The sequence below is a fragment of the Jaculus jaculus genome, chromosome 6, assembly GCF_020740685.1.
Source record: "Jaculus jaculus isolate mJacJac1 chromosome 6, mJacJac1.mat.Y.cur, whole genome shotgun sequence".
In the NCBI taxonomy this organism is placed as follows: Eukaryota; Metazoa; Chordata; class Mammalia; order Rodentia; family Dipodidae; genus Jaculus; species Jaculus jaculus.
Window position 1 is genome coordinate 112,347,310 of NC_059107.1, and position 144,179 is coordinate 112,491,488.

The window sequence follows — 144,179 nt, forward strand, 5'->3', positions numbered from 1 at the left end:
ATTCTTGCTAGCCAGGATTTCAGTTTTCAGGTCACTTCTGTTAATATGCAAGGCAAAGATTTAGCCTTTAAATAAGGTATAATGGCTTCAAAATACTTATCCACCTGAATTTAAACTGTCCTCCCCAGAGAAGCACCAAAGGAAAAAAAAAAAAAAAAAAAAAAAGGCAACAAACATAGTCTATCCTACCACAGTTCATAACAGTCACAGGATCACTGCCAAACAGAATCTTTACTATATAAATAAGGACTTGGGTGGTGCATTTGAATCGGGGCTTTTGCCTTCTCATTATCACTTCACTCTTCCATTTTCCTCTGTCTTGAAACTGTGCTGTGCTGGTTTCTATATTAAAGGATTCTACCCAAGTTGAGAGCCTTGAGAGTATGTCCATGGGTCTAGAGGGTAACAGTGAAAGTTGAGGACCCACTCTCATCATAGAATTTCATGCTTCTGTTTGCCTTTGTGTGTGTGAGGGAAGGGCCTGCTGGGGATTGAACACAGAGCTTCACACATGCTAAGCACAGCCCTCACCTTGTTTGTCATTAAATAGTTTTACATTTGATTTTGATAAGAATTTCTAATTTAAATAATGGGATTTCAAGTGGAGGCTGAGGCAGGCACAAATTCAAGGACAGTCTGGATCATAGTTCAGAGCCAGCCTGGGAAACTCCATGTAATCCTGCCTCAAAATAAAAAAAAGCAAAGGTTTGTGGCTACAGCTCAGTGGTGGAGCCCCTTTCTTGTATATGCCAGGCCCTAGGTCAGTCTCCAGTCCTCACATATGCATCCATGCACACGCACGTTATTTCAGTAGGAAGTTGATATGAAGGCTATCAGACACTAGTCCACGTCCGCTTGAAAAGCATCTTAGAGAAGAAGTTAGAACGCACAGTGCACAGCTGAGAAATTGTCCAGAGCTTGATCCCAATCAAGTTTAGTCTTATACACTGTATTATTATTGTTGCTGTTGTTTGAGATAGGATTTACTCTGTAGTCCAGCCTGGCCTTGAACTTGTCTTCCTGTGTCAGCTTAATGAGTGCTAGGATTTTAAATATGAGCCACTGTGCCTGGTTTAGTTTTATCAACTTGGCCAAAATCATTTTCTGCACTATTAATATGTGCTTTCAAGAAATTCAGGCTATTAGCAAGTTTTATAAGTGGTTTAAAACTGCAAATATGGAAAGCTGGGAGTGGTAGTACATGCCTCTAATCCCAGCACTCAGGAAGCAGAGGTAGGAGGATTGCTGTGAGTTTGAGGCCAGCCTGGGACTACAGAGTGAGTGCCAGGTCGGCCTGGGCTAAAGTGACACCTCGAAAAAAAATTTAAAAAAACTATAAACACTGTTGACATTAACACAGAAAATAAGATTGACACCTAGAATCCTGCTCATCTCCTTATACCTTTTTGGATTTCAAGGGTACATCATGTGCCAAGCCCAGCATAGTTTTGCTTTCACATGCAGAACTTTCAACATAAAAGCCAAGGCAACTCTGTGTTCCTGATCAAGCACAGCAGTGAGGAGTCTGCCTGCCTGAGCTGCTGCTGTATCTGCTTTAACTCTCACCATGCTTTAATGTACATTGACTTGCATGGTGAATGATTCCCTCAAATGAATACTAACTGAAAATTTCATTTTCTGAACAGGAAGTAGCTGGGGCTACTGCTCACTACCTTTACTATAGCTGTGTTCATATTTGGTTTTTTTTTTTTTTTTTTTGGTTTTTCGAGGTAGGGTCTCACTCTGGCTTAGGCTGACCTGGAATTCACTATGTAGTCTCAGGGTGGCCTCGAACTCTCGGCGATCCTCCTACCTCTGCCTCCCGAGTGCTGGGATTAAAGGCGTGCGCCACCACGCCCGGCCATATTTGTTTTTTTTTTTTTAAATTTTTATTAACATTTTCCATGATTATAAAATATATCCCATGGTAATTCCCTCCCTCCCCACCCCCACACTTTCCCGTTTGAAATTCCATTCTCCATCATATTACCTCCCCATTACAATCATTGTAATTACATATATACAATATCAACCTATTAAGTATCCTCCTCCCTTCCTTTCTCCACCCTTTATGTCTCCTTTTCAACTTACTTTAATTAAATTTTTTTTTTTATTTGAGAGAGAGAGAGAGAGAGAGAGAGAGAAAATTGGCACACCAGGGCCTCAGCCACTGAAATTGAACTCCAGACACTTGCGCCATCTAGTGGGCATGTGCGACCTTGTGCTTGCATCACCTTGTCTGGCTTATGTGGGATCTGGAGAGTTGAACATGGGTCCTTAGGCTTTGCAGGCAAGTGCCTTAACCACTAAACAATCTTTCCAGCCCCATGTTTGGTCTTTTTTTTTTTTTTTTCTTTTTAGTACATACACAAAGACACTTTTTGTGTTAGTTAATGGGCTAGAGATTGTCAAACAAAACCAAGTTTCATAAAAGGACTCAGAACTCTACAGCTTCTGGAAAGGTCTGAGAGTGGCAGGTTGCTAACTGCCACCCTTTTTTTCCCTTTAGCAGCTACTCTTGGGATGCTCTGAGGATATATAAATGAATTTTTTAAACAAGTAGACCCAGCGTCAAAGAGCTTATACTGTACTAGAGAAGGTCTGCATGAAGTAGATTATACTACAGTGTTGTAGATCCAATACTCGAGGCAATATTTGCTTTGGGAAGTAGAAAGAATTGGCCTCGAACCTCAGAATGCCTGGAATTGCAGGGGATGACAGCAAAATCTTCTTGGTTGAAGCTAATACTTGGAGTGGGGTTTTAATGAATGGGAAACAAGATGTAGTTCTGAATGGCACTCAAGACATGGAATTGCAAATAATGTTTTAGGAACAGAAGGAGCTGGTTGTTAACTTTTAAGTAGCTCCCTACCCCAGCACCATGTGGAAGATGGACTTGAAAAGAGTAGCCCTGAACAAGAGACCAGTAAAGAAGTCTCAGCGATGCAGGTCAAATACTAGTCAGATAGGAGATAGCAAAATAAATAAAACTAATGATCTTCACTGACTGACTGCACATGTGAGCTAAAGACTGAAGAGTACTTTTGGTGTGATGGCACCAGTGACTGAGAATACATCAGGAAGAACACTTCTAGGGGAAGGCATTCTCAGGTTTCAGCTTGATGAGGTGAGGACTATACAGGTCACATCCAGATGGAGGTGTCCAGTGGGCAGCTGAGCATGTATCTGAGGCTGAGGCAAGAGGCTGGAGTTACACATTAGAGGACCCATCCTAACAGGACTCGCACCCAGGTTAGAAAGTCAGGGAGGGGGAGGTGTACTAGATTGCTGCCCCAGGGCTCTGTAGACACAGCCTTATCTCGTCAGGGCCATCTTTCCTTAGGTCACTGAGACGTTTGTTTTTCTCTCCAAACACGTCTTTGTGAACATTAGAAAACCTGAATATTCTCACCCTATGATCATTTCTTCCTTCAAGGAGAACTAGTTAAATATAGTATTTTCTTTACATAAAACAGCACTTGTGGCAAGTATATAGAACGTGATTATAGTTATTGTTCATCTTTGTTACTTATATTCACGTAGCTCTGTAGACAAAATTAGCTCCCTTTTTCTTGCAGGAATGTCTTCTTGTTTCTTACAAACTTCTAAAATTCCTTCGAGTAAGTAAATGTGGGCAGAACTTGATAGGTAGTAACGTTCTAGTCATGATCACGACTGAGCACTCATTCCTTTCATTGTCACTGCATCTGTTAACATACACTTTGGAAACATGCATTTCTCATCTTATGGAGGACTTCATCCAGTTGTGCTCTAAAGAGGGTGTGAGAGTTGCAGTAACCTGGATGTGACGAATCCCTGATTCCAGGTGGTGATGGAGTTGATTTTCACATTTTACTTTATTTGAAAAATATGTGCAAAAGAGTCACGAGAAACAAGAATAAGCTGGGCTTTGTTATAGGTGAGTGGCCTGGTATTGTTTTGTATAGAGGGACCATTGGACACAAAGGATTTACTAGCTGGAGAGAATCCAGTTGCACTTGGAATGGAAGATGAAAATCCTTTTTCAGAGCACCGAAGGTCTGGGATCTCTCTGGAATGACCACCTTGGTCAGTTGTGAGTCATGTCCAGGGGCTGTAACCTGAGAAGAAATGAACCATCGCGTGAGTGACTGCAGATGTTTTGTGGTGCCAGCAGTGACAACACTGATGCCCACCATCAAGATGCAGTGTGAGTGTGATGTGTGTGACAACCTGCTGGGCCTCCTGCGGTAGTAACTGGGGAGTTACCCAATGCCTGTTGATAAAAACACCACAGTTGTGAACGCTATGCCAAGAATTTCAAAATGAAATACAGTCAGAGCCAGGTACAGTATATCAGGATGTAGGTCAGGAGACAGCAAACAGCAGTACTGATTGTGCCACTGTCCTTTTCAGAGCACAAAGGTAAAGATGATTGTTTCCTTTGTGCCAAGTCTAGGCTTAATACACCCCTTCCTCCCCCCCCTTCAATTATTTTTTCTTTTTTGAGGTAGGGTCTTGCTTTATCCCAGGCTGACTTGGAAATTGCCATGTAGTCTCAGGCTGGTCTCGAACTCACAGCAATCTTCCTACCTCTGCCTCCCGAGTGCTAGGATTAAAGGCATGTGCCACTACACCTGGCTTAGTGTCCTTTAAAAAATATTTTCTGTCATATAAACATATTTTTAGAGGGGGCTGGAAAGATGGCTTAGTGGTTAAGGCATTTGCCTGTGAAGCTAAAGGACTCAGGATTGATTCCCCAGGGCACACATAAGCCAGATGCACAAGGTGGTGCATGTGTCCCTGGTGCACCCATTCTCTCTCTCATAAATAAATAAATAAATAAAAATTTTTTTGTAAAAAAAATGATTAAAAAATATTTTTAGAGAGACAGAGTGAATATGGGTATACCAGGGCCTCCTGTCCTGCAAACGAACTACAGACACGTGCCACTTTGTGCATCTGGCTTTACATGGGTACTGGGGAACTGAACCCAGGCAGTCAGGCTTTGAAAGTGAGTGCTTTTAACTGGACCCATCTCTGTGCTTAATATCCAGCTCACAGTCAGCCCTGTGTTTAATATCCTTAATGGATGTCAAGATCATAAATAGAATCCTTTCCCCAATTCACTCCCATTTTCCATGCCATTCTAGTGCTTGCTTAGATTTGATTTTGTTTATGTGATTAGAAAGATTCAGCTCAAATACATTTTTTTTTTTTTTTGAGGTAGGGTCTCACTCTAGCCCAGGCTGACCTGGAATACACTATGTAGTCTCAGGTGGCCTTAAACTCATGGCGATCCTCCTTCTGCTTCCCAAGTGTTGGGATTAAAGGTGTGTGTTACACCAGGCTATTTGTAGTTTTTGGAAGTCTCCAAGTTGCTTTCCATAAGGTCTATAACATTTTACTTCCCAACTGATACTACATATGACTTAACCTTTTTCAAGAAATGTTGGGAGACAGGATCTTTGCCTCAGCCTCCCAAATGCTGAGATAACACTATTGTGCAAGGCTTTTTATTTATTTAGTCTTTTTTTTTTTTTTTTTTTTTTGAGGTAGCGTCTTACTCTAGCCTAGGCTGACCTGGAATTCACTACATAGTCTCAGGCTGGCCTTGAAATCACGATTCTCTTACCTCAGCCTCTCGAGTGCTGGGATTAAAGGCATGTGCCACCATGCTTGGCATGATTAACTTTTTTTGTACTTCAATGAACTGTCATCTCACAGTTTGCTTCAGTGGCAGGTTAACCTTTTTTATTTTATTTTTCTTTTTAAATTGTTTAAAATTTATTTATTTATTTATTTGAGAGCAGCAGACACAGAGAGAAAGACAGAGGGAGAGAGAGAGAATGGGCACGCCAGGGCTTCCAGCCTCTGCAAACGAACTCCAGACGCGTGCGCCCCCTTGTGCATCTGGCTAACGTGGGACCTGGGGAACCGAGCCTTGAACCGGGGTCCTTAGGCTTCACAGGCAAGCGCTTAACCGCTAAGCCGTCTCTCCAGCCCAGGTTAACCTTTTTTAAAGATATTTATTTGAAGCTGGGTGTGGTGGTGCACGCCTTCAGTCCCAGCACTGGGGAGGCAGAGGTAGGTGGATCGCTGTGAGTTCAAGGCCACCCTGAGACTACATAGTGAATTCCAGGTCAGCTTTGACTAGAGTGAGACTCTATCTCGAAAAACAAAACAACAACAACAACAAATATTTATTTGAGAGAGAGAGAGAGGGAAAGGGCAAGGGGCAGATAGAGAATGGGCACACCAAGGCTTCTAGCCACTGCAAAGACGTATGATGATTAACTTTTTAATAGAAGTTAAGTCTTATTTATGTAATACCATTTATAATAAAAAGGCATAATCTTGCAGGGCATGGTGGTGCACGCCTTTAATCCCAGCAACTTGGGCAGCTAAGGTAGGAGGACTGCCGTGAGTTAAAGGCAACCCTCAGACTACGTAGTAAATTCCAGGTCAGCTGGGGCTACAGCGAAATCCTACTTTGAAAAACAAAAATAAAACAAAACAAAATTAGCCAGACATGGTGGCACATGCTTTGATCCCAGCACTTGGGAGGCAGATGTAGGAGGATCACTAAGAGTTTGAGGTAACCTTGAGATTACATAGTGAAATCCAGGTCAGCCTGAGCTATAGCAAGATCCTACCTTAAAAACCAACCCCCAAAGTTAGTTGTCAGTTAGGAAAAAATATATATACATATTTTTTGGCTCTGGTTTTGTGCCTATTATCCCTACTGTCTTCTTGCAAGATGCAGGTCTGCTGTCCTTCTGCCCTGATGTCTCTGCAGTTGGATTTCATAGGTTTATTTCATATTTCTCCTGGCTGAGCATTATGAATTCTGTAATATTCTAATAATGCCTAGGATTGTGTACTTACATTTATTGTATAGGACCCAGGCAGGAGAAGTAGATAATATTCTCCAAATATATTGGTTCTGAATGGGCAGATATGTTTCCTGTCTTGGACTTCCACAATTACATTGGGTAATCTATTTCCACTCTGATCAAAAACTTGACCCTTTATACCTGCAAGACAAAAAGACAACCAAATGTCAATACCATATTTTACAACATATGAAAAATTCTTGTAATTTAAGAAATATATGTCCAAGAGCCGGGTGTGGTGGTGTATGCCTTTAATCCCAGCACTAGGGAGGCAGAGGTAGGAGGATCACTGTGAGTTTGAGGCCACCCTGAGAGCCTGAGAGACTACATATGAATTCCAGGTCAACCTGGGCTAGACCCTACCTTGAATCCCCCTCAAAAGAAAGAAAGAAAGAAAGGAAGGAAGGAGGGAGGGAGGGAGGGAAGAAGGAAGAAAGAAAGGAAGGAAATAAAGAAATATATGTCCAATATTTATTTATTGGTTTTCCAAGGTAGTGCCTTGCTGTAGCCCAGGCTGACCTGGAACTCACTCTGGATCCTCCTACCTTTGCTTCCTGAGTGCTGGGATTAAAGGTGTGAACTACTATGCCTGGCTCCAATATTTATTTTGTCTGTTTTGAGTTAATGTAAGTATTAGAGAAGGGTGGGAAGGTGTTTTGATGGTTGTAAATATAATCAAGTTACCAATCTTAGTTATAACTTAAACTTGTTAGCCGGCATGGTGGCATACACCTTTAATTCTAGCACTTCTAGCACTCAGGAAACAGAGGTAGGAAGATCGTTGTGAGTTTGAGGCCAGCCTGAGACTACAAAGTGAGTTCCAGGTTAGCCTGGGCTAGAGTGAGACCCTACCTCAAACCCCCCGCACCCTCCAAAAAGAGATAGAAATTATATAATTTTTATTATAAAAAACTCTGTTTATAGTTCATATTATCAAAGTCACAGATTATAAGTGATAATCTAAGACCCATCCTTGTCATTTCAAGCTGTTCAGTCAATCATTATGCTCCAATATGCCACTGCTAGATTTCATTAAATGCCAAAAAAAAACAATATCACCATATTAATTTATAAGATGTTCATCAATATAAAAGACTACACAGTTTTGCCTTCTCATCAGGTGAACTATGTGGTATGCAAAATTATCACTAGATTGCTTGCGCTATGGGATTGATTGAAGTTGTTTTATCAGTAGTAATGGCAGCCAACATTGAACACATAGAATATTCCAGGCCTTATACTAAGTGTTTATGGTGCATTTTCTCATTGAATTCTCACATCGGTTCTGTAAAGTCAACATGTTATTACCACAGCCTTACATAATAAGGGTGTGCAGCTCAGTGAGAAATCGCCTGAGAAGCATAAGCATGGTCCTGGGTTCAATCCTCAGGACTTCAGGATTCTGCAGATGAGAAGAGCTTTAGGTAATTAAAATAACTCCTCTCCCCAAATAGTAACTTTTCCTGTTCTCTGTGGATCAGGGGATTAAATCCATGCCCTAAATAACCACCAACTAGGCAGCACAGCCAAGCTATGAATCCAAGCTTCGTCTCTAGAGTCCACACCAAATCTATCACACCATACTTGCCCCACTTCAAAATTTGAGGAGCAGACTTCCCCAGCTCTCAGTGCTGGGGATTGAACCCAGAGCCTTGTACAAGCTCGACAGACACAATACCTCTGAGCAACACCAGCTATACAATCCAGTTTGTTAACTCCATTGACACACAAGGCTATCTTAAGGTAGAGCCATCTATGCCTAATGACATAAATGAGAAGCCACAATGATTAGATGACCTTGGACTATCCAAAAATAGTTATATTCAACAACTATTTACTATGGAAGAAGAGCATGAGGCATATTAGTTTCCTTCAGAACAGACTTAAATAAAATTATTTTTGACACTTAGCAACAAAATCATTACCTTGACCATTAAGGAAACTTCTGACCCAAGTTGCCTCTTATTTTCTTTCCAATCCAGTTCTTGTCTCTTCATTTTCTTCCAGGGGGTGAATTATTAAATACCACACTATTTCACTGTCTCAATGAAGACTGATTACATGGAAATTTCTGTTTTCATGTTTGTCTTCTTTTTGCCTTTCTTTTTGAAAGTTCCATTTATATTTAGTCTTAGAATTTTTTTTTTTTTGGTGGCTTATGCCTTCATTTTATTTATTTATTTATTTTGAGAGGAAGAGAGAAAGAAAGGGGAAGAGGCAGAGAGAAAGAGAGAATGGGTGTATCAGGGCCTCCAGCCACTGCAAGTGAACTCCAGATGTATGCGCCCCCTTGTGCATCTGGCTTACGTGGGTCCTGGGGAATGGAACAGGGGTCCTTAGGCTTCGCAGCCAAATGCCTAAACCACTAAGCCATTTCCCAGGTCTCTTTAAAATTTTTTTTTTAATATTTATTTGTTTATTTGAGAGACACACAGAGAGAAGTAGATATATAGAGAGAATGGGGTTCCAGGGCCTCCAGCCTCTGCAAACTCCAGATGCATGTGCCACCTTGTGCATCTGGCTTATGTGTGCACTGGGGAATTGAGCCTGAGTCTTTTGGCTTTGCAGGCAAACACCTTAACTACTAAGTCATCTCTCCAGCCCTATATTTACTCTTTATTATTTTTGTTACTATGTTTACTATTCAGTATGCCCAAGTTGGAACACTGGAAAAAGACCAGTGGATTCAGAGATACAGAAAGCTATTACATCAGAAGACAAATTAACTTCTTGAAAAAAGTTCATATAAAAATAAAGACCTAAAATCAGAGATTCAAATTCTGTGGCCATACCTGGAGATACAAAAAGAAAGGTAAGGCTTCCTTTCCTTTGGAGAAGCTTGTGAATGAAAAGTCCTTGCTGAGCTAGGGGGTTGGCTCAGCGGTTAAAGGTGCTTGCTCACAAAGCTTGCCAGCCCAGGTTTGATTCCCCAGTACCCATGTAAAGCCAGACTCACAAATTGGCACATGTGTCTGGAGTTCTTTTGCAGTGGCATGAGTCTCTGGCACACTCATTTCTCTCTCACTCATAAATAAGTAAATAACAAACAAGCAAGTAAATAAAGACAAAAGTCCTTGCTGGATAGAAATGAGCATTTTGCCAAAAAAGAAAAAAAGAATGTTTCAGGCATGGTACACGCCTTTAATCCCAGTGCTCAGGAGGCAGAGGTAGGGGGACTGCTGTGAGTTTGAGGCAGCCTGGGGCTAAAGAGTGAGTTTCAGGTCAGCCTGGGCTACAGTGAGACCCTACCTTGGGGAAAAATATGGGTATTTTGTATCTGTTGGCCCCAATACCAGAGTAAGAGCTGGGTCAGTACCTGGGAGATTGCTTGTTCATTCCTGTGCCCCCCACCTAATGATCAGGTGGCCACATGTTTTGGGTCTAATAGAAAATCCATGTCTTTCACAGCACACTCCCAGGACTCAGTCCTACCAAATTCCCCCAAGGCCGGGCTGCCTAGGACCTGCGTGCTGTGCACCATTCCCCACACCGCAGGGTTCCGTCTGCCTTGCAGTCCAGGGGAGAGTCAGGACATCGAGGGTGATGTTGTGTTCTGCACCCTGGAGATGAGGACTGGGGAGCATTCCACCTAGAATTCAGACTTGCCCCTGCTGCCACCTTAGCCTTAATCTCTGCAGACACCTTTTCTGAGCCCAGATCTAGTGGATCTCCCAACAGGAGCCCATGATCCCATGGGACTGCGTTCAGATTGAAGTCTGCCGCTGAAAGAAAAACCAGGTGGTGTGAAGCAGGCAGACGTCAGTGCTCCCAGCTCTCTGTAGACCATAAGATTCAGACAGGAGCTTGCCTGAAGTTTCATTTATTTGTCTGTGTGTGTGTGTGTGTGTGTGTGTGTGTGTGTCTCAGAGAGAGAGGAGAGAGAGAGACAGAGGGGGAGGGTAAGAAAGAGAAAGGGGTTATACTAGGGGTCTCCTGCCACTGCAGACAAACTCCAGATGCATGTGCCACTCTGTGTATCTAGCTTATGTGGGTACAGGGGAATTGAACCCAGGCCATCATGCCTTGCAAGCAAGAGCCTTGAACCGCTGAGCCATCTCTCTAGCCCTTGCTTGATTTTTCAAACAGGCAAAATGGCTAAACAGCATGGGATTGAGCCGAGCTCTTGCCCTCTAGGTGGTCAGAGACTTCCAGGTGGGTCAGCATCTCGGACTTAGAAGCCACCTAGCAAGTGGTGAGACGGACTCGGTGACTAACACAGCTTAGCACACAGGGGTGACTTTCTTAAACCAGGGCACTACCAATAAAGGGCTGTTTGCTTTCATTATCTACAAGCAAAATAATTATTTGGTTTCATCCTGGGCACCCATGGGGAGAGAAACTTTTTATTAAGTAATAGTGATAACCACACATCAGTGCTTGGAAATTGATTTCCTTGTTAAGAAGAAATGTTGAGCTTAAACCACAAGGGGGCAGGGTTGACGTGGTGATATGTGTATGTATATAAGTGAGTTATTCACATCGGATTGCAGGGATAGGCAGATAAATATTCTTCATATAGCATAGTGTAAATGGGTGTGTATACAGTGAATAACAACAACAGTTATGCTGCAATCTGTGTGTTAATTATCAGCAAATACAGTTCTTTCACTGGCAATAGTTATTCACATGACACTGCAAAGCCCACCCTAATTCAGTGCTTGGTGAACGATCCTGATAGCTTGGTGAAGAGTCTAAGCGGAGCAGTGCAGTTTCAGAAAGTACTCTTCTTTTCTTTTCTTTTCCTCCCTCCCTCCCTCCCTCCCTCCCTCCCTCCCTCCCTCCCTCCCTCCCTCTCTTTCTTTCTTTCTTTCTTTTTTGAAGTAGGATTTCACTCTAGCTCAGCCTGACCTGGAATTCACTTTGCATTCTCAGGATGGCCTCGAACTCACAGCGATCCTCCTACTTCTGCTTCCCAAGTGCTGGGATTAAAGGCACGCACCACCATGCCCAGCTCAGAAAGCACATTTCATGTGCAGCTGTCCTCCTGTGTTGATGTTGGGGAAGGGTGGGTCTCAGAAAAGAACAGAGGAGCACACTAAAGGAGCAGCACAGGTAGAGATCTAGGGAAAGGCTAGATTAATATTAATACACCACTCCTAGGGAAAGGCTAGTGGAATGGAGTGACATGAGGATGACAGAGGACCCCAAACAAAATTTAAAGACACTGGGCTGGAGAGATTGCTTAGTGGTTAAGGTGCTTGCCTGCAAAGTCTAAAAACCCAGGTTCTATTTTCCAGAACCCATGTAAGCCAGATGCACAGGTGTTGCATGTGTCTGGGGTTCATTTCCAATGGCTGGAGGCCCTGACAGGTCCATCCTCTATCTGCCTCTCATAAACAAATAAATATGGAACATAAAGACGTTGGTGAACAAGGAGGAAGACACAATAATATGTACAGGATACTAAGATGCTGGTGAAAATGAAAGATGACATTTTGTAACATCATCTACATAGGGAATGGACCTCCATGGAGACCTCACCCGGTTAGATACACCCTCCCTGTGAATTCATCATAGTCTTTGTCTGCTTCTGTTCAGGTTGGGAAATGGGGCTTGGGGATCTAGGTAAGAAAGGGGGGTAGAGGCATTCGTTTTAGGGACATGCAGCCAAGGCAGGGTCCTGGTTATCCTTGTTCTCAGCCCTCTGCCCTGTCCTCCCTCATTCTTCTGTCTCTTCAGCAGGTGGAAAGTGAAAGGAAGTGACTAGAAATTCCAGTGGGACCATGTAAACTTCTCCTCCCTCCTTTTCTCCCCCCCTTTTTTTCCCTTCCCTCTTTCCTTCCCTTCCTTCATCCAGTTTGGATCAGTGGGGCAGCATAACTATTATTATAATTCCTGACATGCTTTCTACTCTCTGCCCAGAGGACACTGATTACTAAGCACAAACTACATGCACTGAAATATGTGCACGGTTAAAAAACTGACTGACGAGCCCATCGGCAACCAGTCAGCCTGGCGAGCCTGTGGCCTGATAGCTACTGCTCTTTTGCCAGATTTATTTTGTCAGTTCTATAACAGAGGCCAGACAGCCTTCAGAAAACAGGCTGGGAAGGTTCCCAGTGACAGGTGAGTTGATAGAGCAGAAAGGTAGGAGGGGCTGAAGCTAATGGTACTAGATTCCCACCCCAGTTCTGGAAAAACCGTAAAACAGTATGTCTGGCTCTGTGACAGCTTCTAATTGGAGATGGATGTAAAACAGCCACATCATGTTTTCCTGCTCCTTTGCCAGGTGTGCAGGTCATTCAATAGGTAAGATTAGGGCTCCTCTGAATCTTTACACCCCCAAATCAAGTTAACATGTACCAGGCTTTCTCTTTGATGAACATATGGATGCTGCTTTTCTCATAAGCCGCGGACCATAGAGATTCTTACGTCTTTGTACCAATACTGAATAGGAGGCCTTACCTGCTTACGCACGGAGGCTTGGGTGGATATGCTCAACTCAGAGGTTATGCAGCTGCTGAATTCTGTGTTAACAAGGACATAGTAAGAGAAGTGTACAAACCTAGGTGCGCCTGTTTTATATATTCAATTAGGGAGGCTTTGTTGTCATTCCAAAAGTACGGAAGCTTCTCCTCACGAGGATATTTGCAGCATGATAGCTCCAATGTGATTTCAAAACACTGGCCCCAGATGTAGTTGTAATCTTGCATTCCACCTAAAAACAAGCAGAGTTAATTTTTGTTAAGGTCTTCGATCGGAATGGAGCCAAGTGCCACATGCCTTGGGGACGACTGAATGAGACAGTTACAAGGAAAGTACAGTGCCCTTGGCTGGGTGGATATGTCTCAGGTACAATAGGACTGGAAGTGCCAAGCAGGAGGAGAGTCTGCAGCTCTGGATTAGGTCAGCCAGGCTTGGCAGCAAAAGCTGCAGGGGCCCAGGAAGCGTGGCTCTACCCTCAGCAAGGCACACGTGGCTTTATGCACACACAATTGGGAAGAAAGTACAAATATGGGCTGTTAGTGAATTTCTCACACATTTGTGTTTGTCTTGAAATTTCCAGTGAACATGAAGGACAGCTGTGCGCTGGGCAGAAGGGGCTCTTTGTAGCTACAAAGAGGGAAGAACAGGACTATGTTGGGGGTCTCGGGTGCCGGGGGGGGGGGGCGGGGGGGCAAAGTGTACGATGCCGTGGTATCAAGCCGGGTCTGCTGTGTATCGAACACTATCCATTGTGGCCGTATTTATTTACTTCATCTGGAAAACTGGCAGCCAGCCGCCCAGACACAAAAGTACCAGTTTGTGCAAGATCACTTGACAGCCCATGCGTCCCAAGTGACAACTGGGGAAGGCGCCTTTGGAATGGGCCTACGTGCAGAAATGCAGGCTGCATTACGAGCTTGCTGCTTGTTGGGCAGGCTGACCGCTCTGGGAGGGAATGCTCTTTTCATCTCAGCCCACTGTCCTCCTCTCTTTCCCTTCCTCTGAACGTTTTCCTAATGTTTTTCAGCTTCCAGGCAACTATGAGCTTTTGGACACCCCTGAGCTTCTGTTAACATGACTCCTGATAAGCATGAGGCTGGGCCATGGGCTCTAGCCTGTAATCCCAGCTATTTGGGAGGTGAGGACTGCAAATTCAAGGGCTGCCTAAGAAAGACTCTGTCTCAAAAATATATAACTTAACAAATAAATAAATAAAGGAGGCCTGGGGATATAGTTTAGTGGTAAGGTACTTCCCTAGCACGCATGAGGAACTTGATTCCATGTCTAGTATTATTTAAAAAAAAAGAGACAGAAAGAGGAGAAAGGTAAGGAGGATCAGGCAGAGGAAGGAACGAGAAGGAAAGGAGGAGGAGAAACATCTTTCCTTCCATGTTCCCAGCATGGCATTCCCTGCCCCTTGTACCTTTTCACCCTACGGACTGTGCGGCCCCTCCCCTGGGTCCTGACTAAAGCACTCCCCCCGCCCCCCCCCCCCCGTGTTTCCTTTTCTTCGAGGCAGTTTCTCAATTTAGCTCAGGCTGACCTGGAACTCACTCTGCAGTTCCAGGCTGGCCTTGAACTCACAGCACTCCTTCTACCTCTGCCTCCTGAGTGCTGGGATTAAAGGTGTGAGCCACCACGCCCTGCTCTTTTTAAAGTTTTGCTGGTGTGTTTGTGTGGCATATGTCTCCTTGCAATGTCCCATATGCTCGCAAACTGTGGCCGGAGTGGAGCATATGGCATTCCAGTCCATTGCTCTTCCATCTGCTGCTGTTTTTGAGCCGGAGTCTCGCTCCTGTTTCTGACCTTGCTGGTCTCTGTTCCCCTGCCAGGCTGGGTTACAGGCATATATAGCCATGCCCAGCTGTTTTACATGGGGTTGGAGATTCGAACTTAGAAGGTCTCAGGCCCCCTCAAGCCATGAGCACTCTTGTTTCGCTTGTAAAGTAGCTTTCAAATCCTGGTGCCACATCAAGATCCTCGGCCTCCTTTGTAAATAGAAAAGTCTGATGTATTCATTTACAGTGGCAAGAGACCTGAAAGTTGTTCTCTGACCTCTATAACTATGGTGGATGCATGATCCCCCCACTGTAAATAAAAGTTTTTTTTTTTTTTTTCCAAGAAAGTAACTACGGGCTGGAGACATGGCTTAGCAGTTAAGTCTCTTGCCTATGAAGCCTAAGAACCCAGGTTCAATTCCCCAGAACCTATGTAAGCCAGAAGCACATGATGGTGAATGCATCTGGAATTCATGTGCAATGGCTGGAGGACCTGGTGTGCCCATTCTTTCTCTGTCAAATAAATAAATAAATAAACACATAAGTAAATAAAGCTAGGCATGGTGGTGCATGCCTTTAAACCCAGCACTTGGGAGGCAGAGGTAGGGGGATCTCTGTGAGTTCAGGGCCACCCTGAGAATACATAGTTAATTCCACGTCAGCCTGAGCTAGAGTAAGACCCTATCTCAAAAACAAAAACAAAAACAAACAAACAAACAACAAAAACAAATAAAAATATTAAAAAGAAATTAACTAATACAGTTGCCTCCAATGCCTCATAATATTAGCTGATGGAGACAGGATCTAGGGACTACACTGTGCCCAAAGGACTTCTGACATCTGTTAGATCAATACCAACCAACAGGCACTTCGGGTGAAGTCAATAAGAAAACTGGGTGTGGTGCCACACACCTTTAATCCCAACATTTGGGAGGCAGAGGTAGGAGGATCTCTGTGAGTTTGAGGCCACCCTGAGGGTACATAGTGAATTCCAGGTCAGCCTGAGCTAGAGCAAGACCCTACCTTGAAAAACAAAAAACAAAAAACACACACAAAAAAAAAGGGAAAGAAAAAGAAAAAGGAAGGATGAAGAGAAACTCACCTTGGAGTGGATACCAAGAGTATCCATTTGTAATTCCATTAGGAAAGTTCATTTTATTTTTACACTGATCTCCTTTGGTCATGTTGGGATTTCTTGAAGCATAGGTGTGTGCAAGGTGTTGGAAAACATCATCGTCAGGAGTTAAGCTTCGGGAGAACAATGCCCCAGTTGCTGCATTAGAAGGACAAACCAAGGCCTTTCAAGTGGCTTCACCAGCAAGAGGAAACACACAGCACTGCGCCAGCACACACCCAGTCACGGTGGCATGCACGTGCTCTCAGCTCCCCAAGGAAATGGCTCCCTCTCCTCATGGTCCACGTTTTAATGAACAAGGTGTTATGTCAGTAAGCTGATGCTTATCTGAACTCCTAAATCAGTCTCAAAGTAACATGACCTCTTCGTCGCTCCTGTCACTTTCCAGAATTGAACAGACTTCCTTGGGTGTCCACAGGAGTTAAAGGAGCCGTTGTCATATTGCTAGTTCTTAAACATACCTTATGTTATACAGTCGTAACGGTTCCCTGTTCATATGATTAGCAAGCAAAGGTAAATTGTTCTGCTTTTATTTTCTTTTAGCCATGTAACATAAACCCTGATCCTGGCCGTGCTATTTCACTGATGGCAGGTGGCTTCATGGTCGGTTCAGCCGCATGGGCCATCCACTGTTAAGAATTATAGGCGGGCCGGGCGTGGTGGCGCACGCCTTTAATCCCAGCACTTGGGAGGCAGAGGTAGGTGGATCACCGTGAGTTTGAGGCCACCCTGAGACTACACAGTGAGTTCCAGGTCAGCCTGGACTAGAGTGAGACCCTACCTCAAAAAACAACAAAACAAAACAAAACAAAACAAAACAAAACAAAAAAGTATTATAGGCAGGATGCTTAGAGTTAGGGAAATGAGGCTGTGTCTTGCCAGCCAGAGGAGAAAGGTGGGGGAAGAGGAGTTCATCCCACTTCAGCCCCTGTCCGCACTTATAAAAGCCGGGGTGGGACCCACACCGCTTACCTTGTGCACCGTTATCAAATGGGTAACTGGCTACAAGGGCACCACCGTGGAGGTTTGCAGAGAGGACAAATGTCTCTGTTTTCAGCCACTTCATGATTGCCAGAGTCTCAGGCTGCCTGGAGACATTATTATATTCAAAAGCATCGGGGAAATTTCTGTTCAGATCATACTGGTTAAAATTTTCCCTGTAAAAGAAAGAATTTTTAGGGCTTATTGGTGACATGTGAGGGAGCTGGTTCTTGCTGTACACAGACCTGTGGTTACCAGTGTGGTGGGCAGTTGCCTTGAAGATCTGTCATGAACCACACCTGGAATCCACACCCTATGTGGTCCCCTAGCATGCGACTTGTTCTCACCTATGGGACAATAGCTATTACAACACAAGCAAAGAGTGAACGAGTTTTACTAGTCTGGGACAACACTGCACTTTAGAACTCTGAGACTCGGTTAGTAGCCACATAGAGAGACATGAAGAATCCAGGTGGCAACCGAAATGAGGCTCCAAGCACATGGTTGAGACATGGGTCTTAGATAGATCTGAGCTGAGACCCCAGATGAAGCACAGAGACTGGCCACCCTGATCGGTCCCACCCCAACTCCCGACTTACAGAACCATTACCAGTGAACAGAAAGGCCGGGGTCATCAGTGTGACCACAGCTCCTGACACAATGCCTGATGCCAGGGTTAGTAGTGGGCATGCTGCTTTATGCAGACAGACTGCAGCACAGCGTGTTGCCAATGCCTAAGTATGCTAGAAAACTTAAAGCTGAAGGCAATCTAGGGGTGAGACTTTATTTATTTATTTACCAATTTTTTTTTGAAGTAGGGTCTCGCTGTAGCCTAGGCTGACCTAGAATTCACTATGTTTTCTCAGACTGACCTCAAACTCACAGTGATCCTCCTGAGACTTTATTTATTTTTAATTTTTTTGTTTATTTTTATTTTATTTATTTGAGAGTGACAGACAGAGAGAAGGAACAAGAGAGACAGAGAGAATGGGCACGCCAGGGCTTCCAGCTACTGCAAATGAACTCCAGATGCATGTGTTCCCTTGTGCATCTGGCTAACATGGGTCCTGGGGAATGGAGCCTCAAACCTGGGTCCTTAGGCTTCATAGTCAAGCGCTTAACCACTAAGCCATCTCTCCAGCCTGACTTTATTTATTTTTGATAAAGCCAACAAATTTGTAAATCACACAAATATTCATGTGCATTAGACATTTAAGAAATGCTAAGCTTCTGGGGCAGCTCTAGACAAAATGAACTGTTTAAACCAGAAGTACTGTAAAACCCACTCATGTGTGTGGCTATTTCTTAGACTGCTGGTGAAATAAACCAATGGGTAACTATGGAGTGTCAGGGTAACTATGGAGTGTCAGGGGAACTGAAAGTGAGAAACTCACAGGATTGCTGCTCTCAGGAGCTTATAGCTCAGTGGGGCAAGAGACATTAAACAAGATATCAGACATTAGAAATTGTGCTTGAAGGCTGGAGAGATGGCTTAGCAGCTAAGGCATTTGCCTGCAAAGCCAAAGGACCCTGGTTTGATTCTCTAGGACCTAAGTAAGCCAGATGCACAAGGGGGCGCACGCATCTGGAGTTCGTTTGCAGTGGCTGGAGGCCCTGGTGTGCCCATTCTCTCTCTCTGCCTCTTTCACTCTCTTAAATAAATAAGTAAATAAATAGTTTTCTTTTTTAAAAAAGAAATTGTGCTTGAAGGTAAAAGGGCAGGGGATCTGAAAGTACACCAGGGGATCTAATATGATACGCAGTCAGGAAAGCATTTAATAGTTTTATTTATTTTTTTAAGCTAGCCCAACAGACTGGCCTTTTATTTTTTTTAATTTTTATTTATTTATTTATTTATTTATTTATTTGAGAGCGACAGACACAGAGAGAAAGACAGATAGAAGGAGAGAGAGAGAATGGGAGCGCCAGGGCTTCTAGCCTCTGCAAACAAACTCCAGACGCGTGCGCCCCCTTGTGCATCTGACTAATGTGGGACCTGGGGAACCGAGCCTCGAACCGGGGTCCTTAGGCTTCACAGGCCAGCGCTTAACCGCTAAGCCATCTCTCCAGCCCTTTTTTTTTTGTTTTTTTTTAATGAGAGCAAGAGTGAGAAAGAGATCAGATTGGCATGCTAAGGCCTCCAGCCACTGTAATCAAACTCTAGATGCATGTGGCACCTTGTGAGCATGTGCAACCTTGTGCATATGTCATCTTGTGCATCTGACTTACATGGGATCTCGAGAGCCGAATATGGGTCCTTAGGCTTCACAGGCAACTACCAAGCCATCTCTACAGCCCAGGAAAAGTGTTTTTTTTTTTTTTTTTTTTTTTTTTTGAGGTAGGGGTTTCGCTCTGGCCCAGGCTGACCTGGAATTCAAGGTGGCCTGGAATTCAATCCTCCTACCTCTGTCTTCCATGTGCTGGAATTAAAGGTGTGTGCCACCACGCATGGTGAAAAAGTGTTTTTGAGGGATGCTACTAAGTCAGTGGAGGGAGTTAAAAGTGGTGATGCACTGAGCTGAAGAAGGGGTTGAAGCAGGAGAGTGAGGAAGAGTGACCAGAAGGGCAGAGGGGCACACAGGTACAGGGACACTCAGAAGCTCATGTCTCATCCTACAAGAGTCTGTCTGAATAGCCTCAGCGTGCCAGTGACAGGCACAGGCCAATAGCTGCTTGATGGGAGCCTCCACATCGCCCTACCTTGTATTTAAATGAAGTCAGATCAACCAGCGCTCACCTTCCATTACTGTAATAACACCACGCTTACCTTCCATTACTGTAATAACAGTCAGGCTTCTTGACAGCTTCAAATCCATCTGGGTTCATTGAAGGCATGATGTGGATCCGGGTGCTGTTGATTAGATTCGTGATTTCAGGGTCTCTCCCATGCTTGGTGACCAGATAGTCGATCAGGTGGAGCAGCAGCTCTCGCCCCACAGTCTGTGTGGCAAAAAGAAAAGGAGTATTATTTGGTCAGAAATAATAGGGAAAAAAGGCTCACCAAGCACAAATCCCCAGCAGGGGTCTCCATCCTTGTTATTTTTAGAGCACAAACTGTGTGAGACCACTGGTTCTCGAGCACGTTGAACATACCTACAGTCTGGCAGGAGGCTGCCCACCATGGGGCTTGATGAGGAGGAGTCATTAGTAACAGTTCAATACTCATTTGTACATTTATTTATTTATTTATTTTTGTTCTTGGATGCGTGCTAAGGCTTGAACCCAGACTAATTTACTCTTAAGAATGCATTGGAGGGGGCAGGCTGGAGATGGCTCAGCGGTTAAAGATGCTTATCTGCAAAGCCTGACAGGTTGGACTTCCCAGAACCCACATAAAGCCCGCTGTACAAAGTGGTGCATGTGTCTGGAGTTTGTCTGCAGCAGCCAGAAGCCCCGGTGCACCCATACTCCCTCTTTTTGTCTCTCTCAAATAAGCAAATAAAATATTGAAAAAAGAGAGAAAAACTGATTTGGAGGACCTAAGGAGATGATACCTCAGTGGTTAAGTGTGTTTGTTTGCAAAGCCTGCTAACCCAGGCTCCATTCCCTAGCCACCCACGTAAAGTCAGAGAAGTATTCGATTGCAGTGGTAAGAGAGCCTGGTATGCACGCATGCGCGCGCGCGCGTGCGCGCGCGCACACACACACACACTTAATAAAAAACTAAATTGGAGTGAGCTGGACCTGATCATCCCAGCACTCAAGAGACTGAGTTCGAGGCTAGTGTGGGCTTCAGAGTGAGTTTCAGGTCAGCAAGGCTCTGCCTCAAAAAAAAACCAAAAAACAAAAAACAAATTAAAAATTAAAGTAAAAGTTTTGAGCTGGGGGTGTTGGCACACATCTTTAACCCCAGCACTCGGGAGGCAGAGATAGGAGGATCACCCTGAGTTTGAGGCCACCCTGAGACTTCATAGTAAATTCCAGGTCAGCCTGGGCTAGAGTGAGACCCTACCTTGAAAAACAAACAAAAAAATCAGAGTGAAAGTCCTAATCATAGTGGGTTCCCTTTGCTTGCCTTCCAAAATACTTTCTGCAGTGATAGAGGAGGAGGGGGCAGTATAGGGAAAGCAGGAGGATTATGTCTCCATGACCATGATGGTGTATAGGAAAACACTGTAGATTTTGACCTGGCCAATATTATTAACAGTTAATAATGTAAGTAGGTTCGGGGTTCCATATCCTACTTATAAATCTCCTCTTGCACATGTTTGTAGCTTTTTTTCTATCTGTATGTTTCAGGTTTCTTGTATCTGAAACTTTAGGCATGTGCATGTCATCACAATTTTGCCAAGTGTCTATGTTATACATACTATTATTTATTTTATATCTTCTTTAAATGTGCTCCCTTTTCACTTGAATCAAAAATAAAACTTTGGAGTCGGGTGTGGTGGCACACGCCTTTAATCCCAGCACTTGGGAGGCAGAGGTATGAGGATCGCTGTGAGTTCAAAGCCACCCTGAGACTGCATAGTGAATTCCAGGTCAGCCTGGGCTAGAGTGAGACCCTACCTTATAAAACCAAAAATAAAAAATAAATAAATAAATAAATAAAACCTTGTGGGCTGGAGAGATGACTTAACAGTTGGGGTGCTTGCCTGCAAAGCCAAAAGACCCAGGTTCGATTCTCCAGTCGTAAAGCCAGATGCACAAGGTGATGTATGCATCTGTAGTTCGTTTGTGGTGGCTAGAGGTCCTGGAGTACCCATTCTCTCTCTATCTGCCTCTTTCTCTCTTAAATAAATAAAATATTTAAAAATAAATAAATAAAACTTTGTATCATTACCACTTTGCTAGGTACTGGAGATTAAAGGATTGTGAAAGATCTTGCCTTATAAAGCCAAGAGATAGATTTTATTTTTTTTAAATCTAAAAAAGTAATATTTGATTAAATTATATCAAGTTCTCCCTGTGAAGCAGGCTGAAACAACTACTTCCGAAAGAGTCATTGACAGGCTAGGAAATGGGAAATAGAGGTAGCATGTGAGTCAATAGGATTGTACTACATTATTAGAGACCCTGTGCAGGAAATGACTTAATGGAGATTCGAAAGAATTTTCAGTACTATAGGAATTTATCATTGTGACAAAAGATGAGCAGACCTTGAATAGTAATTCCTCACTTTATTCCACTCGCTGGAACAGAAAGAGGGCCCAATTGATACATTTGATATTCTAATGAACCTAGAATAATTGAAAGTAGGACTGAAATTTCGGAATATGGGAATTACACCTTCACAGGCAGCCATAAAATTCAGTGGAAATATACTTAGTTCTGACTTTAGTTTTTCCCTACTCATTTTTATTTCCCTTTTCTGCTACCTTGACTTTTATTTTTAGTCAAAATTGTCACTGGAAAAAGCTCTTGTAGTCTCAAAATAAGAAAGAAAAGGAAAAAAGGCAGAAAGGCAGGCAGGCTGTCTGGCTCACATGTGCCCTACATTGAGTTCCATGGCTGATGTATAAGAAGCTTTGGAAGCCCAAGTGGCCACTGGCTTTCCTGAAGTTAGTGTAGGAAGAACTGGGACACTCCATGTGAAAAAGAGGAACTGGCTTAAGGGGGATTTCTCAGAAGAGACTTGGGGAGAGAAATAGTAAAGGAAAGGGAGGAGGAAGTGAGTCCATCCTTTTTGTTTCTTTCTTTTCTTTTCTTTTCTTTTTTTAAAGGTAGGGTCTCACTCTAGCCCAGGCTGAACTGGAACTCTGTATTTCCTGGCTTGTCTCAAACTCACAGCCATCCTCCTACCTTTGCCTCCTGAGTGTAGGATAAAAGGCGGGTGTCGCTGCACCCAGCAGTTTTATAGCATCCTTTAATAGGAAAAAACCAAAGGCTGAGTCACAAACACCGACGGGGAGGATACCAGAATCCACTCATGTTTTCAAATGGGAATCTCTCTTTCAACTATCTGACTCATGACACTCCAGAGATGGAGCCAGGTGTTGACAAAGACCTGCTTGTGTGGCCCCATCACAAGTCACATCTGGGCCCTGACTGGCCACCTCTTGCCACTCCTCTAAAGCCTTCAGAGCGGGCGTCCTGACTGGTCCCCTGGACCTCTGGACCTCTGTTCCATCTTGCTCAGCTGCCGGCGTGTCGGGTGTTCGGTCCGCCTGTGCTTGGTGGCGGGCCGGCTGAAGGGTCGAACACCAGTGAAGCCCAGTCCTGCCCTGCTGCAGTGTGCCGCCACGGAAAAATCAGAGCTGCCTTACGAAACAAGAGATTGCTTGTATAAAATATTTTTTTTCCTTACAAAATTTTTTAAAGCTTGGGCTAGAAGACCGGCACATAACCGAGTGGGCAGAGCTGGAGGAAGGAACAAAGGGTACTGTCTTTCCACGGCTTCTCTCCTGAGGCTGAGGCTGAGGGCGACTGATGCCCCAGGACCAGGGTCTGACCGTGGTTTCCAGTCGAGCGCGATTTCACATGACTGGGCGCCTTGTCTCCGGAGTGCAGGCCTGCAGCGGCGTGAGGTAGTGAGAGGAGAAGAGTGAGAGGGTCTAAAACGTTCCTCCCAAACAGTGTATTTGTGGAGTAAGTCAAAGGCATAGCCGCCTCCAGTGTGTCTGCAGTAACCCTCCCAGTAAGAAATGATTAAACTTCAGCAGGGCGTGGTGGCACATGCCTTTAATCCCAGCACTCGGGAGGCAGAGGTAGGAGGATCGCCCTGAGTTCGAGCCCACCCTGAGACTCCGTAGTGAATTTCAGGTCAGCCTGGGCTAGAGTGAGACCCTACCTTGAAAAAAGCCAAGAAAAAAAAAAAAAGAAATGATTAAACTTCAACTGTGCCTATATAAATTAAGTCTATAACTATGGCTTCTACATGGCAAGATTCCAATGTGTATGCAAACCAGGGCCAGGATGAACTAGAAAAACACCTGATGGTCTCTTTAAAATGAGAAAGGCAGGGCTGGAGAGATGGCTTAGCAGTTAAGGCACTTGCTTGCAAAACCTAAGGACCCATGTTTGACTCTCCAGATCCCAAGTTAGCCAGATGCACAAAGGTGAGGCAAGTGCAAGGTTGCACATGCCCACTAGGTGGTGCAAATGTCTGGAGTCCTATTTCAGTGGCTGAGGCCCTGGTGTGCTAATCCTCCCTCCATTTCTCTCTCTTTCTCTCACCCTTTCTAAAGCATAAAAATAAGAAAATAAAAGGAGGGTTGGAGAGATGGCTTAGCGGTGAAGTGCTTGACTGTGAAACCTAAGGACCCCAGTTTGAGGTCTGATTCCCCAGGACTCACATTAGCTAGATGCACAAGGGGGCACATGTGTCTGGAGTTTGTTTGCAGTGGCTGGAGGCCCAGGTGCGCCCATTCTTTCTCTTGCTATCTGCCTTTCTCTGTCCATCGCTCTCAAATAAATAAATAAAAATAAACAAAAAACTAAAAAATAAATAAATAAATAAATAAAAGGAGAAAGGCAGAACCTCAGAAATACCCACAGAGTTACTGAGCTGCTGCAAAATCATGTGCCATGATACCTACTTTACATGGGTACTTGGGAACTGAACCTGGGCTATCAGGCTTTGCAAACAAGTGCCTTTAACCACTCAGCCATTTCCCCAGAAGCAGATTATTTTTAATAGTAAAAACATTTGGTTCTAAAACAAGGCATTAAAAGGTACAATAGAGGGCTGGAGTGATGTCACTCTTGTTTTTCTCTCAAATAAATTAATAAAAATATTTTTAAAAAGAAGGAAAGCTGAGCATGGGGGCACAGGCCTTTGATCCCAGCACTCTGGAGGCAGAGGTAGGAGGATCACTGAATTCAAGGCCAGCTTGGAACTACAGAGTGAGTTCCAGGTCGGCCTGGGCTAGGAAAAAAGAAAAAAAGGAGGTCAAATGGAAATTCATGGGGGACAGAATTAAGACCTGTGCTGCCAGACCCTGCCATGGAATCAAGTACAACTCACAAAATGTGGTGCCTCCCAGCCCCACCAGGAGGGAGGAAATGTCTGTAAAATAGTGTGGTTACTGTGCAACTCCGCATGTGTGCCTCCTGCAGACATTGACCCTGAACTTCTGGAAATGCTGGAGCTCTTGGGGTCAGATGACACACTTTTTACGAGTATAGCAAGAAACACATGCAGACAAGGTTAACAATCACTGCCCTACATGTTAGCTATATTGCTAGTAGGATTGGAAGCATTGAGAAGTTTTTAAAAGTAAAAATACTTTCAGTTCAAAAAGATCTAAGAGGAACAAGATGGTGGTCAGATTTCATGTTCAGTTCATTAGATTTAGGTCATCCTGTCTTTAGCTCCTAGGGACACAGTATATAAAACCTCAAGTTCAGAATAATGTGTCTTCTTTAAAAAAAAATTCAGCATTTTCATACATGAACATAGTGTAATTTGATCATAATCTCCTTCTATCGCCTTCTTTTCCCCTTCTTCCCCTGCTTCCATGGAACTCTCTTCTTTTCAACTAGTTGAATAATAAATTTCTTAATGGTCTCACAGATCCTGCAGACACAGCCTCCAGCTAGGACACAAAGTCATTAACTCCAGATCCTCACCCCCAAAACACACTGAGTTTCCCCCCCCCCCACCTCATTTCAGTTCTTAGCACTCCTCAAAGAATTAGGATAAGCTAGAGAGCTCAGATTTGACAGGACACAGAACTTCCCAAAGAGAAGGTGCCAGAAGTTTGGAAGAGTGTGGAAAGAGTAAGCAAACTTGGGGCAGGACAGCAAGGTCTCCTGCTGCTCTCTGAAGTTTCCGATCTCAGGGTTAATTTCATTTTCTTTTTTCCTTCCCCCATCTTTTTTTTTTTTTTTTTTTTTGAAGTAAGGTCCCACTGTAGCCTAGGCTGACTTGGAATTCACTATGTAGTTTCAGGGTGGCCTTGAATTTAGGAAACCCTCCTACCTCTGCCTCCCGAGTGCTGGAATTAAAGGCGTGCGCCACCATGCCTGGTTTTAGGATTAATTTCTGGGAGAAGGCTGTGATTTCTGAGATGCCCAGATGACAATAAATAAGTTCCTGGTGACAATGAGTGTCACCTGTCTCTTATTAAAAATGGATTCCAAGCCGGGCATGGTGGTGCACGCCTTTAATCCCATCACTTGGGAGGCAAAGGTTGGAGGATAACTGTGAGTTCGAGGACAGCCTGAGACTACATAGTGAATTCCAGGCCAGCCTGGGCTAGAGGGACACCCTACCTTGAGAAAAAAAAAAAAAAAAGGATTCCAGGGCGCCCTGATCAATAGACTAGTTAGCAAAAGGAAAAGGAAGTCTGGGTAGTTTTGTGTGTAACAAGACAGCTATTTCCTTAAAAGTAACTTGGTCAGGCTCCCAACAATAGACAGTCTTTCTCTCTCTCTTTTTATTTTCTGAGATAGGGTCTCACTCTAGCCCAGGCTGACCTGGAATTCTCTATGTAGTCTCAGGGTGGCCTGGAACTCTCAGTGATTCTCCTACCTCGGCCTCCTGAGTGCTGGGATTAAAGGTGTGTGCTATCATGCCTGGCTCTAGATGGTCTCTTAAAGAATCTATTGTGCTAAAAAAAAAAAAAAAAATCATAGCTGTATTAAACTTCATTCAACCCAAATCAACTTTCTTTCTGGAGGAGGAGGAGTAGTTTGCATCTCAGCTCAGGCTTCAAGAAATACCCTCTTAGCTGGACAGCCTGGGCAGTGTATGCCTGGCAAGGGCAGACTGTATTTGTCATGAAAAGTAGAGGCAGGACCCGAGTTCAAGGAAGGTCAAACCAGGTCAGGAAGCTTGGCATCATTCAGGACACCCCAGGCATCCTATTGCAAATAACAAATGATTTAGCAAGTCAGCAGGTATTTACTGGAATGTGCACGTATGCAGAAATTCCTTAAATGTATGAACTTCATACATTACAATATAAATTTTCTTTACTGTAATAACAGGGAGCTATCTTTCTCTCCTCTTGGCTACCCCTGTGTATGGTGTCCAGTAAAGAGAAAATACTACAATTGTTATGCTTTGTCTGAGCATAAGTAAGAGAGTAAGAGAAGAATGAGAGGTTAGCATCTTCTTGCCAGGCCAGACTGGCTGCATAGGTAAAAGCAGTGAAACTGAATAAAAATAGAGTTCATCTATTCTAATTTGGAAAAGAGGGTAAAACACTATTAAGGAATTTAATAGTATTCGTTGAATGGTGATGAGAGGAAACAGAAATTGGCTAGGCAGTTTAGGGACAGGTCCCCAAAGTGAATAATTTTTTTTTTTATTTTTTATTTTTTTTTAAATTTTTATTTATTTATTTATTTGAGAACGACAGACACAGAGAGAAAGACAGATAGAGGGAGAGAGAGAGAATGGGCACGCCAGGGCTTCCAGCCTCTGCAAACGAACTCCAGACGCGTGCGCCCCCTTGTGCATCTGGCTAACGTGGGACCTGGGGAACCGAGCCTCGAACCGGGGTCCTTAGGCTTCACAGGCAAGCGCTTAACCGCTAGGCCATCTCTCCAGCCCTGAATAATTTTCTATTGGCTAAGTGCTGGAATTGTCCTTGGGCCTGTGGGGAAAATGTCGATCATTACACTTCACTACTGATCAGACATGTCAGCAGGATCTGGTCTTTTCTAATCTCTGTCCTCTTAGGGAATCCTTCCACTGCCTTCCTAGAGAATTAAGATTCCTGGAAGGAGACACCTGAGGCCAGGACTGGACTGGCTAAACTAGCTGCCCATCCATGGGCCCATAAAAATCCACAATGTGCCGGGCGTGGTGGTGCATGCCTTTTATCCCAGCACTTGGGTGGCAGAGGTAGGAGGATCGTCATGAGTTCAAGGCATGAGACATAGTGAATTCCAGGTCAGCCTGAGTTAGAGTGAGACCCTGCTTCAAAAAACCAAAAAACCAAGAAACAAAACAACAGTAACAACAACAAAATCCACAACCTGAGCTTCCAGGTGGGCTTCTCCAAACCCCTCTTTCCTCCCTGGGCAAGAGCTCCACCTTGCATCCTTTTCTTACTTCTGGGGCTTAACACCCCCTTCTCTTCTCCCTTCTAAAGCTTTAAGCTATAATAAATTGTTCCTGAACTTAATCTTCTGGTCTGGATTTCATTCTTTAAATTTATAAGACAAGGATCCAGAAACAGCCCAAATTATTGGTGCGTTGGTATATATTGGGACATTGGCAGAGGAACCCCAACATTCCTGTATCAGTGAGTCTGAAAGAATCCTATATGTGATCACCTGAACTTGAACCTGGAAAGCACTGGGCATTAAGTTAAGAAGCAGTGACAAAAGCCAGATAGCAAGCAGGAGAAGACAGATAGACAGTACTTGCCTAGAGGACCTGGGTCAACCCCCGGCACCACAAAATAACACAAATCCAAATCAAATAAATAATAAGAAAACCAAGAAGCCAGATGTTGGGAGTCTGGATAGCTATTTGGGATCTTCTGCTTGTTTTCCGTTCAAGAGCTCAGAGCTCCTAGGGTGAATCTCCTGAATGCTGAGCAGAGGCAGGAAACCAGCCCAGGAAGGGGAGGATGAGCGGGCTGGCGGCGGCTCAGAGCCCCGCGCGGTGGTTCTTCCAGTCCCAACCCAAAACAGCTCTGGTTACTCTCTGGGGGCACCGAGCACACAGCCAAGCGGCTGTGATGCAGTTGGACCTGGTTTCTGAATTCCCCAGGAGGCCTCACAGGAAGACCTTTCTTGCCTTGCTGCTCTGCTGCGAGACTCCTGCCTGCTTCCTCGTTAGCATGTACACAGAACTCCGGAGAGCTGAGGTGCAGCGTCCCGGGTGACATTCAGATGCACACTCACACATGTACATACCTCATCTCCGTGCATGTTTGCCACGTATTTGAATTCTGGAATTCCAACTTTGTGTTCCCTTGGAAACCGTCCCACAACGAGAACCCACAGGTTTCTACCTTTACAGGGAAGACAAAAAGAGGAAAAAATAAGTTGTCTCTTAAAAAACAACAACTCTGGGAGAATGAGATTAGGGAGAATAAAGATTCTGACTACTTTGACAATTCATGGTGAATTATGGTCACATGACTTACACTGCCATGCTTAAAATGCTCATTTACTGCCAGATTTAAGGAAACTCAATTCAACAGAAACATTTATTATCCTAAAATATGATTTAAAAGGTCTGAACACTATTAGGTTATAGTAATCTTATTTTCCCAAAATTTTTCTACATACCCTGCTCTTGAGAGTCTAGAGTGAAGACACATAATTTTACATAGTTAAGTTACAGTGGATGACTGGGTGGGGAAGGGTGCTGTAACTTTCAGATCAAAGAAAGTGAAACAAACAAAAAACAAAAACCCACAGCTATAAAATGTAGTTCAAGAGAGAGGATTAAAAATTTTTTTTTCTTTATTTATTTGAGACAGAGAGAAAGAGGAAGACAGAAAGAGTGAGTATTGGCATGCCAGAGCCTCCTGCTGCTGCAAAAAAAATTCCAGATGCATGCACCACTTTGTGCATCTGGGCTGTCAGACTTTGTATGCAAGTGCCTTTAACCACCCATCACCCCAGCCCAGGAGAGAGACCTTTTTTTTCTTTTTTTTTGAGGTAGGGTCTCACTCTAGACTAGGCTGACCTGGAATTCACTATGTAGTCTCAGGCTGGCCAGCCTTGAGTTTACAGCAATCCCCCTGAGTGCTGGGATTAAAGGCGTGTGCCACCACACCCGACCATGAGAGATTTAAAAAAATAATCTTTCTTACTGAAGATTTTTTTACATGAATATAATTTGATCATAATCCCCCATTGTGGTTTAAAAATTTATTTATTTTTAAAATTTTTATTTATTTGCAAGCAGAAAGAAATGAAAGACAAAGAGAGAGAGGGAGAGAGAGGAGCCAGGCATGGTGGCGCACATCTCTAATCCCAGCACTTGGGAAGCAGAGGTAGGTGGATCACCATGAATGAGTTCAATGTCTCCCTGAAAGTACATAATGAATTCCAGGTCAGCCTGGACTAGAGCGAAACCCTACTTTAAAAGAGAGAGAGAGAGAGAAAGGAAATGAATGGGTGCGCCAGGGCCTCCAACCTCTGCAAACGAACTCCAGACACATGCCCCACCATGTGCATCTGGCTTATTTGGGCTAATGGAAATTCTAGTGCTCTTCCCATTAACAAAGTTTCTCATTGCTCAAAGAGCTTGGTTTCCAAACCAGTACGAACAAGTAAGTCTAGCTAGGCATGGGTGCATGCCTATAATCCCAGCACTTAGGAAGCTAAGACACGAAGATTGCTATACACATTTGAGGCCAGCCTGGGCTATCTAATAAATACCAAAACAAGTATATAGCAAGACCCTGACAACGACAACAATAACTAATATGTATACTGATCCAAGCTGCAGAGATGGCTCAGCAGTTAAGGCACTTCCCTGCAAAGCCTAAGCACCCTGGTTCAACTCTCCAGTACCCATGTAAAGCCAGATGCACAAGGTGGCACATGGGTCTGGAGTTTGTTTACAGTGGCCCTGGCATGCCCATTCTCTTTCTATCTGCCTCCTTCTCTATCTTTCATAAATAAATAAAATATGTTAAAAAAACTGACCCCCCAATTAAGCAGTACCTTTCAATTTTAAAATTATCATTTTTAATATAGTTTAAAAATCAGAGATTGGGGTGTGGTTTGCCATTTTTCATGTATATACAAAGTTGACATAGCTCTGATAACTAAACTCAATGGGGAGAATCAGCCCTGGGACTTACTCATAATCAGAAAGTATCTTAGGGAAATGTGCCGTGACAGGACAATGCTTTAAACTCAGTAACCGCAGGAATGCTTGGAAAATACCCACAAAATGCAGTTGATCTGACTGATACCTCCTGCTCTATACACTTTTCATTTATTCATTCATCACTCACTCTGGCTCAGACTACAAATAATCCATGTGCTCTATATGCACAGATTTGTTTTTTTGTTTTGGTTTTTTGAGGTAGGGTTTCACTCTAGCTCAGGCTGACCTGGAATTCACTCTGTATTCTCAGGGTGGCCTCGAACTCATGGCGATCCTCCTACCTCTGCCTCCCGAGTGCTGGGATTAAAGGCATGTGCCACCACGCCCGGCAGATTTTTCTTTTCTTTCTTCCTTTTTTTTTTTGAGGTAGGGTCTCAGTCTAGCCCAGGCTGACTAGAATTCACTATGTAGTCTGAGGCTGGCCTCAAACTCACAGCAATCTGTGTGTCACCATAGCTGGCAAGACAGATTTTTTAAAAAATATTTTTATTTATTTATTTGAGAAAAAGAGAGGCAGGTGGGGTGCGGGGGGAGGGAGAGAGAATGGGCATGCCAGGGCCTCCAGCCACTGCAAGCAAACTCCAGATGTATGTGCCACTGTGTGCATCTGGCTTACATGGGTCCTAGGATATTAAACTCTGGTCCTTTGGCTTTGCAGGCAAGTGCCTTAATTGCTAAGCCATTTCTCCAGCCCCAAGGTTTTTTTTTTTTTTTTTTTTTGAGGGAGCGTGCTTGGGATTGATCCCAATAGGCTAATAATGTGTTCTTCTCCCTAAATTTCTGATCTAGTAAAGAAAAAGAATATGCAGATATATAATCACACTACACTGTGACATATCTAATCATAGAAATATTGCAGGGTACTGGTGTGGGTGTAGAATACAAGGAGAAATGGTTAGCCTTTTCCCGGGGAATCCTGACACACTCTATGGATTTACGGTTTCATCGATGAAGCTTCTGAGCGGGGCTCTGGAGGATGACCTGGAGTGTGCCACGTGGAGAAGCAAACTCCCTCTGGTCATCCCGTCAGAGGCCTTTAGTCAGTCAGAACCCTGCATTCCCCAGCAGTGTCAACTCTCTCTGGTCTGGAGCTTCCATCCCACAAAGGTAACATTTTCATGTGAAACAAAGAACTGTTTATGAGTGAACAATATGTTTAAACATATTTCTTTCCGTTTGCTTCTGGGGAAGTCTTTTCTTTTTGTGACTATTAATGCTTTTAAAGCTAGAATAAGCACAGATGGGCCCGGAGTATGGTCTTGTCCTCCACAGGCAAGGGAAACTTTCAGTATCGTACCATACTCATCAACTTTATTCATAATTCCATGTCTAAAACATCTGGCCTATTACATACACGCTAGAGAAGAACGATGAAAGCTGACTTGATATGGATATCCAATATTTAGTTTAAGAAAGGAAGTCAAACCGAAGGGAAGAAGTACTTTGATGGGTAACTCAATCCAAATTTTAGCATAGCTGACCTCTAAGTGAACCGCAAGATGAGAAACTGACCTTGAATGACTTCAATGGCACCAAGCCTGAGAAGGAAAACCAACCAGTGGCTTGCGGAGTACAGGAGCTTCTTGAAGGGTATTACCCTCACTGCCCATGCCAGCTCCTCTGGCCTAGACCAGAGTAAGGGCACAAAAGACAAATCACCTACTCTTTTTTTTTTTAATTTTTTAAAAAATTTATTTGAGAGCGACAGACACAGAGAGAAAGACAGATAGAGGAAGAGAGAGAGAATGGGCGCGCCAGGGCTTCCAGCCTCTGCAAACGAACTCCAGACGTATGCGTCCCCTTGTGCATCTGGCTAACGTGGGACCTGGGGAACTGAGCCTCGAACCAGGGTCCTTAGGCTTCACAGGCAAGTGCTTAACCGCTAAGCCATCTCTCCAGCCCACCTACTCTTTTTTTAAAAAATTTTTTAAAAAATATTTTATTTTATTTATTTTTTTGACAGAGAAAGAGGCAGACAGAGAGAGAATGGGTGCTCCAGGGCCTCCAGCCACTGCAAACAAACTCCAGACGTGTGCACCCCCTTGTGCATCTGGCTAACTTGGGTGCTGGGGAATTGAACATGGGTCCTTTGGCTTTGCAGGCAAATGCCTTAACCGCTAAGCCATCCCTCCAACCCTTTAAAAAAAAAAATTATTGACGACTGCTATACTTACAGAAAATAAACCATGATAATTCCCTCCCCTCCCCCCTTCACAACTCCACACTCGGTCATATCTCCTCCCTCTCTCCATTAGTCTCTCTTTTATTTTGATGTCATCGACTTTCTCTCCTATTATTCGGGTCTTGTGAAGGTATGGCTAGGCACTGCGAGGGCATGGATATAGAGGCCAATTTCTGTCCAGACAGTTGCATTGTAAGGAGTCCTCCCCTTCCTTTGGCTCTTACGTTCTTTCCACCACCTCTTCTGCAATGGACCCTGAACCTTGGAGGGGGTGATAGAGATGTTTCAGTGCTGAACACTCCTCTGCCACTTCTTCTCAGCACTATGTTGCCTTTGGGGTCATCCCAGCAAACCACTTACTTTTAACCACCTGATTGCCAAAGCGAGAGTAATTTGATCCACATTGTCTCTTTCTACCAATGTTAGAAATACAAACGGTATGTCCCAAAGTTCTAGCTAGTCACAGTTGTACAAGCAACTTGTTTGGTTTGTTTTTTTTGAGGTAGTGTCTCTCTCTAGTCTAGCTGACCTGGAATTCCCTATGTAGTCTCAGGCGGGCCTCAAACTCATGGTGATCCTCCTATCTCAGCCTCCTGAGTGCTGGGATTAAAGGTGTGTGCCACCATGCCTGCCTAAGTGAAATGTGAATTCCAGATACTTAGGTAACTGATTTGTGGACTCACTTAGGGTTTTCCACAAGTCCTGGGGATGAGACATGGGTGCCCCCCTGGGTTAGCTTAGAGGATCAGGAAGAGATTTACAGTGTAGAGGACCTTCTAAGATCTATAAGAAGAGAAAGCAGACAGAAAGTGCTACAGAGTGCAGATGAAAATGGAAGGAAAAGCTTGAAAAAGTAAGAATAGCTTCAACAGGTCAAAATAGGAGGGCACGGGAGATGGCTTAGTCACTAGACTCTTGCTTGCATAGCCTGCTGGCCCAGGTTCAGTTTCCTAGTCACTTACATAAAGCCAGTTAGCAGTGGCAAGAGACCTTGGTACATGCACATACACAAACACATGCAAATAATAATGAAAGACATGGGGGATGCCATTTCCATATCAGAGTTACCCAAGATCCTTGGCAAAAGAAAAAGAACAAGAAAGCAAACCACCGCCTACTTGGTAAGCAGCATCCTCCACGCGTGGCTAGGGCCCACAGCATCCAACCAGTCCCTATCAGGGACTCTGAGACCTGGGCAAGGTTGAGGCCACTGAGACTGAGACAGTGAATGTCCGGACAGATGTCGGAGGCATCTCGTTTTGCATGCGATTGCGAGCATGTTTCTATGCTATGAGTTATCCTTACAGGCCTTTTCACATGGCACTCAGTGTCTCATATGAGCATGCTGCCATTTATTCAGCTAGTTTTCTATTGCTAGGGGTCAACAATAAGTAATTCTAGGCAAAGTGACATGTACAGATTTCCTAACATGAAAATGAGTTCAGGGTTGGGGTGACAGCTCAGTGGATAAAGCACTGGGCCAAGTTGAGACCCGCAGCGCCCATGTCAAACCCGGGCTTGGTGGCACACACCTGTAAGTCCAGGTGAGGAAGCAGAGACAGAAGGGTTCCTAGGGCTTGCTGATTAGCTAGTCTACTCGAATTACTGAGCTCTAGGTTCAGTGAGAGAACCTGTCTCAAAAAAAAAAAAAAAAAACAAGACGGAGAGAAACGGAAGAAGATACCCGACATCGACTTCTGGCTTCCATATGCCCATGCCCACATGTAAATGCGCATATTACGCACAAACGCACGAGGGATTTCAAAAAGTTTATTACTATTATTTATTTTATGAGAGAGAGAGAGAATATTGGCCTGCAGGGTCTCTAGCCACTGCAGTCGAACTCCAGATGGGTGTGCTACCCTGTGCACACGTGTCACCTTGTGCATCTGGCTTACACGGGTTCTGGAGAGTTGAACTTGGGTCCTTAGGCTTCACAGGCAAGCACATTAACCGCTAAGCCATCTTTCCAGCCCACAAGGTATTTTAAAACGTGAGAAAATCAGAATGAAAAATTGTAGAACAGACTACCTGTTAGGAACTGGTCGCAGGAGCCACAGATGCAGCTCAGTCAGCAGGGCTTGCTGTGCAAGCATGGGGACCCGAGTTCGCGCTCCAGCACCCACGTACAAAGGGAGGCTGGCTGTAGTTTGTCCAGCAGAATCAGTGAGCGATTCTGTCTCAAAAACAACAACCAAAAGAAAAAACAAAACAAAACCCACAACAATACCCCCCCCTCCCAAAATGAGGGGGCAGGAGAGATTGCTCTGAAGAGAAAGCGCTTGCTGTGGGCACATGTGCAAAGCACTGTATGTTGCGGTGGGTATCCGCACTTCCAGCCTGCCTAGGGAGAGAAGGGAGGTGCAGACAGGAGAACTGCTCTGGCAAATACAGTGGAGAACAAGAGACCCTGCCTCAAACAAGGTGGAAGGACCAACACTTGAAGTTGTCCTCTGCCCGCCACACAGCGCCATGGCATGAACGCACCCACATTCACAAATGTGAGCACACATCCACACTCATGATAAAAAACAAATAAGGGGGAGTGTGATTGAGGAAGACACCTGACACTGACCTCTGGTCTCCACATGAACACACACGTATGCCTACTTGTGAACATACAAAATAACCTACAGCAGCCGGGCGTGGTGGTGCACGCCTTTAATTCCAGCACTAGGGAGGCAGAGGTAGGAGGATCGCTGTGAGTTCAAGGCCACCCTGAGACTACATAGTAAATTCCAGGTAAGCCTGATAGAGTGAGACCCTACCTCAGAAAACCAAAACCAAAAACCAAACAAAAAAAGCCTTAATTTAATTAAAATATTTTATTTGTTTATTTGAGAGAAAGAAAGAGAGAGACAATGGGCCTCTAGCTGCTTTAAACAAACTCTAGATGTGTATACCACTTTGTGCATCTGGCTCACGTGGGTACTGGGGAATCAAACTTGGGTCCTTAGGCTTTGTAGGCAAGCTCCTTAACTGCTAATCCATTTCTCTAGTCCAAGCCTTAATTTGCTTTTAAAAAGGTTTACATCAAACAATGGGGAAGCCCTTACAAGAGCACTCTCAGTGGTAATGGAGCTAAGTTATAAGGTGACAAAACCTGTTATTTCTTTCTAGTTTTCCTTTACAGCTTTTTAACTAACTAAAAGGACAGGGGATGGAAAGATAGCTTAGTGGTTAAGGTGTTTGCCTGCAAAGCCTAAGGAACCAGGTTTGCTTCCATAGTACCCACATGAGCCAGATGCACAGGTGGTGCATGTGTCTAGAATTTGTTTGCAGTGACTGGGAGCACTGGAAAGCCCATTCTTTCTCTATCTGTTTCTTCTTCTCTCTCCTGCCCTCTGTCAAATAAATAAATAAAATGTATTTTTTAATATTTTATTTTTATTTATTTATTTATTAGAGAGAGAGAGAGAGAAAGAAAATGGGCACACCAGGGCCTCCAGCCACTGGAAACGAACTCCAGATATGTGTGCCTTCTTGTGCATCTGGCTAATGTGTATCCTGGAGAATTGAACCTGGGTCCTTTGGCTTTACAGGCAAATGCCTTAACTGCTAAGCCATCCCTCCAGCCCAATTAAAAAAAAATATATATATATATACATATACATATATATATATGTATGTATATTGTTTTTTTAAACTCCATTTTTAAAAAATTTATTTTAGAGCGACAGAGAAAGAGACAGAGAATGGGTGCACCAGGGCCTCCAGCCACTGCAAACGAACTCCAGATGTGTGCACCCCCTTGCGCATCTGGCTAACATGGGTCCTGGGAAATGGGCCGCAAACCAGGGTCCTTAGGCTTCATAGACAAGCGCTTAACCACTAAGCCATCTCTCCAGCCCATATTTTGGTTTTTCAAGGTAGGGTTTCAATCTAACTCAGACTGACCTGGAATTCACTATGTCTTCTCAGGTTGGCTTTGAACTCATGACAATCCTACCTCTGCCTCCCTAGTGCTGTGACTAAAGGTGTACACCACCACACCTGGCTTAAAATATATATTTTTTTAAAGTACAAATGAAGCTATGGAGATGGCTCGGTGGTTAAGAGGGCTTTTTGTGCAAACATGAGGTCCTAAGAGGGCCCAAGACCATGAGAGTTTGGTTCCCCAGCTGCACATGGCTACACATGTCTGTAACTCCAGTCCTCCAGGGGGTGGAGACAGGAGAATCCCTGGGACTTGCTGACTGAAAAAAAAGGCAAAAGCAGCATCTCTGGGTTGAGTGAGAGACTGTCTCACGGAACCAAGCAGATCTGTGAGAAGAGCAGGACCCTCAACGTTCTCCTCTGGCCTCCACTCGTGTGTGCACAGGGCACATGCATCTGTACACATGGGGGTATACAGTACAAACACATCATATCACACTCCACCCCACACATACACACACATGCAGTAAAATACATGCACACACACACACACACACACACACACACACCTAAAATTGTAAATTTCATAATTTGCTAAATCCAGCTAGCATGCGCCAGGCCCTGTGCTGAAAGCACTTCATGGGATTTGATGTTCACAAGCCCTGTGTGGTGAGTCATATCCCAAGGAAAATGATAAATGACAGAATCCGAGTTCAAACTTCGACCTGAGTCTTAGACTTGCGCTCTTACAATGACACTAGACTGCATCAGTCTCCCAGTTCTAGGTGGGCCAGAGCCAGCCGCAGCCTGGTGAAAAGTTCCCAGGCAGTTGGCACCTTGCTGCCACAGTCGGCCCTGGAGCAGGATCCTGCCTACTACTTGGCTTTGACTGATTCAGGGTAAGACACGGACTCAAAGGCTACCAAGGAACATTCCAGACCGGGTGCTGATGTAACAATGTGAACTGATCCCTCTGTGCTGGAAGTTTCCGTAGCATATGCCCAAAGAGAAGCAGTCACGGGGCTCTGCTTTCCCTACGGGTCAGCTGTTCCCTAAATCTGCCTGTTGCATCCCTGGAGCAGAGCTACTGTTTTGTAATGAGGCTCGTGGATGTGTGGTCTGATACACAAAGCTGGGGTACCCAGAGTGCTGGATCAGCTGCTGACTTCTCAGGCTTGTATATTTCTCTGCTGGTCCTGACAAGCAACCCCTGACCTAAGTCAAAGCTTGCGAGCCCTTGACCAGGGCTCGGTGTTTCACTTTCCTCAAAGATCAGAGGGGGGAATAATAGCTCCATTGGGAAAGTTGCTGTACGGTTACCCAGCCATCCTTTATTAACAGTGTTTCTGAGTTCCTTTTACCTTTCTCTTTTCCTTTTTCTTTTTCTTTTTTGTTTTGTTTTTTTGAGGTAAGGTCTCACTCTAGTCCAGGCTGACCTATGTAGTCACTATGTAGTCTCACTATGTAGTCTCAGGGTGGCCTCGAGCTCACAGCGATCCACCTACCTCTGCCTCCCAAGTGCTGGGATTAAAGGTGTGTGCCACCATGCCTGGCTCCTTTTTTCTCAGATCCGATACCAAACCTTCACTTTCCCCTGGGCATAATCCCATGACCACACATACACACACAAGAAGTATCTCACAGATGGCACATTTTTTAGGTCAGTTTACATTATTATACAGTATTGAATTCAGTTTAATCTCAGTCTCCAACTTGACTTGGTCTCTAAAGTTCACATGCTCTCTGGGTGTGAAGTAGAGGAAAAGAGGTTTCTGCTGGATAGGTTACTATAAAACCTAAACCAAATTGCCATGAAAACCAAGCAGATGGTGACAAAACAGACAAAAAGAAAGCATTTCATGTGAGTTCATTCATGTAACTTGGATGGTCAGCAGCTACAGTTATTAGCACTGTTCTGTCACACACCAGGCGATAGTTTCCCTTATCCCCTTAAAGCAGGGGTTCTCCAAGAGCAGCCCCAGGGCCAGCAGCACCAGTGTCATTGGGAACTCGCTACAAGTGCACATTCTTGGGTCCCACCCAGACACACTGATCAGAAACTCCGGGATGTTGTAACAAGCTCTCCTGATGATGTTTGCACATGCAGGGATCAGAACCACTATACCTGGGGAGCCAGTCCATAGTGCTTTGTTCGGTGAACTGCCACACCACACGGCCCATCACCAAGAAATGAAAATATAGATCTCAAAAAAGAAAAATAAAATCAGCCGGGCATGATGGCGCACACCTTTAATCCCAGCACTCGGGAAGCAGAGGTAGGAAGATTGCTGTGAGTTCAAGGCCAGTCTGAGACTACACAGTGAATTCCAGGTGAGCTTGTGCTAAAGCAAAACTCTACCTCAAAAAAAAAAAAAAAAAAAAAAAAAAAATCAGTGAAGGGTGGAGAAGGGGTTTATGAGATCCTAGGCCTCCCAGAGGAGCTGTTGGAGTTCGTGGTTACTGGGAGAGGGAGAGTCATGCTCTTAACCAGTGTAGTCACTGGTAAGCTGTCCATACTCCAGCAAATGGGTAATGGTCATGCAGCAGCCCTAATTCAACTCAGAGGGAGGGGGATAAGAGAGAGTAGTGGAGGGGATACATGCAATCAAATAGATTATATATTGATGTGTGCCTATGAATGTATCAAAAAAAAAGTAAAGGCTGGAGAGATGCTTCTGCCACAGCTCCTGTGGCATCAAGACAGCGCTCACACCCTCCAGGAGCGCGTGGGCCCCATGCTCCAGCCCCTTCCCGGCCCAGTCCCAGTGCGTGCTCTTCCCCAAAGAGCCAACCCGACCCTTCAGAGGTGCGCTGCTCTGCGGGTAGTCTTTGGCCTCATTCATCACAGGTAAAAAAAACCCTCATTCCCCTCCCCTCCCTTCTCCTCTTCTCCTCTCCCCTTCCTTCCCTCCCCTCCCCTCCTCTATTCTTCTCTCTCCTCTCTCTGCTCTCCTCCCTCTTTCTGTTGGCTTATTATTATTTTTATTTTTATGTTTTTTGAGTCCGAGTCACCCTGGCTGGTTTGAATCTCATGGTATAGACCAAGCCCACATCACCTCTCCTGCCTCTGCTTCCTAAGAACGCCACCACACCCAGAGTCCAGCATCTTTTCTCCACTTTTCCTGCTCACCTTTGCCAGCCAGAGTTGGATGCTTCCCTTTGAACCTTTCCAACACCTCTACAAGCCCTCTCTATGGGCTTCTTGTCAGCAAGGCATCGTTACTGCAGAATTTAGTGTGGGCCTGGCACATACACAGTGGCGGACTAATAGATGTTTGCTGAACAAATTAACAAATGGATCAGAGGAGGGCCAGGTGGAGCTGAGGTAACTTCTGGATCAGAGATTAAATGGGGTTGTTTTCCAGTATTGATAGGAAAGTCTGGCTAGCATACAAAGTGATGTTAGGAGTGGGCACAGAAAGGAACTCAGTTTTCTAGGTCAATTCCAGAGAAGATGGGCATTCATGGAGTATTTCCATACCAGAGAGTGCTGCAGTCCAAACCAGACATGTGGGTTCATGCTGGGCTCTTCAACCTATACTAGGGGTGAGGGTTTCATTTGCTTACACACCTGTCCCCATGGCACTAAAGCTTTGAGATATCTTACCTGAGAAATGCAGACTTAGGTTTCATTTCATTTCTTACTAAGCTGCTGACAATGGAGGTTTGGAATCTTGATTTCTAAATGCAGGACATTTTCATTGTTATCTTTTTTTTTTTTTCCCTGCAAAAGTGAGGATTAAACCCAGGGCCTTGTGTATGCTAGGCAAGTACTCAATTATTTAGGCTTGCCCCATAGCCTGAAGTTCTATTTTTTTATTGAAAAGTGGGAAAGAAAACATCTGAAGATGCATCAGGCTGGAATACATTTCCTTTCTCTGTTTTCATTTCAAGACAGTCAAGACTCCCAGAGCAAACAGAGCAGTGTGTCATGCTAATGGCCCATCAACGAGACCTTCTCTTATTCCCAGGTCAGAGGCTGATGCATCTGACCCTCTTCCTCTACAGCACCAGCATCTCACACTATCCATCACAAAAGTTGAAGGAGTTGTCCTGTGGTGGCTCCTACCAGGAGTCTCGTTCTTGGGATTACAGGCAGAGGTAGGATCACTGTGAGTCTGAGGCCAGTCTGGACTGCATAATGAGTTTCGGGTCAGTCTGGGCCACACTGAGACTCTGCCTCAACAACAGAAAAAGTATAAGAAGATTGATTTTTTTTTTTTCTGACAGGATCTCATGTGGCCTGAAACTTCTCATGTTGCCAAGGATGACCTTAAACTTCTGCCTTCACTTTCAGAGTCCTAGGATTGCAGGCATCTCCCCCTCACCCAGTCACGCGGTGCTGGGGATCCAAGGTACGTGCATGTTGGGCAAGCACTAAACCGGCAGAGCTTCATCACCAGCCCGGAAACTTGTTTTGAAGTCCCCAAAGTTGAAAATCTGTAGAGGCTTCCTACTATAAAAAGCTGTGAATTTCCCTTTTTGGTCCCTTGAGAGAAAAAGCAACCATGATCTGATGGTCTTTTTGAAGGTCAGGCCAGCAATAATAATCTTAAAGTAAAATGAGATTTCTTAAATGTCCTTTTCAAACTTGTTGGTGTTGAGATTGAAGCCAGGACCTCACGCACACTAAGCACACACTGTGCAAAAGAGTTACACCCTGGCTTCTTAGACACTATCTTAAAAGATCCAATCAGTTAGGCGTGGTGGCACATGCCTTTAATCCCAGCACTCAGGAGGCAGAAGTAGGGGGATCACATGAGTTCGAGGACACCCTGAGACTACATAGTGAATTCCAGGTCAGCCTGAGCTAGAGTGAGACCCTACCTCAAAAAAACAAAACAAAACAAAAAAGATGCAGTCACCACGGCGAGCACACACTGAGCATGGGATCACAGACTCATGTACCGTTTTGGCTTTCTGTGGGTGCTGGGGAATTGCGACCAAAGACTGAACAGTTAAGCCATCCCCCAGTTCCATGTTCACCTTTATGGCTATTTCTTCTCACCATAAGAACTCATTTGTAGTGGCAAGGACCAGTGGGAGTGAATTTACTTGGGGAAGAACACCTACTTTCAGCATCCTCCTTGGGCTTGAGCCACAAAGGCTTTCATTCTAATGCAAAGCAAGCAGAGTCCAGGATGAAGGACTGGGAGTGCCCAACAGTAGAGAAGGTCTGAAGTGGCCCAAACGAGGTCCCTTCAAGGGCTAAGCTTGATTACATCTAGCACATTGACAGTTTAGCAAACATGGACTTTTCTTTTATTTTTAAATTATTTTTTGATATTTTAATTTATTTATTAGAGAGACAAAGAGGCAGATAGAGATAGATACATATAGATAGAGAATAGACACGCTAGAGCCTCCAGCTGCTGCAAACCAACTCCAGACCCATGCACCACCTTGTAGGGGATTGAACCTGGGTCCTTTGATTTTGCAGGCAAGTGCCTTAACTGCAGGCCATCTCTCCAGCTCACAAACATGGACTTTTCAAGAGTGTTACTGTTTTGACTTTGTTATTGTTCTTTGCAGTGCTGGAGATGGAACCAGGGTCTCAAGGCAAGTATTTTACCTAGCTCTAGGTTTTTGTTTTTTTTTTTTTACTTTATTTATATTTATTTATTTGAGAGAGAGAGAAAGAGGGCAGAGAGAGGGAGAGAGAGAATGGGCACGTCAGGGCCCCCAGCCACTGCAAACGAATTCCAGCTGCATGTATCCCCTTGTGCATCTGGCTTATGTGGGTCCTGGGGAATTGAACTGAGGTCCTTTGGCTTTGCAGGCAAATGCCTTAACCATCTCTACAGCCCTAGGGATTTTGTTTTTGAGACAAGGTTCTCACTATGTAGCTCAGGGTAGCCTCAAACTTACAACCCTCCCCATCCTCAGGGATGGGATTATAGATGTGTACCACAACATCATTCTGACAGCTTCCATAATTACAGACAATAAGCCACGGTAATTTCCTTCCCTCCTCCTCCCCTTTGCAACTCCACTCTCCATCCTACCCATTTCCCCTCTCAATCAGTCTCTTTTATTTATTTATTTATATCATCTTTTCCTCCTATTATGATGGTCTTGGATAGGTAGTGCCAGGCACTACAAGGTCATGGATATCCAGGCCATTTTGTGTCTGGTAGCACGCATTGTAAGGTGTCCTATCCTTCCTTTGGCTCTTACATTCTTTCTGCCACCTCTTCCACCATGGACCTTGAGCCTTGGAAGTGTGATAGAGATGTTTCAGTGCTGGACACTCACTCCTGTCACTTCTTCTCAGCACTATAGTGCCTTCTGAGTCATCTCAAGGTCACCACCATTTGAAAAGAGAAGCTTCTCTAACCAAAAGTGAGAGTAGCATTAATATATGGTATTCTGACTTTCAAGACTCCAAATGCACCAACTGTTTGGTGAGGACATGAAAACCAAATCTCCAAATGCACCAACTGTGCATACCCCAACACCTATATTTCAGTGGCAAGCTCTCTGCCTCCTAATGGCACTAGTGATGTTTTAGTTCCTACCACACATGTTACAGAATGAAGCACACTGGTTCTACAACCAAATTGCCAATGTTTAAAACCTGCTCTGTCACTTGCCGTGCACAGACTCTGTGAGTGGACTGGTTATTTCATCTACGTTATGGATTCAGAATACCAATATCTCATGGGATTGTGCTAGCTAGTTCATTCCATCCTCCAGGTCTTCAAAAACACTGCCAGAGCTGAAGAGATGGCCCAGCAGTTAAAGATGCTTGCTTGTAAAGCCTGATAGCCTGGGCTTCAATTCCCCAGCAGTCACATAAAGCCAGAAGCAAGAAGTGTCACCTGTATCTGGTGCTTGTTTGCAGCAGAAATATATATATATATACACACACATATATATATAGTGTGTGTGTATAATATATACATACACACATATGTGCAAATAAATACAAGAGAAAGAAAAGAAATATTTAAAAAACCAACACTGCCATTGCAGCTCAGCGGTACAGCTCTTCCCTCATATGCTCAGGGCCCCGTGTTTGTTCCCAAGCTCTACAAAACAATGACTACAACAAAGATACCACAAACACACCAAGCATGCACTTGTTGGAGGGTCTCAAGAGGACATCCTGGCTGAGGACAAACAATAAACCCACAAAATGACACAGCAGTAGAGCCATTAAAGAAAAATTTGAGGGCTGGAGAGATGGCTCCGCAGTTAAGGCACTTTTGCCTGCAAAGCCTAACTACCTGGGTTCAGTTCCCCAGTACCCACGTAAAGCCCGATGCACAAAATGGCACATGCTTCTGGAGTTAGTTTGCAGCAGTTAAAGGCCCGGGTGTGCCCCTTCTTTTCTGTCTTTCTCTTCTTGCAAACAAATAATAACATTAAAAAAGAAAATTTTCTACTATAAAGCAGAGATCTACACCCAGTCAGCAGAGACATATGGCACAGGAAACCTGCAAGTCATTTTGGGCAGACCAACACTTACTAAAGTGTACAAAAAGGAACAGTGTGCATCCAGAAAGTAGAAGGGGGTATTTTGAGAGTACACAGCCTTCAAAATACCTTTTCACAAAAATTGTTACAAAAAGTCAGGCGTGGTGGTGCACACCTTTAATCTCAGCACTTGGGAGGCAGAGGTAGGAGGATCACCATGAATTTGAGGCCACCCTGAGACTACACAGCGAATTCAAGATCAGCCTGAGCTAGAGTGAGACCCTACTTCAAACTCCCGCAAAAAAAAAAAAAACAAAAAAAAAAAACCAAAGTTCCCATCACTAGGCATCAGATGAATTCACATTTTAAATCCAAGTATGGACTCTCATCCAAAATCCCTAGGGCATAACGTCATAGGACAGTGCCCAGCCTGGAAGTGGCACGCACACAGTGCTGTGAGGGCAGGGCAGGAAGCCAAGCCACCTCTGCGGGCTGTGTTGGATCACTAACCACAAACACATCTTTCACAACAACTTCTCACGTGGCCTGTCTCCAAAGTGACTGAGGCCGTCATACAGACTTTAACTATCTCAGTGCTAATGAGGTTGGGGACCATGTTAGGAATTTTTAGTCTGGCTGTTATGGAGAGACTCCAAGGCACCATTGTTACAGGGCAACCCAAGGACTTCTCAACGAGGTGCTGGCTCATTAGCAAGCAATCAGTGAATATGAATTGGTTGATATCAACACAAGACTAAGGGGCTGTCCTAGATTATAAGACTAAAGAGACATACACTGCATGTCATTGTGCAAATGTCCAAAGCTACTGAACGTAACACCAAGAGTGAACGAACAGAATGCATACTACTAAGAATGAAGCCCTGAACATGAACCCTGGGCCTTGGGTGCTATGCTGTGCCTGTGGGGGCTCGTCCTGGTTACGAGTAGCACTTCGGTGAGGGATGGTCATAACATAAGGCTGTGCACCAGGCAACAGAGGTAGGTTGGAATTTTCTGTATTTCCAGTTTTGCTGTGAACTTAGCACTGCTCTAGGAAATAAAGTCTTGACCACAAAAAAAAAAAAAAAGTTGTTGGGAACACACCATTTAAATGTGATAAAAGAAATCATGTCTTAGTCCACTGGCTTCTTGCAAAGGTGGGAAGCAGGACTGAGAGAGATCAGGACTGTTTATCTGAACAATGAAGTCATGGGGATACAGAATGCATACCCCAAGATGCAGAATTCCCAGGCTGCCTCTTCTGATGAAAAGACATTATGCCAGCAATACAAAAGGTATGAGGAAATTACTATGTTCTCTAAAACATGACTGAACATGGTCACCTCATTAAATCTCCACATATTCTTGGAAAGAAAAAAAAACATTAGCCGGGCGTGGTGGCGCACGTCTTTAATCCCAGCACTTGGGAGGCAGAAGTAGGAGGATCGCTGTGAGTTCGAGGCCACCCTGAGACACCATAGTGAATTCCAGGTTAGCCTGGGCTAGAGTGAGACCCTACCTCAAAAAAGCAAAAAAAAAAAAAAAAAAAAAAATCATCAAGATGGCCAAGGGGAATGTTAATTAAAGGACAGGCATTTAGAATTTTTATTTATTTTTTTTTAATATTTTTTGTTCAATTTTTATTTATTTCTTTGAGAGTGACAGACAGAGAGAAAGACAGATAGAAGGAGAGAGAGAGAATGGGCGCGCCAGGGCTTCCAGCCTCTGCAAACGAACTCCAGACGCGTGCGCCCCCTTGTGCATCTGGCTGATGTGGGTCCTGGGGAACCGAGCCTCGAACCGGGGTCCTTAGGCTTCACAGGCAAGTGCTTAACCGCTAAGCCATCTCTCCAGCCCTAGAATTTTTATTTTATTATTTATTTATTTATTTATGTATGAGAGAGAAAGAGAAAAGAGAGAATGGGACCACCAGGCCTCTAGCCACTGCAAAGAAACTCCAGAAGTGTGCTCCACCATGTGCATCTGGCTTACGTGGGTTCTGGGGAATCGAACCTGGATCCTTGGGCTTTGCAGGCAAATGCCTTAACTGCTAAGCCATCTCTCTAACCCCATTTAAACTTTTTTAATCACAAGTAGAAAATAAAACAAAACTATTTGAAAACCATATGCCCATTTAGTATTACTGTCATTCAGTCATTAATTTTCTAAAGACTAAGTGATTAATATAAGTATAAAGAACTCAGTGTAGTGGTGCCTACCTGCAGTGCCAACTACTTGGGAGGCTAAGGTGGGAGAAGCACCTGAGCTTGAGACCAGCCTGGGCAACATGGCAAGATGCCCTGGGCAAGATGGCAAGATGCCCACCTCTAAAAATAACAACAAGCAGCAAGAACAACAAAACAGAATCAATAGATAAGTATTGGCACTGAGGCCGGAGAGATGGCTTAGCATTTAAGGCGCTTGCCTGCGAAGCCTAAGGACCCAGGTTCAATTCTCTAAGTCCCACATTATCTAGATGCACATCATGGTGCATGCATCTGGAGTTCATTTGCAGTGGCTAGAGGCGCTGGTGTGTCCATTTTCTCTCTCTCTCTCTCTCCCTCCGTTTCTAATAAACAAATAAATTAAAAATGATGAAAATATCAAAAAAGGTAAGTATTGGCACTGAGCAGTTTTTTAAAATTTTGTTTATTTTTATTTATTTGAGAGTGACAGACAGAGAAAGAAAGAGCCAGATACACATAGAGAGAGAATGGGCACACCAGGGCCCCCAGCCACTGCAAATGAAATCCAGATGCATGTGCCCTCTTGTGCATCTGGCTTACGTGGGTCCTAGGGAACTGAGCCTTGAATCGGGGTCCTTAGGCTTCACAGGCAAGTGCTTAACCGTTAAGCCATCTCTCCAGCCTGGCACTGAGCAATTTTAACCATCTGCCACATCTTCTTCAAATTGGGCTTTGGGAGAGGGGGAAATGAAAAGGAATGGAATTATTCTCTTCATCAGAATTTGATCACTACAGTCCCCACTCTCCGTCAGTCTTTGTGGAGAACAAAGAAGCCGGACTACTAGAGGCGAGGAGAAGAGGATGCCGGGAGGGCGAAGATGTGAAAAGAAGGGCCTGGGCATCACCTTGCTTGGGCACGTGCACACAGACGGAGGAGCTCTGCTTCAAAGGGCATCCACGCAGGACTATGTGATTGCCACTTTCAAAGACCCCTTTGCACTTGCCCTGTAACAATCACAGCATACTGTCAACAAACCTCAGAAGCGACCCGACAATCAGTCATCTTTGTAAGAAGTGTGTAAACATGAGATACACTTCTGTTACTTTTTAAAAATTTTTTTTTTTTTCAAGGTAGGGTTTCACTCTAGTCCAGGCTGACCTAGAATTCACTATGTAGTCTCAGGTTGGCCTCGAATTTATGATGATCCTCTTACCTCTGCCTCCTGAGTGCTGGGATTAAAGGCATGTGTCACCATACCTGGCTTCATTTCTGTTACTATTTATAGCTTTTTTTTTTGTTTTGAGGTAGGGTCTCTCTCAAGCCCAGGCTGACCTGGAATTCATTATGTGGTCCCAGGTTGGCCTCAAGCTCATGGCCATCCTTCTACCTCTGCCTCCTGAGTGCTGGGATTAAAGGTGTGCCATGCACTATTTGTACTTTTAACATAGCCGAAAGGAAGATTGCATGCTGCAATACTCTACTGGAATTCTAGGTAGCTGAAACTATGGTTTGGTGCTAGCTGGTTTCTGTGACAAAGCATCATGTGAGTTAGGTGTGGTGACACACACCTGTAATCATAGCACTGGGGAGGCAAAGGCTGGAGAATGGCAACAAGTTCAAGGCCAGCCTGGCTTACATGGGAGTTCCAGGTCAGCAAGGGCTACAGAGTGAATCACTGTCTCAAAAAGTAGAACAGAAAACACAAGACAAGTAGTATATTACTTTACTGTGCCTACTGGTCCAAAGCTAATACAAACATGTTGAGTTTGTGCTGAGGAGGTAGCTTGGCAGTACAGCTCTTGCTCAGCATGTGTGAGGTCCTGGGTTCAATCCTCAACATTGCAAACAAAAAACAACAACAAAAAAACCCAAAAAAAACCAAGTCCTCATCCTAATAACCCCAATTATATTTACTTAAAAAATTTGGTGGGGGGGCTGCAGAGATGGCTCAGTGGTTAAGGCTCTTGCCTACAAAGCCTGATGACTCAAGTTCAATTTTCCAGTGCCCATGTAAAGCCAGATGCAAAAAGTGGCACATGCATCTGGAGATCATTTGCAATGGCTAAAGGCCTTAGCATGTCTGTTTTCTCTCTTCTGTCTCTCCTTCCATGTGCAAAATGAATAAATAAATAAGTACATAATATTTAAAAAACAAACTAGGCTGGACATGGTAGCTCACGCCTTTCATCCCAGCTCTGGGGAGGCAGAGGTAGGAAGATCACTGTGAGTTCGAGGCTAGCCTGAAACTACAGAGTGAATTCCAGGTCAGTGTGAGCTAGAGTGCGACCCTATCTTGAAAAAACAAACAAAGCTGAGCCTGGAAGACAGGCCTATAATCTCAGCTACTTAGGATGCTGAGGTGGGAAGATTACAAATTCAAGGCCTGCCCAGGCTAGAGAATGAGTTTAAGGCCAGCCTGTTAATTTAGCAAAAACTTATGTCACAATAAAAAATGAAACAAACAAACAAGCAAACAAAAAAAAAAAAGAGAGAGAAATAAATAAAAGAAAAGGCTACAGAAACAGCTCAGTGACAGAGCCCTGGCTTTAGTACCCAGTACTGTAAAAACCAAACCAAAAAACAAACCTCCGAAGTCCAGTGCTCAAGCATATTTTATCCACTTTCCGAAATTATCAACAGATCCCTCAAGTTTATCACAGTGATTGGAACATGCTTTCCACAAACTCACAATCATTGCTCGCGGAGGGGGATTACAGGATGAGCTGCCATAGAAGGCATCCATGCTGTTTTTGATCTTTGGTGGTCTTTTGTTGAGAGTTGGATGATGACGATCACATATTCATTTATATATTTATATGATGTCATAGTCAAGGATCAGAAGATAAACTCAAAGATTTCAGGAAGCTGTGCCAGCTTTAAAAACCTGCCATTTTACACCATTTCCTAAGAAGACAGGTGTGGTTGCTCTTGTTTTCCAGAGCAGATAGGCTCAGGCATCTGGGAATAGGGCCTGGGTTTTGTTTAAGGTTGGTGTTTCTCCCCTCCTGTTTCACCTTAGATGTCAGTGATGGCTTCCTGTGATAGGATAAAGAATTGAGGCGCCCACCTCCTAAAACAAAATGTGAGCCTCCTCTCCCCCATCCCCATCCCAACACTAACAGTGGCATAGACTTGTCAGTGAGCAGATGCTTTCTGGAGGGCTCTGTGCACGTTTCCTTGTGTCTCTAAGAGCTTTGTGACACTTGCTGCTTCCAGATGAAAGTCAGCGTATCACTAAGTCAGATTACACATACCGGACAAAGAAACCTGAGCTCAGCTTAGAAATCAGCAAGATTTCCACCTGTTTCTCCTGTTGACCATTTCCTGATCCTGTCTTTCCAGGCGCAAGACTGCGGCTTCGGTAATGACGGTGTGTATCGTAGTCTCAGCTTAAGCTCCGCATGTGTCAAGGAGCAACACCGAAGTGTCTCCTGACATTGCTGCACGGGCCCCTCCTAAAGTCAGGAACTCTGCCAGGCCCAACTCTCTAGCTCCGGCAAACTGTATAATTAGCTTGCACCTCAGCTCAGCCGGAGCTTCAACTGTGTGTTGAGAAATGCCATTTCAGAAGGAAGGGAGGAAAGGTAATTGTTAATAAGCCACCCGCCCATCAGAGCCTATCTTATCTTGATCTAAGTTTTTATTCATTTAATTAACAATTCATGCCTGCCAATTTCACAAAGGTACAGGAGACAGCTTGGTCACATGGCACACTGCTCCCTAGCAAACTATTCTCGAGACAGAGTGGGCCACATGCCATACCCACAGGCACTGATATACATGCGCCCTTGGTATATGCTACAAATCAGACCTCTTGAAAGACACTGAAATCTTAGCAGAAAGTCCAAATAATCACCAGGAGCCATTGCAGAGACACTAAAAACTATATCAGATGTTCTCATAGTAGGACAAAGCCTTGGTTCGCCGCAAATCTACTGGGATACGTTTTTCCCCCCTTGAGACAAGGTCTTGCTATGTAGCTCAGCTCAAATTGGCCTTGAACGCACTAGGTAGCCAAGGCTGGCCTCAAACTCCTGATTCTCCTGCCTCTGTGTCCTGGGGGCTGGGATTATGCATGCTCACAAGCACAACTTTACATCCATCATTTGCACCTATTGTTGGGTGGCCATCTTTACCCTGCCTGACAGAGTGCCTCTACTTGTCTGAGTGTAAGGAATCTGCAGACAGGGACCTTAGTCAAGTTGCCATCTACTTTGCTTTCCCATACTCAACCAAATGGGTGGGCTGAAAACATAAGGTAGGTTCTTAGGGGAGGGACAAGATTTGCCAGCATTTTTGCATTGCTCAACAAGTTAGCAAAGCTCAGCAACAGACTTACTAACAGGGCAGTACCTCCAGACATGCCCAACTATCACGTAGAATGAGAGGAGACCTGGGATAAGGTATCATTTGGGCCACCCTCTCATCACATGCTTGCCAGTGGGTGTGAAATGGCACGATGGAGAGAAGGCCCAGAGGGAAGGCTAGGGAACAGTTTTAACCACGGCTTTTGCATTTTGGTGAAATGGGAGGAGTGGATGATGTACGATGTGAAGTCATAGAGGGCTGATTTCTGTCTGATGGAGACACACTCCCATAGAATGGAGCCAGATTTGGCGTGTATCAGTCCTTGCATTAAAAGGTGGGATTTAGGGCTGGAGAAATGGCTTAGTGGTTAAGCGCTTGCCTGTGAAGCCTAAGGACCCTGGTTCGAGGCTTGATTCCCCAGGACCCACGTTAGCCAGATGCACAAGGGGGCGCACGCGTCTGGAGTTCGTTTTCAGCGGCTGGAGGACCTGGCGCGCCCATTCTCTCTCTTTCTGCCTCTTTCTCTCTCTGTCTGTCACTCTCAAATAAATAAAATAAAAAAAAAATTAAAACAAAAAGGTGGGATTTAACCAGACATGGTGGCACACACCTTTAATCCCAGCACTTAGGAGGCAGAGGTAAGAGGATCGCCGTGAGTTCAAGGCCACCTTGAGACTACATAGTGAATTCCGGGTCAGCCTGGGAGTGAGACCCTACCTTGGAAAACCGAAAAAAAAAGGGAAAAGAAAGCAGGATATACATGAGAGGGATCCTAGGAAATCTTATCTTGTTGCAGGCATTTTTATATAGGGTTCTGCATTTCTGTGCATATTTATTTCTAGTCATGAGTGAATTGCTAGGTCGTGAATGGATTGATATATCAATGTTATGCCCTAAGTTGTGAGTGTAGTCTTCTCAAGTAATTCTTTGCTTTGCTTACACAGCCCTGAGGATGGCCAGGGCTAAGCAGAGTAAAGGTAGCCTCAGTCAGCAGTGTCACTGTGTTTCTTTTTCTTTAGTTTTTACTTTTTCCAAGTTCCTATGATTATTTACTTATTTTTATTATTGACAATCCTTTTTACTTTCTATCTTTTTATTTATTTTTATTTTTTTTTTGTTTTTTCGAGGTAGGGTCTCACTTTGGTCCAGGCTGACCTGGAATTAACTATGTAGTCTCAGGGTGGCCTTGAACTCATGGCTATCCTCCTACCTCTGCCTCCAGAGTGCTGGGATTAAAGGCATATGCCACCATGTCCGGCCTGACAATCCTTTTTTTTTTCTTTTTTAAATATTTTATTTATTTGCAAGCATGTGTGAGAGAGAATTGGCACACTAGAGCCTCTAGCCACTGCATACGAACTCCAGAGCATGTGTCACCTTGTATATCTGGCTTTCTGTGGGTACTGGGGAATTGAACCTGGGTCCCTAGGTTTTGCAGGCAAGAGCTTTAACCACTGAGTAATCTCTCAGGCCCCACTGTGTTTCTTTCTTTTCTCTTCTTTTTTCAAGGTAGGGTCTTGCTTTAGCCCAGGCTGACCTGGAATTTACTATGTAATCTCAGGGTGGCCTCAAACTCACAGCAGTCCTCCTACCTCTGCCTCCCAAGTGCTGGGATTAAAGGCGTGCGCCACCACACCTGGCCCCACTGTGTTTCTTACAAGCTTATCTCTGGATGACTTGCAGGAGAGTTACCTGAGGTTTTGGTTAAAATTGCAAAGGCCTGGGTCTCATGCAGAATAGGAATCCCCGGGCATGAGTTCAAGAGTTTGCATATCTCACAAATACTTCAGTTAATTCTAGTCTTCATCTCTAAAAAACAGTTCTTTCAGGGCTCGAGAGATGGCTTAGTGGTTAAAGCATTTGTCTGCAAAGCCAAAGGACCGAGGTTTGATTCCCTAGGACTCATGTAAGCCAGATGCACAAGATGGTGCATGCATCTGGAGTTCATTTGCAGTGGCTGGATGCCCTGGCACACCCATTCTTTCTCTCTCCCTCTGTCTGACTCTCTCTCTCAAATAACTAAATAAAAATAAAATATTTCAATAAAAAAATAGCTCTTTCAAGTCCAGCAGTGCAAGGACACAAAGGAAAAATTAAAACACTAAACTGAAAATCAGTGACTGGGAAGATGACTCACGGGGCATGGCCCAGTGGGTAAGAGTGCATGCCACTTAAGCACGAGGGCCTGAAAGGGCCTTAGACCACCAGAGTTTGAATCCCTGGAGCCCACATAAATGTTGGGTATGGTCACATATCCGTAACCCCAGTCCTGTGGGGAGGAGAGACTGAAGAATCAGTGGGGTTCACTGACTGAACTCGGCAGCTTGGGGTTGAGGGGGAGACTCTGTCTCAAGGAAATACACAGATGAGTGATCGAGGAGGGAACCCCAGTGTTCTCCTCTGGCCTCTGCATGTGCATGCACAGGGCACACACATGTGCACACACCACACAGCATACCACAACACTCTACACACACCTGCACATACACAGAAAACCCACCAGAAACATTCCATTTCCTTATGGCTGGGAATGCAGCTCAGTCGTACTTTCCTACCATGTGTGAGGCCCTGGGTTCAATCCCCAGCCCTGCAAAAACAAGAGTTGTAACAAAGCATTCTCTATCAAAATCAATCAACACGTATAGTACTGCACATTAGAGGAAATACAACGAACACAGGCCACAATATACATAGAACACCATTGTTTTGTACAGTTCACTGTCGACTTCCATAAACTGAACACACACTTGTTAGGCAGCACCCAGTAGCACCCTGTGCCTAGTTGTGGATTCACTCCCACGAGGGTGCAAACATAAATCGTTCACCCTCAGGTCTGTATCATATTCCGTCATGGAAAGCAAGCCAAGCTGCGAGCCACTGCCTTCCCTGCACGAATACAGCGCTTTACTTCGGTTTTCTGCCCCAGACTGCCCCTTCCCGGAGCCGCAGCACGGGCTTAGCCGAGTGGCCGGGTGGCCTGCAGGAGTGCCCTGGCTGCAGAGCGCAGCTCTGAGCTTTGACGCTGAGCAGGCTCTTTCCAGGGACCTGCCTGTCCATGGAGACCTTGTACATATCTTTTTCTGACACAGACGTCTTTTTTTTTTTTTTTTTTTTTTCAGCTCTGCCTCATGAAGGATCATTTGCTGACTGAAGTAGCCACCCAGGAGGCAGCACTGGCAGAGTGCTATGTTCAGCTGGAGCCAGAGGACTTGAGGGCAGACTGAAGTCCCGCCGCTTCTCCTGTGACCCCAGCCATCTTTTTAAAATTTATTTATTTGACAGCAACAGACAGAGAAAGAGGTAGATAAGAGAGAGCGAGAGAGAGAGAATGGGCGCGCCAGGGCCTCCAGCCACTGCAAACGAACTCCAGACGCGTGCGCCCCCTTGTACATCTGGCTAACGTGGGTCCTGGGGAATCGAGCCTCGAACCGGGGTCCTTAGGCTTCAAAGGCAAGCGCTTAACCACTAAGCCCAACCCCAGCCATCTGACTTGACACTGAAGCCTCGGTTTCTGCACAGGTGAAATTGGGCTTATCACAGTACCTCAGGCGTTGTTTTAAGAAGCAATGGAGCTAATACCCACACAGCACTCAGAGCAGGGCTTGGCGCGCACACAGCAGTAAGCAACATGAGTTTGCCTAGAGAACCTTTACTTCTAAACCCAGTCACTGAGGCAGGAGGATTGCTGTGAGTATGAGGCCAGCTTGAGACCAATTCCAGGTCAGTCTGGGGTAGAGTGAGACACTACCTTGAGAAAAAAAATAATAAGAAAGAAAACATAACAAAAACAAAAGACCCAACTAAACATAGTCACTAAGGGTTACATGGGTCCAATGCTAAAGGAAGGGGGTTTGGGCAGGTTAGCCTATAAAGTTCTCAGTTTGCTGCTCTTTAAAGAATTTTTTAAAAATCCATCAAAATCTTGCTTTTTTGTTATCCCTATTTCTGCTACACAATATTATCTTTCATGCCGAGTGTGGTGACGCACGCCTTTAATCCTACCTAGTACTTGGGAGGAGAGGTAGGCAGATCGCCATGAGTTCAAGGCCACCCTGAGACTACACAGTGAATTCCAGGTCAGCCTGTGCTAAAGTGAGACCCTATGTCAAAAAAAATTATCTTTCTTGGATCTAAAACATGTTAGTTAACATGCCTATGTACTTTACTAGTCAAGCCAGAATGAATGGGAATAGGACTGGATTTTTTTTTTAACTAAATAGCAGATTTTGATAAGGATGTGGGAAAATATACACATACATGTAGTGTTGGGAGTATAAGAAAGAATTATTATAAAGAATAATTTGTCATCATTTGCCATGTACAATGATGCATGCACTTATTTTTAATTTTTATTTATTTAAAATTATATTTATTTATTTATTTGCAAAGAGAGAGGGGTAGGGAAAAATGGGTACACCAGACAGAGCTTCTTGCCCCTGCAAACAAACTCCAGATGCATGTGGCCATTTTGTGCATTTGGCTTTACTTGGGTCCTGGGGTATAAAACCAAGGCCATCAGGCTTTGCAAGCAACTGCCTTAACTGCTGAGACATATTTACAGCCCTGTTTAATTTATTTTATTTACTTATTTTATTTTATTTTATTTTATTTTTTTGAGGTAGGGTCTTACTCTAGCCTAGGCTGACCTGGAATTCACTATGTAGCTTCAGGCTGGCTTCAAACTCACAGCAATCCTCCTACATCAGCCTCCGGAGTGCTGGGATTAAAAGGTGTGCGCCACCACGTCCGGCTTTATTTATTTATTTATTCTTTGTTTTTATTTATTTATTTATTTGTTTGTTTATTTGAGAGCAACAGACAGAGAGAGAAAGAGGCAGAGAGAGAAGAGAGAATGGGCGCGCCAGGGCCTCCAGCCACTGCAAATGAACTCCAGATGCGTGCGCCCACTTGTGCATCTGGCTAATGTGGGTCCGGGGGAATTGAACCTCGAACCAGGGTCCTTAGGCTTCACAGGCAAGCGCTTAACCATTAAGCCATCTCTCCAGCCCAGGCCTGATTTATTTTTAAGGCAGGCTCTCACATAGCAGCTCAGGCTGGCCTCAAACTCACTTATATAAGTTTTAAGTTCAGTCAAACCCAGGGCCTTATACATGTTCGGCAAGCAACCAATCAACTGAGCTATATCCTTGGCCACATTACTTTTTTAGTTTTATTTATTTATTTGCAATCAGAGACAGACAGGCATGTGTGTGTGTATGGGGGGCATGTCAGAGCCTCTAGCCACTGTAAATGAACTCTAAATGCATGCACCACTTTGTGTGCATCTGGCTTTACATGGGTACTGGGGAATTGTACATGGGTACTGGGGAATTGTACCCAGGTTGTTAGGTTTCACAGGCAAGTTCCTTAACTGCTAAGCCATCTCTCCAGGCCCCATTACTTTATTTTATTTTATTTTTTGAGGTAGGGTCTCGAGCCCAGGCTGACCTGGAATTTACTATGTAGTCTCAGAGTGGCCTTGAAGTCACTGCGATCCTCCTACCTCTGCCTCCTGAGTGCTGGGATTAAAGGTGTACACCACCATGTCCAGCTTCCCCATTACTTTTTTTAGAAAGAGAGAGAGAATGAATGGGCATGCCAGGGCCTCCAGCCACTACAAAGGAACTCTAGATGCATGTACCCCTTCTACATCTGGTTAACGTGGGTCTTGGGGAATCAAACCTGGGTCCTTTGGCTTTGCAGGCAAATGCCTTAACTGCCAAGCCATCCCTCCAGCCCCCTCCTCCCCATTACTTTTTGATTTAGCCACGCCTATCTTGGGAGATTACATTCTCATTTGTACTTTGTGCAAATGTGTCCATGGGATAGAAAGGTCACTGGGAGGGACAATGAGAAAGGTAAAGAAAGGGTGGCATAGAGAAACAGGGTGGGGGCTGGAGTGATGGCTTAGCGGTTAAGGCTTGCAAAGCCAAATAACCCCAGTTTGAATCCCCAGGACCCATGTAAACAGGATACACTAGGTAGCACATGCGTCTGGAGTTCATTTGCAGCGGCTGGAGGCCCTGACACACCCATTCTCTTTCTCTCTATCAGCCTCTTTGTCTTGCTCTCTCAAATAAATAAATAAATAAATTTTAGAAATGTTAAGCAAAAAAAGAAAGAAAAACGGGTTGGTCTTTTCCTAAGATTACTACGTTATTGCTAATTCTCTTTTGAAAGAGATTTTCCAAAGCCAATATAAAAGTGGAAAAAATTATCCTCTCCCCACTGAATACCTGGTTTTTCTATTTTCACGTATATTTCCAAGCACATGGTCAGCTAATGACAGCACAGGACAACTTGTTGCTCAGTATCTGCAGGCATGGGTACATGCTGGATGACCATGGGAGGTAGCAGGCTAACCCTGAGTCTTTTCCGTCACATGTCCACAAGCAGCTGGACCCTACACAGAGAGATACAACTCTGGTATTAGAACTGGGCTTCACAGTCTCACTAGAGGGTGACCCAATCGCCGCCATCCTGTGCCCTCTGGTTCCCTTTCTTCCTTTTTTTTTTTTAATAATTTTTATTTATTTATTTATTTGAGAGCAACAGACACAGAGAGAAAGACAGATAGAGGGAGAGAGAGAGAATGGGCGTGTCAGGGCTTCCAGCCTCTGCAAATGAACTCCAGACGCATGCGCCCCCTTGTGCATCTGGCTAACGTGGGACCTGGGGAACCGAGCCTCGAACTGGGGTCCTTAGGCTTCACAGGCAAGCGCTTAACCGCTAAGCCATCTCTCCAGCCCCCCCTTTTTTTTTGTTTGTATTTTTTTTTTTTTTTTTTGAGGTAGGGTCTCACTGTGGTCCAGGCTGACCTGGAATTTACTATGTAGTCTCAGGGTGGCCTTGAACTCATGGTGATCCTCCTACCTCTACCTTCTGAGTGCTGGGATTAAAGGCGTGTGCCACCATGCCCAGCTGGTTCCCTTTCTATTCAGTAGATGGGTTGGTCAGATGAAATTTGTGTGGTCCAGGTTCCAAAGTGTGGTGCGTTTACGCTCAGCTTAAACCTGCAGCTGTGGAGGGAGCCCTGCTCTGCAGACTTGGCCCTCCACCCATGGCCCGAGGCAGGTTCCTGAACACTGGCAGGTCAGTGTCTGAAGCTATACACTGGCATTGGCCTCAGTGGGCACAGGGAAGGCTCAAGGAGACAAAGCAGGCACACTGGCTCACTGTCTGACACCAGATATGCTCTTGGAAAACCTTGAGGGCTTTAAAACAACAAGCTAACATCGGTGTTACACTTCAGAGCTGCCAAACATCACAATTCTAAGTTTCTTTTTAATTAATTTAAAATTTTTAAAATTTATTTGAAAGAAAGAGAGCGGCAGGGAGAGGGTGGAATGGGCATGCCAGGGCCTCTAGCCACTGCAGATAAACTTCAGATGCATGTGCCACCCTGTGTATCTGGCTTTATGTGGGTCCTGGGAAATCAAACCTGGGTCCTTTGTCTTTGTAGGCAAGTGCCTTAACCTCTAAACCATCCCTCCAGCCCCAAAGCACCAGTGGTAGGGAGCTTGCCTAGCATGCATAAAGTCCTGGGTTTGATCCACAGCAACACAGGAGGGAAAATCAAAATGACAACTAAACATTTCCTTTTCATACTACTACCTGGTTTAGGGACCTTGTCCTTTTTAGGCCACAGAGACTTGCTATGTTGCCTAGACTGGCCAAACTCTTGGCCTTGGGGTATTCTCCTGCCTTGGCTTCCCCATAGCTGGAATTACAAGAGCTATACAGGCCACCATGCCCAGCTCCTACAAACCCATTTTTTTGGGGGGGGGGTAGGTTTGAAGTAGATTTTTCACTCTGGCCCAGGCTGACCTGAAATTCACTATGTAGTCTCAGGGTGGTCTCAAACTCATGGCGATCCTCCTACCTCTGCCTTCTGAGTGCTAGGATTAAAGGTGTGCACCACCGCGCCCGGCAATGTGCCACTTTTTGCAGCTAGCTTTCCATGGCTGCTGGGGAATTGAACCAGGCCAGCAGGTTTTGCAAGCAAGTGCTTTTAACCAATGAGCCATCTCCCCAGCCCTCTGCAAACCCATTTTTTAAAAATTATTTATTTATTTATTTGAGAGCGACAGACACACAGAGAAAGACAGATAAAGGGAGAGAGAGAGAATGGGCGCGCCAGGGCTTCCAGCCTCTGCAAATGAACTCCAGACGCGTGCGCCCCCTTGTGCATCTGGCTAATGTGGGACCTGGGGAACCGAGCCTCGAACCGGGGTCCTTAGGCTTCACAGGCAAGCGCTTAACCGCTAAGCCATCTCTCCAGCCCTGCAAACCCATTTTTAAAATGACTGTCCACTGATAACTTGTTATGAAGGGTGGTTAAGAAAAGCCATCACTAAGCGTCTCATTGGTCTCTTGGGACCTCTAGAATCATGGCTATCATGAGCCTAACTTAGTTTTGGAACGGAAACGCCTGGAGAGTTGTCTTTTCACGCTTTGTGATAGTCCACTCCATCATTCTGCTCTATTTCCTTAAGGTTAGCGCCTCAGAATTGAACAATTTCTCACTGGATCACATGGACCTTTGCACCAGCTCATATGTCCTTAGAGGAAATAGTTGAGACTGTTGACTGAGCAAGTCTCAGTGTTTTGGCAGCCTGGCGATCTAAGAGATAAGTCTGTGTTCTTCCCTGGTTCACTCCTGTCTCCACCTGTAACGCACAGGGAACAGCGGCTCCCTCCAGCGAACAGGACTCCAGAGGTGAGGACGTAGCTACCTGTGTGATCCGAAACCCCCTTCGAGGAGGCAGAGGACCTGCAGCTGGTCTGGGAAGCACTTGGCTGATCTCTTCTCCCAGACAGGAAGAATGACGGAGCAGAATCTCTCTTATCTGTCACATGTTTGGTTGGCTTATACACTGTGTTCCCCCAGGGGACCTGCACTCTTGGCACCTATAGTACCTCAGGGAGTGTTCAACCATTCCTGGTAGCTCCTGCTCTTCCCTCTCATTCCAGCCTGTCCCTCCAGGAAGCGTGGAAGTCTGAAACTCAGTGGTGAGGAGAGGGCATTCCTGCGTGTGCTCCAATCAGGAGAGGCGGCCAAGTAGTTTTGAAGATGTGGGCATGTGAGGAGTCAAAAAACAAAAAGAAAGAAAGGAAAAAGGAAAAAGGATCTTTGGCCTAACCTAACACACAGGTGGCCAGGTATCACTGTGTTATTTATACAACCTACTAGCATTGGCTTGATGTTATCTAACAATCTTATTTAGAAGAGGTTCCCAGGATTCCCAACCCTTGGAAAGTTTTACATGTGTGTGTCTCAACTAGAATGCTAAGTCCCAAAGGTACCAGGGTCGGCACAGCGGATGTCATGCTGCTCACCTCCGTAGTGGAAACATCCCATGTGGAAACCCGATGTTCAAGCTGAGCTTCTCTGGCTCACGGAAGGGGTCCCAAGGCATTCTGTGTCTCCACACCGAGGAAGGAGCCTAGGTCACCTGTACAAAAGCTCCAGGGCGCTAAAGACCATTCTGATGCAAACTGGAACTGGGGCTTTGAATCTTTTTTTCTTTATATTACCTGGATAGTTTTTTTTTTTTTTGGCGGGGGGGGGGGGCTTTGAATCTTGACAAAACTCGGATCCTTGCTTGTTAAATCGTCATCTCAGTCAAGTCACATGTCCACCTCCCACCTCACCCCTGAGCCTCACCTCAGTTTCTGATCTGCAAAACAGGACTAACAATACTTCACAATTCACACAGATGAGGATTTAAAATAATACTGAAAAGGAGCAAGTACATAGTCAGCACTCGCATTGCCAACCATCACATAACTCTTTTATTACACTCATGAATTCACTTATTTATTTAGAGACAGGCTCTCATTCAAGCCTAGGCTGAGGTGGAACTCACTGTGTAATCCGGGCTGGCCTCAAACCCATGCTGCTCTTCCTACCTCAACCACCACACCCGGCTTATTTCTTTTTATTTTTAAAGACATAGTTGTTCGAGGACAGAGAACAGAATGTCCTATGGAAACAGTTCCCCTGGGGCCACAAACATTGCCAATTTTAGTGAGAAGTTTCGGGAGTCAAAATCCTTTCCCTCTTCTTTGAACAATCTGTTTTCAAAAACAAAATCCACAAAGACAAAAACATTCCAGAACTATGCATTTTCCAGTGGACTGAGATGCCTAGGATGCTAAAGTTTGTTAGACTAAGTCTCTACCAAATTTTTGTCCTGGACCACGTGAACAGGGGAAGTCCTATCTCTAGCATACGACCTCTGACAGTACAGTCCCACCGTGCTCCGGTCTCTGGTTGTCCACCAGCTGCCCAAGCAAGACCCATCCTCTTCATATGGAGTTCCTGTCCCTGCTCTGTAGAAACATTTGAATCTTTAATCAAGCCTTGGCTTCTCTGTTAACATCTTTTTCAGCTTTACCAAGCACCCCAGGGAGCAGACCTTAATCTGGGTCCTTCAACAATGCTTTTCCCTTTACAGGGTGTGACCAGTTCCTACAGGGGAAGTCCAGGTCTTAATCTTTTTCCCTTCCTACAAGGGTTCTGGTACATAAAGGAATTATTATTTTTTTTTCGACATAACTGTCCATCATTTATTCAACAAATTTAAGTTGACAATTTAGGGTGTAGGGCATAAAGGAATTATTGAAAGATAGATTTGAGTTAATGAACCAAATTTATGAGTTCCCAAGATCTAGTTTTAGTCACTGATTTCTTCATGTGCCTGGTTAGCTTACATTTACAAAATGCAAATGTAAGTAACACCACACCATTTTATGCAGCATAATGAAAAACGTGTAAAGGGCTTGGCACAAAATAAATGTTCAAAAGTTAGCAGCTGGATTTTATTTTTCTTTCCCCTTTCTGTTCATCTTGAAGATTTTACCTAGAAAATAAGACCAATATGAAGTTTCTTCTTGGTGTAGGTACATACAGCCTCAGAACACAAATGGTTTGGCCTAGCATGCACAAGGATCTGGGTTTCACCTTGGGACTCATAGTGCAATAAAAAAAATGCAGGGGCTGGAGAGATGGCTTAGTGGCTAAGGTGCTTTCCTGCAAAGCCAAAGAACCTCGGTTCGATTCCCCAGTACCCATGAAAGCGAGATGCACAAGGTGGCACCTGCATCTGGAGTTCGTTTGCAGTGGCTGCTGGACTCTCTGGTGTGCCCCTTCTCTTTCTCTCACTCTGCCTGTTTCTTTCTTTCTCTCAAAATAAATAAAAAAAAAATAAAATATATTTTTTTGAAAATGCAAGTGAAGCTGGGCATGGTGGTGCATGCCTTTAATCCCAGCACTCAGGAGGCAGAGGTAGGAGGATCACTGTGAGTTTGACGCCACCCTGAGAATATAGTGTGAATTCCAGGTCAGCCTGGGCTACAGTGAGACCCTACCTCGAAAAAAAAAAATGCAAGTGATCTTAATTCATAGTAAAAATAATATTTCACTGTTGTTCCAAAATCTCAGTATCTGTTCCTCAATATTCTGGTACTTCTTTTTGATTTCTGGATAATTACCAATCAATTTCTGGGTAAATTTGTCATTCACAGAATTGTCTCCAAAACTGTGGATATAATAAAAATTATTCTTTTCTGTATGTTTTGTGCTTTGTGAGGGCAAACAAAGAAAAGAAATTATATGTCAAACACCACTGAGGGCCAGGTATGGTGGTACACACCTTTAATCCCAGCAACTCTAGAGGCAGTGGTAGGAGAATCCTTGTGAGTTTGAAGCCAGCCTGGGGCTATATAGTGAGTTCCAGGTCAGACTGGGATACAGTGAGACTCTGCCTTGAAAAATTAAAAACATAGTTGTCAATAAAAAAAATTAAAATTAAAAGCAAGCTGGTGTGGTGGTGCATACCTTTAATCCTAGCACTTGGGAGGCAGAGGTAGGAGGATCGCAGTGAGTTTGAGGCCACCCTGAGACTACAGAGTGAATTCCAGGTCAGCCTGAGCTGGAATGAGACCCTACCTCCAAAAACCAAACCAAAACAAAACAAAGCAACAATAATAATAATAATAGTAATAATAAATAAAAAAAACCAAAAGGACAAGTGAAAAAATAAACCCACAATTGAACCATTTCTAATAAGCGCTACATGTAAAGACAGTCAGCCTAGGCTGGTGAGAGAAAGAAAAGTGTTTGAGCACAAGTCTGATGGAGTTCAGATCCTCAGGACCCACAGAAAGCCAGATCCAACACCTGAACCTCCATGTGCCCAGGACAATAGGAAGAAGTCAGGGGAATTCCAGAGCTTGTGGACCAGCTATGGCATGCATACACTCATATGTACACACGCACACATGTACAATACAGTTAGTGAAAGTTCATTTCTCTACACACAGAAAATTAGTTTGTTTCAACAATTATCTAATTATGCTATCTAAATAGTTACTGTTCACACTGATCATTCTAGGAGCTGTTATTTTTACACACCTAATATATTTTGTTGGTGTGCTTGTTTATTCCTCCTGGTATACCTTTATTTTCTCCCCCCACCTTTTTAAAAAATATTTTATTTATTTATTTGAGAAGAGAGTGAGAAAGATATACAGAAATAGAGAGGTAGACAGAAAGAATGCACGCGCCAGGGCTTCCAGCCACTGCAAAGAACTCCAGATATGTGCGCCCCCTTGTGCATCTGGCTAACATGGGTCCTGGGGAATCGAGCCTTGAACTGGGGTCCTTAGGCTTCACAGGCAAGCGCTTAACTGTCAAGCCATCTCTCCAGCCCATCCCCCCACCTTTTTTTGAGGTAGGATCTCACTCTAGCCCAGACTGACCTGCAATTCGCTATGTAGTCTCAGGATGGCCTTGAACTGACAGCAATCCTCCTACTTCTTTCTGCCTCTCAAGTGCTGGGATTAAAGGTGTGTGCCACCAAATTCAGCCTTACTATTTTTTAAATCATAGAAATGGCTATTGTATAATATTTCTTTTTTAAATTTTTTTGTTCATTTTTATTTATTTATTTGAGAGCAACAGACAGAACGAAAGAGGCAGAGAGAGAGAGAGAATGGGTGCGCCAGGGCCTCCGGCCACTGCAAATGAACTCCAGACATGTGTGCCCCCTTGTGCATCTGGCCAACGTGGGTCCTGGGGAATCAAGCCTTGAACCGGGGTCCTTAGGCTTCACAGGCAAGCACTTAATTGTCAAGCCATCTCTCCAGCCCTGTATCATATTTCTTAAGTAGTCACTATCAAATTGTAAAATTACTAGAAAATTTCCAATTAAGAAAATTAATCTGCCATTTTCCTGTCAGGCATAAATCTCTAGGATGTCTCCTCTTGGATGAAGCACTAAAGCTTGACCGGATGTACAAGATCCTCGTGGTCCACCTTGCCCCTCTTCCTTGCCCCCCCCCCCCATAATGAACTTCTTTTGCACTTCCAGATGGACACGTCCCTTCACCTTGAGCCAGGCCTTGCAGAGGCTTGCCATTGCCTGGCCTCTCCTTTTCTACCTGGCCGCCTTCTTTATCCGTCAGGTGGTCTTGCCATGCTCAGTCTGACAATCCGAGAGAAATAAATCTATGTTTATTTGATGTCATTTCCCTCCTGTTCATTCCAACTCCATGGGGGCAGGGGTCATGTCTAACTTCTTCCATATTCCAATGCTGCCACACGCCACAGACTGTTTCAGGCATCCAGCAATTGTTAAACTAAATGAATTTGTCTGCAAAGAAACGAACTTTCATTAATTATACTTTACATCTTATTACTTAACCTTATGGTTCTCAGTTTTTTTCTAAATATTTTTATTTATTTATTTATTAAAGAGAGAGAGGGAGAGTGGACATGCCAGGACCTCTAGCCACTGCAAACAAACTCCAGATGCATGCACCACCTTGTGCATCTGGCTTACGTGGGTAATGGGGAATTGAACCTGAGTTCTTAGGCTTTGCAGGCAAGTGCCTTAACTGCTAAGCTATCTCTCAAGCCCCGGATCTCAGTTTTTGACTTCCAGTAACATTCAACATTCACCATGACCTTGATAGGAAAGAGTTAACATAGTCAATCTGCCTTATTAAGTTCTTACTAATCTGTGGAAAGACTTGCAGACATGGCAATGGCAATGACCTTGAACCAAGCTGAACTCTAACGTCCTGAAATGTTCACTAATTAGTGATGTTATTTTACATCCCAAGGCAGTGGGTTAGGATGTGCCAAGCCAAGAGCACTGTTTAAAGTCAACAGGAACACTAGTGCTGAGTTGTACACCTGGTACCTTGTCCAACTCTGGCTGATCACCAAGCTATGAAGAACTCTGAACCGAAAGGCTTGAGTGAGGTTCCCTGGGCCCTAGGGGGCATTTTGCTCGCATCGCTGTGGTTCAAGAGAAACACACATCTGTGAGCATCATGTGAACGCACTGCCTAGAACTTCAGCCTACTGCTCCTGGGCCATAGCCTCGCCTGCAATCTTGGCCTTGAGTATGATCTTATCTTGAGTTACGAGTCCTTCCAGCAAATCCCTAGTGGGTGGTCATGGGACTCCAGATACATCCTTCTTCCTGTAACATCACTCTGTTTTCCTCTTCCTCAAATGCCTGATTTCATTTCCACTGCCTTTGTTGGCTCCCATATCGCACCAGACTGTAAATGTCGAAATTATCCCATAGCTCTATCCTAGTCATCATCTTCTTCTCCTCCCCCTTCTTTTAAATATTTTTATTCATTTATTTGCTAGCAGAGGGAGACAGAGAGAAGAGAGACAGGCATAGAGAATGGGCACACCAGGGCCTCCAGCCACTGCAAACAAATTCCAGATGCATGTGCCATTTTGTGCATCTGGCTTTACCTAGACACTGGGGAACTGAACCTGGGTCGTTAGGCTTTGCAGGCAAGTACCTTAATCATTGAGCAATCTCTCCAGCCCAGTTAGTCTTTTCTTTATCTTCACCCTCTTGTTAGACTATTTTATTCCTTTCATGGGTTTAAATACTGCTGTAGGTTGATGACTCCCAAGTTCATTTCTATAGCTAAACATCTCCCATTAGCTGCATATACCCAACTACTGGATATTCCGACTGAATTGATAAACTAAGAATTTCAAAAAATTAAGAAAATTGTCTAAACCAGAGTACTTGATTCCACCCCAGATCTGTCCTTGTCTAGTTTTCCCCATCTTGGTAAGTAATGTTTAATATACTGAGCTGCCAAAACACCAACCCAGGGTCTTCTTTGGTTTTTCTCTTTTCCTCGCACATGCCTTCTACCCAGTCCATCCAGTACCATGTGCAGTTGGCTCTATTTCCAGAATAAATCTCTAATCCCTCTTTATCTCTTATTTCTCAGAGAACATCTTAATCCAAATTGCCATATTACCTGGATTATTACAATTGAATTATTCTCTATGCTTGTGCCTTTCTAATGATTCCTTTGTTCAGCAGCCAAAATGGTCTTTTAAAAGCCTACATCAGATGACATCATTCTGCTTAAATCTCTTTGATGGTTTTTCGCTATTCTCAGAACAGAATTCAAACTCGGTTAGAACTAGCTACAAGGTACGTCACGGTCTGTCTCCTGTACATGTCTCCAGCTTCCTTAGACTCCATTCTCTCCTTGCCCACTGTGCTCCGGTCTCATTTGCATTATTAGAATACAGCAAACCCTCTCCACCTCGAGGCCTTTGTAACTTGCACTTTGTGCAACCCGAATTTGTAAGAGCTTGTCAGTATATCATCTGCTCACAGCTCATTCTTTCCATATAATATTCTTTCAAACAAGAACTGTTACTGCTCCTGTCAATATAAAGTTTCCCTTAATCTATAGGGGATATATTCTAAGACCCCTGGTAGATGCCTGAAGTCTTGTATACTATCAAACCATATATATGTATAGATACATATATAAAATGTTTTTCTTGCCGGGCGTGGTGGCGCACGCCTTTAATCCCAGCACTTGGGAGGCAGAGGTAGGAGGATCGCCATGAGTTCAAGGCCACCCTGAGAGTACAGAGTTAATTCCAGGTCAGCCTGGACCAGAGTGAGACCCTACCTCAAAAAATCCCCCCCAAAAAATGTTTTTCTTATATAAATACATATATATAAGAGTTTAATTTATTTAAAATGTACAATAAAAGATGAACAGGAAAAACAAATAGCATAGAATAATGATAATATGCTGAAATAAAATTTCTAGCATTACTCCTTTTGTGCTTTGGAGCCCTTTTAAATTAAATCAGGGTTGAACACAAGTCTACAATACTGTGTCATTTTCTCTGGTAACTGAGAGGGCTGGGGGATAACTTACAGGTGGCTGGTATATACAGTAGGGGTACTGTATACACCAACTATGGGTAAAGAGATAGTTCATATCCCGGGCTAGATAAAATGACATGGGGTGAGATTTTCCTATGCTATTTCGAGTGATATGCAATTTACAACTTATGAAGTATTTCTAGAATTTGTCCTTCAGTATTTTCAAACCACAGTTGCCCTTTAGTAACTGCACAGAGGGAGAAAGTGAAACTGCAAATAAAGAGGTAGTACAGTATAGCAGTGAGAAAGACCACTTTCCTGTTTCAGTCCTGTCCGAGGCTAACTGCTACTCACCATGACCTTGACTGTTTTATGCACCTCATAGCATTTTCAAAATCCACACTTGGTCTCTTCTTTTATATTTTAAAAATACTTTTATTTATCTTTGTGAGAAAACAAGACAGACATAAGAGAAAGAGGCAGACATAGAAAGTGAGTATGGGGGAAACCAACTGCTCTCTAATTGGACTTGAGGCCCATCCCATGGGAGAGAATACATGTTTGGTACGGAAAACCTAGTTAAAAGCCTGTGGTGGGGGAAGTCATAAACCCTAGAGGAGTAAAACCTGCTGTTGTCCAGTTAAATGCATATATTATGCCCACCAAGCACTTATAAAATGTTTATAACCATATATTAATGTTACTCTCATTTTTGGTTACAGAAGCTTCTCTTTTCAGGTGGCAGTGACCACTGGGGTGACTCAAAAGTCCCTATAGTGCTGAGAAGAAGTGACAGTGGAGCGTTCAGCACTGAGACATCTCTGTCACACCTCCAAGGCTCAGGGCCCATTATGGAAAAAGTGATGGAAAGAATGTACTAGCCAAGGGAAGAGTAGGACTCCTTATAATACAATCTTCCAGACATAAAATGGCCTTGATATTCATGACCTTGCAGTACCTGACACTACCTACACAAGACCTTCACAACAGGAGGAAAAGATGATGATATCAAAATAGAAGACAGACTAATTGGAAGGGGGAGGGGACTCGATGGAGGGTGGATTTGAGGATGGGCGTGGGGTAGGAATTATCATGGTTTATTGTCTATACTAATGGAAGCTGTATGTAAAAAGTTTTTAAAAAGTGTTTCATGTGATGGGGTTGGGGAAATGGCTCAGTGGTTAAAAGTACTTGCTTGCAGGATTTGATTCCCCAGTATCTACATAAAGCTAGACAAAGTGGCACATGAATCTGGAATTCATCTGCAGCAGCATGAGGCCCTGGCATGTCCATACTTGCTCTCTCATTCTATCTTCTCTTTCTGTAAAGTAAAAAAAAAAAAAAAAAAAATATATATATATATATATATATATATATATATATATATATATATTTTATATATATATACATACATACATACATACATATATATATATTTTATATATATATATATATATATATATATATATATATATATATATATTTTAATGCTTGTGTGCTTTCCACATGGCTCTAGCTACCCATGTTCTCATAAAAGTGAATGCCTTCCATCAATGGATTTTTATATTTATTCTCTTTTCTCCTAAAATGTTTTTGGTCAATGGTTGGGGGCGAAGAAAACTTTTTCAGGTTTATCCCACAGTTGTCTGCTATGTATACTGAGCACATGTTAGGGCCCAGGGCACAAAGCTGTGCAAAGCCTGGTGTCCAGAGACAAGGTTGATGATGGTAGACCTACTGGGAGATGATCTGGCAAGAAGATGTTGATTCTGTGCAGAAGACGAGAAAAAAACCTTCTTGGAGAAACACTGAAGTGAATTGAAAGAAGTGTCAACTAACTGAATTAATCAAATGATGTCTAACATCCTTTCCTGTGATATTATACTGAATTTTACCTGCCTTCATATACACTATTGTGCACTCTGTAATAAATTTTGTTTGTTTATTTTAATATTTATTTATTTATGAGAGACAGAGAAAGAGGCGGATAGAGACAGAGAGAGAATGGGTGTGCCAGGGCCTCCAGCCACTGCAAATGAAATGCAGACATATGTGCCAACTTGTACATCTGGCTTATGTGGGTATGGGGGACTAGAACCTAGGTCCTTAGGCTTTGCAGGCAAAGCCTTAATTGCTAAGCCATCACTCCAGGCCCTGTGCTTATTTTATTTATTTATTTATGTTTTTCGAGATAGGATCTCACTGGAGCTCAGGCTGACCTGGAATTCACTATGTAGTCTTAGGGTGGCCTCAAACTCACAGCAATCCTCCTACCTCTGTCTCCCAAGTACTGGGATTAAAGGCGTGCACTACCATGCCTGAGCTTATTTGTTTAGTTTAAATATTTATTTATTTGAGAGAGAGTGAAAGAGAGAGAATGAATGAATTCCAGATGTATGTGCCACTTTATACCTTATGTGGGAACTTAGGAATCAAACCCAGGTTGTAGCAGCCACTGCAAACAAACTTCAGACACATGTGTCACCTTATGTATCTGGCTTATGTGGGTATTAGAGAATTGAGCCTGGGTCCTTAGGCTTTGCAGGCAAGCACCTTAACCACTAAGCCATCTCTCCAGCCCTTGTTTGTTTGTTTTTGAGACAGTGTTTCACCTAGCCTAGGATAGTCCCGAACTGATAAATAGTGGAAGTTGACTTTGAACTCTTGATAATCATGCCTTCACCTCCTGGGTTTTGAAATTATAGCTAGGCATACACTGACATGCCTGGTTGCAGTTAAGGTCTCAGTTAGGTGTTTGGAGATGTGTTGGGATATGTGACTTTAGTTGTGACTCTATGGGTCTACCTTCCCTGAAGAGATTCCTACTGGAAGAATTTATGCACTAGGTAAACAATGAACTGAAATCTCTATTTGAAACAACACAGGATGACCTTATTGGCTCCCGCTGTCAAGCCGAGACAGAGTAAAGGCTGTGTGCAAGTGTGATCAGTATCACACTTCTTCCTCTCCCCACCTCGCCTGCAGCCTGCTCATCTGGTAGTTCCTCATAGCTCAGGGGGTTGGAGTCTGTAGCACCGCCTGTGATGCAGAGGAGTTTAAGCCTCCATCTGAGGATGACACTGGGGCATAGGTCAGAACTTTCCTACTTGTTAAACATCCGATTTCAAGTAGTTCTCAGAAAACAAAGATGAGAAGAAAAAAAATTTTTAATGTGTTTCTTTTATTTAACACACTCAAATTAGATCTCCCTAGCCATTACATTTGATTACTAAGATGCTCAAAGGAATATCGATTTCTTTAAATCACTAGGCAAGAAGATTTGATCAGATTGGATTCAATCTTTTCCCTAACCCTAATTCATGCTTAGTATACTCTTTTAAAAATATTTTATTTATTTATTCTCAAGGAGAGAGCGAGCAAGAGAGGGTCTCCAGCCACTGCAAACGAACTCCAGATGCATGTGTCATCTTGAGCATATGGGCACTGGGGACTGAACACGGGTCATTAGGCTTTTCAGGCAACACCTTAGAGGCTGAGCCATCTCTACAGCCTTAGTATAATCTTTTGTTTTAATTTTCTCTCTAAGTTTTTTTACCTTCTTCTTTGGGATAGGTTCTCATGTAGCCCAGGCTGGCCTGAATCTTCCTATGTAGCCGAGGATGACCCTAAACTTCTGATCATCCTGCTTCTATCTCCAGAGTGCTAAGATGTCACAGGCACCTGCAATCATGCTGTTTATACTGGGGATAAACCTGGGGCTTTGTGCATGCTAGGCAAGTGCTCTAGGGCCTGAATGACACCCCAGCACTTTGTAAGATTCCTCTCTTCTTTCTTTGTACTCTCAGAGAAAGGGGCATTCTAAATGAATGAGCAAACCAAAAAAAGCAAAGGAACAGGGATAAAGGCGGTCTTCCTCTCTCTGACCCTGCTGTTACCGAAGACACCAACAGATACACATGTTCATAGAGTAAGAACACAAAGAAGGGCTGGACGGATGACTCAGTGGTTAAGGCGCTTGCCTGCAAAGCCTAAGGACCCAGGTTCAATTCCCCAGTACCTCTGTAAAGCCAGATTGCACAAGGTGGTGCATATGTCTGGAGTTTGTTTGCAGTGGCTAGAAGCCCTAGTGTGCCCATTCTCTATCTGCTTCTCTCTCTCTCTCAACAAATAAAATCAAACAAAGAACAAAAAGAAGGGCTGGACAGATGGCTCAGTGGTTAAGGTGCTTGCCTGCAAAGCCTAAGGACCTGAGTTTAATTCCCTAGTACCCACATAAAGCCAGTTGCACTAAGTGGCACATGCATCTGGAATTCATTTGCAGTGACTGGAAGCCCTGGAGCACCCATACTCACTCTCTCCGAGTTTGCCTCTCTCTCTCTCTTAAATAAATAAATAAAATTAAAAACACACACACACACAAAGAAAGTACCTTCCAGATGGCAGTTTGCATAAACCCAAAGTGAGTACTTAGCAGCAGAGCAGCAGGAGAGAAAGAGAGAGAGAGAGAGAGAGACAGGGAGGGAGGGAGGGAGGATGGGAGGGAGGGAGGGAGGGAGGGAGGGAGGAGAGAATGGGTATGCCATGGCCTTCAGCTGCGGCAAATGAACTCCAGATGCTTGCATCACTTTGTGCACTGGCTTACATGGGTCCTGGGGAAATGAACCTGAGCCCTTTGGCCTTGCAGGCAAGCACTTTAACTGCTAAGCCATTCTCCAGCCCAGGATACCCATTTTAAACTCAGTGTCAAACTCAAGATGGCAGTCTGGTAAGAAGAAGTCCCCAGATGAATGCAAACCACAACCAGCCTTCTCCTTATGCTTCATAATCAGAGTTTGGTATATAAGGTTGTGTGTGTGGAGGGGGGAAGAGGAGCAGTAACTATACCAAAAGATGGAATCCCAAGTACCTGGCGGAAACTGTGACCCCCAAGAAAGGATCAAAGCATCCCACTGGAGATTGCTCAGCACATAAAGACCTGTCAATATAGACCTTTCCTTGGTGATAGACAATGTTTGTCAACCCTTCCAGAATCAACATCTTTCGGGGGCAGGGGACTAGGTGGAGGAGCAAAGACCAGAACAGAGAAGAACTGGAGAAACCTTACTGTAAAAAGGCTTTAAATCTCTCTGTGGCACAAGACAAATTGCATTTATAGTCAAATGGTTGTTATTTACTAACAGTGGATAATTTTATGTCATCCCAAACTTCACATATAAACCAGGGTGGTAACGTCATTTCATGTTATTGTTGGAATGAGTTAGAGACACAGACATATAAAGTATCAAGTAAAAATAGAATTTACTTAATTCTGGCTGCCATTATTATTTTTTTTTTTTGAAAGTTTCAAAGGGCACTTTTCCCTAAAGTACTGCGGTTGGAGATTTGGAGTAAGAATGTATACCTATAAGAAGCAGAGTAAGGAGTAAAATACTGGGTTACTTTGTGGATAGTCTCTGCTTCTATTTCTTCTTTTATTTTCTTTTTAAATTATTTATTTATTTGAGAGAGGGGGGGGGAGAGAGAGAATGAATGAATGGATTCATTAGGCCTCCGGCCATTGCAAATGAACTCAAGACACATGCACCACCTTGTGCATCTGGCTTATGTGGGTATTGGGGAATTGAACCAGTGTCCTTAGGCTTTGCAGGTAAGTGCCTTAACCACTGAGCAATCTCTCCATTCCTAGAGTGTTTTTTATGATGGCAAATCACCAGCTAAAATCTACTGTTAAGGGCAGGGGACTATGAGAGGTTGGTGTAAATGAACACAGTCTCAGCCTTGTAGGATCAAGAGTCTAAGTCACTTTTAGGGAAAGTTCATTTCTTTTCTATTTCTTTTGTATATGTGTATGTGTAAGGTGTGTGTATGAATGTTCCTGTCGTGTGGGCTCACATGTGTGTGTGTGTGTGTGTGTGTGTGTGTGTACATATGCACAAGCTTGAGGTTGACATCAGGTGTCTTCCTCCATTGCTCTTCCCCTATTTATTGAGACATGGCATCTCACTTAAACCAGAGTGCCTGGATTCAGCTAGTTTAGCTAGCCAACTAGCTTGCTGCAGGAATCCTAGTGCATCTCTCTTTTTATTTATTTATTTTGGTTTTTCGAGGTAGGGTCTCACTCTAGCCCAGGCTGACCTGGAATTCACTATGTAGTCTCAGGTTGGCCTTGAACTCATAGCAACCCTCCTGCCTCTGCCTCCCGAGTGCTGGGATTAAAGGCGTGCACCACAATGTCTAGCTTCTTTCTCTCTCTCTTCTCTCTCTCTTTTTTTTTTTTTTTAAATTTTCAAGGTAGGGTCTTGGTGTAGCCCAGGCTGACCTGGAATTCTCTGTGTACTCTCAGGGTAGCCTCAAACTCATGGTGATCCTCCTACCTCTGCCTCCTGAGTGCTGGAATTAAAGGTGTGTGCCACCACATCTGGCTCCCTAGTGCATCTCTTAAGCACTGGGATTACAGACTAAACATCACACCTGCCCAGTATTTACATGGGTACTGAGGGTCCAAACTCAGTTCCTCATGAGTTGGTAAAATACAAAGTCAGCACTTTACCAACTGAGCCATCTACCCTACACAATTCAGAGGAAATTTCTGGACACTTAAAATGGCATAAAAGCTCCTAAAGGAGAAATTCAGTAAACCGCTATTGAATGAACATGTGACCGTGAGAATTCTTGGAGAAAGATGCATAAGAAATAAATATCTCCTTATTTTTTAAACTGCTAATAACAGATATAGATATTATAACTAGTGTAAGTTTCAGAGGAGTTTTTTCCCCTTAATATACATTGCCTGCAAATTATATATGAATGCAATCTTTAAAAAAGGCAATTTGTATTAAATTCTTGTTCTGTCTGTGAAATATATTTTTAATATTACTTATTTATTTGAGAGAGAGAAGGAGATGTGTGTTTGGGGGGGGGGAATGGGTGCGCCAGGGCCTCCAGCTACTGCAAACAAATTCCAGATGCATGTGCTGCCTTGAGCATCTGGCTTACATAGGTACTGGGGAACTGAACCTGGGTCCTTAGGCTTTTCAGGCAAGTGCTTTAGCCACTAAGCCATCTCTCCATTCCTGTTTTAAATTCTTAAAACTGTTTTAAACTCAGAGATTCCTTTTTAAAAATGTATCCATAATAAAAATATGGAACTGAGCTGGGCATGGTGGCACATACCTTTAATCCCAGCACTTGGAAAGCAGAGGTAAGAGGATCATTATGAGTTCAAGGCCATCCTGAGATTACATAGTTAATTCCAGGTCAGCCTGGGCCAGAGTGAGACCCTACCTCAAAAGTTAAAAAAATAAAATTAAAAAATAATGGGGCTGGAGAGATAGCTTAGCAGTTAAGGCACTTGCCTGCAAAGCCAAAGGACCTCAGTTTGATTCCCCAGGACCCATGTTAGCCAGATACATTAGGTGGCATATGTGTCTGGAGTTCATTTGCAGTGGCTGGAGGCCATTCTCTCTCTTTCTCCCTGTGTCTTTCTCTCTCTCTCTCTAATAAATAAACAAAAATAAAATATTTTTTAATCCCAGCACTCGGGAGGCAGAGGTAGGAGGATCGCCAAGAGTTCAAGGCCATCCTGAGACTACATAGTGAATTCCAGGTCAGCCTGAGCCAGAGTGAGACCCTACCTCAAAAAAAAAAAAAAATAAAATATTTTTTAAAATATGGATAGAAGCTCTTTATAGTGTTTACTATGTGCCAGGGCCAGGGTTACACATCTACCAAGTTGAGGATCTAGAATTTAAACTTGAGCACCATGGTTTCAAACCTTGTAGTCAGACAAGTTTTGCTGTCTTGGCTATAAGGATGTTCACCATAGCACTGCTTATAGTAAGAAACATTTAGAAATAAACTAGATATCATGTAACCATCTCCAGCGGCAAGTGTTTCTCTGAAGAGAGAGATGTGCTTGGAAGTGTAGCAGAGATGTGGGAATCTGACTCTAATACTCAGTGGCTATGTGAAAGTCAACCTCTCCATGACTCACCTGAGGGCTTTATAGGATGATCTCCCCTTTGGGTGAGCGAGATTGAAGTAATGTATTGCAACACTTAATATACAAAATGTACTTGATAATACATTTTGATCTACCCTTTTCCCTTGCAGTGTACTTGTTCAGGTAAAATAAACATTACACTTAGCAGGAAGCAAAAATAGGACTCAGAGAACAAAGACAGCAGAAAATCTTACTTAAAACAACCCTCTGGGGTTGTATATATAGCAACAGCTCCTTCAGTATAATCTACTGAAAGTTAGTCCTTGCTGGGTGTGGTGAGGACTTTCAGTACTCAGAGGGGCTGAGGCAGGAGGATCATAAATTGGCTGGTACATTGGAGAATATTTTTTTTTTCTTCGAGGTAGGGTCTCACTCTGGCCCAGGCTGACCTGGAATTCACTATGTAGTCTCAGGGTGGCCTCGAACTCACAGCAGTCCTCCTACCTCTGCCTCCCAAGTGCTGGGATTAAAGGCGTGCGCCACCACGACCGGCGGAGAACCCATTTAAAAAAAAAAAAAATCATCTTGATACAGGGTTTGAAAAAACAAAAGACTAAAATAGTCACAAACTAATTTTGAAAAGTAAATTAATAATAATAACACTTGCATTTGAAAGGGGGTACTTGATGACAAAGAACACGTGACGCACCCCTTTGTTTACTCCGTAAATACACAACCCACTAAACAGACATGGAATATAGATGTTGAATATTTGTTAGATTCAGGTGTCTTACTAGACAAAGGAATTGGGAACAAAAAAGGGAGGCGATCTTTACTTGGGTAAAGGAATGAATGCATGGAGGAATGAATGATGAACATTGGACCTTTCTGATTTTTCAACTCAGTGGTCAGTCCTTTTTTTTAATCTAATATTTTCCTTCTTATGTCACGAGGTAGCAGGAATTCCTTCAAAAGGTTTATCTGGGGCTAAGAGATGGCCTAGCCGTTAATGTGCTTGCCTGTGAAGCCCAAGGACCCATGTTTGACTCTTCAGGTTCCACCTGAGCCAGACAAGGTGAGGCAAGTGCAAGGTGGCACATGACCACTAGGTGGCACAAGCATCCGGAGTTCGATTGCAGTGGTTGAAGCCCTGGCAGGCCAATTCTCTCTCTCTTTCTTGCTCTCTCTAAAACGAAAAAAAAAAAAAAAAAAAAAAAAAAAAAGGCTCAACTGAAATGCAGTCCATCTACTACGACTGAATGAATGTCGGCAACAAGCTTATGTGTGCTCACCTACTGTCAGGTCAAAAACATTCAAAATAAAAGCTAAAAGAAATCCCCAATTATTATTTTTTATTTTTATTTTTTAAGTTTTGTTTATTTGAGAGAGAGAGAGAATGGAGAATGGGCATACCAGGGCCTCCAGCCACTGCAAATGAACTCCAGACACATGTGCCACTTTGTGCATCTGGCTTACATGGGTCAGGGGGAATCGAACCAGGGTCCTTTGGCTTTGCAGGCAAATGCCTTACCCACTAATCCATTCCTCCAGCCCAGAAGTACATAATTATAAGGGACGGTCATTATCATGGCATATATCTATGGCTTTATACCATCATTGCTTATAGCAGAAATAATCAGAAAGTATTCTGATATCCCAAAGGGGTGAATAACTAAGAAAATTCACATAAGCAAGAAGATAAAACATGATACAACAAAAAGTTCACATCTGCAGGCTGTATCATATGTTCTGGAATCATGTAAGGAAATCATGTGAGATGGGAAAATAGAAAAATTCTTAATTATAACAATGAAAATATGTGGGATAGGCATTTATAAAATTCAGAAATGTAGTTGGCCAGTTAAGCATTATTTTCTTTTTGAGGTAAGGTTGTCCATGTTGATAAGAGAAGTAAGTAAATAGTAATACCTGGAGTAAATCTGCTTGCTAAGCGAGTCTATCCTATATCAGAGGATAGACGGCCCGGGAAAATTCCCTTTCTAATGAAAAAGAGTACTGGCAAGGAACTCCACACCTCTCAATCATCACACTAATAGGCAATGATACTTTGGAAACTGACTCCCAATCACTGGTACACAGTTCAAGCTACTACTTGGCACCTGCTGGCAGATTTGGGATTCTCCTTAAGTAATTAACCAGAGAAACACACTCAACACAAACACTTGACTGCTAGCATCATATTTTATTTTTTTACATGATAACCCCTCAATTCTTTAACCACAAAAGTGTATATATAAGCTTAAAAAAAAAAAAAGCCTTCTGGTTTTCACTATTGGTGTGGTGTGATTTCATGTGGGTAGGACCAGAGAAGCTGGAAGGTCACATTTAGAAAGTCCCCAACTGTCTTTCATAAGCACTTTGGGTTTGGAAACATAAAAAGTGGAGTTCTTGGCGGCGTCCTCACCATCTTGCAGTTGCAATGATGACTGAACAATACATCCAGCTAGTTGAGTTCAACATTTCTTTTATTAATATAATTAGTATTCTTAGATCTTCTAAAATTGCCCTGGGGGGAATTATTTCAAAAGGTTCAATATATATGCTGATTCAAGACACAATTTCTCACACATTCAGCCTCTATAATTTGGGCTTATAGAGCAATATATGGTATTTCTGGCACCAGCTCTTTGGCAATGTTTAAAAATAAAGCTTCTATGACACACAGCCCAAGATTTTTGTTTTGTGTTGTACATCCATACTTTTTCTTTATTATAAGAACCATGATCTAAATTATCTTGAAAAGTGATTACTTAGAAACATGGTTATTAAGAGACTCTCAACTGACTCAAAAACTCAGAGACAAAATCTGGGTTTGAACACAGCCTCCAAGGTTGAGCTCCAGACTGCATAAACTTCATGAAACAGTGTTAAGCCAAACATTATTCATTTTCTGGTAACCTCTTTGGGGGTATCAATTTTATAAAAGATTATTAAGAAATGATAGCTGATAAGAATATTTTCCCCATCTAAAATGATCAGGAGGCTAATCCTGACAAAAAAAATTCACCACCTGGGAGTTGGAGTGTAGCTCGCTGATGCATGCTTTCTACTATGCACGCAACTTGATCCCAGGACTTGATCCCCAGGACTGCAATCAATCAATCAATCAATCACTTCATCAATCACCACTGAACAGAATACTTCATTTCTGATTCACATTGCTGTTTTCACCGAGAACATAGTCTCTAAGTTAAAACAATGAAAAATGATAAACAAGAGAAAACTCGCTATATAGTATCTATATCAACTATATATCCTTTAAGTCATAGAACTGCTTTACTTGTTTTGCACAACTTGAAGACATAGGGCTAATATATATGACACGGAAATCTTAGCAACAAAACGATGACACTATTTTGGTTCCACTAGAGACTTGATAAAATGGTAATTACAATTGAAAGCATATAGAAGAAAGCAACGAAAAGGAAAACTGGGATGGATCAGCACACTTCTTTGGGAGATACTGGTCCAAGGGAGGAACTAAAATACACATCTTAGATAAACATGGTCCCTAAGATTCCAGAACTGATGGGAAGGGCTCGACGGCACCGAGTTTCAATGGAGCCTAGGACTCCAGGGACACAGAGTGGACAACCGCAGACCCCTCCCGCTGACCAGGCGCCGCGGTACCTGTGCGGAGGGAGCCGGAGCGTCCCCGGAGGGACGGGCGCGGGCGCGGGCGGCGGGCTGGGGACCGCTCGGGAGACCACGACCTACCTCTCACGGACTTGCCGATGCTGTGTAACTGCGTGAACGAACTGTAGTTCTGGGCCACACTCTTCAGATACGCCTCCATCCCTTCCTGGTGGTGGTATCGGAAGTCCAGCGCGGCCGCCGCGGGCAGCAGGAGCCCGAGCCACAGGCGCGCGGGGTGCATGGTCTAGAGACGAGTGGAAACCACAGGAAAGCTGAGCCGCGCGTGCGGAGGCAGGGGCATGGCTGGTTGCTCACTACCCGGACCCGCACGCTCGCTAGGTGCTGGAGTAGTCGCAGGCAGCGCCTGCCCGCCCGACCCCGCGTCCCGGTCCCCGGGCCCCGGCCCCCGCGTCCCAGTCCCCGCGGGCGCCCCGGCTCACCCCGGTGCAGGCGCGCGTCCCCGCCCGCCCGCGTCCGCCCCGCGCGCCCCGGAGTTATAGCCCGGGCAAGGGGCGGGGCGTCCCGAGACCACGCCCCCTCCGCCCGGCTGGGCGGGGCCCGGCCACCTTCGCACCTCGGACCGCGCGCGCCCGCAGGGGTTTCGGGGTGCGGTGGCCCGGGCAGGTGGGCGGCGGACGGCCACTTTGCCGGCGCCCCAGGTTGGACGTGCGTCCTGGACCTACCTGGGCCACCGCCGCCCCAGGTTGCTCCACCGGAGCGAGGGAGGGAGGGAGGTTTCCCACGGCGCGCGCTTTGTGTGTGTGTTGCCGTCAAGTGTGCAGCACAGGAAATTCTCCAGCAAATTTATATGATGAGTGTGTGTGTGTGTGTGTGTGTGTGTGTGTGTTGCCATCAAGTGTGCAGTACAGGAAATTCTCCAAACAAATTTATATGATGGGTGACATTTGACCAAATCAGAGCTAAGTTTATGCGGAACTCCCATGGGGGACAGCAGAACCATGAATGCAAAGTTCAGTCCCCAGGCTAAAGTGTTGCTTTCTGCCAGGATGGGGGTGGTCTGTGTCTGCTTTAGGAGAACGCACACCCCTGACAGCCTGAGACATGGCTTGTGGCACGCGCCCAGCCCGCTGGGAACGACAGCACACAACACTGTCCCCGTGGGTTTTCCAAGGCCTGTCAGGGGAATACAGACTGGTGCTCGGTTCAGAGAATACAGAAAGTTTGTAAACGGCTGTTTTGTGGTAGCATTCTTTAACACGTTTAAAAATGCTGGTGACAGGGCTCCATCCCACAAAGATGGGAGAGAACTTCCCTCCGGAGACACAGACAAAGGTATTTCACAAGGGGGCTGAGTGAACAAAACTGTGCCGTCCAGAGTTAAGAATGGTAGTGTTTGTTCGTCCCTTCAGCGTTGTAGATATGATTGTTCAGATCATCGAGTTCTTGGGGAATCCTTAAGGCCCCCTGTGATTCTAGGCAGCAGAACCCTGTGGCTTAAATGCTGAGACTATCTGGGGGCTCTTGCTGGGGTGTCAGTACTTGCTTGATGCTCAAGGCCTGTGCCAATCCACTGTGCCTTAGGTTCCTAGAAATCATATATATATGTTTTTCAAGGTACAGTTTCACTCTAACCCACGCTGGTCTGGAATTCACTATGTACTGTCAAGGTGGCCTTGAACTCACAGCGATTCTCCTACCTCTGCCTCCTGAGTGCTGGGGTCAAAAGCGTGTGCCACCACACCTGGCCTAGAAATCATATTTTAAGTACTTGAAGAAAGTTGAAAGGCACCTTGTTAGAACCAAGAGGTGTTTATGAAATAAACATCCCACTCTAATTCATAAATCTTTAAGGTGAATTTCCTGAGAGTTGGAAATATGACCCTTGGGCTTTTGTGAGGATTTTAAAAAGAAATTTAAAAAAAAACATGTAGTACTTAGTATGTTCACTATAACTTCCACCAGGGGGCCAGAAGAGGTTCTTCTCTCACTCTTGTGCATAGATGAACAGGACTTGAGGAGATTCATTGAGTCTGACATTTACTATGAGGAAAGGGAAAGGAGTGACGAGGAACAAAGTGTAGGATTGCAGATGTTCTCTGGAAATCACACACAGATAGCAGAAGCAAATGGAAGCTCTGCGACTTCTTGAAGTGATGCTGTGAGTGGAGACTGGGGGATCTGTGCCTTCCTTAATAGTGCCATGAAGAAAAACAAAGGGGTAAAAACTAATGTATATACTGCCCTTGGGATTCACACTAGGTAAGAAGGGAAGGCAATTCTCATGAAAGCCAGAGAACAGAGGAGAAATGCAGAGGGTTAACTGTCCTGAAGGTTTAGGACCTCGGGACCAAAGTGGTCTGGGGAACTTGTAGGAAATGTACACTCTCTTGTCCCATTGCAAGCCTGGTGAATCAGAACACACACAGCTTAGTAAGATTCGTAGCATCCATCCAAATTTGAGATGCAATGCTCTAGAAGAAGAAAAAAGAAAAGGTTCTGTGCAGAGTATGAACGATATAGAAAAATACAAGTTCAAGCTGGGCGTGGTGGCGCATGGCTTTAATCCCAGCACTTGGGAGGCAGAGGTAGGAGGATCATCACGAGTTCGAGGCCACCCTGAGGCTACATAGTGAATTCCAGATCTGCCTGAGCTAGAGTGAGACCCTACCTCGAAAAACCAAAAAGAAAAATACAAGTTCAAGCTAATAGAACAAATACTGAGGTTTGTGATTGCAGAGGAAATCTTTCTAAGCATGAAATGCTGCAAGGTAAACCTCAGAACAAAGACTGCTAATTTTTAAAATTTATTGATTTATTTATTTGCAAGCAGGGAGAGATAGAAGAGGGACAAAGAATGGGTGCAGCAGGGCCTCCAGTGGCTTCCATGTGCCACTGTGCATCTGGCTTTACTTAGGTACTAGGGAATGGAACCCAAGTCATCAGGCTTTGCAGGCAAGCGCCTTAACCACTGACCATCTTTCCAGCCCAAAGATTGATAATTTGACAACATAAAAATGTATGTGTTGGGCTGGAGAAATGGCTTAGCGGTTAAGCACTTGCCTGTGAAGCCTAAAAACCCCGGTTCGAGGCTTGATTCCTCAGGACCCACGTTAGCCAGATGCACAAGGGGGAAGCACATGTCTCGAGTTTGGTTACAGTGGCTGGAGGCCCTGGTGTGCTCATTCTCTCTATCTGCCTCTATCTCTTTTTGTCTGTCGCTCTTAAATAAACAAATAAAAATAAACATTTAAAAAAAATGTATGTGTTCTGTACAGACAAACCCAGAATGAAGTTTACAAGGAAAGTGACAAGCTAGCTGTTATGCTTCGCATTGGAAATGTCCTTCACAGGCGCCTGCGTTGAAGGCTTGCTCCCACAGGCAGCAGTGTTCAGAGGAGGGGACTTTTGAATGGATCCTGAGGAGTCTGATTAGCAGTGAATGAACCCAACAGAGGAGACATCATTTTTATGGCAATAGATGGAAGGTGATGAGTTCTAGGAGACGAGGCTTGGTTGGAGGAATGGGTCACCTGGGACAACCTTTGCAGGATATCTTGTTCTACTCCCTTCTCACTCTGTGCTTCCTGCCCTCTGTGAAGTAATCAGCTTGGCTCAGCCTCCCACCACGATGTAGCCATGAGTCTGTGGAATGAAACCTCTGGCATTTTCTGTCAAAATAAATCTCTTTCTTTTAAGTTGTTTTCTTAGGTGTCTTATCATAGTGACAAAGGCTAATACACCAGAAGACAGAATTAACAGCAGTCACAAAATCAAGGATGGCTCTGCCAGGCGTGGTGGCACATGCCTTTAATCACAGCACTTGGGAGGCAAAGGTAGGAGGATCGCTGTGAGTTTGAGGTGAACCTGAGACCATATATGGTGAATTCCAGGTCAGCCCAGGCTAGAGCAAAATCCTACCTCGAAACACAAAAAGTAAAAATGTAAATAAATAAATACATCATTGACAAGACTTGCCACCTCTTCCACATCTGCCAGAGCCGAGGAGAACTTGCACGGGAAGTAGTGCCATGAACACTGCTCTTACTGCTAGCCTGACAACCAGCTCCAGGGTCATGGAGGAGACACAGTGATCAATCAAAACCCATTAAAGCAAAGCCACAACACCAATAACAACACAAGAAAAACAGTAGCAACAACAGAAAAACTATCAAAGCAGAAATCCAGAGGCTACAAAGAGCTCAACACTAAATCAGATTAACAACAGGCCTACTATGGTTCAAGGGACATTGTGGAAGAGGGGGCAGAAAGATTATAAGAGCCACAGAGTGGGTAGGAATACCTTGCAACACAGTCACTCAGTACCCCACAGGGACTAACTGAGGCCTTCATGACCCCACAGTGAATCTATATCTATCTATCTATCTATCTATCTAATTTTAAAAAATCAAGAATGGACTTCCGGTTAAGATGGCGGCGTAGGTATCACGCCAAAGCAGCCTAGGGGGGAAAAAGACCAAAAAAACTCAGCAAAATACACACTTTTACTAAAAAGTGAGGTGTATAGGAAATTGAAGCGGCAGCGGAGAAGTAGAAGAGTTCCAGAGCATCCAGAGCCTGCACAGGCGGGAAAAGCGGCTCCGGTAGCTCCACCAACGGCCGCGGCCGCGGCGCACCAGAAAGCCACCAGACTCGGCTCCAGCCGCAGGAAAAGCCAGGTGCGGGAGCTTTCCCTCGCACCGCGCTCTCCGCAACTCAGGAAACGTGAGGGGAGAGCAGCAGTGAGCAACAGAGGAGCAGACCGCGAGGTAGAAGAACAAGTGGAGCAGCGAGAGAACCAGAGCAGCTGTGGCTCCCTCCCCTACCCCACCGCCTGAGCCCAGCTCCGGCGAACAGAGCAGCGGCCCGGGACCCGGCCACGCCAACTTGGGCTGACAGCGGGACCCAAGCAGGAGCAGAGTTCGGCAGCAACATCAGCAGCTCCAGCACCAGTAACAGCGTCCCCAGCAGCAGCAGACCCAGGAGTGGCAGCAGCGGCAGACTCGGCGGCAGCAGCTTCAGGGGGAGCAGCGGCAGTGGACACAGCAGCAGCAGCTTCAGCAGCAGTGGTGGCTCCAGCAGTGGCAGCTACAGCAGCAGCAGAGGCAGCAGCAGTGGTGGGTCCAGTGGCAACACCTTCAGCAGCAGTGGCTACAGTCCCAGCAGGGGCAGCTTGAGCAGCAGCAGTTCCAGCAGCAGGGGTGCTGATCTGCAGGGCCACACTTGCCAGGCTCAGTTTGCCCCGCAGGAAAAGCAAGTGCCCAGCTCCAGAAATCAGGACAGCAGCCCGACGACCCAGGCAGCAACTTGACTGAGACCAAAATCATCCAAGGTAACTGGGATTGCACCAGGGAAGGGTCTCACTTGGTCGCAAGCTGACTTAGATCCCTCAACAGACCAGAAATCTTAACCTCTTTGTTGATAGAGGATCTGGTCATTATAATAACTACTCTTGCATACATACTCGGGGCTGTTTTTGATTGAATGTGTACAGTGTTTAGTTAAATTTTAGAATCTACCTGTATTTTATTCCACTCAGCCTGCTTGAATACTCCTATAGCAGGGAAACTCAACCCCTAAGAGCATCTTTGTAGATACTCTGAGAGTCTTAAGAGCCACACCTAACACCTTAAGGTCCTACCCTGAAAATATATTACATCAAATCAATTGATACAGCTAAGAATACCCAGCTAGCTAGAAAATCCAAGCATTAACTTAATCCAAGATGCAAAAATATATACATTATAACACAAGAAACACTAAAAAGCAAGATGATATAAATCCACCTAAAAGTATTAATGCATCAGAAATGTCCTCCAGTGAGAAAGAGTTAGAGGAAATGCCTGAGAAAGAGTTCAAAAGAATGATTATAAATATGTTCAAAGAGGTCAAAGAACACATCAAAACAATCAAAGAAGAAATCAAAGAGGAAATCAAAGGAATCAAAGAATATGCAGGACACCAATTTAATGAAATAAAGAAGGCAATACAAGACATAAATAAGGAAATAGAAATAATAAAGAAAAACCAGTCAGAATTACTAGCAATGAAGAACACAGTTAATGAAATAAAAAACTCTGTAGAAAATCTCACCAGTAGGATGGATGAGGGAGAGGACAGAATATCTAAGCTAGAAGACCAGGTGGCAGACCTAATGCAGTCCAACAAAGAGAAAGACAAACTGATAGAAAAGTATGAGTGGGAATTTCAAGATATTCGGGACACTATGAAAAGATCCAATATAAGAATTCAGGGCATAGTAGAAGGAGAAGAACTCCACTCCAGAGGCATAGTAGGTGTCTTCAACAAAATCAAAGAAGAAAATTTCCCCCAAATTGGGAAAGAGGTGCCAATGCAGATACAGGAAGCCTTTAGAAGCCCAGCCAGACAAAACCCAGAAAGAACCTCTCCTTGTCATATTATAATCAAACTTCCAGACACACACACCAAAGAAAAAATATTGAAAGCAGTTAGAGAGAAAAATCAAGTTACCTACAAAAGCAAGCCCATCAGGATTACAGCAGATTATTCAACACAAACTTTTAAAGCCAGAAGGGCTTGGAGTGATATATTCCAAGTTCTGAAAGATAATAACTGTCAACCAAGGTTACTTTATCCTGCAAAGTTATCCATTCAAATAGATGGAGAAATAAAGACATTTCATGACAAAAGCAGGTTAAAGGAGTATTTGAAGACAAAACCAGCTCTACAGAAAATACTTGATAGAATCCTCCATGCTGAAGAAAAGGAAAAGCACACATATAAGGAACCTAGAAAAAACAAGCAATACTCAAATACTAGTTAACAGAAGAGAGCGCAGGTAGAACCAGAAACACACACACACACACACACACAAATGGCAAATATAAATACACACCTTTCAATAATATCTCTTAATATCAACAGCCTCAATGCCCCAACGAAAAGACATAGATTTGCAGACTGGGTTAAAAAGCAGGATCCTACAATTTGTTGTCTCCAAGAAACTCACCTTTCTACAAAGGATAGACATTATCTTAGGGTGAAAGGTTGGAAGACGGTGTTTCAAGCAAATGGGCCTAGAAAACAAGCAGGGGTTGCTATCCTAATATCAGACAGGGTAGACTTTAGTCCAACATTAGTCAAGAAAGATAAGGAAGGTCACTTTATATTGATTAAGGGCACACTCCAACAGGAGGACATTACAATCCTAAACATATATGCACCTAACATGGGGGCTCCCAAATTCGTCAAACAAACACTATTAGAACTAAGGTCACAGATAACACCAAACACAGTGGTGGTGGGTGACTTTAACACCCCACTCTCATCAATTGACAGGTCATCCAGGGAAAGAATAAACAGAGAGGCATCTGGACTAAATGAGGTCATAGAAGGAATGGACCTAACAGATATATACAGGACATTTCATCCAAAGGCTGCAGAATATACATTCTTTTCAGCAGCACATGGAACATTCTCTAAAATAGACCATATATTAGGACACAAAGCAAATCTTAACAAATTCAGGAAAATTGAAATAATTCCTTGCATTCTATCTGACCACAATGGAATTAAACTACAAATCAGTAGCAAGAAAGGCTATAGAGCATACACAAAATCATGGAAACTAAACAATACACTACTAAATGATGAGTGGGTCAATGAAGAAATCAAAAAGGAAATCAAAAAATTTATAGAGTCAAATGATAATGAGAACACAACATACCAAAATCTCTGGGACACAATGAAGGCAGTTCTAAGAGGTAAATTTATAGCCTTAAGTGCCTATATTAAGAAATTAGAAAGGTCGCAAGTAAACAACCTAATGCTTCACCTTAAAGCCTTGGAAAAAGAAGAACAAGGCAAACCAAAAATTAGTAGACGGGAAGAAATAATAAAGATTAGGGCAGAAATTAATGAAATAGAAACAAAAAGAACAATCCAAAGAATTAATGAAACAAAGAGTTGGTTCTTTGAAAGGATAAACAAGATTGATAAACCCTTAGCAAATCTGACCAAAAGAAAGAGAGAAGAGACACAAATTAATAAAATCAGAGACGAACAAGGTAACATCACAACAGATTCCAGAGAAATTCAAAAAATCATAGGGACATACTATAAAAGCATATACTCCACAAAGTATGAAAATCTGAAAGAAATGAATGATTTCCTTGATCTATATGACCTACCTAAATTAAATCAAAATGAGATTAGTCACTTAAATAGACCTATAACAAACGTGGAGATCCGAACAGTTATCAATAATCTCCCAACTAAAAAAAGCCCAGGCCCGGATGGATTCACTGCTGAATTTTACCAGACTTTTAAGGAAGAGCTAACACCATTGCTTCTTAAGCTTTTCCAGGAAATAGAAAAAGAAGGAATTCTACCAAACTCCTTCTATGAGGCCAGCATCACCCTGATACCAAAACCAGGCAAAGATAGAACAAAAAAAGAAAATTACAGACCAATCTCCCTCATGAACATAGATGCAAAAATTCTCAACAAAATATTGGCAAACAGAATACAAGAGTATATCAAAAAGATCATTCACCCTGACCAAGTAGGCTTTATCCCAGAGATGCAGGGATGGTTCAACATACGCAAATCTATAAATGTAATACATTACATAAACGGGTTGAAGGACAAAAATCACATGATCATCTCATTAGATGCAGAGAAAGCATTTGACAAAATCCAACATCCCTTCATGATAAAAGTCCTGCAGAGACTGGGAATAGAAGGAACATATCTCAATATAATAAAGGCTATTTATGACAAGCCTACAGCCAACATATTACTAAATGGGGAAAAACTGGAAGCTTTTCCACTAAAATCAGGAACAAGACAAGGGTGTCCACTGTCCCCACTTCTATTTAATATAGTTTTGGAAGTCTTGGCCATAGCAATAAGGCAAGAGACACACATAAAAGGGATACAAATTGGTAAGGAAGAAATCAAGTTATCATTATTTGCAGATGACATGATTCTATACATAAAGGACCCTAAAGAGTCTACTAGCAAGCAGTTAGAGCTGATCACAACCTACAGCAATGTAGCAGGATACAAAATAAATACACAGAAATCAGTAGCCTTCATATATGCTAACAACAAACACACAGAGGATGAAATCAGAGAATCACCCCCATTCACAATTGCATCAAAAAAAATAAAATACCTTGGAATAAACCTAACCAAGGAAGTAAAGAATCTATACAATGAGAACTTTAAAACACTCAAGCGAGAAATTGCTGAAGACACTAGAAAGTGGAGAAACATCCCTTGTTCCTGGATTGGAAGAATCAATATCGTGAAAATGGCAATCTTACCTAAAGCAATCTACACATTTAATGCAATCCCTATCAAAATTCCAAAGGCTTTCTTCATGGAAATAGAAAAAACAATCCAAAAATTCATTTGGAATCACAAAAAACCTCGAATATCTAAAATAATACTGAGCAACAAAAAAGAGGCTGGTGGTATCACCATACCTGATTTTAACCTATACTACAGAGCCATAGTAACAAAAACAGCATGGTACTGGCACAAAAACAGACATGTAGATCAGTGGAACAGAATAGAGGACCCAGATGTAAGCCCAAGTAGCTATAGCCACCTGATATTCGATAAAAATGCCAAAAATACTCATTGGAGAAGAGACAGCCTCTTCAGCAAATGGTGTTTTGAAAACTGGATAAATATCTGCAGAAGGATGAAAATAGATTCTTCTCTCTCGCCATGCACAAGAATTAAGTCCAAATGGATTAAAGACCTTAACATCAGACCGGAAACTTTGAAACTGCTAGAGGAAAAAGTAGGGGAAACCCTTCAACATATTGGTCTTGGCAAAGACTTTCTGAATACAACCCCAATTGCTCAGGCAATAAAACCACAGATTAACCACTGGGACCTAATGAAATTACAAAGATTTTGCACCGCAAAGGACACAGTGAAAAAAGCAAAGAGGCAACCTACAGAATGGGAAAAAATCTTTGCCAGCTATATATCTGATAGAGGATTAATATCTAGGATATACAAAGAACTCAAAAAGTTAAATAATAAGGAATCAAAGAAGCCAATCAAAAAATGGGCTATGGAGCTAAATAGAGAGTTCTCAAAGGAAGAAATACGAATGGCATATAAGCATCTAAAAAAATGTTCTATGTCACTAGTCATCAGGGAAATGCAGATTAAAACTACATTGAGATTCCATCTCACTCCTGTCAGATTGGCCACCATCATGAAAACAAATGATCATAAATGTAGGCGGGGATGTGGAAAAAAAGGAACCCTTCTGCACTGCTGGTGGGAATGCAATCTGGTCCAGCCAATGTGGAAAACAGTGTGGAGGTTCCTAAAACAGCTAGAGATTGATCTACCATATGACCCAGCTATAGCGCTCCTAGGCATATATCCAAAGGACTCATCTCATTTCCTTAGAAGTACGTGCTCAACCATGTTTATTGCTGCTCAATTTATAATAGCTGGGAAATGGAACCAGCCTAGATGTCCCTCAACAGATGAGTGGATAATGAAGATGTGGTACATTTATACAATGGAGTTCTACTCAGCGGTAAAGAAAAATGAAGTTATGAAATTTGCAGAAAAATGGATGGACCTGGAAAGTATTATACTAAGTCAGGTAACCCAGGCCCAGAAAGCCAAGCGCCACATGTTCTCTCTCATATGTGGATCCTAGCTACAGATGACTGGGCTTATGTGTGAGAATGAAAATACTTAGTAGCAGAGGCCAGTAAGTTGAAAAGGAGACATAAAGGGTGGAGAAAGGAAGGGAGGAGGCTACTTAATAGGTTGATATTGTATATATGTAATTACAATGATTGTAATGGGGAGGTAATATGATGGAGAATGGAATTTCAAACGGGAAAGTGTGGGGGTGGGGAGGGAGGGAATTACCATGGGATATATTTTATAATCATGGAAAATGTTAATAAAAATTAAAAAAAAATCAAGAATTGGCAAAAGATATTTACTAATATTCAATAAACATAGTAAAAATTATCAACCTGGTTCACAATCAGAGTTACATATTTTAAAAAATATTTTGTTTATTTATTTGACAGAGAAAAAGGGAGAGAAAGAGAAAGAGAATGGGTATGCCAGGGCCTGTAGCCTCTGCAAATGAACTACAGACAGGTGAGCTCCCTTGTGCATCTGGCTAATGTGGGTCCTGGGGAATCAAATCAAGGTCCTTTGGCTTTGCAGGGAAACGCCTTAACTGGTAAGCCATTCCTCCAGCCCCAGAGTTACATTTTTATTTTTATTTTCATTTTTATTTATTTTTGTTTTTTCAAGGTAGGGTCTTGCTCTAGCTCAGGCTGACCCAGAATTTAATATGTAGTCTCAGGATGGCCTTGAACTCATGGTGATCCTCCTACCTCTGCCTCCTGAGTGCTGAGATCAAAGGCATCTGCCACCACGCTGTGCCAGAGTTACATATTTAAAAGACAAAATTAGGCTTTGCTTTGCTTCTTACCAAGAATGATTTCAACAAAGGATTGGTAATACCTGGAATTGGATGGGATCAGGGTAAGTTACACTTGTATTATAGGTGGTTACGCTTTCTGGAGCACAGTCTAGGGGAAAACAGCAGATTTGAAAGGTACAATTTCTTCTATGAATGGAATTTAAGGACGTGCTGCATTTACACTGTGTGTGTTCACACAGTGCTTCAAAAGCACTGCTGTTGTTAAATTGGGACAAAGTTGATCCAAAGCTGAATGTTGGGGCTGGAGAGATGGCTGGGTGGTGAAAAGGTGCTTGCCTGCAAAGTCTGCTGAGGTAAGGTGAGTTTGATCCTCCCCAGCACCCAGGTAAAGCCAGACGTAAAGCTAAGCAGGACCTGCATCTGCTGTCCCAATGTGCCTGCACAATGGGAGGCGGAGAGAGGAGTGCCCTAAGCTCACAGGTGAGTTAGAGCTGGTGTTTGCTCACAACTGTGAGAGATCCTGTCTCAAAGAAGGAGGTCTCTGGCCTCCACACACATCGTGGCACATCCATACCCAGCAACCCCCCTGGACTTATTTAAAAAATCACAAACCTATATGTCAAACAATAGCAGCCAGGTGGTATCAGTGATTTCCAATATTGCTGGCAGGAGACAGTCGGTGAGATCTGTAGACATTTTTAACAGTCATGACTTTGGGGAAAGTGGTCCCGGCATATAGTCCTGGGGTGGAGGATGGGGTGGTTAGTGAAAACTCTACAATGACCAATACTGCTTCCCCCAAAAGAATCAACCAGCAAAGACGTTGCTCATGCTGAGGTTGAGACATCCTGCCAGACAATGAATATTATGGCCACGCAGTAAGTTTCCTTGCATTTACAATGTTGATGACATAGTCAGTCCTCATTGGCTTGGAAAGAGAAACCATTCAATGGCAAAAAGACAGTAAAAGTAAAAGGATTCTTCTGGATACAACAGATGAAAAACTATTCTTAGCAGAAAGTTTCAATACAAATATACAGAATGTTGCAATTTTTAAAAGTTTTTTTAAAAAACATTTGTTTATTATGAGAGTGAAAGAGGGAGGGAGGGAGAGAGAGAGGGAGAGAAGAGGTACGGGGGCACGCCAGGGCCGCCAGCCACTGCAAACGAACTCCAGATGCATGTGCATCTGGCTTACATGGGTCCTGGAGAATCAAACCAGGGTCCTTTGGCTTTGCAGGCAAATGCCTTAACCACTGTTCAATATCTCCAGCTTGGGTTGCAATTTTTAATTGTCTTTTCTCCCAACAAAATGTTAGTTTTTTTTTTTTTTTAATCAGAAATCACAGAGGCATTAGAGATGAACAGGCCTTAGAGAAGATATGATCTAAAATGTCATTGGAGTGAGTCACAGAACTGAAGAAGAAGCAGAAAGGCCACTGGGGGGAAAAAAAGGGAACTGAAAAGCTAAGGTGTTGGATTCTTCTTGCTTATGGACTCTGAGATTCCCTGGGAAAGCAGCATGGATTGGAGCAGAGGGAATTCCAGCCAGGTATTAAACACCTGAACGGCTATCAATAAGAGTAAAAAACAAAAAGAAAACACAGCATAGTTAAACTTTGTGACTCTCAAGCATTTTTTTTTCTTTTGAGAGTATCATAAGAAAATATAGCTAATGGAGGAAGACGAAGAAGAAGACGGACTAGGAGGAGAGTTGAAACTAAGGACTGTATAAATTCACCATATGGAATACCCCGGGTGAGTTATTGATCAGGGCGGTCCCTCAGGCCATGCAAACAATAAAGACTATTGTCAAAGCTCTTGGCTGCCCACTAGAACTAGCTTGCTGAAGACAGCACATACTTTGGTTGTGGGAACCGAAAAATTAAGCTGGAGCCGAGCTGGAAGCACCCTCCCTGCTTGTTAGCTATCACAGGGTGGTCCTTAACCAGCAGTGCTATGCAACATGCCAACCAAGCAAGTGTGCCTACCAGTGGCATGTCTGTTATGGGGGTAACCCCCTGCTCTCTGATTAGATTTGAGGCCTCCTCAGTGGGAGGAAACTCATGCCTGATACTGAAAACCTAGTCAAAGGCCTATGGTGGGCTGGAGAAGATGGCTTAGTGGTTAAGGCACTCGCCTGCAAAGCCAAAGGACCCTGGTTTGATTCCCAAGGGCCCACATAAGCCAGATGCACAAGGGGTCATATGTATCTGGAGTTTGTTTGCAGTGGCTGGAGGCCCTGGCCTGTGTTTGCTGTCTGTATGAGAACTATTTAATAGTTTGAAAATTGGTTTACATTCTATAGGAGTAAAATTTTCCCCAAATGTTTTATTTTTTAAAAAAATATATTTTATTTATTTATTATTTGAGAGAGAGAGAGAGAAAGAGGTACAGAGAGAGAGTGAGAGAGAATGGGTGCACCAGAGGCTCCAGATTTGGGAATTAATGCCTCCTGGAGGGAGTGTATTGTTGGGGGCCGGCTTATGGGTATTAAAGCCAGTTTCCCCTTGCCAGTGTTTGGCACACCCTCCTTTTGCTGTGGTCCACCTTATGTTGGCCAGGGGGTGATGTCCACCCTCTGCTCATGCCATCGTTTTCCCCTGCCATTGTGGAGCTTCCCCTTGAGCCTGTAAGCCAAAATAAATCTTTTTCCCAGAAGCTGCTCTTTGTTGGGTGATTTCTACCAGCAAGGCGAACCGGGCTGCAACACTAAGTTTGCAGTAAAATTTAGTGGAAAATGCACAGGATTCTCATATACTCCTTTCTTCCCTCATCTCCTGCCCCATCTTTTAATTAGTTATTTAATTATTAATTTACAATTAGAGAATTAAGAGAGAGAGAGAGAGAAAGAAAGAAACAAAGAAAGAACAGGTGATAGAAATGAACTCCAGATACATGTGCCACTTTGTGCATCTGGCTTTACATGGGCATTGGGGAATCAAAGCCTGGCCATTGGGCTTTGCCAGCAGGCCCTTTAACTATTGAGCCATCATTCCAGCCCTACCCCTACTCCATATTTTATCCTATTATTCACTTTTTTTTTTTTTGCAGGGGGGAGACAAGATTTCCACACTGGCCTTGAATAATATAGATATATTTTTGTTTTTAAACATTGATTATAGTATATCCCCTCCTCCTGGTCCCCATTTCCCTGAGGGTCTTCCTCCGTAGGATCATTGGTGTCCACTGTGGTGTATCGGTGGCCTTGAGCTTTTGATCCCCCTGCCTCAGCCTCTTGAGTGCTGCCATTACAAGTGTGTGTATGACCATACCTGGCTTCTCCTTTAGTTTTGAGATAGGGATAGGGACTTGCTGTGTAGGCTGGCATTAAACTCATAGTTCTCTTGCCTCAGTTTCCTAAGTGCTAAGAGGATTACAGGTATGCACCACCATGCTAGGTTCTCCTATGGTTTTGATTTGTATTTTCCCCATGGCTAGTGGTGAGGTTCTTTTCATATGCTGTTGGCCATGCGTATATCTTTTTTTTTTGAGGTAGGGTCTTGCTCTAGCCTAGGCTGACCTGGAATTCATTATGTAGTCTCAGGCTGGTTGGCTTTGAACTGAAGAAAGCCTCTTACCACGGCCTTCCGAGTGAGGGTGCTGATATTAAAGGAGCACACCACCATGCCTGGCTCTTGTGTGTATCTTTAAAGCAGTGCTTGTGGGTGTCTTTCACTCATATTTTCACCTGTTCTGTTTCTGGGCCAGTTCACCCGCCCCCTTTTTTTTTCTTTTCAAGGTAGAGTCTCACTCTAGCTCAGGCTGACCTGGAATTCACTATGTAGTCTCAGGGTGGCCTTGAACTCACAGAGATCCTCCTGCCTCTGCCTTCCGAGTGCTGGGATTAAAAGCATGCGCTGCCATGCCTGGCTCAGTTCACCCCTTCTTAGGCAACTTGGTGGTTCCTGGGGAGAGGGGGGGGGTCACCATATTTGTGCCAAACTTAATGCAGACACCAGATAGGCATAGTGCACCACAGTCTAGAACTCCTGGACTCAGGCGATCCTCCTGCCTCTGCCTCCTGGGTATCTGGGACTGGCTCACTAATAATTTGACCAGTTTGCCTGTTTTGGGCTATTGTTGAGCATGTTGCTTGTAGCAGCTGTTTATGTATTCTGAATGCTGCCACTTTGCCATATGATTCTCAAATGCTTTCCTGGCTGCACAGTTATTTACCTCGCCCTCTGGGTGTTCTTTCCTTTCCTGCAGAGAAATTCTCATGACAGCACTGTCATTTTCCCATGTTTGCTGTTGTCTCCTGGGCTTTTAGTATCCTCCCCAAGGAATTCTTGCCGAATCCAATGGGTCCTCTGTGCTGTCTAGTTTCAGGTCCAAAGTTTAGGTCTCCAACTGTTTTGAGAAAATGTTTGTATATGGTATAAGGCATGGTTCTAACTCCAGCCTTTTGGATGTAGAGATCCAGTTTTCCCAGCAACATTTGTAAGAGACCATCCTGGTTCCTTTGACCATTTCTGTGAGGGTTTCTACCTGAGCTCTGGATTCTCTTATGTTCCAGTGTTTTTTTTTTTTGTTCTTTTTGTTTTTTTAAATTTTTTTTTGAGGCAAGCCCAGCAGACTGGGGGGGGGGGGCGTGAATTGGTGCACTAGGGCCTCCAGACACTGAAATTGAACTTCAGACACGTGTGCTCCCTGGTGCTCATGTGAGGCTTTGCACACTTGTGTCACTGTGCGTGTGGTCTGGCTTACGTGGGAACTGGAGAGTTGAACATGAGTCCTTAGGCTTTGCAGGCCAAGTGCCTTAATTGCTAAGCCATCTCTTCAGCCCCAGTGGTCTAAACCTGGAGCTCACTGATTTGGCTAGACAAGCTTCCCAAGGAGCCCCAGGGACCCTTTTGTCTCTGCTTCCCCAGTGCTGAGATTATAGGGGTGCACTCCTACATTTAACTTCTACATGGGTGCTGGGATCTGACGTCAGGTCCTTATGCTTGCATAGCAAGCACCTTATTGACCGAGTCATCTCTCCAACTTCCCCCTACCCTGCGTGTGTTGATGTCTGTGTTTACGATAGTACCCTGCTCTTGTGATTATTGCAGGTTTTGAAGCCAGCAAGCCTTTGGTTTTTTCTTTTTTTCCTCAACATCATGTTGACATTTCTCCAGCCCTAAGCTCTACATTTAATAAAATGGTAGCAAGCATCATTATGCCTGTTTCCCATTTGGGAGCCAGAGTGGATGGAGGTGGCAATGTTACGTGACTGTTACATTCCAATGTCAGGGACAAATTGGCCCAGACTTGAGGAGAAAGCAAAGCCTGCTGAAAGACACCAATGGCCCTCTGGCTCACCTTTCTGAAATATTTCCACTCTAAAGCCAAGAAGAAAAATCAGAACCTCAAGGCACACTGAAGAAAAGGAAGGAGAAAAGGCATTTCAGAACATGCAGAAATAAACACTTGCTAAAGACCAATTCCTCCGGAGGGTCAATATAATGAACACTGTGATAATCTTGTGGCGATAAACAAAGTGAACCCCTATTTCATCACTGTCAAACCATGTAAACTTAACGCCCCCAGAACTTTAGTCTTCTTATCTGCAAAATAAGGAAAATTTTAGTTTTATTTTCTTCAGTGCTGAGGATTGAACCCTGGGCCTTATGCATTCTAGGCAAGTGCTTTAACATTGAGCTGTATCCCTAGCCTTATACAGGGTTATTAAACAAAATGATATAGGCAAGAGCATATAAACAGCACCTCATATGGTAAAATCTCAGTAATTATCATCCATTATCATATTATTATTTTGTCCCACAGCAATTCGTCAACATTTAAACAACACCCACTCCTTCTACTGCAGCCTCTGTTAAAAGTGTCAGGGACAACAGGTTACCTTTATTACTTGGTTGTTCGTGTGTGTGTGTGTGTGTGTGTGTGTGTGTGTGTGTGTGTATGTGTGTATTAGGTATTGGTAGCTTATTGACAACATTCCAGTTTCCACAATTTTGGTATATATTATTTCATTTAAGTCTTAGATCCTTGTGAGTCAGATACCATTACTATAACCATTGTGTCGATGAGGAATGTTATGACAAGGGCTGGAGAGATGGCTTAGCAGTTAAGTGCTTGCCTGTGAAGCCTAAGGACCCCGGTTCGAAGCTCAATTCCCCAGGACCCATGTAAGCCAGATGCACATGGTGGCACATGCATCTGGAGTTCATTTGCAGTGGCTGGAGACCCTGGCCCACCCGTCTCTCTCTCTCTCTCTCTTTCTCTCTCTCAAATAAATAAAATAAAGTATATGTTAAAAAAAATAAAAAACAAGAGGGCCTAAAAAAAAGCCTATTGCTAGGGAGGTCATAAGCCCTAGGGTGGAAACTATTACTATTGTTTGGATAAATAGATATACTGTGTCCACCAAATTGCCCTCTAAATATTTATGTTTATGCCAATGTATTAATCGTGCTCTCACTTTTGGTTAGAGCAGCTTCTCTTTTCAGATGGTGGTGACTACAGGGGAGACTAAAGATTCATCAAAGTGTTGAGAAAAGACAGTGGATTTAGTGTTCTGTACTACGTGAGACATCTCTGTCACACCCACCAAGGCTCAGGGACCATTCATTGCACAAGAAGTGGTGGAGAGAATCTAAGAGCCACAGGACGGGGAGGGGCGCTTTGGAATGCTGTCTTCCAGACAAAGTGGTGGTTGCATTTATAACCTTACAACTGCTGTTGCTACCTGCACAAGACCTTCATAGTATGAGGGAAAAAAAATGATTTCAAAATAGAAGAGGGACTAGCTGGAAAGGAGAAGGGGTTCAGTGGAGGAGTGATGGGGCACGGAGGAAGGTGGTGGGAGGGGCTTATGATGAGGGCACGTTGTATATACGTATGGAGGTTGTCAAAAGAAAGTTTTTTTTTAAAAAAGGAAATTATGATGAAGGAATAAAAAGGGAAATTTAAAACCTAGAACTTGAAGTTGGCTGTGGGAAGTGGAGGCAGGAGAATCAGGAGTCCAAGCTCATCATTGACAACATTATTGAGCTCTGTGTCAACATTTTTTTTCACTTACTTTGAAACAATCAAAACAACCATTTTAGATCACGTTAGACATTAACCAGCACCTGAGCATTGCACATTGCTTTCTGATATTTCATTATCACACGCACCGTGCACTAATATTCTTGGAATAAAATATTGAGCACATCCTCATTTCCTTAGGATCAGTTCTTATATGGAATTGTAGGACAGTGTGTACATTTTAAAGACTTAAAATGTCTGTCTGTCCCTCTCAAATAAATAAATAAAACTAAAGAAACAAACAAAAAAGAATGTATGACAGGCAATCCACCATGACCCCCTGGTTAGGGTCATAGTCTGGGCCCTGGCAACCCCAACAAGCCAGGCTGAGATCACCCACCCTCAAAAGGCCAATTAAATAAGCAAGTAAACTGAAAAGTCGAGAAAGAAGATTCACTCAATGTGACTACATTAGGAGGAGGAACAAATCAAGAGGTCCAGTGACTCCCCCTCTTACCAAGTCCATCTTCAAGATGAAGTTTATGTTTAAATAGAAGGCCATAGAGATGCATAGCTAATGGTCCTGATCAAGGTGTGGTCCTGCCCACCCCTGACCCACGTTGCCTTGGCTCCATTCTCTCCTGAAGCATGGTCTGACAAGTTGTCAGAATCGTGTGCTGTCCCATTCCTGAAGACAAGTTCACCTTCTGGCTGGAACAAGGGACCCAGTCTCTTCTTTTCCAAGTATGAGACTCCTGGGGAAATTCCAGTTTCTTGTGGTTCATTCTGTTAGCCAAAGGGAAGGCACAGGTGTCTCTAGAATGTTTCCTTTCCTGCCAGGGCAGTTAGCAAAACATTTGCAAAACTCTACAGGAAAATGGAATGAATGAATGAAGTTAATAAATATCGAGTTGTGTATATAGTTCAGGAGTACAGTGTATGCTTATTGTTTGTGAGTCCCCAGGCTTCAGCCTTTTCCTTCTTCTGGTGTGAGCTTCCTGGGGAAATTCCAATTTCTTGGGGTCTGCTGTTTCAATACTGATAGCAAAAGGAAAGGGAACAAATGTCTCTTTAGAATCTTCATTCCTGCCAGGATGGTTAAACAGAGTGTCCCTACATGTCCTTATAGAACATGTCAAGAATTCAACTCTAAAAGTTGCTTCTCAGCTGCTGTGCACACCACTGCATCACCAGTAGCCGCTGGTCCCTCCACACACCTTTTGGGGAGCCAAAGGGAACAGGGAGCTCATGCTGTTTGCCTGGCAAGGACTAACAAAGTCCTCTGTCTCTCACCCAAGAATCTCACACCTTCTGCTGGTGTAACTGACTAACTTATTAACTTGCAGGAAAATATTTGCCAGTGTTACAGATTCCAAACTCTGCGAGATAAGGACTTTGCTTGCTTTCTTCATTCTTATGGTGAGAAAAGAGCACAGGGACCTTTTCAAGTACTTGTTGGATGAATGTTTCTGATGATGTTTTGACTTGAAGACAGGGGTCATTACTTCTCTTCTTACAAATGAGAAAAGTGACGCTCCAGGAGCTCAAATAAAGGGCAAAGTTCACTTAGCTCATCATCTCATCAGGGCTGAATCCAAGTCTTGACAAATTGTAAAGCCTATTGCTCATCAATAATTCATGGAAGATGGCAAGAAAAATTTGTTATATTTTTAAGAGAGATTTTCTTGAATTTTCACACATACAATGCAGTGTCTTGGAATAATGTTTTCTCAGAGAGTCTTTCTCCTGTTATGTTCCATATCTTTGAGAGGCTCAGCATATTTATTGTAAGCCAGTTTCTCCTGGTCCCACCCTCATTAGTATATGTGCCCTGTCTCCCATCTGTCAGGTTCTGGGTACAAGATAAAGGAACTGAGATAAACTGTTTTCACGAGTCCAAGGCTTTATTTTAATGCCAGGAGAGACTGGCAGGATCTGAAACCATAGGGAGAGAAAGGGTGGGGGGGGGGAACAGGACCTGAGAGAGGAAAAGAGGGCAAATGGGAGAGAATTTGAGAGAGAGAATGACAGTGCATGCCAGGGAGAGAGCAAGACTGAGAGCGAGAGCGAGAGCGAGAGAGAGAGAGAGAGAGCGAGAGAGAGAGAGAGAGAGAGAGAGAGAGAGAGAGAGAGAGGTTTCTTAAGGGTTAAGGGAAGAGGAAGAGGGACACTTGCCCTGCTAGGGAGGAACCTTGGATGATGGCATCTGCCTCTTCTCAACATGGCTAGGTAGGAGGAAGCAGAAAGGGAGATGGGGGCAGAGGTTGGAGAGATAGCTCTGGGAGTCAGGCTATCCAATGCTCCCAAATCAGACCTCTGTCTTAACCAAAAGTGTACTTGTTAGTTCCTGATAAAAATGAAAGGATAAGGGCTGGAGAGATGGCTTAGTGGTAAGGTGCTTGCCTGCAAAGCCAAAGGGCTCAGGTTTGATACTCCAGGACTCATGTAAGCCAGATGTATAAGGTGGTGTATGCATCTGGAGTTTATTTGCAGCAGCTGGAGGCTCTGGAGTACTCTCTCTCTCTGTCTCATAAATGAATAAAATATTTTAAATAAAAAATGAAAGAAGAACATGTCTTTATAATGCTATAAACTGGAAAGGTTACTATTTTTAGCCAAAGAAATAGAAATTGTTAGTAAAAAATTACAGTTTTCATTAAGACCAAAGAGTCTATCTTTTCCCTAGACTTCTTTTTTAAAACTGTATTTTTATTTATTTATTTGAGAGAGAGAGAGAGAGAGAAAGAGGCAGAGAGAGGGAGAGAGAGAATGGGCAGGCCAGGGCCTCCAGCCACTGCAAACGAACTCCAGATGTAAGCTCCCCTTGTGCATCTGGCTTACGTGGTTCATGGGGAATAGAACCGAGGTCCTTTGGCTTTGCAGGCAAACAAATGCCTTAGCTGTTAAGTGATCTCTCCAGCCTCTTTTCCCTGGACTTCTAAGGATTAATATGTGAACATTCAGAACCAAAGTAAACCCATTCCACTGTGATGGTGCACATGTTTAATCCCAGCACTCAAAAGGCAGAGGTAGGCTGGAGAGATGGCTTAGTGGTTAAGGTACTTGTCTGTGAAGCCTAGGGACCCAGGTTTGAGTCTCCAGTGCCCATGTAAATCAGATACACAAGGCAGAACATGTGTGTGAAGTTTGTTTGCAGTGGCTAGAGGCCCTGGTGCACCCATTTTCTCTCTCTCTCTTTCTGTCTCATAAATAAATAAACAAGCAAACAAATAAAGAAATAAATGCTTTTGGCTGGAGAGATGGCTTGGCAATTAAGGCACTTGCCTGCAAAGCCAAAGGACCCAGGTTTAATTCCCCAGGACCCACATAAGCCAGATATACAAGGTAGAGCAAGTGTCTGAATTTGTTTGCAGTGGCTGGATGCCCTGGCATGCCCATCCTCTCTCTCTCTTTCTTGCAAACAAATAAATAAATAAAAAAATTTTAAATAAAGTAAAAAAGAGGCAGAGGTAGGAGGATCACTGTGAATTCGAGTCCAGCCTGGGACTACAGAGTGAGTGCCAGGCCAGCATGGGCTAGAGTGAGACCTTACCTTGAAAACAACAAAATAAACAATTAAGTAAATAATTTCATATTGTAGAGACTCAAAACTTGTGAAATGATGAGAATAAGCAACTGCTGAGTGCTGAATGATACATCTCTACCATGCCCTCTAACACTTAGGGAACAGGGTGCAAGAGGGTGCTGAAAGAATGGAAGAGCCCGTGGATGGGGGGCAGGGCTTCAGAACGCTGCCTTCCAGACAGGAAGTTGCCCCTGCACATTCATGACCTCATAGTGATTGCTGTCGCCTGCATCAGACCTGCACAGTATTGGTCCCCCAGTATTCCATGATGGCTGGAGGAGGACAAAACACCCAATAATGACATCAAAGTAGAAGAGGGAGAGAAGAAGGGATTCTGTGAGTGGAAAGGAGGAGAGGACAAGAAAGTGTAACAGGAGGGGATTGGTGTCAAAATACACTTTGTACACATATGAAAATTGTCAATAAAAAGTTTTTTTTTTTTAGAACACAGTTCAACTCAAGCATTCTCTGCTTAAAACAAGAATGCTGTGGTTTCTGCAGCTCTTTAAAAAAGTTGCTCCGGGCTGGAGAGATGGCATAGCGGTTAAGCGCTTGCCTGTGAAGCCTAAGGACCCCGGTTCGAGGCTCGGTTCCCCAGGTCCCACGTTAGCCAGATGCACAAGGGGGCGCACGCGTCTGGAGTTCCGTTTGCAGAGGCTGGAGGCCCTGGCGCGCCCATTCTCTCTCTCTCCCTCTACCTGTCTTTCTCTCTGTGTCTGTCACTCTCAAATAAAAAAAAATAAAAATAAAAAAAAATAAAAAAGTTGCTCTTAAATATTTTTCTTTAAATATTTGTGTTTTAGGATTGTAAGTCTTTTTTTATAAGCATTTCTTTAGGAACTATGACTGGGTTTTCTGTTTGCTATACAAATTTGTTTGTTTTTTTCCTTTTTTTTTTTTTTTTTTGAGGTAGAGTTTCATTAGCTCTGACCTAGAATTCACTAAGTAGTCTCAGGTTGGCCTCAAACTCACACTGATCCTCCCACCTCTGCCTCCAAGTGCTGGGATCAAAGGTGTGCGCCACCATGCCCTGCTCCTATGCAAATTATCTATCAAACTGCAAACAGAAGCAATTGCCCATAGACCCTCACTGCTGCTCTGAACTTTAACTTAGAAAGCATTGCTTTTCCTTTCTGTTCTCTTTCTCTGTCTCTCTTTGGGTGCCAGACAGGATCCTAAGCATGTTTGCCCCGATACTTTGGGGCTTTTTCACCTTTTTTCTCAGAAAGTCTCCTTTGCTTTACTCACGTCACATCATCACCTATGTGCCTATCAGGATATTGCAGGCCTCACAAACTCAGCTCTTGGATGCGGAGAAATGAGCAATCCCTGACCCGACTGCACTGTGGGTCTAAAGTTGGTCTACCCTCAGACGGACCTACAAAAAGCTAATTCCATCCATCTGGGTCACCTTGATCAAGGCCTGAAAATCAAGAGTAGAGACCCTAAAAACCCTATGCACCTCCCTTTAGCTAAAAGGAGTTAGATGGAATCAGAAACACCCATCTCCCAAATGACCTAAGGGTCTTCACTCTTGAGGGGGAATGTTGTAGGCAGGCAGACATTAGCAGGCTTGGAAGTCCTTGAAGGAAGGATCTTACCTCCCACCTCTCTGATATGAAAGGGTGGAGGGCGGAGGTATTAAGAGTTAATCCAATGGAACCCGTCAATCACTCATCTGTTCAAGAGACAGTCCTCACATAGAGACTGGATAACATTGTGGGAGGCATAATTAACCCCTTAATGAGATAACGTGCTATAGGCCTAGAAGCTCCTCCCTCAGGGCAGCTGCTCATAGACCCTCAGTGCTGTGCTTACCCACTTCTCTGAGCTCTAACTCAGAAAGCTTTACCTTTCTTTCTTTCTTCCTTCTTCCTTCCTTCCTTCTTTCCTTTCTTTCTTTTGCTTTTTTCAAGATGGGTCTTACTCTAGCTCAGGCTGACTTGGAATTCACTATGTAGTCTCAGGGTGGACTCAAATTCATGACGGTCCTCCTACCTCTGCCTCCTGGAATTAAAGGTGTGTGCCGCACGCCTGGCTTCCTCCTCTTCTTTTTTATTTAATATATTTTATTTATTTGTTTGATAGAAAGAGCAGAGAGAGAGAGAGAGAGAGAGAGAGACAGAGAGAGACAGAGAAAGGGAGAGAATGGGTGCAACGGGTCCTCCAGCCACTACTAATGAACTCCAGATGCCTGTACCCCCTTGTGCATCTGGTTTAGGTGGGTCCTGGGGAATCAAACTGGGTCCTTTGGCTTTTCAGGCAAATGCTTTAACGGCTAAGCCATCTCTCCAGCCCTGTCCTTTCCTTTTTTATTTTTGCATGTGTGTGCCTGTACTATGTGTGGGGTGGCGTGGTACTGAGGGGGGTGGGAAAGCACTCACCTACCGTGGCTGGGACTGAGTGTGGGATACCCGGTTCCATCACTCTTCAACTGCTCTGCTTTGCTAATGCTTAGCTGGAGTCTCTTTTACTGATCTCGGAGTTTGCAGGGCTCCTTCTGTTCTCAGGTCTCTCCTCCACTGAGGGACTGAGGGTACAGATGCGTGTGGCCATGCCAAACTGCTTATGTGGGATCTGGAGATTTGAACTCTGGTATTCTTGCCCCCCCCCCCTTAGAACCTCATTTGTGCAGAAAGCACATTTAACTGATGAGCCATCTCTCTTGCCCACCCCTCTTTTCCTACTTATGTTTGCCCTGACACTTTGGGGGCTTTTTCATCATTTTCTCAATAAACCTCTTGTCTTATTCATACACACAAACTGAAGCAGAGTGGCTCTTTTATTTTGAGTATGCAACTGTAAATATGTTAGCATTCTCTCAGGGAATTACTACAGGATTTGTGTTCATTATGTTCACAATGTACTTCTGAATCCTAGCATTTTTTGATCATATACAGGCAGAAGTAAAGCTGAAAACTTCTACCATAAGGGCTGGAGAGATGGCTTAGCAGTTAAGGTGCTTGCCTGCAAAGCCATAGGACCCAGGTTTGATTCCCCAGGACCCATGTAAGCCAGATACACAAAGTGGTACATGTGTCTGGAGTCTGTGTGCAGTGGCTAGAGGCCCTGGTGCACTCTCTCTCTCAAACTAATAAAATAAATAAATAAATAAAAACAACATCTAGGGCTGGAGAGATGGCTTCGCAATTAAGGCATTTGCCTGCAAAGCCAAAGGACCCAGGTTCAATTCCCCAGGACCTACGTTAGCCAGATGCACAAGGGGGTACACGTGTTTGGAGTTCGTTTGCAGTGGCTGGAGGCCCTGGCATGCCCATTCTTTCTCTCTCTCTCTTTCTCTGTCAAATAACTAAATAAAATAAATATTTAAAAAAACTTCTTTCATAAAACATCACAACCTGGGAAGGAGTTCACAAGACTTCATTTTCCTCTAAGGAAATAGGCAGCTAATGGTTGTTGGGAAAGGAGAGTCATTTTCTTCACTGATCATTTGCCCATGCCACTGTAAATAAATAATCCATTGCCCATGCTCCTATAAGCAACCCTAATTAGACTCACGGGGTCACACACACACAAAAAGACATGAAAATAAAATCAGCAGGAGAGAGGGGGAAAAGAGGGGGTAATAGGATGTGAATATGATCAGAACACACTATATGTAGGTACTAAAATATCATAGTGGGGCTGGAGAGATGGCTTAGCGGTTAAGCGCTTGCCTGTGAAGCCTAAGGACCCCGGTTCGAGGCTCGGTTCCCCAGGTCCCACGTTAGCCAGATGCACAAGGGGGTGCATGCATCTGGAGTTCATTTGTAGAGGCTGGAAGCCCTGGCGCGCCCATTCTCTCTCTCTCCCTCTATCTGTCTTTCTCTCTGTGTCTGTCGCTCTCAAATAAATAAATAAATAAAAATTAAAAAAAAAAAAAGAAGCAGAGAGCTCTTTAAAAAAAAAAATAAGGGCTGGAGAGATGGCTTAGCGGTTAAGTGCTTGCCTGTGAAGCCTAAGGACCCCGGTTCGAGGCTCGGTTCCCCAGGTCCCACTTTAGCCAGATGCATAAGGGGGTGCACGTGTCTGGAGTTCGTTTGCAGAGGCTGGAAGCCCTGGCGTGTCCATTCTCTCTCTCTCCCTCTATCTGTCTTTCTCTCTGTGTCTGTCACTCTCAAATAAAAAAAAAATAAATTAAAAAAAAAATAAATAAATAAAATATCATAGTGAGGCTGGAGATGTGGCTCAGTTGGTAGAGTACTTGCTTACCAAGCATGAAGCCCTGAGTTCAATCCTTACAACCACATAAAGCCAGGCATGGCAGGGCATAGTGGTGCACGCCCTTGGTCCCAGAACTCCTGAGGCAGAGGTAGGAAGATTGCTGTGAGCCTGAGGCCAGCCTGGAACTACAGAGTGAGTTCTAAGTCAGCTTGGGTTAGAGTGAGGACTTACCTAGATAAAACGAACAAACAAAAACACTCTCCCTCAAAATAAAATTCAGGCATGGTGGTGCATGCCTATAATCCTAGCATTCTACTTGGGAGGTGAAGACAAGGAGGATCAAAAGATCAAAATCGGGTTGGAGAGGTGGCTTAGTGGTTAAGGCACTTACCTGCAAAGCCAAGGAACCCAGGTTCAATTCCCCAGGGCCCATGTAAACGAGATGGACAAAGTGGCGCATGTGTCTGAAGTTCATTTGCAGCAGCTGAAGACCCTGGTGTGCCCATTCTCTCTCTCTCTCTTTCTCTCTTTCTCTTCCTTTTGCTCTCAAATTAAAAAAAAAAAGTTCAAAGTCATCCTTGTCTCAAAAATGTCATAATGAAACCATTATTATGCTTAATTAATTTATGCTGATAGCAAATTTATTAAACATCTGTCAAAATCAGAGCTGGAGAGATGGCTCAGTGGTTATTAAGGTGCTTGCTTGCAAGTCTGATGGCCCAGATTCAAATCCCCAGTACCCATGTTAAGCCAGATGCACAAGGTGACGCATGCATTTGGAGTTCATTTGCAGTGGCTAGAGGCCCTGAAGTGCCCATTCGTTCTTTCTCTCTCTCTCTCACTTCCTCCCTGCTTGCAAATAATAATAAATTATTAAAAATATGTGGGTGTAAACCTAGTTCTGCTCTGCCTTGCACTTTCCCTCATTCATCAATGATTTCCTTTTCCATTTTATTCGAGTAGGGTCTCACTCTAGCCCAGGTTGACCTGGAACTCACTTTATAGTTCCAGGCTGGCCTTGAACTCACAGTGATCCTCTACTCCTGCCTCCCAAGTGCTGGGATTAAAGGTGTGTGCCACCATGCCCAACTCATCAATGATTTTTTGTTAGAACATAGATGTGATTACATTAAGAGGCTCTGCTCCCAGGGACCAGAATCAGTGGGAAACAAGACCAGGCCCTGTTGCAAGGAAAGCCTAAGGCCACCTGAGTTATGACGTTGGGTCCTATCTATGAGCAGGGCAGAAGAGCACTTCCCCTCCTCCCCCAAGACTTTCCTTGGAGGAGCAGAGTCCTTCATCTCCACTGCCTGGAGGACTAGCACCTGAGTCAGGTGGCATAGAATGTTCCCTCTCCCAACAAAATTCTATAAAAGTAACATAATTCCATTTGTTCATTTGATTTTTGGAACTCTGTCCTCTCCCTTTCTCTCTCAACTTGGCATGGTTCTGCTATTACTCTCCTGCCAAAGCTTTCATTTTAGAAGGGAATTGCATGTCAGCTGACTCTCATGGAACCAGCCTGCTGTTTCCTGTTTTGTCTACCTTTAGTTGCTCACTCTGTGCCAGGTATAGCGCTAGCATGCAGGGAACGTAACAGGCCAAATGCCTGCCCTCATGCAGCTTGTAGTCCCACAGCTTGAAGAAACCTGTGGTCTTTCCTGGGGGAGTGCACTGGCCTGGCATTAACTCTGCCATGATGTCTACGCTCCATAGTTTGTGCTGCATTTCCCACAGAACAGCATGCCCTATGCTCAACATTCCATCGGAAGAATATCTAGGGGTGAAAAATCCGAGTTTGATCAGATTAGTGTTTGATCATCAGCTGAAAGCCCTCTTCAGGAAGATATCCTAATAGAACATGCATGCTCTATTGTGTTTCCTTCAGGACCTGCAGGTCAGAGCTCAGTGTGAGCCTACCAATTTTAAACTGTTACTCCAGTAAGGATGGAGTATCAACAGATACACGGTAGCTCCAATCCTTCATTGCTAAAACCCCACCACTCCAGGATAGGAGTTTACACATCCATAATTACACATCAATACTTCATACATAACAACCAAAGAATTGTTAAAAGCAAAGTCCACGGATCACGATGTCATAGCTTAAACCGCAGTTTTGTCACATTAGAAACAATACTGAGACTATGACTAATTCCATGTTAAAATAGATTCATACAACTGTCATATTTTAATCCATTTCTAGCATTTTCACTCTTCAAGTGACTCTTGGGCTTCTCCCAACTAAAACAAACTCTCGAAAGGTCTAAGGAAACTCTAACAAAGAAATAGGGCTATGCCTCCACAGCCCTGCCTCCCTGAGGTGGACAGACCAGCTTTTATCAATCCTGGGTTAAACCTTCAGACTTGGACACGTGACTTCAGCCTCACCTTCAGAGAATCAACAGAAACTTTGAAACGAAATGTTTATAGGTATGCCCTTGATCTGTGCTCCCGAGCTGCCTGGATTTTATTAGCCATCTTTTACAGCTGGGATACAGAGATCAGATGAATACTGCCAACAGTTTGTTTTCTGGGGTTTACATTGAAAGTGTGAAGCTTTTTTATGACCTCAGTATGGATCCTTCACTGGGGAAGAAGGAAGAGGGAAGAAGGTGTGTGTGTGGGGGTGTAGGAAGGTGCAGAGATCCAAAAGTGCCTGGTGGGTGATTTAGCAGGCCGTAGGGAGGTGGGAACTTTTGAAGTGAAAGGTGTGCTTGCACGTGCTCACCCGCATGCACACAGACACACAATGAAAAATAGTTATTTTATAGGGCTAGGAGATAGTTCAGTGGTAAGACACTGGGCATGTGCAGGGCCCTGGTTCAATCACTAGTACTTCCATACATACATACATACATAGAATAGACCTATACAGAAGGTCCCCCCCCCACCCCGAGGTAGGGTCTCACTCTAGCCCAGGCTGACCTTGAATTCACTCTGTATTCTCAGGGTGGCCTTGAACTCACCGCGATCTTCCTACCTCCACCTCCTAAGTGCTGGGATTAAAGGCATGCATCCCCATGCCCAGCCAGAAGTATTTTTAAACCTCCAAACACATATTTCTACCCTTTATCTTCTGAAACATATCCATGTTATAAAACCAACAGATTGTTGATGAAGGCTGCCAGATATTTAGTTTCCAATGGTAATCTTCAGGTCATTTATGTAATGGGGAGAGCTCTGGATTTGGGAGGGATCAAAGTGGGTCCTCTAGCTAGTCTCTTTCTCTCTTTTTAAAACAATTTATCTTATTTATGAGAGAGAGAGAGAAAGAGAGGGAGGGAGAGAGAGAATGGGTGCACTAGAGCCTCTAACCACTGCCAACAAACTCCAGATCCATGTGCCACCTTGTGCATCTGGCTTACACAGGTACTGGGGAATCAAAGCTGGGTCCTTAGGCTTTGCAAGCAAACATCTTAACCACTAAGCCATCTCTCCATCCCCCCCACTATCTCTCTTTTTCCAGAATGGGTTTTGAACTCTAAGGAGGCATCACCCCAGTCAAATGAAGTTCAGTTTGAGCTGAGACAAGTAGTTGTTATGATCAGATTCTCAACATTTCCCTCAGAAGAGGACTTGTAGAGAGATGTTCCCTAAGGACTACAAGTGTGGCGTTACTGCCGAAGTAGGTAGTCTTTCTGGTTGTCTTGGGGACCATTTATGACTCAGTAAGTGTGTTGGTCAGTATCAGTATACAGTATGGGTAAGTGGGAGACTCTAACCCTAGAGCCACTGGCAGAGGTAAGTGTGTGCCCCTTACTGAAGGTGAAATGTCCTCTATAGGCTCCTGTACTTGGTGCTGCATTGCCAACTGATGGGCTTTTGGATTCTGAGGGCTCTGACTTAATAAATGGATTGATCCATTGATAGATCTATGATACAGGGATATTGTTGGGAGGTGCTAAAGAGTAGGTGGGGTCTAGTTAGAGGAAGCAGGTCTTTGGAGGAGGGTCCTTAGTTGTTTTTCTTGCTCTGCTCTGTTTTCCGTCCTTTGTTTTTTGGGCTGTGCTTTCTCATATTCCCCCCATGGTGGACAGACAGCTCTGAAACAATGAACGGAATAGATCTTTTCTTCCTTAAGTTGTTTCTGTCAGGCATTTGGTCACAGCAATGGTAAAACACACTAAGACAACACATATATGTGTTTGTGGACACTTACCCTCCTCTAGTACCTGATAAGTCAGCTGAAGGTAGGAAACAGACTAATTATTACCTGTTTTATCCTGCATCAGGCTGACACAGGCTGTTCTGGTTGCTGTGAGTTCAGGTTCTAGGCATAAGCACATAAGGATTCAAAATGTGGGAGCTGGGCATAACTATAGCTTTGGTGTGCAGAGATATAATTGATAGGATCTTATACAGATGTTATGAGAGCTCAATACAGTTGTCTATGCAAGCCCTTGATGAGAGAGAAAGGGAGGGAGGGAGGGAGGGAGGGAGAGAGAGAGAGAGAGAGAGAGAGAGAGAGACTGGTTCACATTGTGTGGATGTAGCTAAGTGGGAACCAGGTGGCCCCGAACTCCCCTCCCTGCAGAGCTGTGGTGGGTCACAACACAAGAGGCATTTTGGTCATCGTTTGGGAGGTGGGAGTACAGCACGGATTCTTGTTATGCCCACAAAGCCAGTCAGGGCAGGGCACCGGAGCTATGGCAACCTGTGTGCATTGCCACTTCCCTGATGCCTCGCTCAGCTGGTTGGTGCCAGGCAGTAGCTCCTTCAAACCCTGTCAGACTGTCTGCTCTGACAAAGGGGTCAGCAGTCATATTCAATGCGTACTGGAGACTCAGAGGTAGAAAGGTGCCAACATGGGTTCCCGTCCTTCCTGGGGCATTCCAGCTTGGCCCCAAGACCTATAGTTTGCCCTTTTATGTACTTCAAGCCCCTCTTCCCTTGTCAACTACCAGCCCGACTCACTATAAACCCAGCTCTGGATACAGAAGCTTACATGGATGATCTAGTGAGCTCCCGTAATGGTGTGAGGGCCAATCCTTAAGTCACTGTCTGTGTATCCCTCTAAATGGTTTTGTTTCTCTGATCAAACTCTAGGTGTACAGGGAGTTAAACACGCAGTATGAAAAGCCTGACTACTTGGCTACATCATTTCCTAGTGCGTGACCTTGGGCAATTTACTTAACCTCGCTGAGTCTTGCTTTCCTCATCTGTTTAAATGACCACATGAACCGATGAGTCAAATGTGATACAACAATGAAAATAATCACTGAACAATGCCCAATCAATAGCATTTTCTTTTCTTTTTGAGCCGAAGCCACAAGACAAGCAGCTTCGGGTTCTGATCACGCGCAGGTTTAGTGGGAGGTGCAGGCCAGTTAGCAAGAGTGGTAAGTACCACACAGTCTAAGCACACGAGGAGGAGTCCCTTCAGCGTGGTGCTGAGTGCGTGCCAAAGCAGTCTCTTAAGTTGCCTCTGTCAGATATTTTGGTTGCAGCAATATAAAAGGAACTAATATGAAGTCCCAGAAGAAATGGCGTCTAAGTTGAGACCTGAGGCCCCATGGGAGGCTTCTGTCTTTCCAGGTGAGAAGTAAGACCTGACGGCTCTGCGCATCCTTTCTGCTCAGATTACATCTGTGGAGTGCCAGCCGTGCCCCCCCTTCCGCCAGTGGCTCTTGTGTGCAGAGCAGGAAGGAGGTGGGCAGCAGAGCCCTAGTGAGCAGAGTGCAGCCAGACCAAGGAGACCTGCACCCAAGCTACCGAGACTGCCTGAGGGGATGCCCCAGAAAGGGGGTGCTGTGTGCCAGCAAGTGAACGCAACTTTAAGAGAGGAAAGGGCGGGGAGAGTGGAAGGCAGAGTGGTCATGGAGGGGCCTCAGGACGGGAGAGGAGGCGGGAGGCCCTGGGGAGACTCTTCAGAACTGGCGCTTCCTCTGTGCCCCTGACCCTGTGAGTCCCTATGCCCCACCTAATACCCGAGGGAACTGGGAGGGCCAGAAGGGCTTAGTGAGCCTTACTAAAGGCACGTGTATCTTGTGAAGCATGGATGTCACTTGAAGACTGCTTTTGAGGGAAAAATTTCTTCCTTTGTGTTGCAGTCACGTTCGCATTGCTGGCAGAAATCACTTGATCAAAAGCAGCTTGTGGGGGAAAAGGGTTCATTTTGACTCAGGGAAAAGCTCCACGATGGCAAGGGAAACCATGGCATGAGCAGAGGGTGGACATCAACTACTGGCTGATGTCCGGTGGACAATAGCAACAGGAAAGTGTGTCAACCACTGGCAAGAGGAAATTATCTGTAACATCCATAAGGCAGCTCCCAACAGGGGACCTAGCATTCAGAACACCTAAGTTTATGATATGTTCAAGAGATATGTATTATGAAGCTGGGTGTGATGGTGCATGCCTTTAATCCCAGCGCTCGGGAGGCAGAGGTAGGATCACCATGAGTTCAAGGCCACCCTTAAACTATATAGTGAATTCCAGGTCAGCCTGAGCTAGAGTGAGACTCTACCTCAAAGAGAGAGAGAGAGAGAGAGAGAGAGAGAGAGAGAGAGAGAGAGGGAGAGAGATCATGGAACAGAGTGTAAACATCATGGTTTTTGTTTTGCTTTTCTTCATGCTAGACAAGTACTCACTATAGAGCTTAGGCTAGCCTTAGTCTTTTTAATTTTTTTTCTTTATTTTTAATTTATTTATTTGAGAGTGACAGACAGAGAAAGAAAGAGAGAGAGAGAGGAAGAGGGAGAGAATGGGCGTGCCAGGGCCTCCAGCCACTGCAAACGAACTTCAGATGCATGTACCCCCTTGTGCATCTGGTTAACATGGATCCTGGGGAATCAAGCCTCGAACCAGGTTCCTTAGGCTTCACAGGCAAGCACTTAACCACTAAGCCATCTCTCCAGGCCAGGCTATCCTATTTGTGAACTCAGGATCCTCTTGTTTCTACCTTATGAATGCTGGAATTACATGTATGTACCTAACACTTGGCCTTATTTTTCTTTTTTTAAGGATACAATGTGAGGTTTTGACTTCCTGTCGTTCTGCTGGGAGCTGGTGTGGCTGTGGTGGTCCAGCTTCCCTGCTGCCAGCCAGGCATAGTATTGGGTGCTGGCCCGCCTCACCTGACCAAGGTTCCCAGAATAAAGGTGGCAGGAATCCTAACTCTGAAGTGGGATGCTTGTTTCAAATGCTTCATGCCAGCAGCCACAGCATCTGACTTTACTTGAGGGTTTCTGAGAGGCAAGCTGCTTATTACTGAGGTTGTAGAACTTGAAGCCAACTTGTCTTACACAAGCAAAGTGCATTCTCCTGACCCAAACAAGCTTCATTGCTTTGAGCCAACTGTACACCCAGATGAGGCTCTCTGATAGGGTGGAAAATCTCAGTGTGAAACCAAAGTTCCTTACGCGTGCAACATGGTGCTGAGGGTGAAATCCTGCACCAGGATCTGACACCACAACATCCTAGAAACAGGAAAATACGTCTAAGTTTTCTAGAAAATGTTTGATTGGTGGAGCCAACTGGGCTTCTAGCAGAATGGTAAAGGATATTATTTGAGGACTAAACTTATTCTTTACTAAACTTAAATTTGTTTTGTTTTATTTTACTATTTTTTTTTTCAAGGTAGTGTCTCACTCTATTGCAGGCTGATCTGGAACTCACTCTGTACTTCCAGGCTGGTCTTGAACTCACAATTATTCTTCTACCTCTGCCTCTTGAGTGCTGAGATTAAAGGTGTGTGACACCAAACCTGGCTTATTATTATTATTTACTATTTTTATTTATTTTAGAGGGAGAGAAAGAGAGAATGGATGTGCCAGGGCTGCAAATGAACTTTAAATGCATGTGCCACTTCGTGTATCTGCCTTTACATGGGTACTGGGGAACTGAACCTGGGGCCAACAGGCTTTGCATGTGAGTGCCTTTAACTACTGAGTCATCTCCCCAGTCCTTACTGAATTTTAAAAAAAATTTTAACCATGGGATATATTTTATAATCATGGAAAATGTTAATAAAAATTAAAAAAAAATAAAAAAAAATATTTTATTTATTTATTAGAGAGAGAAAGGGTTCATCAGGGCCTTCAGCCACAGCAAATGAACTCCAGATGCATGTATCACTTTGTGCATCTGGTTTATGTGGGTCCTGGGGAATTGAACCTGGGTCCTTTGGCTTCACAGGCAAGTGCCTTCACCACTAAGCCCTCGTTCCAGCCTGAAGCCATGGAATCTTGTTTTCAGGACAGGAAAGGCTTCTGGAATAAAGTGGGTGACTCCTTCAAGCGCTACACCGGATGACAATGGGGCGAGGGCTGCAGGCTTGTGGACTGCTTGTTTGGTTGTTTCTAATGTGAAACAGCATGAGGTGGCCTTCCTACCTGTCCCCATGCTCCCCACCAGCCCCTTGGGATTACCTCAGCCCTCCTTGTCCTAAGAAGGACCACCCTCCCAACAGCCCACTGTAGATGGTGAGTGGAGCATGGGAAAGCAAGGAAGCATTTATCTGGGCTTTGAAAGAGCTGATCGCTGCTTTTCTTCACACGTTTACTCTCGAGACCATCCTGTCTAGGCTGTTGGTAAAATTCTTCAGAAGCTGTAAAAAGCTCACTGCTCAGGCTAGTGCTGGCTTCCCTAGTCCCCAACAATACCTGCGTCCTGCATGAGTGCTGCAGTGACGTGGTCACTGTAACTAGCAGATGCGCCCTCCGAACCGTGACAGGATGCCTGTCCTCTTAACTTCTTCCATGAATGGTGGCCCTCCCGAGATAGGAAGCTCCCCAGAACACAGTCGTTTCACTGTAGAACTTGCTGAAATTCATATTGTACTTCATATCAGCGTATTTCTGAATAAATCTGAGATTTGTCCAATTTAATCCTTATTTTTTTTTCCATTCTTATTTAGTTTGTGTTTTCATTGTACAGAGCAGATACAAACATATTGGGTAAAGCAACTATTGAAGAAACATACAAAGAAATTATGAAAGACAAAACATCCACCTTAAAAGACTGCTTCAGTTGAGAAAGCTGCTTGCTGCTCCCCTCAGCTCAGGTTATCGTCAGCTCCAGGCCCCTCTGTTCTGACTCGGGTGCACCTGGAGAGGAAGGGTAAGAAGACCCGGTAACGGCTCAGGTGAGTCGGGTCTGAGCTCGCTTTCTCTGACAGCTCATTCTTGAGAGCTTCTGACTCCATAATATGTGCGGCTCAGGGCAAAAAGAGATTATTACGAATTTTAAAATGACCTTAGCAGAGCACGGACCCAAGCACAGGCCCTTCTGAGCCAGAGCCAGAAGCACTGCATGACCGATGAAGTCGGCTCAGCCTCTCCTTCCTTCCAACACATACCTGAAGGGAGGAGACAGAGTTCTTCCTCTTGTTTTTTCTATCTTGTCATCTTTCTTCAGTCTTTGCCTTATCTGACTTGCAGAGCACATAGGTATATGGAGCTGCCACCTCGTCAGTTAGTCTGAGCTGCCCTTGACGCTTACCTAAGATTTTCCATGAAAGCACATAGGAGGCCAGGGGTGTGGCTCAGTGGGTAGAGTCCTTGCCCAGCATGTGCAAAGTCTTGGGCTGGATCCCAAGCATGGCAAAATAAACAAACCAACCCCAAATAAAATAAAAACAGAAGTAGGGCAGGAGGGATGCCTTCTATGATCTATCTTGAACACTTCCTTTGTGCTTTCAGAGAACCAGAGGACCGTGGACTTGAGGTCTGCTGCCCATGTCATGTCCTGGTCTAGTTCAGGATTCTTGCTGAGGCTGGGTAGCAGATGACTCTCATGAAAAATGTCCAGGTGATCCAGTATTCTCTTAAGAAGGTAGTGTTGGTCAGGGAGGAAGGAAGCAGTTCTGCATGTATGAGTTATCACTGCAGGCCCAGCTATGGTGTCCACGCACACTGAGCCTGCCAAATATATGCTTCAGGATTAGGAAATGAACTCAAGGCAGTTGGTTGCATATCCGGGTAAAAGGGACGCTTTCTTTCTTTTTTTTTTTAATATGGTTTTATTTACTTATGTATGAGAGAGAGAGAGAGAGAGAGTGAGAGAGAGAGGCATATATAGAAAGAATGGGTGTGTCAAGTCCTTCAGCCACTGCAAACGAATTCCAGACACATGTGCCACCTTGTGCAGCTGGCTTATGTGGGTTCTGGGGAATCAAACCTACATCCTTTGGCTTTGCAGGCAAGTGCCTTAACTGCTAAGCCATATCTCCAGCCCTAAAAAAAAATTCATTAATTTACTGAACATCTACTATGGACCAAATATGTTCATTATTTTTATTTTGAATTCATTCATGTATTCTCTCACACTCATTTCTTTCCATGTCCAGTAATAATCCAGATAGATCCAGTTCCTGTCCTCATGACTGGAGAGAGAACTCTCTCGTTAGCTTTTGAAGACAGAGGCCTCTTGTGACTCACCTTTGTGTCTCCTTCAGCAGCAAGCACAGCCCTTCCTATCTGCTCAATAAAAGCATTTGTGGAGTGAAATGGAAGATGATACAAGTTCAGCAGCACCTTGTGGACAAGTGATGTGAAAGTCAGATCTGGTTCTAGACAAGTGTTTTGCTTTGCTAGTTGTGGGATTTGTTAACAGGTGAATGCTATAACCACAGAAGTCTTCACCCTGTGTTTACAGTAGCATTGTTAGCATTACAGCATAGAAATGCATCAGGCATGAGCTGTTCCCAGTCAGGTTTTCTATTTTTGTTCAGCTTTTTACAATCACTTTTTATTAGTTATTCCTTCATGATGTCTTGGAGAGCTACCCCATAAAATTAGTAATGCTGGTTATTCAAGAGCTGTCATGGGCCTTCAGAATTTATGAGCTATGTAGGTGGTAATGAAATTTTTACAGAATTCTTTGTTCTGTATATTCTGTGCAGCATTTTGTTTTGAAGAATAAATGAATAACATTTAAGAACATCACATACTCCAGGCCCAGCAGAGTTTGGGGGATATGGCTCAGCCTGGAAGAGGGGGGTGTATCCAGTGTGGAAGGGGGAGTATATCAAGTGTGGAAGAGGGGGTGTATCCATCTTGGGAGAGGGGGGATATGTATCCAGCCTGGAAGAGGAGGAGGTGTATCCAGTCTGGAAGAGGGGAATGTATCCAGCCTGGAAGAATGGTGTATCCATTACTTCAATTCCCTCAGTATGTTTCCATTGCTGTTAACTGTCTGGTCATATTTGCCAATGACCTTCAAGTCTACAAATCTGCCTGTCTCTGACAAGGCTCTCATCTGCATCAGGCAGTTTTCTCTCCCTCTCTTGGACCACTGTGGACTCTGAGAAACATAGTCCTGTCAATGATCTTCACCATCTCAGAGTCCCTTGTTAATTGCTTGGTAAGTGATGGTATTTTTGACACTTTTCCCTTCACCCTGTACATTAGATCATCTTTTTATCCTTTTTTAAAAAATACTTATCTGAGAGAGAGAGAGAGAGAGAGAGCAAGAGAGAGAGAGAGAGAGAGAGAAAGAGGCAAATAGCGAGAATGGGCATGCCAGGACCCCTAGCCACTGCCAACAAACTCCTGACACATGAGCCACCTTGTGCATGTGCCTTACATGAGTACTGGGGAATAGAACCTGGGTCCTTAGCCTTTGCAGCTAAGTGCTTTAACCACTAATCCATCTCTCCAGCCCTGCTTTCACTTTTATATTTCTAGCCAGGAAAACTTAGGTGCATCCTGTTTTATCTCTGACCTCTCCTCAGTGCTCCAGACTTGACATAGCTAAACATGCTTGGGACAGTAACATTTCAATGTCCATAAGGCATTTTAATTGCAACATTTCTCAAAAATATAGCCCTTGGGGCTGAGATGACTCAGTAGTTAAAGGTGCTTACTTACAAAGTCTACCAGCCCAGGTTCGATCCTCCAGTACTCACATAAAGCCAGATCACAAAGTGGCGCATGTGTCCAGAGTTCATTGCAGCAGCCAGAGGCCCTGGTGTGGCCATTCTCTTTCTGACTCTCAAGTTTATGAATACTTTTTTTTGGTGTGGGGGAAAGACCTTTAGAAAGTGTTTGAAAATTTCAGTTGCCTAGTCAGAAATTCCAACCTTTATACTCACTCCATTGGCTACTCTCTTGCAATATCCTTATTATTATACAAATATTACCATAAAATTGACTGAGTTCCATATGCTAGCACTGAGTTCTGTGTTTGGTGACTGAAGACCAAATGGAATCTAGAACCTTCTGAGCAGGCTGACTCTGGAGATCTTGGTGAGAGCAAAGAGTTCTATGAGGGAGGACGCTTGCCCAAACATCTCTGCTCTGCTAGATCCTTCCTTCCTAACACCACTTACTTTATGTCTCTATAAGGAAAAGTCTACTACATCTCTGCTCTGCTAGATCCTTCCTTCCTAACACCACTTACTTTATGTCTCTATAAGGAAAAGTCTACTAGCTTCAGAGTTTAGAAAACTCACTAAAACATACAAATGGGAAAGCAAATGGTAGTCTGTTAATCTGGAATGGATTTGAGCAAAAATTGTGAGATAAAGATACAAATGCATTCTTTGTTCATTCCATGAACAGCCTTTTCATGGTTTTTGAGACCTTGTCCAAATCAGTGAAAGTAGGAACTTGTGTTTCTGATAGGTGTTGGCTTTGTGAAACCGGGTAAACAAGACTCACATTTTCTATAGCATATGAATGCACAAGTGGTTCATTCTCCGGTTCAGGATGGAAACATTTATTTTTGGCACTCTTGTTTCTTTTTTCTGCATTTGCTTCACAGATTATTTCTCAATCAGATGTAGACACTGGATGGGCTCCATTCACAAGGGAACATCAAGATAAATGGGGTAACTAATGTTCAACTATTTGAAACTTGTAAATATTTATAAGAAAATCATGGCATCCTTGTGGGCTTTCTTTCTGAAAGTTGAATGGGATCAGAATGTGTGTTAGCTTCTCTTTGCATGATGGGGATGGAGGGTGTTCATTCGTCAGTGCTACGTGGCAAAATCCACATGGAAATGTACAAAATAGCTACACCGAATCTCAGTGAAAGAGATAATACTGCTCCTTTGTTTATATGATGCTCCCCCTGCAGAGCCTAGAGCTTCACATAGTGGACTCAGTGACCTGAGTCTGACACCAGATAAATAATTTGCAGGGCATAGCCCAAAACGAAGTTAAGAGACCTTACTGTGGTTTGAATAGGGGTTGTCTCCTCTGAAACTTGTTAAAATTCCCTCTTGGAGATATTGGAGGCTATTGGGGCTGTGCTCTCATGAGTGGACCGATTCATTCATGCGATTAGTGGGCTGTCTCTTGGCTGGGTCTGCTATAAAAGCCAGTTTGAGCCGGGCATGGTGGCGCACGCCTTTAGTCCCAGCACTTGGGAGGCAGATGTAGGTGGATCGCCGTGAGTTCGAGGCCACTCTGAGATTACAGAATGAATTCCAGGTCAGCCTTGGCTAGTGTGAGACCCTACCTAGAAACAACAACAGCAAAGCCGGGTTGGACAGATCTCTCCCAAACTGCCTGTCTCGCCCCAAGTGAGGACCTGTGCCACCTCGAGTTGCTACCAGCAGGAAGACAGTTACCAGGTGTGGCCCCTCAACCTTGAACTTCTAGAATTGTGAGAAAAAAATAGACATAATTTATTTACAGCTCCTGGAACCTGTGGAACTGTGTGATTAGCAACAGAAAACGGAGTAACATAGGGTTGTTGTTACAAATTAAGAATTCCAAGCTGGGCGTGGTAGCACATGCCTTTAATCCCAGCACTTGGAAGAGGAAGGAGGATCGCTGTGAGTTCAAGGGCACCCTGAGATTACATTGTAACTTCCAGGTCAGCCTGAGCTAGAGTGAGACCCTACCTAAAAGAAAAAAAAAAAAAAAAGAAGAAGAAGAAAAAGAATTTCAGAATGGCACCAGTTGGACGGCAAAGCAAGCATGGGGCCTTCAAGGTACAGGGCCTTCTAAGCATGGCACCGTGGGACTGCGCAGGTTCAGGTGTGGGAAGCTGGCTGGCCTACACCCTTACTTCAGATCCTTTGTATATGACTAATTGGGGTGAATTAACCATTCTGAACCCACCCTTTCCTGACAGCAGAGCAAGTGAAAGGAATAATCCATCTTTGATTGATCACGCTGACTACCTGTGACAAGTGGAGGAGGAAATCAAGTTCTTTACAGAGTTGCTTTCTTCAAGAAAGAGAAAAATAAAGCTCTTAAACCTTTAAAATAATGTCCTTGTGTAAGGATTTCTCCTGACAAGGGCCTTCTAATTTAAACTTGGAACTTTCCTGGTAGGGGCTTAAGAACCAATCCCAAATATGAGCTCTAGATATTTCTATTTACTAGTCCATACAAGAATTTAAAAAATATTTTATTGAGAGAAAGACAACTAGATGATAGATAAGTAGATAAAGTGAGAATGGGCATGCTAGGGCCTCCAGTCACTGCAAAGAAACTCCAGATACATGTGTCATTTTGCACATCTGGCTTTATGTAGGTACTGGGGAACTGAACCTGGGCCAGCAGGCTTTGCAAGCAGGTGCTTTTAACCACTGAGCCATTTCCCCTAGCCTCCATACAAATATTTTAACGATTCTCCTCTACTCTGGTGGCTTCCATGTCTGGAAGACCCTCATAAATACCTGGCAACCACTTAAAAAGTATAGACTCCTGGGTCCAATGCAGACCTATATAATCAGAATATTCTGGGTGTAGATCTCCAGTAGGAAAGTATGCTAACTAATTGACATCAGCCATTCACAAATAGCATGCTCTGGGGCTTTCCTTGGTCAGGAGGGTTGAGGTCTGCATGTCAGATAGGAGGACGCATTTAAAAACAAGAATAATCTCCTTTGACATACTAAAGGGAGGGTTCAGGAAGTAGAAAATTATGGGAAGGAAAATATATGGGGAGATGAGTGGGAGTAAAAGGTGGTTGAGCAAGGTTTATCATATATCTTCTTCTCAGTGAGGTCTTTGGATTAAAAGAAGTCTAGAGTCTTCTCTGGGGAGGAAGGGTCCTGGTGATTTATGCATGGGTGATAGAAGTCAGGAAATTCATGCACTTCCCATAAACATCCTGGAAATGCTGTGCATAGAACTCCCAGCCTACCATTTCACCAACCAGACCATCTCCCCAGTCACTGCTGTGATTTAGTTAATGCATGTGTCTTCATGTGTGTGTGCATACACATGTATGTGCAAGTGCATATATGTGTATACATGCATGTGGAGGCCAGAGGGCAACCTCAGGCATGTTCCTCAGGAACACTGACCACCCTTTAAAATTTTTTTAAATATATTTTATTATTTATTTGAGAGAGAAAGTGAATGAGGTAAACAGAGAGAGAGAAAGAGAGAGAATGGGTGCACCAGGGCTTCCAGCCACTGCAAATGAAGTCCAGACGCTTGTGCCACCTTGTACATCTGGTTTATGTGAGTCCTGGGGAATTGAACTGGGGTCCTTTGGCTTTGCAGACAAACACTTTAAATGCTAAGCCAACTCTCCAGCCCCACTGACCACCTTTATAGAGACAAGATCTGTCATTGACCTGGAGCCCACCAGCTAGGCTAGACTGGCTGGCCAGGGAGCCTCAGGGATCTGCTTGTCTCTGCCTCTCTGGTGCTGGAATAATAAGCACATGCTACCATGTGTGGCTTTCTTTTTACATGACCTCTTGGAATTGAATTCAGGTCCTTATGCTTGTGAAGTAAGCACTTTACCAACTGAGCTATTTCAAGTTCCCTGTAGAGTTGATATTTCTTCAGGCCTACTTTAAAACAAATAAGTTCAAAGCTGTCCCAAAAGGACTTCTTTTTCAAAAACTATTTTATTTATTTATTTGAGAGAGACAAAGTGGCAGAGAGAGAGAGAGAAAGAGGTTGGGGGGGGGGGCTCCAGTGCCTCCTGCCACTGCAAATGAACTCCAGATACATGTGCCAGTTTGTGCATCTGGATTTATGTGGGTACTGGAGAATTGAATCTGGACCATCAGCTCTGTAAGCAAATACACTTAACCTGTTAACCATCTCTCCACTTCCCCCGCCCAAGGACTTCTACTGAAAAACAAAAGCAAAAACAAAAACAAAAACCATTTACCCATTGTTACCCGTAGGAAATTGTGTTTTTACTGCCAGGTTAAAACAATAAAAACTATCATTGGGCAAGTGATCACTCTTTGTTTGAGAAAGGTGTCCTCATTTACCTGAGAATTCTAGGGTCCTCACATGAGAAAGCTAACTGAATAGTGATTTTTGTTTGTTTGCTTTGGTTGAAGTAGGGTTTTACTCTAGCCCAGGCTAAGCTGAAACTCACTGTTATAGCCCAGCCTGCCTCAGGTTCATGGTGATCCTACCTCAGGCTCCTGAATGCATGTATCAAGCCTGGCTTTTTTTAAAATTTATTTTTGTTTTTATTTTTATTTTAGGGAGAGAGAGAGAAATTGGCATGCCAGGGCCTCAGCCACTGTAATTGCACTCCAGATGCTTGTGCCACTTAGTGGGCATGTGCAACCTGTGCTTGCCTCATCTTTGTGTGTCTGGCTTACATGGGATCTGGAGAGTCAAACATGGGTCCTTAGGATTTCTAGGCAAACACCTTAACTGCTAAGCCATCTCTCTAGCCCTGTTTTTGGTTTTCTTTGAGGTAGGGTCTCACTTTAGCCCAGGCTGACCTGGAATTCACTATATAGGTTCAGGGTAGCCTTGAACTCACAGCGATCCTCCTAACTCTGCTTCCTGAGTGCTGGGATTAAAGGCATGTACCACTACACCCAGCAAGCCTGTTTTTTTTTTTTTTTCATTTTTAAAATATTTTATTTATTTATTTGATAGAGAAAGAGAGAGAGAGAGAATGGGCATGCCAGGGCTTCCAGCCACTACAAAGCAATTCCAGACATATGTACCCTCTTGTGCATCTGGCTAACGTGGGTCTTAGGGAATCAAACCTGGGTCCTTTGACTTTGCAGGCAAGACCTTAACCACTAAGCCATCCCTCCAGCCCTTCAGAAATATTTTTATTGGTAAGGATAGTTTTATCTATTCTAGGTCTTTTGTACTTCTAAATGAATCTTAAGATTTTTTTTTTCTGTGAAGAATGGTACTGCAAATTTGATTCAGATTGCATTGAATTTGTCAATTGCTTTTAGTAGGATGTCAATTTTTTTTTAAGCCTGTTTTATTTATTTATTTATTTATTTATTTGAGAGTGACAGACACAGAGAGAAAGACAGATAGAGGGAAAGAGAGAGAATGGGCACGCCAGGGCTTCCAGCCTCTGCAAACGAACTCTAGACACGTGCGCCCCCTTGTGCATCTGGCTAACGTGGGACCTGGGGAACCGAGCCTCGAACCGGGGTCCTTAGGCTTCACAGGCAAGTGCTTAACCGCTAAGCCATCTCTCCAGCCCTGAAGCCTGGTTTTTAAACAGTGATCTTAACTTGTCTTTGCGACTCATTTGCAGTGTGGTAGCTTGACACCAGCCTTCTTGATGGAAGGTTTGGCAAACAAAGGTTTTATTTTGAGGACCATTTTTTCCTGTTAATATGAATTAATGACGTTTGAAGAAATCTTTATGTACAGGTGACAGAGGTCAGGAAATACACAATCATTCCATAAACACCCTGAGAATGCAGTGTTATCAACTCCCACTCCTCTCCTCTGTTTCCTTTTCTCTTCACCTCATCCTCTATGATTAGGGACACATATGACTTCAGTGACTGTGTGAAGGCAAATAAATAAAACCCTTCCTAGGTAGCACAGTTCCTGCCCTAAATAAAAAGTTACAGCTCTTTTGGGGTAAAATGACAGTGAAACAAAAGAGAGAGATGCCTCAGGTGAGAGATACCAAATGAAGCATGTTATAGACATAGAGCAAGTGAGCAGATGTACAACATATTAGTGACTTAGTAAGCAGGACCTAACAGAGCAGCAGACTGTGGAAGGCAGCTATTAAAGTTGAAAGCAGAGTTAAGCCAAGTTAACTGGGATATGGGTTTGCTCTCGTGCCTCTACAAAGCATTGCAGAAGAGTAGATAATAAATTTTTGGAATGCTAGTAACTGGTATTCTGCAAGCTGCTGCTTCCCTGGGCATGTAGGGAGAGGTACAGTGATTCGTCACTGTGGCAGGAAACATGGCAACATTAACATGTGCTGGGTTTTAGGAGTACTCCCAAGACAATGGATCATTTTCTCTGGTTGCAATAGCAAGTACTTTCACCTCTTTCAAAGTGTATTTAGGGCTGGAGAGATGGCTTAGCAGTTAAGGTGCTTGCCTGCAAAGCCTAAGGACCCAGATTTGATTCACCAGAACCCAAGTAAGCCAGATGCACAAGGTGGTACATGCTTCTGGAGTTCATTTGTGGTAGCTAGAGGCCTTGGTGCACCCATTCTCTCTATCTGCCTCTGTCTCTCTCTAAAATAAATAAGTAAATAAGATTTTTTTAAAGTGTATTCATTAGCCTACATCCTGGACTTCAAGTAGAGACAGAGAAAAACTTTGGCTAAATAATAGATTTATAGTTTGGTTTGGATCTCCGTAAAAAAGATGTCTGGGACCTGGGGAGATGGCTTAGTGGTTAAAGGCTATTGCTTACAAAGCCTGCCATCCTGGGTTTAGCACCCCAGAACCTACATAAAGCCAGATGCACAAAGTGGCACATGCACCTGAAATTTGTTTGTAGGGGCAAGAGGCTCTGATGTGCCCATAATCATTCTCTCTCTCTCTCCCCCCACACACAAATAAATACAGCTTGAAGAAGGTGTTTGGGGCAGGGCTGGGAGAAGATTGAGCCTGTGCAGAAGCTTCACCAGGCAAAGGGTTAAGTAGATGGTTTAGTTCTTCGTGTTCCAGAGAGTTGGAAGCATAGGTGGTCTAGAGTGATGAGTTCTACCTCCTTGAATTCTTAAATATTTTCCTAAACACAGATAATACAAAAATGTTATAGTGCCATCAGACATAATTACTGTAGTCATCACAGTGCTAAGAATGGAAGTATGCGAAGTGTCCAGCACTTAAGCCAAAACCCTTCTCCTCCCACTGCGAATATGGGTTCAGGCTTCAGTGAAATACTCAGCTTAGCATTTAATGTCTCACTATAGGCCTTTTATTTAGCGCGTCCTAAGAGGCACATCAGAAAGAAGACACATGTTTGTGAAGGCAGCTGGAGCCCTTCCCTTAATGGACGTTAAAGCAATGGGCTTCCTTGGGTTTCATTGGCTTAGCTAATGTGGCAGGGTGTGTATTAATAATTTAAAATAGAAATACACATGGAACTGGTTTCCTGTTGGGTCAGATTCATTAATGAAATGCAGGAAAAAGTGATTTTCTCCTTTATCCTTCCAGAAGAACAGAGAGCTTTTGAGCTCTGGAGTTCTGAGTACACCGTCCCTGTGTGCATCCAACCACCCTTTGCTCCATGCCATGCTGCAGCCTGTTGAAGGCTGGAGGTTTATCTTTCTCAGGAGGTAAACAAAGTCACAGGCAGATCCAGGGCAAGGCAAAGTGATAGGGGCTGCTTGCTGAAATGATGCAGAAAGTACTCGGTCCCCAGGATTTTACAGTTTGCCAGACCCCACCCCACTAGGCAAGAGGTTGGAAGATTCTTCTTGGGGGAAATTTCTGACTAGCCCATGGAGAAATAGTCTAAAGTACTAATATGGACTTAGGGATGGAGAGGAGGAGAGTCAACGAATAGTTCGCCCCTCTTACTTTGGCCATAGAGCAAAGATCATGTTCCTATGTCTGCCTTTGAATTTCCTGTCCGTTTTAAATCTAGCCTTACTTTGGAGCACTAGCAAAGCAATGAGATAATATATTGTCCTTCAGGAGCTTACATTTCAACAGGGGAGTTCAGAACATAGAGCACACGAAGCATATAGCATGCTACAGAGTAACATATGCTGTGGATAAAAGTTGGGTGGTGGTTATGAGTGCCGGTTCAGGGGAGTGGAGTAAGGTTGCATAGGGTGGAAGGTAAGACCCATTCCACCAACCTCTTCACTGGGAAGCGTCCTGCCTGAAGTACTCGAAAGTAACCTGCCAGTTCCGTCCTGGGTTTTGCTGTATGCAGTTCCCTCGACCTGTCACTTCAGTCTCCATGCTCCTCAAGGCTGCCAACTTCTGTGGACATTCTGGAAGAGACCTGGGATCGTGCTTAAAACTAATTGGCCTATCTATGCTGACCTCCGTCTCCTTTGGAGAATCTGTTTTTCTTTTTCAGAAAGAAGCTAGAATCCTCACTCTTAGCACATCAGCCAGGACCCAGGTGGAGCCACAGGGGAATTGATGAGATGAGCAAGAGCGCTGCTTCCATGGCGAGCCTGACAACCAGCTCCAGGGTGAAGGAGACGGACACCGAGGATACAAAATGCACCAAAGCAGAAGCCCAGAACCTGCTGAGAGCACAACACTAAAGTAGACTAAAAACATACCCACAGGACTGGAGAGATGGCTTAGTGGTTAAGGTGCTTGCCTGAGAAGCTTAAGAACTCATGTTCAAATCTCCAGGTCCAACGTAAGCCAGACACACAGTGATGCAAACGCGTAATTGCCGCACATGCACAGAAGGGGGCACGTGCATCTGGAGTTCATTTGCAGTGGCTGAAGGCCCTGATACACACATTCTCTCTTGCTTTCTTTCTGCCTCTGTCTCTCAAATTAAATATATATGTGTATATATATATATATATATACACACACACATACAAACAAAAAAAAAACTCAGAGAATTTTATGAAAGTGGGGGGTGGAGAGAATGTAAGAGCCACAGTGTGGGGAGGAAATATCCAGAGGCATCCCTTCCCCCGCCCCATGACTGACTGATGCTCTCACATCGCATAACCTGCAAACCTAGGGGGAATTCCAGCAATCCCACTGAAGAGGTCCCCCAATGGAATGGGGGCAGGGAGGAGGGAAATGATGGTACTAACACATGATGCATCCATACAACTTTCTACTTAATAAAAAAATTAATTAGTTTATGGGCTGGAGAAATGGCTTAGCAGTTAAGGCAGTTGCCTGAAAAGCCTAACAACCCAGGTTTGATTCTCCTGTATCCACATAAAGCCAGATGCACAAAGTGGTGCATGTGTCTGGAGTTTGTCTGCAGTGGCAGGAGGCCCTAGAGTACCCACTCTTTCTCTTGCTTTATCTGTCTCTCTGTCTCCTTCTGCTTGCAAATAAATAAATAACTACAATAATTAACTGGCTTAGTCTCACCTGTTATTCTTTGTATAAAGTATGCAGGGAGGAAAAAGGCTTTAATACTTTTCTCACAGCAAGAAAATCCAGGCTTTTATGCTGTTGGGGTTCATTATTGCAGCCTCAGTGAATTCTCAGTGGTTAATTATTAGAAGGTTGGTGAGCAAGCCTAACCTTGTCTGACAAATATAGTTTATAACCTCAAGGGAATGAACGTGATTCTCTGCAACAACACTCTACCAGGTGGATGCAGATCTGTATGTAGCACAGACACATTTAGTCTCCAGGTTACCGAGTGCTTGCAACCAGAGGATACCTCTCACTATTACAGAAACACTCTTTGCCCTCCTAGGACACAGAAAGAAACCCAATTTTATGATTACACTATAAGAATGATGAGAGACAGAGCTTGACATTTGATGATAGCAGGTGTGTAAGCATTATCTAACCTCCTTCTGCATTTAAAAAATATTTTCAATAGTTTCATTTATTTATTACAGAGAGAGAGAGAGAGAGAGAGAGAGAGAGAGAGAGAGAGAGAGAATGGTCATACCAGAGCCTCTACCCACTGTAAATGAACTCCAGACACATGTGCCACCATGTGCTTCCCGCTTACATGGGTACTGGGGAATCAAACCTGGGTCATTAGGCTTCATAGGCCTTAACCTCTAAGCCATCTCTTCAGCCCACCTTCTGTATTTTTTTTTTTTCTTCATCAAAAGGAATGACTAACCCAGTGCAGGCAGAAGCACTTCTGTCCGAACCCTAACTTTCTTCAGAACCATTTAATTTTACCCTCAGTTATCATTTCTCTAGGAAGCCGACTTTGAATACCTCAAGAAGGGACTTGTCACCCCCACCTCACCCCATGGTATTCTTGCAAACTTGGAATCACCTGTTTCCTCTCTCTCTCTCTCTCTCTCTCCCCCTCCCTCCCTCCCTCACCCCTCCCTCTCTCTCTCTCTGTGTGTGTGTGTGTGTGTGTGTGTGTGTGTCCAAGCAGGCTGGATGCGAACAGGAAATAGATTTGTTTTTTTCTTAGTTCAATTTCTAGGGTCCAGTGGCCAGCCCTCTAGTAACTGTAAAATAAATATTTGAGGAGTAAACAGCTTAAATAAATGAACAAAAATTAAACTCCACAATAGGATTGTAGTTTTCTGCTTTTAGATCTCAGTGGTTGCTATCATGTATTAAAATGTTCATTTAAATTTTATGCTAGACTGAAAAGTTAAAAGTTGAACTCTGTTCCAACATCACTTTCTCAGTGACACTTGCTCTCCTGTACAGTGTCACTCTCTTTTCCTAGTGGTCACAGAGCCCTGTGACACTGTCTAGATGTATTTATGTGTTTTGCACACCAGGAGAAGAGGCTCCGTGTTTCTCCCACTGGGTCCTTTCCGCCTAGAGCAGTGCTCAGCCCACAGTAGGAGCAATTGAATAATCCTGCTTTAGATAAATTTAAGTCATTAAAGACTGACATTAATTGTGAGTAACTCTTGGAGGGACAATAGAATTTAGCTTTTTTTTTTTTAAATATTTTTTTGTTCATTATTTATTTATTTATTTGAGAGTGACAGACACAGGGAGAAAGACAGATAGAGGGAGAGAGAGAGAATGGGCACACCAGGGCTTCCAGCCTCTGCAAACAAACTCCAGACGCGTGCGCCCCCTTGTGCATCTGGCTAACATGGGACCTGGGGAACCGAGCCTTGAACCGGGGTCCTTAGGCTTCATAGGCAAGCGCTTAACCACTAAGCCATCTCTCCAGCCCTAGCTTTTTTTTTTTTTTTTAACTGATTAGAGCACTAGCTACTAATTCCAACACTTTTCAAACTTGACTGCAGCCCAAAGGATGGGTACATTTTGCACAGTAATTTGGCAAATCCATATGGAGTAATGCTTACTTTTTTTTTAGTTTTTTGAGGTAGGGTTTCGCTCTAGCCCAGGCTGACCTGGAATTCACCACGCCCAGCAGTAATGCTTACTTTTAGTTTTGCATAATGCTATTTTTTTCATAATGCTATTTTTTATAATGCTATTTTTTATGTTCTTCTTTTTTCCCCTTCCATTCTATTTCATTAAAAAATAAGTTGGTCTGACCCACTTAACTGATTTCATGACTAACTAATAGGTCATGACTCACAGTTTGAAAAACACTGTCTTAAAGTTCCTTTACTTAAAATATCCAACTCATGGAAACACAAGCCTGAAGCCTTCACTGTGGGATTGCATGACTGTCCTAAAAGTTTCACAGTAGCTCTGTGGAGGACACAAAATCAAGTAAGACTGAGGTTCAGCTCATCTTATGTTTAATGTAAAAACAACTTATATTTTCCTAAATTCTTTTGTTCATTCATAAAGAAATTTTATGCATGTAAATATAATTTCTTAAAGTAAAGCCCAATGCATAGGTTAATTTACCATTATGGCACCCAAAAGATAATTTAAAATTCTTGAGGCCGAGCTTGGCAGTGCACACCTTTAATCTCAGCACTCGGGAAGCAGAGGTAACAAGATTGCCATGAGTTCAAAGCCATCCTGAGGCTACATAGTGAATTCCAAGTTAGCCTGGGCTAGAGTGAGACCCTACCTCAGGAAAAAAAGAAAAGAAAAACCAAAGAAAATTCCTTATAAATTATCAGTATAAATAAAAAAATCTTTGAAATAAATGAGTATAAAAAATTTGTAGGACATCATGTGTTTTGGATATTTCCACATCATGTTAGATGAGAGCATATTTTGGAGCTAAGTTTTGACATGAGATTATGTAATAGTATGTTCTATAGAAGGGAAAGGAATGGAGCTATAGCAATCACCATCAACACTCATTCTTACTGAGAAGGAAATAGTTCAGGCAAAAAGTATGTGCAACAATATTCAAATGAGGAAATATAAGGAACAAAGTAGCATCCTACTATAAGTCAAAAGAAATGCAAATTTAGGAAAAAAAAACAGCAAAAATTCTAACCTATCAAAATAGCAAATATGGGCTAGAGAGATGGCTTAGTGGTTACGGCATTTGCCTGTAAAGCCAAAGGATCCTGGTTTGATTCTCCAGGACCCATGTAAGCCAGATGCACAAGGGGGCACATGCATCTGGAGTTCATTTGCAGTGGCTGGAGGTACTGGTGCACCCATTCTCTTTCTCCCTCTTTCTCTTTAAAATAAATAAATAAAATATATTTTTTAAAAAGCAAATATTTTTGAAAGTTTTATGCTATTCATTTTTTTAACAAATAAGATTCCTAAAATGAATGAGGGTAGAAACAAGTGGCTTTTTGTTGTTGTTGTTGTTTGGTGTTTTGAAGTAGGGTCTCACTCTAGCTCAAGTTACTTTTTTATACATTGGTAAAATAGATGAAAATTGCCACATCTTTTTATTAAAATAATTTTTCAATGTGGCCTTAAACTGTGTGCTATAGTAATTATAGTTCTGAAAATCTACCTTAAGGACATGATATGAAACCCCATTTCACGTGTTGTTATTATTTTCAGAAATTGGAAATGACGTTTGTGTGATAATTGTATAATCATGTCTTACAGTATTATGCTAGATAATTATGCTAGATAATTATGCCAAGATAAAATTTTTTACTATTATGAGTATAGTATTATGTATACTTTTCTAATGTTAACTGAGGAAGTGAGCCACAAACTATCTGTAGAGAATCAATCCATCAGTAAACTTCCCACATGTCAAACAGTGCGTTAGAACAGGCTCTCAATCTACCTCTATTGAAATCATGTCATCTAGGCCTTTCAACTTACAATTACGTAACATTTTTTTCTAGCTGAAATTTGAATACCTTGCAATTACAACATTTCTTGATGTGAAGGTCTTGAACAAGAGACATGGTCTATGAAACTCACTCAGGAATCAGCTTTTGCCCTTGGAAATGTCTTTATTTTAAGAGCATGAATGTTGCCTCATATTTGTCGATCAGCTCTATGTTGTCTGATGCTCTGAATGGCAGTTGACAGGCTCTTTCCAGAATAACATTTCTGGGAAGCAGAGTAGTGGGTGAAGTTCAGAAAATCTGTGAGAAGGAAGGACAGCGCTGATTCGGGTCATTCAACTAGACACAGATAAATATTCACGTTGGGAATCTGCAAGCGTTGCCTCCTCTCCCAAGTATCCTCCCAAAATAAACACACAGCTCAAGACTATTCTGTGTGCTTGTGACTTCTCCCAGCTGTGGCCAGGGGCAGTTCTAAGCCTGGACCACTCAGGACCAACAGCTTGGGAGTATGACAAGAGGGACAATGTCACATCATAGTAACCAGAGCGACTAGACTCTAGCATGCAAACAAAGCAACAGTTTAATGAGGACATTTTCCTTTAAAGGCAGGACAGCTAAGCAGCTGAATTATTTTTACAGAAGTTCTGTGGCAGGAATTGGAAAAAGTGTTTCCTATTTTACAACTAAAAATATGATTATTTTCTGAATTGTCTGCTGCTGCAAACTTAATGTTAAAAAGAATCAGGAATATTTTGTTTTATTTTATGTTGAGAGCCTATCTTTGATGGAGTATTATGTGATAAATATTAAAGGCCAGATTTGCATTTTCCTGAAAATAATAATAATAATAAATGGAATTTACATATGATGAATATTCTAAAATGATAAAATTACATTTTATTGACTAATACATATTCATTATAGATAAATAAAAAGATTTAACTCACTCATAAACTCAGCACCTAGAGGTAAATGGGCTGTAGTTATTATTAATATATTGGCACTAATCTGTCCATGTTCTTTGTCTCTGTATACAGAAGTATATACGATGTTTTGTTCTTCTGAAATGGGATGATTCTAGCAAATTTTAGTTACTAATATATTGTTAACATTTTTCCATACCAAAAAGTATAGTTCTACCACACTATTTCTTTAAAAATTAATTAATTTATTTGTAAGGGGAGCGAGACCGAGCGGGTGAATGAGTGCCAGGACTTCTAGCTGCTGCAAAGGAACTCCAGATGCATGTATCACTTTGTGCATATGGTTTTATGTGGGTACTAGGACATCAAACCCAGGTCATTAGACTTTTTAGGCAAACGTCTTAACTGCTGAGCCTTCTCTCCAGCCCCACATAATTTCATCTTTACTTATTGATTTGAGAGAGAGAAAGAGGCAGACAGAAAGAGAATGAGTATGGGTGTGCCAGGGCTGCCAGTACTGTAAACAAACTCCAGATAGATGTGCCACTTTGTGCATCTATATTTACGTGGGTTACTGGGGAACTGAATGGAGGATGAGTCAGGCTGGCAGGCTTTGCAAGCATCTTGAACCACTGAGCAATCTTCCCAACCCAAACCAATGTTTTCAAGCTGTAGTTCATGATGCTTAGTAGGATATAAAGTAACTTGAGAGGTTCATGACTAGCCATCCTATTTGTTATGCTTAAGCATTATAGCAACATAATTTGTTTTACTAAACAATTAACAAGCTCTTCATTCTTTTGATTTAAAAATTCCTTTTTTTTGTCATTGTCATTGTCATTCCTGCCAATTTGGCCTTTCAGATAATTCTTATGTTTGAGTAGGGACTTCTCATATAAAATTTATGAATTGCTTTGAGAATGGATGCCTTACAATAATGACTTTTCAGAAATAAAGTATGTCTTTTTATTTATTTGTTTTCTCTTATGTTTTTGAGTCAAGAGGTTTTTTAAAATCTAGACCTACACATTCCTTGTTAAACTTATTCACTAATGTTTAATATTTAATTAGGTTATGGCAAAATATTTCCATTATTTTTTCCAATGGCGCACAGCTCAGCCATATGTAGGAAAGATACCAGTGACTTTATGCTGAATTTGTAACTGAGCATGCTGGATTCTTTTTCTTTTCTTTTTTTTTTTTTAATTTATCAGACAGAGAGAGAGAGAGATTAGGAATGGTGGTGCCCCAGGGTCTCTTGCTGTTGCAAACATATTCCAGAGGCAATTGACCACTTTGTGTGTCTGACTTTATTGGTTACTGAGGAATCAAACCCAGACTGTCAGCCTTTGCAAGCAAACACCTTTAACCACTGAGATCTCTCCAGCCCCCAAGCAGGATTCTAAAGAAAGATTTTCCCAGGGCTGGAGAGATGGCTTACTGGTCGAGTGTTTGCCTGCAAAGCCAAAGGATGCACAAGGGGGTGCATGTGTCTGGAATTCGTTTGCAGTGGCTGGAGACCCTGGAGCGCCCATTCTCTCTATCCCTCTTTCTCTTTCTCAAATAAATAAAATATAGTTTTTTTAAAAAGAAAGACTTTCCCACCCCAGTTCCGTAGGTCAAATGTGGAGGAGCGCTATGAGAGAGAACTGGAAAGATTCACTCCTATCCCTCTTCCTCCTTGATCTCTTATCATGAGAGTCATTTTCATTTCCTTAAGCATGAATTCTGTTTTCACACAATAAAAGTGTAACCTAAGGGCATCTGGATGACCACATCTCTTCCTTGAAGGAACAGAGAAGTTTTAGAGTCACAGGATTAAACTACACACCAGCAACCGTCTCATCCTTTGCCCTTTGTCTTCGGTACAACTTGAAACAGTCTTCCCAGGGAACAGGAAGAACGGAAAGGACCCTTGGCTAGGTAAACCACATTCCTGCATTCTGACACTGGTCGCTGCTTGTGTAGACGCCATATCAGGCATGTGTATTATTTTTATTTTACAGATGAGAAAACTAGGACCAGAGAGATTAAACAGTTCATTTACTCATTCATTTATCATTGATTCATTCTTTCAACTAGTAAGTATTGGGCACTTACCAAGCATGGAACCCTCTTCCATGGTCATGAAACTGAAGTTCTCTAAACACCACTCATTCATTTATCATTCATTCTTTCTTTCACCTCGTAAGTAGTGGGCACTCACCAGGCACAGAACCCTCTTCCACAGTCATGAACTAAAGTTCTCGTCCTCATGCAAGTTGCATTTTCTTTGCTGCTTTCTTTTTTTAAATTTTTTTCTTTTATGAGGCAGAGTCTCTAGACCAGCTGAGCTGGAACTCATGCTGTAGCCACAGACTGGTGTTCAGCTCATAGTAATCCTCCCGCCACATCCTCCCGAGTGCTGACTAAAGGCACATGCCAGCATGCATGACTTGCAAGTTGCATTTTGACAGGACAAGCGTGCATGAATAAGAAAGTGTACAAATGTCCTGGCCAAGGTCATTGCTGTGGATTTTGTGTGGCTGTGCTGTTTGGAAAAGTTGTGGAACTTTTAGGAGGTGGAACCTTGCTGGAGGAAGTGGGTCACTGGGGCAGGTGGGCCTTGAGTTTTTATAGTCCTGACTTGGGCTCCTCTCTGTGGATGTGATGCGACCAGCCAGCTTCCTGCTGCCATGATGGAAAATATGCCCTCAAACTGTTCACTGCAATAAGCCTCTTCCTTGCTCATGCTGTTGCTTGCCAGGCATTTCTCACAGCAACTAGAAGAGTAACTAATGTCGTCATACACCTGAAATTGTCACTGAGACCTGGACTTCAGTCTTGGCTGCAGATCCCATGGGTTTAGGGACCATTATGTCGCATGGAGAAAGAAGACACCTTGGGCCCTGGAAAAAGTTATCCATCATCTCCCCAGAAGACTCACATGATCATGGGCTGAGTCATTGTGGACCACTTCAGTCTACAAGCTCCAGCCAGGGAGAGGGCAGCTCTGCTGCTCTCAGCATAGCATTGTGTGTGCTCCTCCCGAGCCTGTGTCTCTACACCCACCCGGGGCTCTTCCCTTCATACCTTTTCCAGTGCCACCAATTCAACCCAGGGCACTGATGATAGATAGGTCAGGCCCAATAATGACGTGGGTGCTGGTATTTTCATAGTCATAGTAGACCAAAGGGCAGAGTTACCCTGAGTTAGGCAACAACTTCCAATATTATTCAAAATAACCTTTAGACGTACAGCTGCTTAGAGGGCTATGGTCTGAAGCTGCATGGATTGACTTGGACAAAATAACTGTGCAAGTTCTTGTTAGTCCTCCATTAATGAAACCTCAGCTTTGCTTGCCTCATATACATAGACAGTAGATAGATACAGATCTTCCTTAAATACGCAGAGAAAATCTTACTAGCTTTCAGTTTTTAATATTTTTAGATTTTAATTTTTTAAAAGACATTTTATTTGGGCTGGAGAGATGGCTTAGTGGTTAAGTGCTTGCCTGAGAAGCCTAAGGACCCTGGTTCGAGGCTCAATTCCCCAGGACCCACGTTAGCCAGATGCACAAGGGGGCGCATGCATCTGGAGTTCATTTACAGTGGCTGGAGGCCCTGGCGCGCCCATTCTCTCTCTCTCTCTTTCTCTCTCTGCCTCTTTCTCTCTCTGTCTGTCACTCTCAAATAAATAAAAAAAAAATATTTAAAAAAAGACATTTTATTTATGTATTTGAGAGAGAGAGAAACAGACAGAGGGAGAGAGAGAGAGAATGAGCATGCCAGGGCCTCCAGCTACTGCCAATGAACTCCAGATGTATGTGCCACCTTGTGCATCTGGCTTACATGGGTCCTTAGGCTTTGCAGGCATATGCCTTAACCACTAAGCCTCAATATTTTGTTTTTGAGGTAGGGTCTCTTTCAAGGACAGGCTGAGCTGGAATTTACTATGTAGTCTCAGATTGGACTGGATCTCACAGAGATCCCCCTACCTCTGCCTCCTGGCAGCTGGGATTAAAGGCGTGGACTACCATGCCCTGCTACATTTTAACTTTAAAAAAAATTATTTGTGGCTGGAGAAATGGCTTAGTGGTTAAGGTGCTTGCCTGCAAAGCCAAAGGACCCAGGTTTGATTCCCCAGGACCCACATAAGCCAGATGCACAAGGGGGTGCACACATCTGGAGTTTGTTTGCAGTGGCAGGAGCCCCTGGTGTATCCATTTTTCTCTCTCTCTCTTTCCCAGCCTATTTCTCTCTCTCTCAAATAAATAAAGAAAACTAAAATATTTAAAAATTTTATTTTTTTATTTGAGAGAAAGAGAGAAGGAAAGAGAGAGAGAGAGAGAGAGGGAGAGAGGCAGATAGATTGAGAGAGAGAGAATGGGCATGTCAGGGTCTTCAGCTGCTGCAAATGAACTCCCGACTCATGCACCACCTTATGCATCTGGCTTACGTGGGTCCTGGGGAATCAAACCTGGGTCCTTTGGCTTTGCAGGCAAGTGCCTTAACCACTAAGCCATCTCTCCGGCCCTAGATTTTAACTTTTTTTTTTTCAATAAAATTCATATTTATTTTGAAATATACATCTATATTGTAATCTAGAATTATATAAAACAAGAAAGCAACCTCTCTTCATTCCCTATGACCACTCTCCTATACCACCATTTATTTCCTCCAGCTTTCTCAGCTATTTATTTATTTATTTATTTATTTATTTTTTTTTTAATTTTTATTAACATTTTTCATGATTATAAAATATATCCCATGGTAATTCCCTCCCTCCCCACCCCCACACTTTCCCGTTTGAAATTCCATTCTCCATCATATTACCTCCCCATTACAATCATTGTAATTACATATATACAATATCAACCTATTAAGTATCCTCCTCCCTTCCTTTCTCCACCCTTTATGTCTCCTTTTCAACTTACTGGCCTCTGCTACTAAGTATTTTCATTCTCACGCAGAAGCCCAGTCATCTGTAGCTAGGATCCACATATGAGAGAGAACATGTGGTGCTTGGCTTTCTGGGCCTGGGTTACCTGACTTAGTATAATACTTTCCAGGTCCATCCATTTTTCTGCAAATTTCATAACTTCATTTTTCTTTACCGCTGAGTAGAACTCCATTGTATAAATGTACCACATCTTCATTATCCACTCATCTGTTGAGGGACATCTAGGCTGGTTCCATTTCCCAGCTATTATAAATTGAGCAGCAATAAACATGGTTGAGCATGTACTTCTAAGGAAATGAGATGAGTCCTTTGGATATATGCCTAGGAGCGCTATAGCTGGGTCATATGGTAGATCAATCTCTAGCTGCTTTAGGAACCTCCACACTGTTTTCCACAATGGCTGGACCAGATTGCATTCCCACCAGCAGTGCAGAAGGGTTCCTTTTTTTCCACATCCCCGCCAACATTTATGATCATTTGTTTTCATGATGGTGGCCAATCTGACAGGAGTGAGATGGAATCTCAATGTAGTTTTAATCTGCATTTCCCTGATGACTAGTGACATAGAACATTTTTTTAGATGCTTATATGCCATTCGTATTTCTTCCTTTGAGAACTCTCTATTTAGCTCCATAGCCCATTTTTTGATTGGCTTGTTTGATTCCTTATTATTTAACTTTTTGAGTTCTTTGTATATCCTAGATATTAATCCTCTATCAGATATATAGCTGGCGAAGATTTTTTCCCATTCTGTAGGTTGCCTCTTTGCTTTTTTCACTGTGTCCTTTGCGGTGCAAAATCTTTGTAATTTCATTAGGTCCCAGTGGTTAATCTGTGGTTTTATTGCCTGAGCAATTGGGGTTGTATTCAGAAAGTCTTTGCCAAGACCAATATGTTGAAGGGTTTCCCCTACTTTTTCCTCTAGCAGTTTCAAAGTTTCCGGTCTGATGTTAAGGTCTTTAATCCATTTGGACTTAATTCTTGTGCATGGCGAGAGAGAAGAATCTATTTTCATCCTTCTGCAGATATTTATCCAGTTTTCAAAACACCATTTGCTGAAGAGGCTGTCTCTTCTCCAATGAGTATTTTTGGCATTTTTATCGAATATCAGGTGGCTATAGCTACTTGGGCTTACATCTGGGTCCTCTATTCTGTTCCACTGATCTACATGTCTGTTTTTGTGCCAGTACCATGCTGTTTTTGTTACTATGGCTCTGTAGTATAGGTTAAAATCAGGTATGGTGATACCACCAGCCTCTTTTTTGTTGCTCAGTATTATTTTAGATATTCGAGGTTTTTTGTGATTCCAAATGAATTTTTGGATTGTTTTTTCTATTTCCATGAAGAAAGCCTTTGGAATTTTGATAGGGATTGCATTAAATGTGTAGATTGCTTTAGGTAAGATTGCCATTTTCACGATATTGATTCTTCCAATCCATAGATTTTAACTTTTAAGACAATATATATATTATATTTAACTCTTACAAAATATCTGGAGTTAAGTAAGCTTTTAGTCCAGAAAACCCTGGAGGTTTGATGAAGTATTAGAGTTGTTTTTTTCTAAGTATTGTTGGCAATTTAAACACAGGAGAAAAAGATTTCTTTGCCATTAACTCAGCTGGATGTCAGATTTCATTAGTGTCTTGGAAATCAGCTTGAAAATTTTCAGCTTTAATTTAAAAATAATGTGTCCTTTGTTTTTTAATCTGTGAAAACAAGAGAGGAAAGTGGAAATGCAGAGAAAGAAACACGTGCACAGACCTTCTGCAGCCTTTCTATTAGCACCACACAGAGGTGGGTGTTCGCTGTAATGAAGGGAGCTCCTCCGTAACCAAGAGCTTTAGACAAGACTGGCCAGCACACTTGCTATGGAAAACTTGCATCCCTTTTTTCATTTTCTTCTTGTAATACATCATGTGAAATCCTTTCAAACACAGGGAACTTTTATTTAGTGACAAAGGCAACAGGGCTGGTGGACAAGTGGCTCGGCTGTCCTCAGTAGTGAGAAAGGGAATCTGTTCCATATTTTGGTGCAGTTGCAGAATAAAAACTGCATATTGTGTATTACTTCTTTGTTTTGTGAATGCTTTTTTATTAACCCATGAAGACAATTTATGTAAACTCATGCAAAAATAGAAATATTTAGGGCAAAGAGTTATATTCAAGACCAACTCAAATGAAGCAATCATTTACCTGTCCTTGGGAATGTGAGAAATAAAAAATAAGTACATAGAAGGATTCGTCTTTCTTTTCTTTCACCATGGATATGTGTACTGGGCTAAGTGCCAGCCCTTGAGGATGCACACATAAATAGCATGGGGCTGGCAGACAGCTCAGTCAGTAGATGGCTTGCCTTACAAGCATCAGGACCTGAGTTTGATCTCCAGAATCCATTTTAAAAACATACCACTGGGCTGGAGAGATGGCTTAGTGATTAAGGCACTTGCCTTGCAAAGCCAAAGGACCCAGGTTAGATTCTGCAAGACCCACGTAAGCCAGATGCACATGGTGGCGCATGTGTCTGGTGTTCATTTGCAGTGGCTAAAGACCTAAGCATGCCCATTCTCTATTTGCCTCTATCTCTCAAATAAATAAATAAATAATAAAATAATTTAAAAAACCCCAAAACATCACACACACACACACACACACACACACACACACACACACACACACACGCATGCGCGCATTGAACATGGTGGTGCCAGAGTTTGTAATCCCAGTACTGGGGAGGCAGGTCCCTGGGGCACTCACTGACTAGCCAGTCTAGCCTACTTGGCAAGCACCAAACAAATAGAAACCCTATCTCAAAGAAAGTGGACAGTGTTTGAGAAATGATACTTGAGGTTATCCTCTGGCTTCCACATACATGTTTAGATATGTGCATGTATACCTATGTATACCCACTTGCATACACACAACAAACAAATAAATAAATAAGCAAGCAAACAAATGAGATAGTGCTTTGTTCTGTAGCAGCTTGTTTATTTTTATTTATTTATTTGAGAGTGACAAACAGAGAGAGAAAGAGGCAGATAGAGAGAAAGAGAGAGAGAGAGAGAGAGAGAGAATGCGCATGCCAGGGCCTCCAACCACTGCAAACAAATTCCAGCGTGCTTGTGCATCTGGCTAACGTGGGTCCTGGGGAATGGAACCTCGAACTGAGGTACTTAGGCTTCACAGAAGAGCACTTAACCACTAAGCCATATCTCCAGCCCGAGCAGCTTATTTTTGCAAAGGAGCTAGGCAGACAAATGACTTCCAAGCCTGGGAGAGAGGGGCGCTAATCAGAAGCACCTGGCATACGTGAGCGACTCCCTCACCCAGAGACCCCAAGTCAGTCCAGCAGGAGCAGATACAAATCACAGCCAGAAAGCACCCTTACTGTAAATATTTATGAATTCCAACCAATGCTGTATAGATACTGCATTACGTACTTAAAATTATTTCATTTGTTTATTTACAAGCAGAGAGAGATAGAAGAGAGACAGAGGGAATGGGCATGCCAGGGCCTCCAGTCACTGCAAACTCCAGAAGCACGCGCCACTTTGAGCATCTGGCTTTACATGGGTCCTGGGGAATCGAACTCGGGTCCTTAGGCTTTACAGGCAAGTGCCTTAACTGCTAAGCCATCTCTCCAGCCCTTACTTACTTTTTTTTGTTGCTGCCACAAATATACATGACAAAGGCAACTTAGGAAAGGAAGGATTTGTTTCAGCTTACAGTTTGGGGGATACAGTCCACCGTAGTTGGGGTGGGGGCATGTCTGCAAGAGTGTGAAGCAGCTGGTCACGTTCCTCTGTGGTCGGGAAGCAGTGAGCACTGGACGCTGGTATTTAACCAGCTTCTCCCGTCATGCAGCCCAAGACCCCAGCTGCTGGAGCAGCGCCACCCACATTCAGGCTAGGTCTTCCAGCTCAATTAACTTAGTTTGTTTTTTCTTTTTTTTTCAATTAACTTAATTTAGAAAATCAGTCACAGATAAGGCTGGAGATTTGTTGCCATAGTGATTCTAAATCCTGTCAAGTTGACAGCCTAGGTTAACCATCTCAGATACCCAGTAACCAGTCACTGCCTGTACCCATGGGTGGTCAAAGGCCATAAACGGAGCTACTGCAGGAGGGTCTCAGGCACAGCCAGCTTCTATCTAAGGCTTTACTGGGGAAGTGTTAGATTCCCGTCTTTTCTTAACTTGGTCTGAGCCTCAGGATAGAGCACGGGTCTCTGAATCCGATGAATCTCTTCAAGTGCTCACAGAGCGGAGCGGAGTGGCATGTAGGTTATTTCAGCTATAGAACCCCCTCCTGGAGTCCCTCATTGACAGGGGGATTTATGGCGAAGCCAAAGAAATTAACATTTCAGAGCCCCTTATATTCTTTCTAAGTCCTGAGAGGGATTCTATGCCTGCGTTTTTGTAACTGTTAGAACAGTAAAATATTTTAACCACAATCAGCCAAAATTCAGCACTACTTACTCTTTTTTATGTATATTTTAATTAGCTTACAAAGTAACAGGTGGTTTTTTTTAATGGCATTTTCACAATACTTTGGTCATTCTCTCCTTACCCTCCGTCTCCCTATGCCCCTTTCCAGCTGTACCCTTTCCCTCCTTTATTTACCCTTCCATTTTCATGTTGCATGAGTTCTATTGTCTTCATCCCCCCAAAGTCTCTCTTCTCCAGTTTTGGGGGCCCCTTTCTACTTTCCAGGGTTTTCCCCACCTTTACTCTAGATGCACATGTTACACATATTTAACATTTAGAAGCTGAGAATCACATACGAGAGAGGATATACAGTATGTGTCTTTCTGGGCCTTAACATTATTATAACGTTATAAATTAGTATTATTACCTAATATAATTCTTTCCAGCTTCAACTGTTTTTTTGCACATTTCATAATCTCATGATTTTACAGCCGAATAAATTGCCCAGTGTATATATTCACAACACATTTTCATTATCTAGTCATTTGTTGATGGACGCCTCTAGACCGGTTCTCTTTCCTTGCTGAAAAGAGCAGCCGGAGTACGTGGACGTGTAAGCATCTCTATAGTACAGTGTGGCGGCTTTTGGTATGTATTAGCTCCTTTCTCATTTCTGAGATAAAATACCCGACAAGAGTCATGTTAAGGGAGAAAGAGGTTTAATTTGGCTCAGTTTCAGGAGATGCATCCATGATGGTGGGGAAGGCATGGTGGCTAGAGTGGTTCTGGCTTGTCACGCTGCAGTCAGCAAACAGAGGACCAGTAGTAAGTGGAGCTGGGCTGTGAAGCCTCAAAGCCTGCTCTCCCATTCTCCCACTGATTGGCTTCCTCTAGCAAGAATCCACCTCTTAACAGTTCCACCACCTCCCCAAGCAGGGCTACCAGCTTGGGACCAAGTGTTCAGACACTTGAGCCTGTGGGGACATTTTACATTCAAATCACAACAGGGGATATGCCCAGGAGTGTCATACTGGGTCACATGACAGCTCTGTTTCTAGTGTTTGGAGAAGCCTCTAAACTGATCTCCATGCTGGCTGCACTCGCTTACACTCCCACCTGCAGGGGATAAGTTACCCTTTCCTTATATCCTCAGCAACATTTATTGTCATTCCTTTTAATTTTTCTTTTCCTTTTCTTTTTCTCTCTCTCTCTCTTTTTTTTTTTTTTTTAGGTAGGGTTTCACTGCAGCCCAGGCTGAGCTGGAATTCACTATGGAGTCTCAGGGTGGCCTTAAACTCATGGCGATCCTCCTACCTCCCGAGTGCTGGGATTAAAGGCGTGCGCCACCACACCTGGCTCATTCCTTTTCTTGATGACAGTCATTCTGACTAGGGTGAGATGGAATCTCAAAGTAGTTTTAACCTCAGAGGTACTGAACATTTTTAAAATGACTTTAAATTTGAAATACAGAGAGAGGAATTGAGAGAGAGATGGAGAGAGTGATTGAATGTGGGCATTCCAGGGCCTCTTGCAGCTGCAGACGAACTTCAGACGCGTGCATCACTTTGTGCATGGGGCTTTATGTGGCTATTGGGGAAATGAACCCAGATTGGCAGGCTTTGCAAGCAAGTACCTTTTACCACTAAGCCATCTTCCCAGCCCTGATATTGAACACCTTTAAAAATGATTATTGGCCATTTGCAGCCACCATCCCTTCCAGCCACTCCAACAGTTGCTTTGGTCCTGTGGTGCTGGGGCGAGCCACCCTCCTGGCAAGTGGATGACTCCTTGCTCGTCTTCTGTAAACTTTCACAGGTTCTGCTGTATGGACTCTTCCGAATCCTGGTTTTTTTGGGTTCTATGACAACATCATTGCAGAGTCATGACAGAAGCTCGGACAATATGCTTATATCTCATTCAGGTAAAATCAATGCAGTGGTAGGCTCTCCAGAGCAGGATGGAAGCGTCACACTTCCAGACTTTCATCTTGGGTGAATGAAAACTCACATCAAAATCAAAAGGGCTGCTAAAACTTTAGCCTTATTTACTCTCAGAGAAAATTTCCAGGGATACAGTCTATCATGGGAGGAAGGTGTAGCAGTGAGGAAGGGTAGAAAGACAGGGAAAGCTTGGGGGGCATGAGGAGGAAAAGGAGCCCCTCCTGACTCAGGAGTCTAATTGAAGCCTCTCTCCACCAAAGAAGTAAGATTTCCAGCAGTTTACAATGCCTCAAGACTTTTCTCCTTTTCCCTGCTGTAAACCTACAGTTTTCTAGCAATCTCACTCCACACTTCATTTACTGGAAAAGCCATGTCCTATATTCCTTGTGCAAACCTAGAGGCATTTGGTTCTGTTTTACTAGACTGTGGCATCTCCAGAGCCACCCCACAATCTCAATCATCAAAAAAAGAAACAGGGAGAGGTGAGTTGGCTTAGCAGTTAAGGCGCTTGTCTGCATGTTCAAATCTCTAGATCCCACATAGCCGGATGCAGTGATACAAGCATGCAATGTTGCACATGCACACGCACACGCATCTGGAGTCCTTTTGCAGCAGCCTGAAGGTTCTGGTGAGGCCATTTTTTTCTTTCACTCTCTAAAAGAAAGGAAGGAAGGTAGGAAGGAAGGAAGGAAGGAAGGAAGGAAGGAGGGAAAAAGAAAGAAAGAAAGAAAGAAAGAAAGAAAGAAAGAAAAGAAAAGAAAAGAAAAGAAAAGAAAAGAAAAGAAAGGAAAGAAGGGGAGATTGGAGAGGATCCTCCCAGGATCCTATTGAACAATGGAATTCCAAAAGGATTCTAAAACTCAGAACACTTGAAATGTGATTCTGTCTTAGAGAAGTCCACAACCATGTTCCAGAATGTTCTGTCATTTTTTTCCTGTGCATTCCACACTTTCTTTGCCTAACCTTCATGCTAATTTTTTTTTAAAAAAATTTTGTTTATTTATTTATTTATTTGTAATCAGAGAGATACAGAGAGAGATATACAGAGAAAGGTCATGCCAGGGCCTCCAACCACTGAAAACAAACTCCAAATATGTGAGGCCCTTTGTGCATCTGGCTTTACGGGGGTACTAGGGAATTTAACCTGAGTCATTAGGCTTTGCAGGCAAGCACTTTAACCGCTGAGTCATCTCTCTAGCTCATAACTCTCATGTTTAAGCCTGCATTAAAAAATCCTTAATAAAATCTTCAACTCTGCTTAATACCAGTTCTTCCTGAAATTCTTCCCAGTTGAAGCCATGAATCCTGGGTTTAGCTTGAGTTGAAGTTCCTAGGAGTCTAGGGGGACTATTTGGGCTTCTGGGGGTGACTGTGGGGCCATGTCTCAAACCCCTCTGCTGAAGCACCATGTCCATATCACAGTCAGAAAGCCAAGAACAGTAAGTGCTTTAATTTATTTTTTGCATATGTGTGTGTGTGTGATATGTATTCATGTGTGTATCCATGTTTGTGTATGTGGGGGTGCACATGTGTATGTGGGGTGTGTGTGTGTGTTGTATAACAATTTCCACTGAATTGAAACATTCCATCCTGGAGGCAAGGCTCTTTAGGAGGTTCTAAATTGAAACAGGCTCTTCAAGACTTAGGAAGTAAAGGAAACAAGATTTGAGTCCCTTCCCTAGGTTACAGAAGCATCAACAACCCTAGGGAGGGAAGGCTTTCCAACCTGCCTAGGAATCTTTCTAGTGAGCTCCTCAGCTATCTTGAGCTGTCATCTCTGCTGGGGGTGGGGGGAGGTGTTTTTTGATGACGGCTTTGACTCATCCTTGCTCCTGGAAGTAACTCCTGTGTGTAACACCAATAAATTCACTGCTTCACTAAGCTAGACCTGGGTAGAATTGTTACTGGATGTGTGTTGGGAGTTCAGGAAAGTCCTTGAACTCCAAACCCCGAGTTCGTTTGTATTAAATAAAAGAATTGGGCAAACCAAACTAAGAAGGGGAATTATTAAATTATTATATCTATTTAGGGAAGTATAAAACCAAAGAAAGGGAAATGGATACCCCATGTGGTCTGAGAGCCCATGTGATGGGCCCAGAAGAAATGGGAAAAGGGAAAGAGGAAACGAAAGAAAGTGTAGAGAGCTCCTGCCATGCAGAGGCCAGGAAGGGGTAGAGAGGGGTCAGGGGAGACTTATCAGAACCTGGAGGTTCAGGAAGGATGAACAGGCAGCCAAGAGAGCCCTCGCCCCTGGGAAAGGTCTGTTTATAAGCTCATTGTGGTGGGTTCTCCCTTTAGGCTCAGGAGAGCCTAAGAGACAGCTGATGGCCTGGGCTAGGGGCTGGGATTAACCAA

The 144,179-nt window shown here is 43.6% G+C and overlaps 1 protein-coding gene across 1 annotated transcript; it reads right to left on the reverse strand.

Annotated features, from left to right (window-relative positions):
- Positions 1 to 2,281: 2,281 nt before the first annotated feature.
- On the reverse strand, positions 2,282 to 79,059 carry Cpm (carboxypeptidase M). The gene is made up of 9 exons (XM_045153487.1): positions 79,045 to 79,059; positions 78,686 to 78,848; positions 28,953 to 29,050; positions 19,963 to 20,135; positions 17,187 to 17,371; positions 16,182 to 16,352; positions 13,381 to 13,533; positions 6,868 to 7,016; positions 2,282 to 4,100 (listed from the first exon to the last, which is right to left on the reverse strand). Exons 2-9 carry the CDS (start codon positions 78,843 to 78,845, stop codon positions 3,858 to 3,860), a joined length of 1,332 nt encoding a protein of 443 aa, XP_045009422.1. The 5' UTR covers positions 78,846 to 78,848; positions 79,045 to 79,059; the 3' UTR covers positions 2,282 to 3,857.
- Positions 79,060 to 144,179: the final 65,120 nt, after the last annotated feature.

Coding starts and splice junctions, on each gene's coding strand:
- Cpm (XM_045153487.1), bottom strand. CDS start 78,845: ATGCACCCCGCGCGCCTGTGGCTCGGGCTCCTGCTGCCCGCGGCGGCC. Junction 17,372..19,962: donor TGTTATTACAGTAATGGAAG/GTAAGCGTGGTG, acceptor TTTCTTTTACAG/GGAAAATTTTAACCAGTATG. Junction 4,101..6,867: donor CTGGGTCCTATACAATAAAT/GTAAGTACACAA, acceptor ATTTCTTCTCAG/GTTACAGCCCCTGGACATGA.